At 45.4% G+C, this 123,538-nt stretch overlaps 1 protein-coding gene and 2 non-coding genes across 28 annotated transcripts; 2 read left to right on the plus strand and 1 right to left on the minus strand.

Annotated features, from left to right (window-relative positions):
• Nucleotides 1-15,549: 15,549 nt before the first annotated feature.
• On the minus strand, nucleotides 15,550-121,636 carry CDK12 (cyclin dependent kinase 12). Of its 26 annotated transcripts, none has more exons than XM_063599079.1 (21): nucleotides 119,562-121,636; nucleotides 110,905-111,789; nucleotides 92,067-92,243; nucleotides 89,891-90,030; nucleotides 88,099-88,269; nucleotides 81,661-81,850; nucleotides 73,327-73,383; nucleotides 71,463-71,564; nucleotides 67,286-67,363; nucleotides 65,540-65,656; nucleotides 63,012-63,143; nucleotides 58,223-58,434; nucleotides 56,786-57,238; nucleotides 52,084-52,501; nucleotides 38,706-38,817; nucleotides 36,304-36,445; nucleotides 31,948-32,052; nucleotides 26,909-26,956; nucleotides 26,683-26,810; nucleotides 18,233-18,341; nucleotides 15,550-16,321 (listed from the first exon to the last, which is right to left on the minus strand). In XM_063599079.1, the coding sequence occupies exons 1-15, from the start codon at nucleotides 120,605-120,607 to the stop codon at nucleotides 38,814-38,816; spliced, it is 4,182 nt and encodes a 1,393-aa protein (XP_063455149.1). In that variant the 5' UTR covers nucleotides 120,608-121,636; the 3' UTR covers nucleotides 15,550-16,321; nucleotides 18,233-18,341; nucleotides 26,683-26,810; nucleotides 26,909-26,956; nucleotides 31,948-32,052; nucleotides 36,304-36,445; nucleotides 38,706-38,813. The 26 variants fall into 26 exon arrangements, with proteins under 26 accessions (XP_063455149.1, XP_063455154.1, XP_063455167.1 ...); XM_063599084.1 differs by having other exon boundaries at nucleotides 18,187-18,341; XM_063599097.1 differs by lacking the exon at nucleotides 52,084-52,501 and having other exon boundaries at nucleotides 110,905-111,786; nucleotides 119,562-120,622; nucleotides 121,011-121,206.
• On the plus strand, nucleotides 36,856-36,957 carry LOC112437612 (U6 spliceosomal RNA). The gene has a single exon (XR_004667456.1). It is a non-coding gene; the product is annotated as a U6 spliceosomal RNA (small nuclear RNA).
• LOC117976720 (U6 spliceosomal RNA) lies at nucleotides 100,146-100,248 on the plus strand. Its single transcript, XR_004667457.1, has one exon. It is a non-coding gene; the product is annotated as a U6 spliceosomal RNA (small nuclear RNA).
• Nucleotides 121,637-123,538: the final 1,902 nt, after the last annotated feature.

Below are 123,538 nucleotides of genomic sequence, written 5' to 3' on the forward strand. Positions count from 1 at the left end.
ATAGATCCTCCAAACTCCAGACCTCATTCCTCTCCAGTTTCCCTTCTCCACTCCCCCTCATCCCTTTTCTACCTCCCTCAGCTTAACGCCATTTGCTGGGGCCAAAATAAGGACCAGCTCCATATGTACCCAGGGAATATTAAGCCAGGTTGAGAGGGAAGAGCTGACTTCTAATGTATGGCCCAATCACCTTATGGCAGTGTGGTAGAAGGGAAAGGCTGGGGCTTTAGGCCAGTCCTGGCTCTGAAGTTGTTCAACTTCTCTGAGCCTCGGCTTTCTCATCTGTTAAATGGGGCTAATAATATCTGCTTTGCAGCATGTGCAAGTTGGAGATGGCTCACTGGCACAGAGTAAGCACTTATTTTTATCTTATTTTATTTAAAAAAAAAACTTCCTGGCCGGGTATGGTGGCTCATGCCTATAATCCCAGCACTTTGGGAGGCTGAGGCGGGTGGATCACAAGGTCAGGAGATCAAGACCGTCCTGGCTAACATGGTGAAACCCTGTCTCTACTAAAAATATAAAAAATTAGCCGGGCGTGGTGGTGGGCACCTCTGGTCCCAGCTACTTGGGAGGCTGAGGCAGGAGAATGGTGTGAACCTGGGAGGCGGAGCTTGCAGTGAGCCGAGATTGCGCCACTGCACTCCAGCCTGGGCGACAGAGCGAGACTCCATGTCCAAAAAAAAAAAAAAAAAACTTCCTTACAGAGGACATGGTAGGCACTTAATAGTATGGTGATGATGATGATGATGATTATTATTATTATTTTGAGAAGGAATCTCACTCTGTCATCCAGGCTGGCGTGCAATGGCGCAACCTCAGATCACTGCAACTTCCGCCTCCCAAGTTCAAGAGATTCCCCTGCCTCAGGCTCCCAAGTGGCTGGGATTACAGGTATGCGCCACCGTGCCTGGCTAATTTTGTATTTTCAGTAGAGACGGGGTTTCACCATGTTGGCCAGGATGGTCTTGAACTCCTGGCCTCAGGTGATCCCCCTGCCTTGGCCTCCCAAAGTGCTGGGACTGCAGGCATGAGTCACTGCGCCCTGCCTATAGTATGATTATTATTCCTTGGGCTCCAAAAGGCCCTCTCTTTCATCCCCATGGATAAGGAAGGGCCTTTCCTCCCATCGTTCTCCATCTGGAACTTTCATCTGGACAAGAGAAACAGTTTCACTGCTGGCTTCTCTGCCTCCAGTCTCACCCTGTTCCAATCCAACCTCTACACTCTGCCAGAATTCTTTTTCTAAAATTCAATTCACTGCTGAAAATTCCTCCAAAGTTCCCCCATTGCCTACCAGCACACAGCAAGCAAGCGATTAAGAGTTTGGGCTTGGTGTCAGACCTGGGTTTGAAACTTAGCTCTGTCACTTTCTAGCTGTCTCTCTCGGGCCAAGTTACTTCGCATCTCCGAGCCTCTGTTTGCTCACCTGAAAAATGGGATAATAGTACTTGGTTCATGTGGTTATTGTAAAGGAGAAACAAGATAATCAATATAAAGCATTTGGCATACGAGAGATGCTAGCTATGCCTATTATTATGACAACGTGATTTAAATCATAGTTCTTGAGCACAGCATGCAAAGCTGTCTGTAGGAGTCAGACAATAGGAAGAACTTCCCAACTTGCCGAGGATTGTCAGAATGAAGCATCAGGCCTGCCTATCCAACCTTGTTTCCTGTTCCTGCACGAACCCCATGTTTTGGTGAAGAAGCGCGTTACTCACTGCCTCCCATGCTGAGCCTCCTTTCGGTGCTTTTGCACATGCTGTTCTTGCCACCTAGAATGCTCTTTCTCTCCTTGCCCACCTAGCAAACTCCAACTCATCAGTCAAGACCTAGTTCAGCGCCAGGCGCCGTGGCTCACGCCTGTAATCCCAGCACTTTGGGAGGCCGAAGCAGGTGGATCATCTGAGGTCAGGCGTTTGAGACCAGTCTGGGAAACATGGTGAAACCTGTTCTCTACTAAAAATACAAAAATGAACTGGGCATGGCAGCATGCACCTGTAATCCCAGCTACTCAGGAAGCTGAGGCAGGAGAATCGCTTGAACCCAGGAGGCGGAGGTTGCAGTGAGCCGAGATCACACCACTGCCCTCCAGTCTGAGCAACAGAGCAAGACTCTGTCTTAAAAAAAAAAAAAAAAAAAGACCTAGTTCAAGCCTTCTATCCTCTGAGAAGCATTCCTAGACCCCAAGCAGGGTCTATCACATCCTCATGCTTCACCATCCATTGGGGTTAAGAGCCACAGGCCTTAGAATCAGGCTGCCTGAATTGGAATCTTAGTTCTGCCATTTGGTAGCTGGGTGATCTTGGGCAAGTTACTTCACTTCTCTGGGCTTCAGTTCCCTGATCTGGAAAATGGGGGTGATGATAATAGTATCTATCTGATAAGGTGGTTGTGAGGAGTAAACAGGTTACTATATACAAAGGATTTGCTCCCATATTTGGCATACCATAAATGCCTAGTAAGGGTAAGCCACCATAATTCTTTTTCCAGCCTCTTTTGTCTTCCAGGGCAGGGGTCAGTCCGCATGTCTGTCTCCCTTACCAGGCTGTGAATTTGACAGGCTGAGGCTAGAGCTGATTCAGGCTGTGTTCCAGGTCTCAACCCCAGCACAAAGCTGGCGTAGGGCGGACACGCGGCACCTCTGCCTGGGTGGGCAGTCATGAAAGCGCTCCTAATGTGCTAGGCTCTGTGCTAAAGCTCTGATGTGTACCATCTCATTTGTTCCTTAGGATAATCCTATGAGCTGGTTACTAAATGTTCTTCCCATTTCATAGATGAGGAAATTAAGGCCCAGAGGTAAGTGCCTTCTGGCGCTAGTAAGAGAGCAAACAGCAGAGCCACGGTCCAACCCTCTGAGCCTCAGTTTCCTCATGTATGCAATGGGATGATAGCTGTTCTTCCTACCTCGGGTTAACTCTGTGAATTAATATATGTAACTATAAGAAACAACAAGGATGGGGCTCGTGTCCTCCCTATGAACTGGGTAATGCTTTGTTGAGGACAAAAACAACTTTTCTGGAGGTGAAACTGAGGAGTAGCTGAGACTCAAACTGCCCAAGGCCCCAATATACCCCTCTCCCTAGGGTTTGTCTGCAGCCTAGGGCCAATTCAGCAACCTCTCCCCTCTCCTGGGCCCACTGCCAGCCCCTCCACCCATTTCCCCCACCCATTGCCACTGAAAGACAATGGTGGGCAGGCCCGGCCTTTGTGAGAGAGGTCAGGCCAGTTAATCTTGGGCTGGCTTGGGGAGGGGCATGTAGGGGGACCAGAGGAAGGGAGTGGGGGCTGCATGCGGCGGGGGAGGAGGGGTTGGTGGGTGGACAGACAACAGTGAGCTGGTAAGAGGACGTTGGAGGCAGGGGGCCTGAGAAGTAAAAGCTTGAAACAGGCTTTGGGGAGCATTTCCTCCGAATGTAGATTTGAGCTCCTATTAAACTTGCCAAAAATTTGTGTTAGCTAATGGATTCTTAATTCTGTCTAAAATGAGAGAGGGAAAATTATGCCATTCATCTTGTATTGGTTTGAAATTACATCTGACACCTAATCGATCATACTGTGGAACATTAACTCTTTGGAAGAGACCCAACTTTTTCTCTCTCCCTCGCTTTCCAGGGCTCTGGAGCCACCCCCCACCCCTGATTCCTTCTTTTGTATTTCATTAACTAAGCAAAGCTCTGGCTGTCTCTGGGGGTGAGGGGGTGGGAGTTGGGGAAAGGGTTCATTTGAACCGAGGAAGATAACCAGGCCCCCGAATGCTCTACCTATAGTCAGAGTCCACGTTTCCAACCTTCAATTGACCTCTCTCCTTCTGTTTTTCCCAAGCATTCGGAGATGTAGAAATGCAGAATGGAGGCACTGGGGTGTGGGGTGACCTCAGAGCCACCTTGGGGGCACCAGGGAGAGGGTGGGAGCCAGGCAAAGCAGTGCTGGCACCTGGGGCTAGGGCAGGGGCCATGGTGGTGGGGGCTCACCTGCGACTTGCCTGGCAGATGGGTGAGGAGGAGGAAGGCAGATGACAATAGCTTTGCCTCTGGGGATCCTGATGAGATCCAACTGAAAACCCCAACCCCAGACCTGCTTTTCCAGGAGGAGGACTTTTTGGCAGCAGGGAGAACCCAATGGAGGCCGACAGACCTGGGCTGGGATTCTGGCTTCACTCCTGACAAGCTGTGTGACCTTGGGCAAGTTATATAAGGCCTCTGAGTCTCAGTTTCCTTCTCTGTCAGAGCAGAATAATAATGCCACAGCACAGCGCTGGGCTGAGGGCTAAATGACATAATCTATGTAAAACTGGGACAGAGCCTGGCACACAGTAGATGCCCAGTAAAGGTGACAAGTCAGAATCCAGATCTCCAGGACCTCTCCCTGCTTCTGAGCGTCCCCCATTCCCCCTCATTCCCCTTCCTCTCTCTGACTTCCCACTGCCTGACCCTTCCTTGAATGTAGATGAAGGGCTGAGAAGCCACAAGATGGGAAGGAAGGAGGCCTGGGCCCCTGGGTCTCTGCGGGGACCATGGCCCTCCTCCTCCCTAGAGCTATTCTGTCTCCTCCAAGTTGTGGGGGGTTGTCTCCTGCATGGAGGGCCCTCTCAGCAATCCCCAACCTGCCTAGAAGGTGGAGTCTCTTGAGGAAGGGGAGCTCTAGGAGGTGAGACCAAGAGGGGGCCTCCAGCTGGGAGAGAGCCACTTGCTTTTACTAGGGCGCCTCTGACCTCTGCCTGTGGTTCCAAAGGGCTCCTGTCTCTAATTTGGACATCCCATAATTTTACAGGAGAGCAGTGGATTGGACTGGGAGTGGGGCTTGACTATCAAGAGCAAGAAAGAGCAAAGGGAAATAGGTGGGAGTGAGAGGGGAGGGGGCAGGGACATCACCCCCACCTCTATTTCCCAGGAGACACCATGGCTTCTCCCTTAGGTTGGCTTTGGACACTAGGGGAAGAGAAGGTTCCTAGTCCCTCCAGCTCCTCATGAAGGGGGTCATCATGGAAGGAATGTGGCATGCAGCTGACCTCTGGTACAGGACAGCAAGAGGAAGCTGAGATGCCTCTTTCATAAAAATTTGGGCAGCTGCTGGGCGCAGTGGCTCATGCCTGTAATCCTAACTTGGGAGGCCAAGTTGGGTGGACTGCTGAGCTCAGGAGTTCAAGACCAAGCTTGGCAACACGGTGAAACCCCCTCTCTACTAAAATACAAAAAAATGGCCGGGTGCCATGGCTCACGCCTGTAATCCCAACTCTTCGGGAGACCAAGGTGGGTGGATCACCTGAGGTCAGGAGTTCCAGACCAGCCTGGCCAACATGGTGAAACCCCGTCTCTACTAAAAATACAAAAATTAGCTGGGCGTGGTGGTCTGCACCTGTAATCCCAGCTACCCAGGAGGCTGAGGCAGGAGAATCGCTGGAACCTGGGAGGCAGAGGCTGCAGTGAGCCGAGATTGTGCCACTGCACTCCAGCCTGGGTGATAGAGCAAGGCTCTGTCTCAAAATAAATAAATAAATAAATAAATAAATAAATAAATAAATAAATAAATAGGACCAGGCACGATGGCTCATGCCTGTAATCCCAGCACTTTGGGAGGCCAAGGCAGGCAGATCACGAGGTCAAGATAGAGACCATCCTGGCCAACATGGTGAAACCCCATCTCTACTAAAAATACAAAAATTAGCTGGGCGTGGTGGCGGGCGCCTGTAGTCCCAGCTTCTTGGGAGGCTGAGGCAGGAGAATCGCTTGAACCCGGGAGGCAGAGGTTGCCGTGAACCAAGATTGTGCCACTACATTCCAGCCTGGCGACAGAGCGAGACTCCATCTAAAAATAAATAAATAAAAATAAAATAAAATACAAAAAATTAGCCGAGTGTGGCAGCGTGCACCTGTAGTCTCAGCTATTTGGGAGGCTGAGGGCTGAGGCAGAATTGCTAGAACCCAGGAGGTGGAGGTTGCAGTGAGCCAAGATCACGCCACCACACTCCAGCCTGGGTAACAGAGCAAGACTCCATCTCTACAAAAAAAAAAAAAAAAAAAAAAAAAATTGGGGGCAGCTTTAGACCCTCTTAGCACAGACTTCACCCTCTTAGCACAGACTTCACTCTCAAAAGGCACCTACAAATGCCTGAATGAATGCATGGGCAGGTGAAGGGCCCTGGCTCATTCAAGGTCGCTGTAGAATTCCTAGAGTCAATGTCACTCTAGGAATTATAAGCTTCTATTAGTTATCTGTCCTAAGTACAGGAAAGAATGGCCTAGAATGCCCTAACTATATTCCTGGACTTTGTGGAGGAGGCCCAATGTAGAGACCAGGAATGATGAAAAAATTTCATTTTACAGAGGAGGAACTTAGGACTCAGAAAGGGAGGTATAACAGGCCAGAGCCACGGGGTAAGTCAGGAAGCTCAGAACTGGGGCCTCTGACTCTCAGTCCAGTGCTCTTCTTCACCTGCATCATGAATCTGAAGGGACATTTTCAGCCACTTGTACAGTCCCAGGAGAGCCTACAAGGGGCTGGAGTTTTGGGAGGCAGTGGGAGAGTTGCTCCAAGAGGCTTTTCCTGAGGAGAAAGGAACAGAGGGGCTGGGGAGGCTTCTTAACTCCCTCTCCTGCCTCAACATACACATTGACACACAACGGCAGAAATTTTATTTCCAAATGTCCCTTCTCTGGGGAGCTCGCTGTTTCCCAGGAGACGCCGGGTAGAGATGCCCCTTCCTGCCAGCCTCCCTGGCAGCCACTAGGCGGCTGTGGCTTCATCTTTTGCCTGGAGACGCCACAGTGAGGGTCCCACGTGGTTTGTATTAATAGGAAGTGGAGCTGAGGGCTATAGGCGCTGAAGATAGGGCAGGCCAGCCAGGGATGGGTGGGCAGACAGGCCAGTGGGTAGACTGAGGCAGCCACACACAGGGCCACACTGAACAAAGGTCCTGGGCAGCTTTGCAAACCTAGATACATGAGCTAACCTGATTCTGGCTACTGGCAAACTGGAAGTATTTTTATTGTGTTTTCCCTTTGAATATAAAGATACTGGATGACTGGTGTAAAAATAGGGAATTCCAACAAAAGGGAATGAACAAAAGCCCCAGACTCAAATTTTAGGATGTCTTTTCCCGTAGGAAATGAATTAGCCTCTGACAGAAGTCTAGGGGAAGAGTCTGCTGTACTCAGGAAGGAGAGGAGGAAGCATCATGACACTGTGGAATGCTCTAGAATCTCGGAGGTGTCCCTGCACCGACCCCTAGTATTGGAGAGCCTGCTGTGTGCATTGGTCTGTTGTCCCCAGATCAGTAGTTTCACAGTGGGGTTTTATTTCTTGAGATGGAGTCTCACTCTGTCACCCAGGCTGCAGTGTGCAGTGGCACGATCTCAGCTCTCTGCAACCTCTGCCTCCCGGGTTCAAGTGATTCTCGTGCCTCAGCCTCCTGAGTAGCTGGGATTACAGGTGCGCACCACCACGCCTGGCTACTTTTTGTATTTTTAGTAGAGATGAGGTTTCACCATGTTGGCCAGGCTGGTCTTCAACTCCTGACCTCAGGCGATCCGCCCACCTTGGCCTCCCGAAGTCCTGGGATTACAGGCATTAGCCACCGAGCCCGGCCTCAGTGGAGTTCTTTCCATCCTGTGTTTTTTCCATACTCCCAACCTGCTGGGTGCACCATGCTGCCCTGCTGTTGTCACCCAGTCAATGTGGGTTGCAAGAATAATAAATTTACAGGAGAGGAAACAGGCCCTGAGATAGAAAACTGAAGTTGCCAGAGAGGCTCAGATCACATTCACAAGCATGACAGGTATACATTAAATGGCCTCAAATTCTCCACCAGTTCCCTCTTTCCCAGGGCTGAGAGGGATCAAAGGTTGGAGTCTATGGAAGAAACTTCCCAGGTCTAGCCCTTGGACAGGACAGGGGCAAGGCACGAGAGGGAGACTGTCAGGGATTGTGGGAAGAGAGGACCCAAGGAGAGAAGGACAGTAGTAGAGAGCCTGGTGTAAACCTAGATATTGAATCCGTGCAATGCCAATGAGGTAGAGAGCAGTTTTGCCCCTCTACTGTGACAATGGGGCGGCTTTGGCTGGAAGGTTTGAGGTAATCTTCCAGTTAGGCAGGGATTTAAGCATATGGAGAAGACTCACCTCCCTCAAGGTATCCACCCAAAACAGCAGCAGGGATAGAGGTCAGCCCCTTATCTCCCTTTCTTCTTTTTGCCAGAGGACTTAAGGTCCTGCCATCTACACATTACATATTATCCCATTTAGTCATTGGCAACTGGCTTATCCCTATTGTATAGATGGATAAGCCATGGCTAAGAAAGGTAAAGCGACTTGCCCAGGCTACAAACCAAGTGGCGGAACTAAGTAGATGCTCCAATCTCAGTTCTGGCCCCCAGATGCTCTTTTTTTTTTTTTTTTTTTTTTTTTTTTTGAGACGGAGTTTTGCTCTTGTTGCCCAGGCTGGAATGCAATGGTGCAATCTTGGCTCATTGCAACCTCTGCCTCCCGGGTTCAAACGATTCTCCTGCCTCAGCCTCCAGAGTAGCTGGGATTACAGGCGCCCGCCACCACGCCCAGCTATTTTTTTTTTTTTTTTTTTTGTATTTTTAGTAGAGGCGGGGTTTCACCATGTTGACCAGGCTGGTCTCGAACTCCTGACCTCATGATCCGCCCGCCTCGGCCTCCCAAAGTGTTGGGATTACAGGCGGGAGCCACCGCACCCGGCCCAGATGCTCTTTTTAAGGTGTCAGTACTTGGTTTGGGCGTGGGGTGGGCACACCATGCTGGATTCTGGGGAAAAGGTCCTCTCCCTCACACAGACTCCTGGCCTTCCTTTAAGCTTAGATCCTTGCGGGGTGTCCTGTGTTGGTTGGGTCCAGACCCTGCCCCTGCTTCTACTGAGAACTGTACTGAGAAGATGCCCAGGGAGGCACATAAGACACGCGTCACCAGGCCTTGACACACGTGACCAACGCTCCTCAGAGATGTCACCTTTCCCGTTTTACCAGGGCTTGTTTTCCTGAAGTTCTCAGTCCTCCACTGTGTTCTTTCCCCACCCCAACCTTTCCATATCCTCCCGGTTCAGAAGGCGCAAAATCTTTGCTGAGGGCGGGCCAAGGCAGGGTGTACGCGGCCCAGAGCTGGAACCTTGGAAGAGCACCGACCGGACACTGCTCCGCTCTCCCTTGGGGCCCTCCCCTCCCCGCCCACCAAGAGAGCAGAGGCGGGGCCGGTCCTCCATCCCCGCCCTGCCTGGCCAGCCACAGCAGGGTGGCCTGAGGAGCGGCTGGGGGCGAGGGCCGGGGAAGGGGCCTGCAGATGCCGCCTCCGCCTCCCTTCCTTGTCCGGGGCCCCCATGGTGTCGGGGAGCAGGAGGAATCAATCAGGATAATGAAGCCGCAGCCTGCCACGCACTGCGGGGGCACTGAGGAGCGGGGGCCGGTGCCAAGTCCGCCAGACGGTTCGGAGGAGCCGAGCCCGGCGCGGCCCGGCGGCGGCGGCGGCGATGGCGGAAACCCGAAGCCCGCGCGCTAAAGCAGGACGCAGCTCCGCGCAGGCCGCTGGCAACCGCGCCTTGGCAACCGGGACGCCCGAGAGAAATCTTAAAGCTGCAGCGGCCTCTTTCCCCTCCATTGCGGTCGCCGCCAGGACCCCAGGGGAAATGGTCGTGCGGGCAAAGGTTGCTAGTGGGGGTCAAGCTCTGAGCCCCTCAGGACTTGGGGGGCCGACTCATACACTCGCTCACTTATTTATTTTATTTTATTTTATTTTGAGACGGCGTCTCGCTCTGTTGGGTAAGCTGGAGTGCATTGGCGCGACCTCGGCTCGCTGCAACCTCCGCCTCCCGGGTTCAAGCGATTCTCCTGCCTCAGCCTCCCGAGTAGCTGGGATTACAGGCGCCCGCCACCACGCCCGGTTAATTTTTTTGGACTTTAAGTAGAGGCGGGGTTTCACCATGTTGGCCAGGCTGGTTTTGAACTCCTGACCTCAAGTGATCTGCCCGCCTCAGCCTCCCAAAGTGCTAGCATTACAGGCGTGAGCCACCGCGCCTGGCCGTATTTATTAAATGTGTGTTGAACTTATGTACCCGAGCACAGGCTAGACACTAGGGAGGGGAACGGGCGGTGATTAGAAATGAACAAGATCCTGCCAAGAGGAATTCACAGTCTAGCGCGCGAGGCAGACCAGAATGGCTGAGGTGAGCAGAGCCCTGTGTTACCCAGGATAAAGGGGCTTGGCTGGAGGGCTGAGGGGGGGTGTTATAAAATATTCCTGCAGCACCTGCCTTGCTCCAGGCCGTGGGTTGGATGCTTCTTTCCTGGGCTGTGTTATTATCCCAAAGGCCCTGTGAGTTGGGTATTATTATTACCCCTATTATCGATCCCATTTTAAAGATGAAGAATTAGAGGCCCACAGAGGTGAAAGGACCTAGCCAAAAATCTCGTTTTATTTTTTGGAGAATCTAGGACTGGGTCAGTCCTATGACCATAGGACTCCTGATTCTGGCCAATTCTCATTATGCATGATGTCTGCAAAGTCAGATCTGAGTGAGGACTTCCAATATAAATTGTGTAAGAAGTAAGAAAGGAGAAAGGGCAGCTGAAGGGAGATGGGCACTTCATCCTTCTGCTGCCCACTACCCTGAACCTGTCTGCCCCTGTCCTCGTGAGCAGGGCTGGATGTGAACAGAGGACTAGATGAGGTGACCTCCAGACACCCTCTGGTTCTGTGATTTGATAGATTCTGCCTGAAGTCCAGGCACTGTGCCACCCTTCTGGGCAGCAGTAGTTGGCAGGGGGCTGCAAGCTGGGGGGTATTCCAGGCTTCTGAAACAAGGGGTCAGGGTTGGTGGGGGAGAATAAGAGGGGTGGTAAGGGGGCTTTGGCAAAAGAAAGCTAGAAGCAGTATCACTAAAAATGCTGGGCCTCGTCGTCTGTTCTCTTGTCTACCTATCTTTCTTTTTCTGCATCCATTCAGGCAAGAAACCTGTGCCAGGGCCTGGAGTAGGCTCAGAGGCTGTTGGTGAGGCAAAAAGCATGTTGGCTTTGGAGCCCAGCTCATCTGGTTTCAAACCCCAGTTCTGTCATTTACCAGCTACGTGACAATGGGCACGTGACTCAATCTCCCTGAGCCTCAGTTTCCTCGTCTATAGAATACAGGCATTAATACCTACATTTCAGGGTTATTGTAAAACTTAATTGAGGTGAGAAAAATGTATGTAGGTGTCTGGCATATGGTACTTAATAAATGGTAAATTTTAAAATGTCTTTGCTTATTTTGGTAGTCTGATAGCTTCTAAAGATATGTCCATGTTCTAATCCCCAGAACCTGTGAATGTTACCTTAACTGGAAAATGGGTTCATCTTTGAGGATGTGATTAAGAATCTTGAGATGGGGAGATTATTCTGGATTATCCAGGTGGGCCCTAAATGCCAACACAAGTGTCCTTATGAAAGAGAGAGAGAGAGAGAAATTATACATGTATCAAAGAGTAGAAGGTGATGTGAAGACAGAGGCAGAAACTGCAGTGATGGGGCCACAAGCAAAGGAATGCTAGTAGCCACTAGAAGCTGAAAGAGACAAGGAACAGATTCTCCTCTAGAGCCTCCAGAAAGAGCATACCCCTGCCAACACTTTGATTTTGGTATAATAAAATGGATGTTGAACCTCTGATCTCCAGAAGTGTAAGAGAATAAACTTCAGTTGTTTTAAGACACCAGAGTTGTGGTTAATTTGTTACAGCAGCCTTGGGAAACTAATACACTTATAATGGAGATTTAGTCTTGAACAAAACCAAAAGTTCATGGTCTAGTGGGACAAGAGAGAAGTAAAGAGACAGTGCATAGAGGCACCCAGAAGGGAGGCACCTTGTCAGAACTGGGGAGTGGAGGAGTAAGGTAGGCAAGGCTGTTGGAGTTGGAGGACTTAGCCAACTGAGGGGCTGAAACAGGAAGGGCATACCAGGCAGAGAAAACAGTGTAGGTAAAGGCATGGATGGAAGAAAACACTGCCTTCAGAAAACTGCCCATGTTTGGGATGGCAGGTATGTTGGGGGCTGCGGGGGCAGCATGACAGAACTGCTGAGGTGGGCAGCAGGGGCAAGAGAGCCAAGGATCTTGGCTTCCACCCCAGAATGGAATCAAACCCTCCACTCTGCCCTGGCACTGGGCCCAGGTCATACAATCCCAGACTGTCGGTACTGGAAAAAACCCTTAGAGACCATCCAGTAGTCTTGCCATTTCACACATAGGGAAACTGAGGCTCACAGAAAGTGAGCCAATCCAGGGAATAAGCAAGAACCAGATGGCTGCACTCTGGCCTCTCTCTTGAGCCTGGGTGTCCCATATCTGAGGATCTCAGAGATGCTGTCTGGTGGGCCCTCTGTAATCCACTTCCAAAAAGCACTGGCCTTGTGGTCTCTAGACAAAGAGTGTGTTATTTGCATATTATTTACATGTTGATAATTAGATGAGAGAGGCAGATTCTTTCAGGCCCTCCCCTTCATGTCCCCCTGTCCTATTTCACTCACATCAAGTTGTTCTTCCTCATACCTCTCTTGACCTCAACAACTTCTCCCAGAATTCCAGCCCAAGCCTCACTCCTCAAGTTTCCGTACCTAGGCCTAGCTCAACCCCTACTATATTAAACATTTGGTCCTGCCTGGAAAAATTGCTTGGTGGGTCGTTAGTGTATCTAGTCTAAGTGGAGGATCTTGGAACAGGTTACAATGGAAAGGGAGGCTGTCCAGCTTTGAAGTTTTTTCTGGGAGTGGGGAGAAGTGAGCACTGTCTCCTTGTAGCCCAGTGGCCATCTGAATGAGGCTGTGGGAGTGGGGGAGGAGGGTGTTCCTTGGAGATCTGGTGGGCAGGTATCAGCTGCATGCCCCAGGCCTGCCCCAAGCCTCTTGGCTGGCAGCCACACCAGCCCCTGAAGGAGTTGGCTCCTTCTTTGAGGGAGGAGGAATTCTAGGGAAGGTCTTGGAGCATCCCTTGGCCTGGTAGCCTAACATGAGTAAGGTGGATGTCACCATGTGTGTTACTGTGGACCCTCCAATGGGGACAGCACATCCAGATTCTGAGGGCTGCTGTCAATCCAGAAAATTGTGAGGCACTGTGCTAAAGTAAAGCATGGTGTCTCCCTGAGGGCAGGCACTCAAAAAAATGTTTTCTGTTAATGAGGGGCTACCTACCTCCTGGAGATAGGTAAGGAGAGGGAATCACAAGGAGGCACAGACTCTGCCTCTCTCGCTTCCCATTAGCCCCTTCTTTCCTTTGAAGCCAAGGCTGTTTCCAAAACCTCTCCCAGATGAGATGTCTGAGCCTGTCATTTGGTGATCACCAGAGAAGGCACCACACTGTGGCCAAGACAGGTGCACAGGATGACCTCAGGTTCCCCCTGCCCCTGTCCTGGCAGAAGAGCTGCAGAGATCCATCACCATGGCTGACTCAAGCAGCTGCCACGATCCGGGAAATTAGGATCCACGGAAAAACCTGGGGCACAGTTCAGGCTAGCAACTTGCAGAAGCCAGCTTGCTCTGGGGTTACAATAGTGTCCTGGATAGGGAAAGAAAGACCGCCCTCCATGTGCAGATAATTCCTCTCCATGCAGGGGTGATGTGTGAGCTATGTGTATATGTGCTGCAGGGACCTCATCAAGCATCCCAGCCTGCATGCACAGCTGTGTGCACACATCCCATTGGCAACAAGAGTATGTTGTGTGTGAGTGTCTTCTTGGAATTCCACCTTCCCTCTTCTCTGCAGAGCAGGCCTTCTCTTCTTGTTTCCTGGTAAAACGGGAAGTGAGGGAGTAACTTCAGTTTCATTACCTCTAGCCCTTCTCCCTTGTGGAACATCCTGTATTTGGTCATTTGCCTATGACAGCAAGGAGTAGATCCATTCTTGGTCCAGAGTGATCCTAGCTCCTCACTGGTCCAGATGACCCCCATCTTGAACAAATTCCTCTGCCCTGGTACCTCTCTCTTCCCTTAGGATGTCCCATGCCAATACCTCCTCTAATGTCCAAATCAAAGGGAGGGGTGGGAGGAACTTGGGGTGATGCTGTGGGTGTGGGAGGAGGAAGGGTGGATCAGATACTGTTCGATTTTGCCCAGGTCCCCTCGGAGCACTGCTGCTCATTTAAAATTCCGATTTAAAGCCGAGCGGCTCTTTAAATTTCCACATTAGCATGCCGCCCTGATGCCAGGCCAAGATGTTGGGATGGATTTGGCAGGAACGCCTCCAACAGCAGCAAGCAGCAGCATTTGCCAGCAATAAAACAACGCATGAATAAAAGAAGGCCGCTTGGCAGCAGCAGCAGCCCAGGTAGCTGGGTGAGCCCAAGAGGGGCATTCATATGTGGGGGCTCAGAGGCATGAAGGCCCATGCAGGGGCATGTGTGTGTGAGGGCTTCTGTGACTGTCTTGGCTTTCACCCCCAATCTATGCCTGCAGTGGAATCTGGGGTGAGGGCCCAGGCAAGATCAGGATTTCTCCCTTGTGCCTGTCTCACCCTCCTCCCCCCAGGGGTTATCCTCTTGGAGGGGACAGATGTTGCCTTTGATAAGGACACAAGGACTTGGCCTGAAGCCTTGAGTTGTCCTGCTTCATTAGGGCCCAGAGAACAGGTGGGGTCAGAGAGAGCAACACTGCCCAGAGTGGCTTCCCAGATCCAGGACCCTAGATACCTGGGTGCTGACGGGCACTGTTAGGATAAGGGGGCTGAGAAGCTGCTGTGAGCACTGGGTATTGGCACTGAGCTGGATGAAGAGATGCTCTGGGCTGGGAGATGGGCAAACGTCTGTGTGCTTGTTCAAGGTTAAGAATGGGGAATAGCCACAGACAGCAAGGAGCTACCACGTTTGGCCTAACTTTAACTCTTAACAGATTTGGGAACATTGTTTGAGGTCAGATGGTAAGGGCAGCAAAGGAGTCAGATAAAGCCCTGGGCTGGAGGCTGGACACCTCATAAAGGTCATTTTATCTATGCCCTGCTTCCCAGGGTCTAGGGAGTACAGCCCCAAAGGACTGGCTGTTCCTGGATTCTGTGTTCCTCTGCTCCAATCACCTGGCTGAAGCTCATCACCTAGCTCCCCAGACATTTTCAGGATCAAGCAGCCTGTCCTGCATCTGGTAAACTGCCTATCCCTCCTACTTGGTTTAACCGTCTCTTTCCCTGAAGTCCAGGGTAAGAGGACAGAAGCAAACAGAGGGGTGGCAACAGATGGTCTCTGCAGTCTCGGCAAGGCAAAAAAGAGGGATTTTCTTCAGAGCACCTTCCTCTGATGGAACTCCCCTCCCTTTCCAGCTCACATGAATGATTTCAGGCCTCCATGTGGGGAAAAACTGTTGAGACTTTGAATTACCTCAGTCCCTGGAAAAGCTGAAGAGCAGACAGGCAGGACCAGGCTCTGGCACAGCAATGGCCCCATACCCTGAAACTAGGACTGGTCCTGTCCTGATGAGGGAGAACAAGGTGGCCTGACCTCCCAGGTACTTTGTTCCCTGGTCCACACATTGGGGTGGGTGAGCTCAGGGTGAGGGAGTGGCTAAGAAGGGAGTTTAGGCCAGAGAGATGTTCTTTTGTCATTTATTCATTCATTGAACAAGTATTTACAAAACAGCTGCTTTATGCTAGGCATTGTTTCTGGGCACTGGGAACACATTGGTGAACACAGATAGAAATGGTCACTGACCTTGTGGAACTTTCCATCCAATGAAACTAGGATCATTATTCAAATGACTGGACAAATACATAGGAAATAACTGTGTTAAGTGCTCTGAAGGAACGATATATAGTACCATGGAAGTGTGTAACTGGGGGACTTGACTGAGTCTAAGGAGTTGAGAATGAGTTTGCAAAGGACACAGAGAAAGACAGGTCAGAGCAATAGGAGGAGAACTGGCAGTGACATCAGAGAATCAAAGGAGGAGGTGGTCGACTGCCGAGATATGGGGAGCTATGAGACACCTATTTGCCTTGACTCCTCACCCGCTAGTTGTGAGTACAGGTATGGAAAGGCTCTGCCATTGTACCTGGTTCACAGTTGGTGCTCTGCAATGTTAGCTCCCTTCCCCCTCCCAAAGCAGAGCCTCCCTCCAGGGACCTTAGATTTCTGGAACAAAGTAGCTGCCCGGGCTTAGCCTCCTCTGTCAACTCAGGCTCCCAAACTCCAGCCATCCAGTCCTCAGGGAAAGGCCCCAGGCCTCTCCACATTAGTCCCATCACATGGAGCCTTACCATTCCCTAACCTACTTCCTCCTTTGTGCTGGTCTTCCATGAAGAGGGGCTGGGGTCTGGGTCTCAGAGAAGGATGCCATTCTGGGTCTGCTTCCGGAGCTGAGCCTGAGAAGAGAAGAGAGTTGGAATTCTCAGCCCCTTCTAGTGCTGCCTGGGGTGAATCTGAGTGTCTTAGGTGGGGAGAGGGAGTAATGGAGAGTTGGGGAGGGGGGCTGCCCACCCAAGACGGCGTAGAGCCCAGAGCTTTTTCCATCGCAGACACCCCATCTGTCTGCCACAGAAGGCTCGGGTTGGAAGAGGTGCAGAGAAGGGGGGTATGGTGGGTGAAACTGTACAGTCTGTGAGCTAGCACGATGGCAGCAAAGGTGCTGACTGCCGAAAGGGGCAGAGGGTCAGGGTGGGGTGTCAGTAGGGCTGCTGTCTTGGCAGCCGAAAACTAGAGGCCAGAGGTTGGGTCTGAGGTGAGAAAAATGATAGGGACAACACTGCACGACTCTCCCTAGACTGCTTGGTGTTTGATTTTGATTTTTATAGCTCCTTGCCCTAATGACCAGAGAGCAGAGTCATACCCCTCTTGCCAACAAACTAATGGAAGACCAGAGGCCGTGACAGCTGTGGGAAGGGACACTCCTAAGCCCAGGGCTGGGCTGGATTCATGATGCCTCCCTCTCCCTAGCAATCAGACCTTTTCCAGAACTTAAAATATTTTAGTTAAATGTGACAGTTTGCAGCATATTTTCTTTCACATATTACTTTAACTGATCCTGCTAAAGTCCAGTAAAGTAAACTTTATTATTATTCCTGGCCTATAGATGAAGCAACAAGGGCTTTAAAAGATCAAGTGGATAATAACCTGGGATCACAGGAGAGTAAGGAGAAGTGACTAAATCCAAGTTTCCTGACTCTACATACAGGCCTAGGCTACTGTAGACCTTCCTTGCTCATTTTTTGGTTATTGTACAGCCCCCACTGCCAGGTCAGGTGTGGGGTTTTCTAGTGGAGAGCTCAGAAGAACTCCTTCCTAGTGACTGAAAAACGGGGAAGTACCCAGACCTTGGGGGACACACATCAGCACAGCCCCCTCTCCTGGATACCAACATCCAGACACTAGGAAACTGGAGATCCAACAGGCTGCTTACAGATAGAAATATGAGAGGGAAGCTGGGCACGGTGGCTCACGCCTGTAATCCCAGCATTTTGGGAGGCTGAGGCGGGTGGATCACCTGAGGTCAGGAGTTTGAGACCAGCCTGACCAACATGATGAAACCTCGTCTCTACTAAAAATACAAAAATTAGCTGGGCGTGGTGGTGCATGCCTGTAATCCCAGCTACTTGGGAGGCTGAGGCAGAAGAATCGCTTGAACCTGGGAGGCAAAAGTTGCAGTGAGCTGGGATCATGCCATTGTACTCCAGCCTGGGCAAGAAGAGCAAAACTCCGTTTTTTTTAAACAAACAAACAAACAAACAAACAGACTGGGTGCAGTGGCTCACACCTGTAATCCCAGCACTTTGGGAGGCTGAGGTGGGCGGATCACAAGGTCAGGAGATCGAGACCATCCTGGCTAACATAGTGAAACCCCATCTCTACTAAAAATACTAAAAAATTAGCCGGGCGTGGTGGCGGGTGCCTATAGTTCCAGCTACTCAGGAGGCTGAGGCAGGAGAATGGCGTGAACCCAGTAGGCAGAGCTTGCAGTGAGCCGAGATTACACCACTGCACTCCAGCCTGGGCGACAGAGCGAGACTGTCTCAAAACAAACAAGCAAACAAACAAACAAAAGAAATATGAGAGGGACATAGACTGGAAGTGGCCAGGAAGCAGGGGCAGGGAAGGGCGTGGGGAGTGGCAAATGCCAGCCTGGAAGCAGCTGTTAGGGTCCACTCCAGGACCTGGAGCCGTCCCTTAAGAATCCCTGTGGATATCCCCTTCCCGCATTCCAAGTTCTAAATATTTTGTTTCCCCTCTCTACCTGTACTTAAGAAAATATATTTCCACAGCTTCCCTTGATGCTCTACCTACTGCAGTCTTTTCTTCCACTCTTCCCTGTTCAGAAGTTCTTCCTCAGTTGTAACCTTCTTTCTTCAGGCTGCGGATAATCCCTCTAAGAGCTCTCTAAGGCAGGTGCTAAGGGAACCCAAGACAGGGCTTCGTTATTAAATATAAATAGACAGGGGAGGGGAACTGAATATAGACACAGATATTTTATTTCTCCGTCCGTGTTAGTTATTAAGAAGAAAGCACTAGTGGTTGCTAAGCAACAGGTCTCCATAGAGGACAAGGTACCAGAGGAAAAAGCCTCCTTTGACTGAATATAGAGGTGGGAGGGTAGGAAAGGTGGGGGTCAAAGACCTCTGAATAGCAGGCCAGCTATAGGGAATGGTTGGTTTGTCCTCCAAGACCAGCCCTTTCCCCAGGCCTTAGCAAACTCCGCCTTTACAATCCTCAGGATTAGTGGTAGGAGGAAGGCCTTAGGCACTCCTCCATTCCTGCCAGGAGGAGGGAACCTGGTTTCCATAGCAACCCAGAAACAATCCTGGCCTTGTTTTGCTTATGGCTTCTCTGTAACCCCCTCTTGGGACACACACTATCATAGACTCCCTTCTCTGACCCTCAACTTCTGATTTGAGGGAGAGAGCCCATAGAAAGGTTGGGGGGTAGTGCCACAAAAGCTGGTCTCACTTGGTCCTAAAGTGACCTATTAAGACTACAAAGGAGGGGTAACTTAGGGGTAAGGTCCTCCAGGTATCCTCTGACCTCTGCATCTTATAAGGGGCTGTAAAACGCCAAATGGTGGCATCAGATGTAAACTGGTTTGCTTTCTAAAGGGCGAGTACAGACTGGGGTTCAAGGTCAGGAGAGAATGAGAGGACAGGGGTTTTTGTGCCCCTTGGCCACCCAGGCCCCCATCCTCCTCGACCTCAAGTCCACCGTCATCAAGAACCGGAAAATGGAGATATAGAACATTAACGTATGTCAAGTATAAGTGAGTGGCACCGAGGGGCATAATCTGTTTTTCTAATATGACCACAAGCAGAGTGTTAGAAGAATTAGGCCGACAGCTGCTGGTTTTTCCCCCTTCTCTCCCCCCTTCCTCACTCTCCCTCTCCCTCTCCCTTCCTCCTCGGCGTTTGCACACACCAATGGCAGCCGAGCCCTGCTCGCGATTTCTCTTAATCTTCCTCCGCCATCCTGCGCTCTTTCCGCAGGCGGTGCTGCGAAGCCGGCAGAGCCTCGCGTCACACCTTACTGCTCTCTGAGATTGCTCCACAGAGAGCTCAAGGAGATGGCAATTCGGCGCTGATGCCGGCTGGCAGCAGTTGGGAGAGTGGAAGAAGAAGAAAGAGGGAGGAGGGGAGGGGGAAAAAAGTTGGCACAGATACCAAGTTTTTCCCTAGAGAGATATGGGGGCGGGGGGGGGTGGGAAGCAAGAGAAGAAGAGAGAAAATGACACAGAGAAATGGAAACAAGGAAAAAGAGAGAGAGAGAGAGAGAGAATATTGAGTTCTCTCAGATATTTACATGTGGGTATCCCTAGCCCACCTGACTCATGGCCATCTAAAGATCACACCACCCAGTCAGGGTTCCCACTCACCCACTCCCTACCCTGCCTCGCTTACACACACACACTCTCCCAGCCAACCTGGAAGTCAAGAGTGGCCCAGGCATGTTGTGTGTATTCGTGTGTGTGAGTGTGTGTGTGTGTATACGCCTGTATGTTGTCTCTGTTTTGGATCGCAGTAGAATGCAGTATGTAAATGAGATGGTTATTACCGCAATGTTCATCAAGCTGAGCCGAGAAGACATTAATAGCCTGATGAATATGCATGTGAATTTGTTAATTAAGTTAATTATTCTGCTGAAAATGCATTCGTCTTCCAAGGACATTTTCCCAATGATTTTTACATGCTCTAGCCATTAGTCATGCTATATTTTATCAGGGAAATGAGTTTGCTTAAGTTGTAAAAAAAAAAAAAAAAAAAAAGAAAAGAAAAAGAAAAAAAAAGGAGAGGAGAGAGACAGAGAAAGAAAGGAGGAAAAAAATGAGAGAGGAAAATGCGTTGAAGTTGAGAGTGGAAAAGCAGCTGAGGCAGGCCTGAAGTTTGAGGCCCAGCTGGGCTTTTGAAGCCTACCCTCGATTTTTATGGGTACCTCACTCTACAATTTTTTGCCCTTTTTTTGATGACAAACTTTTTTTTCCAGTGCCAAATTTCCAACACATTAATTAATTGTTGTAGCCAATTAACTGTAGTTGTGCAAATGAGTTTAGCACTAATTACCATGCAGTGCCTGTAATCACATAAAAAACTTGCTGAGAGAGAGAGGAGAACAGAAAGAAGGAATGGGAATGGATTGGTACCAGGAGAGGTGGGGACCTGAATAGAGAAGCAGCCAAGGAAAGGGAACAAGGCAGGGAGGGGTCTTGAGATTTCCTCACCATCTTGGCTCTAAGAGAAGGTAGCTGTCTTCCCAGCCACAGTCAGGACCTCCCAGAGCCAGAAAATCTCAGAGTGGGTAGAGGTGAAAGAGCTAGTAAAGAGTGGTCTCCCTTTGTCTAAGAACTCCCAACCAGAGGACAGAGGTTCAGAATGGGTATCTCTAGTTGTTTCGATGATAAAGTGTGGTGCCTATATAATTCTTATAGTCCCCAGCCGGGCACGGTGGCTCACGCCTGTAATCCCAGCACTTTGGGAGGCTGAGGCGGGTGGATCACAAGGTCAGCAGTTTGAGACCAGCCTGACCAACATGGTGAAACCCCGTCTCTACTAAAAATGCAAAAATTAGCTGGGCATGGAGGTGCACGCCTGTAATCCCAGCTACTTGGGAGGCTGGGGCAGGAGAATCGCTTGAACCCGGGAGGCGGAGGTTGCAGTGAGCCGAGATCGCGCCACTGCACTCCAGCCTGGGTGACAGGGCAAGACTCCATCTCAAAAAAATAAAAAAATAAATAATCCTTATAGTCCCCATTCCAGGTCTAGCCTCAGTGTTTATATCCCACATGGCTGGGACTACTGGGCAGGGACAGTGGGTACCCCTGGGAGATATGCTGTTCCTGATGGGCCCAAGAAGATGGAGGAGTGATACATAATCTTAGCCTGATTCTGCAGCTGTAAGCGAGTGGGGAAAACTGTTAGGAGTCCACAGCTGCTGGAATAGGCCAAGAGAGCAATGGTAACATCAACTATAAAAGAGCCAGCTCCAGCGGGAGGTGGGAGGTGGGAGCCTTTGGCCAGACAGAACTCCCAGGAGAGGAGCCAAACCTACTCTCCTACAAATTGGCATCTCTGCATTCATCATGTCTGGGCCAACTCTAGGTTTCCACCTGTCAGCTTCAACCAGTGCCCCAGAGGCTGAGTGACAGACAAAACAATTTCTCTAGCTTCTCCTGAGCTGTCCATGAGTTCAGTTGCCATGAAGAACGGTGGTAAAGTCAGCACTAAGCACTGAACTGGCATTTTTGCTTCCACTGTGCTCATGCCCTCTCTACCACGTCCTAGACACTGAGCCTGCCCAAGGGGTGTATGTGGATGTATGGGTTTGTAAATGAACTATAGTTCCCCTGTTCAAAAACAACAAAAAGTGCTCTATCTCCCTTACCCCTCAGAATAGAGAGCTCACTTATCATAGGTCTCAATTTCCTCAGGCCTCATAAACACATTCAACAGCACATTTCCAAAGAGGACCTTAATATCTCATCCTCTGATAGGCATCCAAAGGCTGGGTCCTCCCTTCCCCATTCCAGGTCTCAGGTGTCTGGATAGATTGCTCAGGCGCACCATTCACTTTAGCCTTGTTCTCTGGCAAAGGGGAAACAATTTCAAGGGCACGGGTCCCCTGATCCATGACACTGCTGCTTTTTGTTTGTTTTTTTTGAGACAGAGTCTTGCTGTGTCGCCCAGGCTGGAGTGCAGCGGCACGATCTCGGCTCACTGCAGCCTCCACCCCCTGGTGGAGGCGATTCTCCTGCCTCAGCCTCCTGAGTAGCTGAGATTACAGGTGCTTGCCACCACACCCGGCTAATTTTTGTATTTTTAGTAGAGATGGGGTTTCACCCTGTTGGCCAGGCTGGTCTCAAACTCCTGGACCTCAAGTGATCCACCTGCCTCGGCCTCTCAAAGTGCTGGGATTACAGGCGTGAGCCACCCCACATGGCCTGTGCCGCTCTTTTGATCTATGGACTGAAGTTGGCTGTGAGGACCTGAGTGACCCAGGCTGCTCCAGTGCTCTCCCTGCCCCCAATATCTCTCTGCTAGTAGCACCCACACCCTCTTTTCAGCAACCTTAGTGAAGTGTAGAAAGGTCTCCACCTGAAAAGTCAGCTGTGGTGGAAAGAGCCTTATTATCTTGGATTCCAGGCTCTTCTTTGTCACTTAACATGTGACCTTGGGAAAATGATTTAACATGAGCCTCAATTTTCCACATCTATAAAATGGAGAGAATAGTAGTGCCATGCCCAATTAAGAAGTTTAATAATTATGAATATAAAACATTCAGCAAACAAGTGAAATGAGCTATTTCATTCATTGCTAATGAGTACAAAGTGAGAGAATCTTGCTGATGGGCAACCTGGTAATATAAGAAAAAGTTTATGTTCACACAAAAATCTGTACGTGAATGTTCATAGCAGCTTTATTTGTAATAGCCAAAAACTGGAATTAGTCCAGATGTCCTTCTACAGGTAACTGGCCAAACTGTGGTATATTCATACCATGGAATAAATAAAAGGAATGAACTATTGATACACACAAAAACTCCGATCTCAGGGAATTATGCTGCATGAAAAAAGACAACCTAGGCACAGTGGCTCATGCCTGTAGTCTCGGCAACTTGAGAGTCTAAGGCAGAAACACTGCTTGCGGCTAGGAGTTTGAGACCACCCTGGGCAACATAGCAAGGCCCCATTTTACATTCCTACAAAAATTTAAAAATTAGTCTGGCATGGTGGCAGGCACCTGTAGTCTCAGCCACTTAGGAGACTGAGGCTTGAGCCCAGCATTTTTTCTTTCTTTCTTTCTTTTTTTTAAACATTTTTTCTTTTTTATGAGATGGGGTCTTGTTGTGTCACCCAGGCTGGCGTGCAGTGGCATGATCTTGGCTTACCACAATCTCTGCCGCTCAGGCTCAAGAGATCCTCCCACCTCAGTCTTCCAAGTAGCTGGGACTACGGGAGCATGCCACCATGCCCAGCTAATAAGCCCAGGCTTTCAAGGCTGCAGTGAGCTATGATTGAGACACTGTACTCCATTCTGGGTGACAGAGCAAGATCCTGTCTAAAACAATAAAAAAGACAATCCTAAAAAGTTATGTACTATATTATTCCATTTTTGAAACTACGAAATTTTAGAAGACAGATTAGTGGTGTCAAGGGTTAAGGAGGGGATGAGGTGGGTGAGAGGGAAGGAGGTGTGAATATAAAAGGGCAACATGAAGAATTCTTGTTGTGTTAGAACTGTTCAGCTTCTTGACTGTAGTGGTAGATACATAAAATTACACAGGTAATAAAATTGTATAGTACTTAATATATATACATATGAGAACAAGTAAAACTAGAGAAATCTGGATATGACTGGTAGATTATATCAAGGTCAATATTCTGGTTGTTGTGACATTATACTGTAGTTTTATAAAATGTCACCATTCGGTGAAAGTGGGCAAAATGTACAAGAGACCTCTCTGTATTATTTCTTACAGCTGCATGTGGATCTACAATGATCTCAATTTTAAAAGCCTTGATAGATTATTAATGTCTCTTTTGGGTATAGGAGGGAAAAGGGGCCGCCTTGTGTTTCCAATGTAGAATTCCAACGAGAAAGACTAATAAATATTATATTCTCATTAGTGTACATCAATAAAATGAACACAACCATGGGAGGTGGGTATTTGTATCCATTGACCAATAATTCCATGTCTCAGAATTAGCTATTTAAAATGCATGAAGGCCGGGCGCAGTGGCTCACACCTGTAATCCCAACACTTTGGGAGGCCGAGGTGGGTGGATCACCTGAGGTCAGGAATTCAAGACCAGCCTGGCCAACATGATGAAACCCCGTCTCTACTAAAAATACGAAAATTAGCTAGGCATGGTGGCACATGCCTATAATCCCAGCTACTTGGGAGGCTGAGGCAGGAGAATCACTTGAATCCAGGAGGCAGAGGTTGCAGTGAGCCGAGACTGCACCATTGCACTCCAGCCTGGGCAACAAGAGCAAAACTCCGTCTCAAAAAGTAAATAAAATAAAATAAAATGCATGAAGTTTTATTTGTTTGGATATTCACTGTGGTATTTTTTATAACAGAAAAAATAACCAAATGATTCAAAATAGGGGATGAGCCTTATAAATCACAGCATATCCAGGGGATGAAATACTCTATAGGCTTTAAACATACTTTAAAAAACACACTCAGTACAATGCCTGGCATACAGACATCAATAAATGGAGTTCTCTTAACTGGTTCTGGGTATCAAAAGAGCTAATGCAGATAAATGTAATTAACAAACTGTAAAGTGCCTAGCAAATGCTAGTTGCTGCTATCCTTCTAATGACTATCTCTCCCCCCTCCATCCTGGATGAAGCTGAACTTCCAGGCAGAACAGTGGCCAAGGTACTCTGGCTTGAGAGGCATAGGAATGGGGTAACTGATTTCTTGGGGAGTCTGAGTCAAGTATTGGGACTACTTTCTTTCCAGATGATGGCCACCCCTACTCCACATCGTGTAGAAAACTACATTCTCCCCCAGCATATGCACATACATTTGGCCTTTAATCTCAGGGGACTCACAAAGTCTTTGAAGCAATATCAACCCTGCTAACTTCATAAAAGTAGTAGTACTCTTGCACCAGCCACTGTTGAGTGAGCACCTACTGAGTATCAGGCACTGTTGTAGGTGCTTTACACACATTATTTCACGAAATTCTCACAACAAACTTAAGGAGTAGTTGTTTTTCTGCATTTTACAAGAAAACTAGGACTCAAAGAGGTTAAGTGAATTACCAAGGTAGCACAGCTGGTAAGTGGCAGAGATGGCACTGGAACCCAGGGCTGTCTGTCTCCAAAACTTGTGATCTAACCACCACACATACTACATGACATTTAGAAGAACCAAGAAGCAGTGCACTGTATGGAAACTGTGCTGAGGCTGTCTGGAAGAGGCCTGGAAAAGTAACTGTGCTTCATCCAATGCCTCTTAGGTAGACACAAAAACAAACCGGCAGGCAGAAGAAAAATCTCAGAAGAGAAGCAGGTCCAATCTGAAGTCTTTCATCCCATGAGTAAGTTTTTCCATATGTCTTCCCTCTATCCTTTCTGCTAAAATCTGGTGCTTTTTCCTCTCTTCTGTTTCCAGTGAGGATGGTGAGTAGAAGACACAGTGCCCCTCCAGGAAAGGTCAAGAGAGGACAGAAGGAGTTTTTCTTTCCCCAGCTTTGTTGAGGCCATGACTAGGATGCCTCCATCTTCTCAGTCTCTTGGATCTACCCCAAGGTGTCAAACTAGAAGATGTGTAGGAGAAAATGACCCAGGAAGGAAAAGTAAAAAGCAGCAGCATAACCAGATCAAAAAGATCAGCTTAGAGAATGACCCAGGGGTCTCTCAGGATCTTAGTGCTGCGCTCAGGGTGATGTTAAGGTGGGCAGCTTCTCCCACCAGACTCAGCCGCTGGCTTCATGTCTAACATCTACCCAGCTGTAGAAGTCCAGCCAGCATTTCTCAAGCCAGCACCTCTTGTCTTGATATGACATCTCTACAGCTACCTCTCTCTCAGACATAAAGGAGGGATCTGAGGGTTCTGCCACTCTGTATTTACCCTTCTGTTTCAATACTACCTTGCTGTATTTGCTCAGGTGCAGGCAACCCAATTGGTGGCTTAGAGATGCCCAGGGAAGATCATAATTTTGTGAGGAGATGCTAGGATCCCAAGGCTAAATCCAAAGGAGCTCTTCCAGGATCTCAAGGCTGGGTCCAAATTTATTTCCTCTTTTCTCTCCACTGAGAGCCAGGAGGGCAGCAGGGGCCTAAGACTGGACACATAGAATGGAGGGGAGGGGTGTCATTGCCCCCTCCCTCCTCCACACATTATTCTACCCTGCTGGTGCCCAAGCATGCCTGCTGCTCACTTGGCTTCCCTCAGCCCATCTACCCTATGGATAGGAGAGGGTTAAAGGCATGGTACGGGCAAGCTATAAATTTCCCATCAGTGTGGAGAAAGCAGGATTGTTGGCAGGGAGGGGGTTGGGCTAGGGGGGAGGGGGAGCTGGGAAAAAGCCAGGAGGTTGTCTCTAGGTAACAATAAACACTGCAAGCAAGGAGCAGCTGTTACACTTACTCTCTCTGCATCACAATGCTGAAATAACACTAATAAACCAGTGTGCCCAATGCACAGGCATACACACATTTAGGGCTGGGACCCCACTGTACCCCTATGGCTGCCCTCTACTCCAGGGCAGGGCCCTTCATGGCAGTGGACATACCTGTCCTGGCCTCAGTATACTTGTGGGGAAGGATGAAGACTGACAAGTTCTCCCCATCCCAGTGGCATTCTCAGGGTCAGGGTGGTGACCAAGGCTGGAATCTTGGGTTCAGATCCTGGTGGCATTCACTGGAAAGAGTTGAAACAGGGATAGCTCTCAGTTGGGAGCTGGGAGGAGAGGAAGAGAGTGAGAGAGAGAAAAGCATAGGGAACAGACAAGTACTTACCACGTCCTTTCAGACTGGAGGGGATGAGGTAGCCAGGAATGGAATTGGCTAAAGGGAGGTGAAAGAAAAGGCAGGCAGAAAATAGGGTTTGAGAAAGTAGAGGATTAGGGAGCATGTGGTATCATGGCATGTTTTCTTTTTTTTTTTTTTTGAGACAGGGTCTCACTCTGTTACCCAGGCTGGAGTATGGTGGCACGATCTTGGCTTACTGCAACCTCCACCTCCCAGGCTCAAGCAATCCTCCCACCTCAGCCTCCCAAGTAGCTGGGACTAGAGATGTATGCCATCACACCTGGCTTTGTGTGTGTGTGTGTGTGTGTGTGTGTGTGTGTGTGTGTGTGTGTGTGTGTGTGTGTGTAGAGATGAGGTTTCACTATGTTTCCCAGGCTGGTCTCGAACTCCTAAGCTCAAGCGATCCGCCCATCTCGGCCTCCCAAAGTGCTGGGATTATAGGCATAAGTCACTGCGCCTGGCCATGGCATGATTCTTTTATCTCTCCTGGGGCTGAACTCCCTACATTTGCTTACACCTGGCCTGGAAGACCCAAGATCCCCCTCACAATACTACTTCTATACCCAGGGCCAGGTGATGTGTTGGTTTAGTTCAGGACTGAGCTTTATTATGCATCTCCCAGCAGGGAACCTGGGGCTTCTGATACTGCCCGGGAGAGCTGGGGGAATGGAGCTGTTCCTGACTTCCTACACAAGGAGTGGCTAATCTTCTGTCCTTTTTCTAACCAAAGCCATCTCTGGACCACCAAGAGCAAGTGGGCAGAGGTCCATCATCCTGGCAGGAGAGCAGAGCTGCCAGCAATGAAGGAACAGAAATAGGCAAATGAGAACTCAGGCTCTGTCACAGAACCCTCCTCCTCTTAGTCCATCCTTCTCTGAAGATGGGATGTTTATTTTTTAATTAATTAATTAATTTATTTTTTGAGACAGAGTCTCGCTCTGTTGCCCAGGCTGGAGTACAGTGGTGCAGTGGTGCGATCTCGGCTCACTGCAACCTCTGCCTCCCGGGTTCAAGCGATTCCCCTGCCTCAGCCTCCTGAGTAGCTGGGATTACAGGAGCCTGCCACCATGCCCGGCTAATTTTCTGTATTTTTAATAGAGACGGGGTTTCACCATATTAGCCAGGTCTCGATCTCCTGACTTTGTGATCCGCCTGTGTCGGCCTCCCGAAGTGCTGGGATTACAGGCATGAGCCACTGTGCCCAGCCAGATGTTTACTATTATGTGTCTGGATACACTGGCAAACAAGATCGCTGTTACTCTTTTTTTTTTTTTTTGAGACGGAGTCTCGCTCTGTTGCCCAGGCTGGAAGGCTGGAGCGCAGTGGCGCGATCTCAACTCGGAGATCACTGCAACCTCTGCCTCCCGGGCTCAAGCGATTCTCCTGCCTCAGCCTCCTGAGTAGCTGGGACTACAGGTGCACGCCACCACGCCTGGCTCATTTTTGTACTTTTAGTAGAGACGGCGTTTCACCATGTTGGTCAGGATGGTCTCTATCTCCTGACCTCGTGATCCACCCGCCTCAGCCTCCCAGAGTGCTGGGATTACAGGTGTGATTTGCCGTGCCCGGCTATCCTAGCTGTTACTCTTTACCAGATCCAGTATAGGCCCCTGGGACTGGAGTCCAAGGCATGAATGGTTCTCATGGTCCACTTACTGGCCTCTTTCTCCTGGTGTGACCTCAAACCCAGTACCCTATTATCCCCTCTATCAGAAAAATGGAGACGATGCATACTGCCCACCTGGCACACAAGGGAGGAGGAAATCAACACTTCTGAAGATCTATGGTTCTGCACCCACCTCCACAGCCTGCACCACTACCTTGGTTCAGCCAGCATAGGAGTCCCTAGCTGCTTCTCTCTTGTCCCAGGTGTCTGTTTCCAGAAAGGAGAGGACTGAGACCCAGCAGTTATCCTTCCAGGTTCTGGTGTTATAACACAGCTTGTTTTACTTCTAAAAATTTAGTGTCAGCTGGGTACCTAGAGTTCTGGGCAGGCAAGTGAGGGTAGGGAGGAGTAACTGTGTTTGCCTAGAAACCCCTCTTCTGGAAAGTGCCCAGGGGCACTGAGCTACCCTAGCACAGATGGATGCCCCATACCCCCTGTGCACCCAATGAATACAGTAGGGCAAGAATAACTGGCCTCTCCTATCCTTTCCTCACTGAGATACCTCTCACTGGGAATGCTCAGCTTCCCCTGCTCTCTTCTCTCCCATTTCCCTGTTTTTTTATAGTTGGGGCCTCCCCTGCTCCACAATCCAGATGAGGGACCTTCATTCACAGAGCTCAGAGTGGGGAGATATGGGGCAAAAGAGAGCTCTAATAGGCCTGGATCCCTTCCCCTCTGTTGTTTTTGTGAGCCACCTCCACTGCTATGAGTCACCAGAACCTTGAGCTTGCTGAGCTACCAGCAGCCTTCTCCCTCTTTCCTTCCTCCAGCCAGGCAGATATGTGCCCAATGGGCCCCAGAGCCTGCCATCTTCCTATCTTCAAGCCCACAGTCCCCTCCTTCATTTCTAGGAATCCACAACATAGACACATGGAAATGAGTGAGCAAAGGAGTGTGAGAGACCTCAGCATGTGCTCTGTGCTGGGGCAGAGAGCTGGCTGCCTGCACAGCAGAGCAGGATCACTAGCCAGGCGAGCTGGCACACTTGGGCAAACAGCCCTGTCGGCATGTGATCAAGGAAGCAGGAGAGGATGGGGTAAGAATGCTTTTTCAGGAGCAGATATCTCCTCCTGGCTTCCTCTCTAGTTACCTTCTTCTCCTTGGCCTTTCTCCTTGGGTGCTGATGGACACCATGGCACTGCCACCTCTATCTACCCCTGTCTTGGCCTTCCTTCCCCTTCTTCATGGCTTTGGAAGCTACAGAGAGGGGACCTGCTTAACAAACTCCAAGGTGTCAAGATGGGAGGTTTAGACATCCAGATCTCTCTTCAACCAGTGGGAAAAATTTAAGGGAGAAGGAGGAAAGAGATCCTATTAGAGTAAGAGTTGAGCCGTAGGCTAACATTGAGTACCCCACCTAGTCTCTTTTCTCCAAAGTGCAGGAAATTCTGGGTACTACCATTTTTAACTTCCACTCACTTCAAGTCATCCCTCTTCCCCGCAAAGATCTGGCACCCTTGGCTAAACCTTAGAAATGAGAGGCTGAGCCACACTCCTGTAATCCCAGTACTTTGGGAGGCCGAGGCAGGCGGATCACTTGAGGTCAGGAGTTTGAGACCAGCCTGGCCAACATGGTGAAACCACGTCTCTACTAAAAATACAAAAATTAGCCAGGCATGGTGGTGCGCACCTATAATCCCAGGTACTTGGGAGGCTGAAGCAGGAGAATCACTAGATCCCAGGAGGCAGAGGTTGCAGTGAGCTGAGATCACGCCACTGCACTCTCCAGCCTGGGCGATAGAGTGAGACTCCATCTCAAAAACAAACAAACAAAAAAGCCTTAGGAGTGGGAGGCAGATCTGACAGGAGTTACAAGAAAGGAAGCTCTGTTCCTTGGAGAAACACCCAGAATATAGACTGAATGCTTTTAGGGCCTTTTAGCCCTAGCTCTAACATGACTGCAATATGTTGGAGTAGGGATGGACAAAGGGTGAAAAAGAGGGCTTACAGAAAGCCTGCCACCCTCTCTCCTTCAATGCATGCTCCTTTCCACTGCTGTGTGTTCCAGAGTAGAAACAGCAGCTCTGTAAACAGCAGCCATTTAATAAATCCTACAAACCATACTTGCTCTAAATGTCCTGCCACACATTAGGCAGCCAGCCCCATAGGTGGGACTTCAGGTCTCAGTTCCCAAACTTCGCCCTCTGCCTTGTCACCACTTTCAGGTTTTTTATCTGCTCTCCCAACAAGAGAATCTTCCTTTCCAGCCCCTTGGCACAGCCTTCCTCCCCTGCTGACACCCCTGGGGCCCTCAGAAGTAGGCACGGGGTCCTAGATAAATTCTTTCCAAACTGTTTTGGAGGGATCTGAGGAGAGCTCTTCTCATCCTGTCTGCAGTTAAGAAGGCAGGCAATGAGACAGCCAAGGAGATGACTCACAGTCTGAAGGAAGGGCTGGGTGAGGCTGGGGGGCACTTAGGCAGATCTTGCTCTTCTCAGGGGATTTGGGGATATAAAATGGGGAAGAGAAGGCAACTCTTGGGTGGGGGAAGGGTGTTGGGGGCCTGGGGAGTGTGATAAAGTTTTTACTGGCACTGCTTTCCAAGCTCTGTGCCTATCCTTGTCCCTAACCTAACTTAGTCTCATGAAGCATGGAACTAAAAATGTTGAATTTTCTGAGGAAGGAGGAGGATGGCAAGAAATGCCACCTTGGCAACCTAGTGGGAGAACCCCCTTTCTCCTTCATTTCTTCCCTCCTAACCCTAGCATGTGAACAGTGAAGGAAGCAAGGGGTTGGGGATGGGTACAGCTGGAAACTTGCCCCTTTCTCCAGTGTACATCAACACTACAAGAGTCAGAGGGGTCTAAGAGCTCTAAGGCCATGGCACCACATGAATTCAGGAGCATTTCTAATTCAGCCTTCAGGGCCTTGAATTTAAATTCTATCTCTGTTCTAGGCTTTGCCATGGGACAAGAGGTATAAGACTACTCCTTAACACATTTGTTGGCATAAGTTTCTCCAGTGGCTTATTATATTGCAGCAGGGAAATATGTGGTAAGATTTCAAAAAAAAAAAGCTCAGCATTTAGTCTTGATTGGGGGATTTGCTTCTTGGTTAAGGAGGTGGGGTAAATAATGCATTTCCTTCCCTGTAGATCTTATAAGACATGGTAAAATTCCATAGGGGTCAGGGGCTGTAGGGGATTTGTGTACTTGGAAGCAAGAGAATGGATAAGATGATCTCTGGGACAAGCTGTATAGAGGAAATGTCCCCCTAATAGTGCTCCATAGAAGCTGAACCTGTCCATGACTCCCCTAAGTTGCTTCTAAGACAGGGGATAGAAACTTGAGACTTCAAGCAATGGAGAATAATATCCTGCATACCTTCTTCCCTTGACTTTCCTCCCCCAACACCTACCTACCTTTCCTTTTCCTGTGTTCCCAGAAATTCTCCAAATCCAGGAACACAAAGCAATACCAGGACAGGATTCAAATGATTTCCCCTCTCTGGGTCTTGTTTTTCACATCTGTAAAATGAAGGGGTGGGGTAAGATGAGCTCCAAGTTCCCTTTTTTTTTTTTTTTTTTGAGACAGAGTCTTGCTCTGTTGCCCAGGCTAATTCTTCTACCTTAGCCTCCCAAGTAGCTGGGATTACAGGCACACATCACCATGCCCAGATAATTTTTTTGTATTTTTTGGTAGAGATGGCATTTCACCATGTTGGCCAGGCTGGTCTTGAACTCCTGGCCTCAAGTGATCCACCTGCTTCGGCCTCCCAAAGCGCTGGGATTACAGGCGTGAGCCACCGCACCTGGCCAAGTTCCCTTTCTTGCAAAAGCAAGGTTCTGTGATTCATACCCCAAAAGGCACCAGGCCTCATTTGCATGCCATTTTGCATGTAATCTCCATGGCACTTATTTTATGTCAAAACATACAGAAATACCTCTGAACCCTGCCCTTCTCCTCCGTCTCTCCATAGTCTCTGGTTCTATGGTCCATAGCTCTTGTCTTCTCTCTACAAGGACCTCAAAGCTCTGTCCCCACCTTCCTCTCACAATTTTACAGCACTCCCTGGGACAAGCCCAACCAGACAAAACCCCAGGAGCAAGAAAACAGCCTCACCTTATATTCTGGCTGTGATTTTGGGCTCCAGACCTGAGTCAACCAGTATAGTTCCAATCCGTTTGGAGGTCCTGGCAGTTGGGGGGAAATCCTGGCACCTCTCCCCAGTGCCTCCCCTCCTCCACCTCGCTATTCTCCATGCCAGAACGCAAAGTGGCCAGTGATTGATGGGCCTGGGTTCCCGGTAACCGCACCCAGTGGCCCAATCCTCCTCCCTTACCCAATCCCTCCCCTGTCCCTATTCAGATATCAGATTGTCTCATGTTGGTCCCTGAGGTCCCATTAATTAAAAATACATCCAATTAAATGGCAGGTGAAAACGTGCTATTGGAGCTCTATACCCCCCCTGCCCCAGCTTGGTCTCTCCACCCCCTCAACCCCCCTTTTAAGGCTCAGCTGTGCTTTGAGCTGAGAGAGAGAGAGAGACAGAGAGAGAGAGAGAGAGAGAGAAAGCATGAGGGAGAGAGTAGAGGAAGATATGGGGCAGGGTATGATGGGGGGGTTATTTGATCCTCTGCCAGGGTAGCATGTGCCAGCCTGGGAGGGTGGCACCATGCCCTAGTGTCTAATTTCTGGAGGTGTTGAGTAGGTTCAGTCAGCTGGGTACCCATTTCCATTTCCCTTAAAGGGGCAGAGGGCAGTCAGAGGGCATGGCTAGCTATAATGCCTTCCTTTTGGGCTTTGTGGATGAAGGGCAAAAGTGTAGATGGCAGAGGGGCCTTGTAGGGGGACATGTAAAAATCAGGGATTGGGAGAGTCTGAGGCCTCCATTCTTGGCATATCACTGCTCTTCCCCAAACTGGGAAGACTATAACGAGGAGCAGGCTGGGACCCAGGTGGCAGGGCATGGCGATGCTCCCAAGCCTGGCTGTGCCTACCCCTGCCCACAGGAAAGCTGAGAGAAGAATGGAGAGAGGGAGGAAGGAGCCATAACTTGGGTGGGAGCAGATGGGTCAGATAGGATAAAATATGCAGAGAGAGATGTTCATGTGGGCACCATGTCCCCTAGCACTTCATAGGTAAAGGACCTGAAAGGACCCATCCTGTTTATCTTTTCTTCAAGCAAAAAGAAGAAGCAGAGCTGTAGCGTGAAGTCACCTTGGCCTGGCTGCCTGGCAGGCAGTGAATAGGGTATCTCCCTTGATGAGCACTGACCGCTCTCCTCCTCCATACTTACGGTGTCCCTAGCATTTTAGGTAAGGCATTTGCCCCCTTCCACCCCTCTGCACAAGCGATACAAAACTAATGGGCACTGAAAGCTGTTGGGAGAGGAGCTGGGAAAGTAGGGGTGACTAAGGGTGACACTCAGAATCCAGGCAAGAGTGGGGGTTTTGCCAACCCAGGGCCCACGTCTGGCCTCCTTGGCAGCCTCAGCACCTCCTCACTTCACTTTAACGCTAATTGGAGATTTTAATCTGCACTGCTGCTCTGCTCGGGGTGCTGGGGGGAGCGCCAGCTGTGCAGTAATTCCAGCAGCACCGACTGTTTAATCAAGCTGTCCTCCTGGGGAGGGGCCCTCAGGCATGGGGGTAGGAAGGAGGAGGAGAACCTCTGTCATGTCCCTTAGCCTGTTCAGCCTGGAAGGGCTTCATGGAGATGGAGGGTCAATTGTGGAGTCCTCAGTCCCATAGAGGCCCCAGGGCCATTTGGCACCCCTAGCAGAAACACTGCCTGATACAGGGTGGGTATGAGGCTCATGGCCCAAAGCAGCCCACACTCCTATCCAGCTTTCTGACACCATTTTTGGCTCAGAGTCCTGGAATGTCCTGGGGTGTATTCCAGCCACTGAGGCTGCAAACATCCACTAGACCATCTTGAATTCTATAGGTTTGTGCTGGAGTAGGTGACGGGGAGACTAACTCTCCCAGGCTTCAGTCACCCCTAACACTTTCTCACTAACAAAATACTTTTCTTAGAACAATTATAAGAGATTTTTTTCCCCCTAAAAACCACAGGCACCTCCACCGTCTGGGTCGGAAAGTGACTGCCATTAAGGCAGGGGGACAATGGGGCATACAGCTGGAACCTGCTACACCTTAAGGGAGAGATGCACCTGTGCAAGGTGTTAAGTGCCTGGAAAGAGGGGGCTTCCCAAGTTCAGCTGGAAGCACATTGAGATGTCAGGCCACTAGAGCAAAGTGTTTAGGGGTCTCAAGCCATTTTCAAGGAAGAACAAGTGGTACCAAATATTTGTCTCACTTTTTGGGCCCATGCTCTCTGGGGTCCAGAGAGCCCCAGAGTTTCTGACCCCTGTTTTGGAGAAAGGGTGCCCTCATCCCCAAACTGTCTGCTAAGGGGCATGAGTTTTAATTGGCCAGCAGCGCCCTCGTGTGGCAGAAACCATGACTGCAGCTGCCCAACTGGCAGGCCTGTTCTGTGCGATCAGATAACCTGGTAGACAGACATGAAGATAAGTCATAAATGCTGGTGCTCAAGGTACTCCATGCATACTTACTGCTTGACTACATCCAGGGACGTTTCTTGCTAACACTTGCTCTATCCCTCTGTCTACCTCAGCCCACCTGCTTCACCTCCAACTCAACCCATATGCCTACCAGGAGAGGGAGCACCTCACCCAGAGGTGGCACTTATTTGAGCTGCTGCATGTGCTGTCTGGATTGTAGGGATGAGAGAGGCACTGCAGAGAGAGGAGGCCTAGGGTCAAGAGGATAAGCTGATGTCACCTCCTATGCCCAGGATGCAGGGAGATGCTCTGCCCACACCTGACCCTGCAACTCTCAACAGGCCCCAGAGGAGAGCTGACACCTGAGCTCAAGACAGTAACACCTAGTAGTTGATTCTGCTTTATGGCCGTCTATTCTCCACTTCCTGGAGGCATCTGGGAATGAGTATGGACAGATTCTCAGAGCCTAAGATCCTGGTCCTGGGAAATAGACACTAGATAAATCATCTTTCCTTTCGGAACAGTCTGGATATTATTAAAAACAAATGCACACATAAAACCATTCGCTCAAAAGATCCAGGTAGGCCAGGCGCAGTGGCTCATGCCTGTAATCCCAGCACTTTGGGAGGCCAAGGCAGGCGGATCACCTGAGGTCGGGAGTTCGAGACCAGCCTCATCATCATGGAGAAACCCCATCTCTAATAAAAATACAAAAATTAGCCTGGCATAGTGGCGCATGCCTGTAATCCCAGCTACTCAGGAGGCTGAGGCAGGAGTATAGCTTGAATCCGGGAGGCAGAGGTTGCAGTGAGCCAAGATCGTGCCATTGCACTCCAGCTTGGGCAACAAAAGCGAAACTCCGTCTCAAAAAAAAAAAAAGATCCTAGTACTCTCCCAGGATAGCAAGCAACTAGGAAGAATGCACATCTGTGGCTTCAGATTTCTAGCCCCCAGAAGAAAGGCTACCTGTCATTAGACTCTCCCTCTCCAGTACCAAATACCATCTGTTTACTGGTCCCTTCCCACACCCACTAAATGGGAAAAATGGTCACGAACTATAGAAAAAGGGATGGACATTTGATACCAGGAGGTTAGCAGCTCTTTACAGATTCGGGCTGGAAGTTATGAAGACATACAGGCGAGTCACCAAGGCCTTCCCCTTGTTGGAGACATTTAATAACAGAGAAAAATACTCCGAGAGAGAAACATAACCCTGTTTGGGGTTGATGGGTAGGAGGAGCAGCACACCTACCAGCAAGCAAGAAAGGTGGGGGTAGATACAGGAGGCTGGTGACCTGTCCCATCTGGGCATTGGGGATGAAGGAAGCAGGCTTGCAGGCCTCTAATTCTGGTGTCTCACACAGTGTTTGGACAGGTGGGATTTCCCACTGAACCTGGAAAGGAAGTGAAGAAGCTGATTAGAGGTAGTGAGAAGGGACAGAACTGCCCTATCTTGACTGAGAAGAAAGAAATAGAAAATAGCTTTTTGGTGCTTGCTTTGGCAGCACATATACTAAAAAAATTGGAGGTCGGGCACAGTGGCTCACACCTGTAATCCCAGCACTTTGGGAGGCCGAGGCAGGCGGATTACGAGGTCAAGAGATCGAGATCATCCTGGCTAACATGGTGAAACCCCGTCTCTACTAAAAAATACAAAAAAAAATTAGCCGGGTGTGGTGGCGGGCGCCTGTAATCCCAGCTACTGAGGAGGCTGAGGCAGGAGAATGGAGTGAACCCAGGAGGCGGAGCTTGCAGTGAGCTGAGATTGTGCCACTGCACTCCAGCCTGGGCGACAGAGCAGGACTCCGTCTCAAAAAAAAAAGAAAAAATTGGAATGATACAGAGAAGATTGGCATGGTCCCTGTGTAAGGATGACATGCAAATTTGTAAAGTGTTCCATAAAAAAGGAGGAAGGGGCCGGGCGCGGTGGCTCACGCCTGTAATCCCAGCACTTTGGGAGGCCGAGGTGGGCGGATCATGAGGTCAGGAGATCGAGACCATCCTGGTTAACATGGTGAAACCCCATCTCTACTAAAAATACAAAAAATTAGCCAGGCGTGGTGGCGGGCGCCTGTAGTTCCAGCTACTTGGGAGGCTGAGGCAGGAGAATGGCGTGAACCCGGAAGGTGGAGGTTGCAGTGAGCCGAGCTCGTGCCACTGAACTGCAGTCTGGGTGACAGAGCAAGACTCCGTCTCAAAAAACAAAAAGGAAGGAAGGAAGGAAAAAAAAATCCTGTAATCCCAGCACTTTGGGAGGCTGAGGTGGGCAGATCACCTGAGGTCAGGAGTTCAAGACCAGCCTGGCCAACATGGTGAAACCCCGTCCCTACTAAAAATACCAAAAATTAGCCAGGCGTAGTGGCAGGCACCTGTAATCCCAGCTGCTCAGGAGGCTGAGACAGGAGAATCACTTGAACCTGGGAGGCAGAGGCTGCAGTGAGCTGAGATCGCGCCATTTTGCTCCAGCCTGGGCAACAGAGCAAGACTCTGTCTCAAAAAAAAAAAAAAAAAAAGCTTTTTGGGGCTGGGCACAGTGGCTCACGTCTATAATCCCTGCACTTTAGGAGCCGAGGCAGGCAGACTGCTTGAGTCCAGGAGTTAAAGGCCTGCCTGGGCAACATGGTGGAACCCTGTCTCTATTAAAAATACAAAAAATTACCTAGGCATGGTGGCACACGCCTCTAGTCCCAGCTACTCAGGAGGATGAGGTAGGAGAAATCACCTGAGGCTGCAGTGAGCTATGATAATGCCATTGCACTACAGCCTGGGCAACAGGAGTGAGACCCTGCAAGGCTGTGTATATAGATGGGGTTGTGGGCTAGAGGGCTAGCTGCCCTGGAGGAGAGGGCTGAGAGTAACCCACTAACTGACATCAGCAACCCACTGTAGAGGAACATCCATTAGCACAGCTGGACAAGAGGAAAGAACAGGAATGCCAAGAAAGGGGGTTACCTGCTCTAGCTGGAAGGGAGAATCTATTAATCAGAAGGCAGAACATCAGAATATAGGGTCAAATAAAAAGCTAAGAAAACTCCTCTGGAGATCTTTCGGAATAAGAAACTTCCCTGAGATCACCTGTTAGCCTGGTGCGGTGGCTCACGCCTGTAATCCCAGCACTTTGGGAGGCTGACGCGAGCGGATTACCTGAGATTGGGAGTTGGAGACCAGCCTGACCAACATGGAGAAACCCCATCTCTACTAAAAATACAAAATGAGCCGGGTGTGGTGGTGCATGCCTGTAACCGCAGCTACTCAGGAGGCTAAGGCAGGAGAATCGCTTGAACCCTGGGAGGCGGAGGTTGCGGTGAGCCGAGATCATGCCATTGTACTCCAGCCTGGGCAACAAGAGCGAAACTCCACAAAAAAAAAAAAAAAAAAAAAAAAAAAAGATCGCCTGTTATCCCAGCTACTCAAGAGGCTGAGGCACGAGAATCACTTGAACCCCGGAGGCGCAGGTTGAAGTGAGCTGAGATTGCGCCACTGCACTCCAGCGTGGGCGGCAGAGTGAGACTCTGTCTCAAAAAATAAAAATTAAAAAAGAAAAAAAAAAGAAAGAAACTTCTCTAAGACCAAGGGTGGGGTGGGGTGGGATGGGAGTAGGGTCATCCCACACAAAAGCAGGCCAGTGACCTCTGATTGGCTTTAGGCCCCTACCTGGCTTGGCTTTAGGTTCTGTGAAAGAGACTGAATTTGCCAGGCTCTGGGTGAGAGGTGACTGATGGACATCACTGCATTCCTCAGAAGGCATTCCCACCGTTGCTCCTACCTGTAAAGGAAAATGGCAGGTTACATTAGACATGAGACAAGGGACTAGACACCAAAGAACATCTTTGGTCTTGCACCCAGGAAGCATCCATTGGTAGGTAACAGTGACGGTGATGTTAGCACTCTTCTAACTCCTTCAAACCTGAATTCCCCAGAAGGATTCAGACTAACCTTAGTACACTCCCAGAGAGAGTCATAACTGTTCTAAAATTCTTGTCTCCAGGGACCTAGCTCCCAGGCTGATAAAAGCAAAAACATGGTTCTTAAAGTTAGGGAATTCAACAGAAACAGAAGCTGTGAAACCCAAAATCATAAAGATCAATGAAGGTTAATGGTTAATATAAGGCTAATAAAATAAGGTGACTGGGAGGAGGACACCCAGTTTTAGATCAGATCATGAGGTTGGACTTGTGGCTCTCTCATCCATAACAGCTCCTTCAGGAAGGACTCTAAGGCAAAAAAGGATCCTGACTGTGAGAAAGGAGGTTTGCAGGACAGCAAACTTAATGTAATCTGGACAAGTAGGTCTATCATACATTCCCTAGAGACAAATTTACATGGAGACCAGTTCCACATTTCCTCTATGCTGTCTATCAAAGTTGATGAACAAAATGTAAAGGATATGTACTGGGATCTATTTCTTCATCAGCAACAGACAATATTCACTTTGCAGATCCCCAGTACCTCTCCCCTAGACCCATTAACTCTTTCTAATCTGCCCAATGATGCCCTCCTCCCTTCACCATTCTGCTTCCAGCCTAGGCATGCTCCACCATTCCACTCTCTGCTCATCAGTGGCTCCCAGACTCATATGCTCAGAGAAAGCAAACACTGGAAGGGACTGTAGATACATCCAGGAGGGGTCTAAAGAGGGAAAGGCATCTTGGCACCAGACTGAGATGACTTACAGAACCAGCAATGCGTGTCAGCCAACTGAACACACTATTTAGGGTATTTAGGCCACTGTGGATCACCACATACCACCTTCCTTCTGCCTCATCAAAGGAGAATATCAAACAACTCAAAACTTTAAAAACTAAAATAAAGGAGAGGAGAAGGTCCCCTTACCATTTTCCTGTAATCTCAGAGCATACCTCTTTTTGCTGAGTTCTATCATCTCATCTCTCATTCAGGGACTCCCTTCCCCCACCATAGTTTTCTAGCCGATGTGTTTTCTTTCTCCATTCCCTTTTTCTTTTCAATATAGCAAAAGAGCTTCAGTTGAGATTTAGGGTGAATTTCTCACATTGCCTCTAAGGATCTTTTCCTGCTATCCAACCTCCAGAGATAGTTGCAAAATGCTCTTTGAAGTTTGGGTTAACTCTGAGGGCATCAGGATCTTTGGCTGTGGCTGCCATCTGCTTCCCAATGAACCAGACTCTTGACTTTAAATAAAAATTACACTTGTATAATCTGCATGTCATTGAAAGATTATTCTTAGACTGGGTGCAGTGGCTCACGCCTGTAATCTCAGCACTTTGGGAGGCTGAGGTGGGTGGATCACCTGAGGTCAGGAGTTCAAGACCAGCCTGACCAACATGGTGAAACCCCGTCTCTACTAAAAATACAAAATTAGCCGGGCATGGTGGCACATGCCTGTAATCCCAGCTACTTGGGAGGCTGAGGCAGGAGAGTTGCTCAAACCCGGGAGGCCAGAGGTTGTGGTGAGCCAAGATCGTACCATTGCACTCCAGCCTGGGCAACAAGAATGAAACGCCGTTTCAAAAAAAAAGAAAAGAAAAAGAAAAAGAAAATAAGAGGCTGGGCGCGGTGGCTCACGCCTGCAATCCCAGCACTTTGGGAGGCCGAGGCAGGCAGATCACCTGAGGTCAGGAGTTTGAGATCAGCCTGGCCAACATGGTGAAACCCCGTCTCTACTAAAAATACAAAAAAATTAGCCAGGCTACATAATACAAAAAAATTAGCCATTAGTTACTCGGGAGGCTGAGGCAGGAGAATCGCTTGAACCCAGAAGGTGGAGGTTGCAGTGAGCCGAGATCGCGCCATTGCACTCCAGCCTGAGTGACAAGAGCGAAACTCCGTCTCAAAAAAAAAAAAAAGATTATTCTTTAAGATACACACACAAACACACACACACATATATATGTATATATAATTTCCCAGTCTTTCTAGATCTACCTTTCCCCCTCAATCTCTCTCTCCCTCCTCAAATCTCACAGTCCATCCTTCCTTTCCTGAAGAAGCTCAGGGCTCTCAGGAAAGGGTCATCTTAAAGTTGGGGGCACTCTACTCGCAGAAGTCAAGATTCTGGCCTCTTGGATCTAGTTCTGGCTGGCTGCCATTAACTCGCTGTGAGACTGCATGGGCAAGGCACTTTCCTTCCTTAAGCCTCAGTTTCCTGCTCTGTAAAGGGAGAGGTTAGATTACCTGACCTCTTTCCTAGCCCTGGCAATCTATGATTCCCTAAGGGAGAAGACGTGTCATTCCATCAGGAAGTGATACATTCATTCCTGCCCTTTACAGCTTCTCTCTGGGCCACTGCAGAGAAACTCCCCTATAGATGCCTACCTTTCCCTTGCTGGCTTAACCAAAGGGACAAGTATGTTTCAGAAGGAGGCCTTCCTTTAAGAGCCAAACTCGGGGCCGGATGCAGTGGCTCACGCCTGTAATCCCAGCACTTTGGGAGGCTGAGGCAGGCTGATCACGAGGTCAGGAGATCAAGATCATCCTGGCTAACATGGTGAAACCCTGTCTCTCCTAAAAATACAAAAAAATTAGCCAGGCATGGTGGCGGGTGCCTGTAGTCCCAGCTACTTGGGAGGCTGAGGCAGAATGGCATGAACCCAGGAGGCGGAGCTTGCAGTGAGCCGAGATCGCGCCACTGCACTCCAGCCTGGGTGACAGAGCGAGACTCTGTCTCAAAAAAAAAAAAAAAAAAAAAAGCCAAACTCAAACTCCTCCCATTAAGAGGAAAAGAAGTTGAGGCAGTCTAACTCTAACCCTGAATTTTGATAAAGCAAATGGGAGACTGAGAGCAGGTATGGGGCAGGAAGGAGTATGGTAAGCATACCTCCCCACCCACCAGACTTAGCACACACCTAGGGAGCCCCCCATAAGTAGTAGCTGCTAATCCAACTCAACTGTGTGTAGATGGGAAGAAGAAAGCAGGGACATGTGTAAACACATCCACAGCATTGACATAAGTGTTCAATCAATGTCCATATACTCTCATTCTCTCCTACTTTAAGCCTGTAACAAGCCATGGTGGGAGGCGACACCATATCCCAGTCTTCCCCTTCCCCAAAGTTGGAAAGGAAGACACAGTGAGACAGGAGCTACTTGGCTTCCTATAAATTGTTTTGTCCTTCCTCTCAGCTGCAATCAGAAGCTAAGGGCTCCCGCAGGCCTTGTTCTGATCTGCCGCAGGCGACGGAGGGTTTTTGAAACAGAGAGGACTTGGCTGAGGCCCCGTTTCAGCTGCCGTTGGGGCTGGCTAATGGGCTCATTCGGGAAGACCCCCGCCTGCCGCACTAAAGAGTCCCCCGCCGACCCCCGCCCCAGTCCCAGCCCAATTAATAAACGGGGGCTCCCACTTTATGGCTCTGGGAGCAGGAATCAGAGATACAAATGATCCCTAGGGAGGGACAGAAAAAGGCCTTCCAAGAATCAAGCTAGAGAATTGTGCATCCACAGGCACATGCTGCCACAGGCTAGTCATATCCCATTTTCAAAGCATTAAAGGGGAAGAAACTGGCAAAAATACTATTTTCTTTCCCAGATCCAGAGTAGGATAGCATTCTTGAAGTCTATGGGCACACCCTAGCAACAGACTCCCTCTTGCCTGGTTCTTCAACCTGAAAAGGGCAGGGTGCATGCAGGTTATCATCTGGACACATGGTGCATGCTCCACTATCCTCCAGGGGCAGTGCCCCCTCCTAGACTCTGCAATACTGAACATTGACACATGCTATCAATTGGTTAATAAGATAAAACACTTCCTACTTAAAAACAAAGCAGTTCCCTCTTATCAAGCTTTCATCACCACCAACAGCACAAATGTGTCTTGGGATCATCATCCTGAGGCTTTTATCCCTCTCCTCACATCCAAGCTGTGACCAAGCCTTGCTAATTCCTATGGACCCACTTTCTTTCCTCTGATTCTCCTTGTCTTACTCTACTGTAAACTCTCAGTGCTTCATGTCTTGGCAAGAACAATAATATTTTAGTGAACTTTCCTGCTTCCTTGACCAAGTACTGCTACAAAAGTCCTCAATGTGATTTTCATCTCATCATGCTCTGTTCCCTGCTATTGCTTAACAAATCAAATTCCTCATTCAAGCCAATGAGATTGCTCCTCCAACTTCATTTCCTAATACTCCTTTCCTGTACCATTCTGGTCAGCCAATTCACAGCCTCTGCACAAAACATACACGAGCCCTCTTCCATGAGATTCCTCCCACTGCTCACCTTCCTCTTCTGTTCTATGTCCCCTATCTTATTTTCAAATAATTGTTTCTGAATAAGTCCACTTTCTCCGATTATTTCTTTCCTTTGGTTTCCTCTTATTATAATAGTTTTATATTACAACCTGCATTGATATGTTGACTTACAGATTCCCCACTCTCCACCAGCTGTAAGACTGACCTCTCTCACAAGACCCAGAAGCTTCCTGAAGGTGGGACCCTCCCCCAGTCTTCTTCCTCAGAGGTTGTCCTGTCTGTACACAGGACATGCCTCTGCTAATGATATTAATGCTCCCCACTGAAGCAGCCCTCATGGTATAACTATTGGGATATTATATCAAACAACCATGAGGAACACAATCTTATTCTGTCAATTTTCAAATTGCCACCTGCCTTGAACTTGGCACTGAATCTCCCCAAGATTACAAATTCAGTTTCATGACTTCAAAGTGTTACAAAACAAAACAAAAAAACAAGTACAGTCACCAAAGGAATTTATCTCCTTCATTCATGGTAGATAAATACTATTCTCTTTGAAGACATTTTAGGATGAGAAGCTCCATTTTGTTTCCTATTTGTACAATTAATCCCACATTCTCAGGTCATGACTTGATTTTCCAAAATGAAAATCAATTCCAGAGCCAAGAGTAATCTTGGTCCCTATCAGTCCTAACTCTTATCAACATGTTTTGGAAGGTCTCTAGGAATGGAGAAGTTATTTATGAGTCGCTTTCAACAGTTTGGCAAATACTTCCTTAGATTAACCTCACTCTCAAATGCTGACTCTTTACTTCCTCTAGTTTAGCCCTGTGTGGTTAGAGAGGAAAACGTGGTCTACCACTCCCTTTTATCTCCTACATATTGCTCAGGATACTAGCCGTATGTATGTATGTATGTATGTATGTATGTATGTATGTATGTATGTATTTGAGATGGAGTCTCATTCTGTCGCCTAGGCTGGAGTGAAGTGGCGCAATCTTCACTCACTGCAACCTCCACCTCCTGGGTTCAAGCAAATTCTCCTGCCTCAGCCTCCCGGGAAGCTGGGACTACAGGCTTGTGCCACCACGCCTGGCTAATTTTTTGTATTTTTAGTAGAGATGGGGTTTCACCGTGTAAGCCAGAATGGTCTCGATCTCCTGACCTCGTGATCCGCCCACCTTGGCCTCCCAAAGTGCTGGGATTACAGGCGTGAGCCACCGCTCCCAGGTAGCCGGAGTTTGCCATTTATTCATTCTATCCCTTAGCCTCAAGGTGCTAATCAATCAAGATAAAAACAAAGCACTTAGGCAGCGCCTGACACATAGCAGGTACCCAACAATGTTAGTTCCCTTTCTCTCCCTTCTTTCTCGCAACACCATACATGTTCCTCGGCCTTTCTGGGCATTTTTTACTGGTTAAAGATGGTACTGAACCAAACAAACTAATCTTCTTTTGTAGCTCTAACATTCTGTGACTCTAATTCGCATATTCTCATTTGTTCTTCTATGCACTGCCATCATTTGGATCTAAAATGAGTGGCAGAGGAATACTACTAGTCTCTAGGTTGACTTAGCATACCTAAAACCACTTGCAGGAGTTTTGAAATTCAAACAATACAAATAACTGTTTAATGTGCTGCATCCATGTCATTCCTCCTTATTCTTGAATTACTCTCTTGAACTATGTAGATAACAGTGTTAAGTAAATGTCCTTATATATTGCTTAACATATTTGCCCATCTTTTCTAGTTTCCCTACAGAAAATGTCTTCATAGTATCCTAGGGGTTCTTGGCCCATCCTCCAACCCTAAAGGTAAGACTACTGTAATTAAGGGGAATTCTTTACTCAGTATTGGTGCTTTAATGGGGTCTTCCTGAAATGAACTGTGAATCTCTAAGAAAATTATCCTATAAATTTCACTAACTCAACCATAATTTTTCCTTCCATCCTGTATCCCTCTCTTCTTTATAAGCAATTATATCCAAGCTGGGCACGGTGGCTCACTTTGGGAGGCCGAGCACTTTGGGAGGCCGAGGAGGGTGGATCACAAGGTCAGGAGTTCAAGACCAGCCTGGCCAGCATGGTGAAACCCTGTCTCTACTAAAAATACAAAAAATTAGCTGGGCATGGTGGCACGCACCTGTAATCCCAGCTACTTGGGAGGCTGAGGCAGGAGAATTGCTGGAACCTGGGAGGTGGAGGCTGCAGTGAGCCGAGATCACACCACTGCACTCCAAGAAGAGCAAGTCCATCTCAAAAATAAATAAATAAATAAATAAATAAATAAATAAATAAATAAAAATAAGGAATTATACCCCAAGTCTCTTTCTGCAGCCCAGCTACCAGACTCTTCTAGTTCTCCCTTCTTACCCTTATTTCCACCTCTTATATTGCTTCATTTTCTGAGACTTTTGGTCCCCTAACAGAAATTATAAATATTAACACTAGTATAAGGCCAAACTAAAAAGTTCCAGACTTTAAAAAAGGGACCAGGCTACTAAGCTTTCTTTAGGTCTTTGAATTCAGCCTGTTTTCTCCAGAGCCAAATGCATTCAAAATTGCATTAGCCTTGGTGAGGAGGGTCATCTACAAGCTGATCCTCACCAAGGGTGTCCCTCATTAGGCACTACTGTAGTTCTGAGACTGAGGAGGGAGAAGGATCTCCTCCTAGAGACAGTCCATCAGATAGGCCCCTTAGGTAGAGAAAAGACATCCTCCAAGACTCAGACTTTGTTCTTTACTTAGCTCTGACTGCTATATGGTGGACTTCTTAAAGGTTTCTTCATGCTGCCTCCCTCAGGGTTGGTTTGGCCTGGATAAAATGCCCTTCATTCCTTTAGAGCTGTCAATACTATCTGTAGTTTACAAACATGCCAGAGCAAGATATCAAAAAGTCCATCCATTTACAGGTCCTAGAGAACCTGGGTCTAAGTAAGTTTATTTCATGGCTATACCTTCTTATTCCACAGAAGTATGCTGTAGCTGAAGGTTGCAAATTGAGAATGGTCCACTAACAAACTACCCACTTAGAGGGTATGAAAGACAAACTCAGTATCAGTCTCTTTCTCTCAGCCTTGGAGTACTAATTTTTTGAGATAAGAGATATGAGAGAAATCCAGTGGTCAAAGTGTTTTGGCACCCCAGTGATTAATCACCAGGACATTAAAGCAACTCTTATCTGCTTTCTCTTAGATACCAGAGAGCCCTCTTCTCACCAAGCTTTACTTCCCACAGACACCATCTGCAACTGAGCTTAGAAATGTCATCAGCAAAAGCAACAATCTCAGGATATGGAAGAAGAGGATAAAAAGGTGAAGGTTGAAAGAGGGGAAGCAGGAAGACAGAAAGATGACTCCCTGCCTTTCCTGGCCAGGGTACAAAATAATCTTTTGTACCCTACATAACACAAATGAAAAGCTCCTTTCATAGCTCCTAGCAATAAGAAAGTATGGTTAGTTTACTTTCTCCTTCACTTTCCACTACAGTAGGTTGAGGATCCAGATAGACATTTGTCTTCTGAATTGACTCTCATTACCTTTCAAAACAATGAAATAGCAGTAACTCTAAATACCTGGTAGGGTTAAGCAATCAATACCGATGGTAGGCCTAAATTATTCCAGTTGAATGGTGAGTGGGGACAAAGAGAAATAGGAAAAGAAGTGGGTGGATAGGAGATGGAGACAGTTGCGTACAGTAAGGAGTACCACCAGTAATTCCTTCAGGTGTCGTACTCCCCCAAAGTCTTTCAACTCTGGCTTGGAGTAATCTCCTACTTGAGAGAATTCCTAATTAGGAACACTGGAGGTGTTCCTACAGATAAGAACTGTCACACCTGGACAGTAAAATTAACCAAGGTGTTCCTACAGATAAGAACTGTCACACCTGGACAGTAAAATTAACCAAAGTGTCCAGGAATGCTCACCTTGCCTCTCAGGACAACGAGAAGACTCAGCAGTTCCACCTCTCCCTTGGAATGGTTGAGTGCTTCCTCCCTTGAGGAATTCCCCATTCCCATTCCACTTAGCCCTTATGGATGATTAGGATATGAAAAGTCACTCAATAGTTAAAAAACAGTCAAGCTATGAGGCAATCTTTAATAACAATGGAAATCCCAAGATCAGCACCAAGAGCATTAACTGTTTACTTCTTTGAGGCATTAACCATACAGTTAAGGATGCCTATCTAGGAAAGAACAGTGCCTAAGAAATTGAGGTACTGAACAGCATGGTTTCTGGTCAGAAATGGCCTTGGGTATGACAGAAAAATCTAGGTTAGTAAGGTCCTCAGCCTTTAGGCCCAGAATTGAAAAGACACTGCTTCAATTTTCACTGCTATGAAGTGAAAACAGTATTTTCTAGTAGGTTGAAGTTTATACCCCAATCATGAACTTGCAACCAGGAACACATAATTCCAGAAATTGGAACAATCTTGAGCTCTCCATTCTCCAAGATGTGACTTAGCCCACAGGAAAGGGAACACCACTTAAACTTTTGAGGATTCAAAAACAGGTTAGCAACTCTCATCATCACCAGTTTTTGAATTCAACTTCCTTCTAATTTCCCTTGCTCTGGTGTATCCCTTAACCTTCCTGTATGACTTGCTCACCCCATTTACAACTTCAGATACCTATCGCCCTTCTTTCTTTCTCCTAGTGGACTTTATCTGCCCTCTGCCCATTTGTCATAACTAGCAGGATTGCAGCACATACCACAGGGGCAAATTTATCCTGTGTTCTAAGCCATGAAAGAGAAGGGGAAGCAATTCTGTCTTCAGGTGGAGATGGGAAAGATTTTGGAAACAATAGAGATTTTAACTTTTAAACAACTTTTTGATTCACTTTCTGGATTGGCAACGCATCGGGAAATCTCAGCAAAGGTAGGTACACTAATCCCCATGCTGACTCTGCATGTAATAACATGGGAACTGAGGTAGGGTGGGTGGTGAAGTCTGGTTTAAGACTATCCTTTGGGTCTAAACAGCCTCTTACCAACTTCCCTTGATGACAGTTGAGCTCAAACCCACTTACCTCTCCTGTCAGGAGGAGTCAGGGTACATGAAGCTCAACTCTTTTGATGGTTTGGTACCATTATTTGTATAACTTTTCTACTTTAAAAAAATCACATTTCATGGTTTTTCCCAACTCATTTATTCTCTAGTTCCTAGTCTAGCGTTTTCAAGCACCTCTTCAAATCCTGATAACCTTTTGCTGGGAGGGGGAGTTAATGAGTCTATAATGATTCTGAGACAGAGAACCCCTAAGATAAAGTGGAGGAAAAACGTCCTTTATACATGATTAGATATGCTCAGGGGGTACAGATTAAGAAGTAAATGCAATGGAGCAAAAGTGGTATAGTAACAGGAAATATTTAATTTTCCAATCTCCACTTTCCATTTTTATAAACTGAAAGAAAAAAATTTAATATATTACAAAATATCTGTACATAGACAAGATACACCCAATGGGGGTCAAAAACGAGAGAGAAAGGAATACAGTGTCAGGAACCTAAATCAGGGAGAATGAGGTGGCAACTGACACTTTTCTGATGCAGCATTCTCTCTCAAAACCTGCTGGTAACCATTTTAGTACGGTAACTATATATGCATATTATATATACACACACACATACAAGTGGTTGGGTGATGTCTATGGCATAAGCTAATAGAAGTTCTACTTGCAAATTTGTGCTAACTGCCCTGCTTTAAACGTATAGATTTGATGTTGCTTTCAAATACTTATCGTTCCTATGGACAGTTGAAGAAAAAACTAAGGAAACTGGGTCAAGTATATTTGTTTTCAAAACCACAAAAATGATCACGGTCAAACCAGTTTTGCCTCCCACTCATGAACAGAATCAGATTTCTCATCTGTTCAAAATAATGTATTTAATAGACTTAATATCTCTCATTGTACAATAATTAAAACAAAACGAAAACCACTTTTGAATGGAATTAATTGGGTTTGTAATTTTCAAATAGTCAAGGTGAAATTCTGCCAAACCTTTACTTCCATCATGTTTATAGATAACGTAACTGAAAAATTAACAAATACCTTTTCTTCCTCCATACAGATTCCAGGATATTTAAATAAGCTTTTTTTTCCCTCTGCTTTTAGAAATAGTCAAAACTACCAAACTTTGTTTTCATTTTAAAAGACTCCCAAAATGGGGGTGGGGGTGAGATGGGATCATACATACACATACACTCACACATACACTCACCCCCTTCCCTAGTAGGGATGAGGGAATGGAGGCTTAAGTATATTATTTAGGATATTTGGCATAATTAAAAATAAGAGGTGGGAGAGGGGAGGGAAAAACATTATTGATGACTGCTGATAACCAAAATACAATGAAAATATATAGAGAATTTTATTCATATTTGATGGGAAACCAACTTTTTTTCATTGAACAGATACTTCTGAAAGTATCCCAGGCTCACGTTCTTTAATAAAAAACAGGGAGTGGGGCCCAATAACTCAAATTCAAATATTCTAAAACACAAAGGCCCATGTCTGAGGACTAAGAAGTCAACAGACAGAAGGTTCAGATGAACTTTAATGCGATTTACCAATAGCATGTCAGTAAGCTTAGTAAATCTAACTGGACACACTGGTATAAAAAGCCATCAATGCCAAAATAGCTAGAAGGCTCTCTTTCTAAATCAGTGTTTGGCCCTGGAGGCAAGGCCAGATCAAAAACCAGAGAATAATAAAGAAATACACACACCGATATCTAGCTATATCTCATTAACAGGGGAAAACAGTCTTCAAGTAAGTATCTGAAGAGGGTTCTTCTTTCATTTCTTTAAAGTTTTTTTTTTTTAAGTAATGCACCTTTCTCTTATAAGTAGATTTTATTTTTTAAAATAAGAACTTGGCATTGAAACATGAAACTTGAGTTTTGAAAACTACCCTCCAAGATGCTGAAGTATGTTTACTTTTTCTTTGTAAAAGGGGCTTAACCTATGTTTCCTGAAGGTCTAAGTCTGTGCAGATAAATTATATGACATGTATCTGTTTTTAAAACACTCTATATGCTGGTACTCACATAGAAATAGAAGCCAGAATGAGAAGCCTCCCAAATTATCCCACCCTGACAGCCCTTCCCTTTTTCATTTCCTGTTTATGATAAGGCAAAGTTCTTGCCTGGAAGCACAATTTAACCACTTTTACCAAAACCAAATCCAAATCTCTTTGGAGGAAAAATCCCTAAAAGAACTGGCAGGGTACACATGCTGGGATGTGGGTATGTCAATACTGTTCTTCCTCACAGTATGCTGTTTTAAAATTATTTTTTTAAAAAAGGTCAGGTATTGATGTATCTTCAGAAAAATACCCACCCTAAACTAGGTTACATTTCCATGTATCTTCAGGATTTGTTTTTCTCTTTGACAATATCACAATGCTCTGTTTGAAAGGTTTTTGTTTTTTTTTTGACATAAAAATATATGTGTAAACAATATGCTAAATGCTGTTATTAGCCCTCTAGGAATGGAGGCATCATCTCTAACCACAACTCAGCAGCAATGTCCAAGCTGTCCACACTTACAAATCAACTTCCCCATCAGAACATGGTTTAAAAAACAAAACATTTTAGAATTGAAGAGTTACAGAGAACAATGTAAGAGTCTGAATTTCCTTTCCTTTATTTCAAAAAAAGTAAAGAATTATCCCAGGTTCTTGGGCATCTCAACGATTTTTTCCAAACAAATGCCTCAAAGAGAGAGAAACAGCGAGAGCGAGCAAGCGAGACAGAGAGAGAGAGAGAGAGAGAGAGAGAGAGAGAGAGAGAGCGCGCACACATCAGCAAAAAAGGAAAGAGACTGGGTAAAGTCTACCTACTTGCCCAAGAATGCCACGTTCTACAACCTGCTTTATGTGCAGGGAGAAGGGCGTATCTTTTGTCAAAGTGGAGTAAACTTTAAGGATGAGTAATTTATTTGGAAAAAAAGTATGTTCAAGATGCTCAATGGGGAAAAAGTGTTCACTTAAAAGCAAAATGTGAGATGGTGGAGAGGAAAGAAACATTTATTCAAATCAGCCAGGCCACTCTGTTTCCCTTATAGCAAAAGCCAAAGAGCAGCTCAAATTTTGTGAACACTATTCTCTTTAAAGGAAAAAAACCCAAAACACCTAAATTAAAATTCAAAAGAAAGAAACCACACACAACCCCCCACCCCAAAACTTTAAAAATCAAAGAGCCTCTCCTGAGCCATCTCAATACTGAAACTGTTCTTTCTCTCTTCCGATCAGTAAGTGCAGGCAATGAACTAATAAAACATTTACTTTTCAATGTAATGATCCTCTCCATATTCTCTACTTGTATCTACTAAGGTAGAGTTGAAGTAAATGTTCTGGCTATAGACCATCCAGGGGGAACTGGTGCCAACATCATTATTTCGTAAGTCGCCTGCTAGTAGCAAGTGAGCAAGGAATACAACGGACAGCTTTGCAGTAGCCAAATGCAGATGATTACCTCGCTCTGGCAAATGATTTCATTAAAGATTCAGAGAACTGGATGGAAGGATGGATAGGAAAGGAATCTTTCAGGACACTGAAGTCTCTGGGTTAGTAAGGAACTCCTCTCCCTCTTCCCCCTCTTGGTGGGACTCTTGTAGGCCCCCGATAGAGTTTTCCATAAGCAGAAGACTGAGTTGGGCCCCCCCAGTGAAGGCCTGCTCCTGAGCTGCTGGCCCCAGTGGTTCCTGGCCCCAGCTCCCCATAGTTTTGCAATTTGGTCTCTGCATGTACCACAGAATTGCTGCTTCCCTCAGCCTTCAGGAATGGTTGCCCGACCACCGGGTGTAACGCTAAGGGGACCCTGGCAAAACGGAGGTCCTGGTCCCCTGGAAACTGCACTGACCCTGTGCCCTGGTAACTGCTGGACTCCCCAAGGTGGCTCACAGAGCCTGAGAAGGTCCTGTTCTTCACCAGGGTCTGGACCAAGGATTCTGTCAAGGCTGGACCAGAGTTTCGTTCATCAGTGTCAATGGCACTGAACCCTGTTTCAGGCCCATCAGTGTTTCCATAAGTCCTGTTTGGACGGGGTCGGGTGGAGTACTCCATTGGTCTCAAGGCCTGGTGCTCATGTGGCAGGTGGCCAGGAGGCTCTGCTTCAGGCTGGGATAAAAGTTGCAGCAAGGCGGCTGTCACGGCTGGGTTCAACTCCTGGGGGGCGCTGGAAAGATCGCCTTCAACCAGAGGGGGTGGAGGTGGCGGCGGTGGAGGTCCGGGGGGCTCAGGGGGCCTCTTCTCTGGTGGAAGAATGTGAGGAGGACATGCTGTGGAAGGGTTACTTCTTTTAAACACCATCTTAAAAAGCACATGTGATTATAAACACAAACACACACACTGTGCAACATAAACAAATATCAATATAAGTAACCAGATATATAAAGAATAAAATCTTGGGATCAGAAAATTGCAATTATAAATAAATCAAGTGATTAAAAGTAAAACAGTTGCATCCTGGATCTAACAGCTAGTGTAAAAATATCATATGTTTCAAATGATTATCCTGATTTTTGTCTAAGATTTCCTCCATTTCCTTCCTTTAAAGAACTGTTCTAACATGCAGGCTGTTGGCAGACTCCCTGCCCCTTTTTGCTGTTAGATGGAAACATTAAAACAAAGCAGAAGGAAGGAAGATGAGAGGGAACAATATACATGCTGTGGTCACATTTCTAGGACATAATCTTGCTCTACAACAGAGACCTTGAGTGGACTTGGCTAACACATTTTACAGAATGTTTGATGACATAGGTTAACCTGAAATAAAACTTAAAGAATATATAGGAGAGATAAAATAAAGTAAAAAGTTTTCATTACTGTCATGTATAAAAATACACTTGCTTCTCCAAACTTTAGTCACGTCTCCCCAAAATCATAGTCTGAAAGGATTTTAACTACCATATTATCATTCAGCTTCCTATGTTACAGTAATTTTAAAGACTAATTTCTATCATAATTTTCTATTTTGTTTTCTTAACTACTGCATTTTTTTCCATGCTATGAAAAACAAATCACTATAGCAGTGTCATGCAGAATGAACTGTTGATAAACATCTGTTTATCTTGGAGACGGTGACAAGAACTGAATATTTAGAAATATATTAAATTCATACTATACTCTGTCTTTACAAAGATCTTTTGTCTTTCTTGAACTACTTCCACCAGACTTTCTTTTTTCCACTGCTGCCTAAATGTGCTTAAGCATGATAAACATTGTCTGATAATGAACTCCTGCCAAGGCAGGTGAGGAGAGATGTAAAATGGTATGAGTTTGAGGACAAAGAAAACCACTGAGACAGAAGTATGGTAGAACAATGCCTTTAGAAAATTGAGAGTCATCCTGCTGAAGAAAAGATTTAATGTTTTGGGATATCTTCCAAATGACCGATTTTTCTTTTCCCTATGGAAGCATATTTTAAAATATATATATAGTCATTCTTCAATTATCTAAGCTGTGATGTAAAGTCATTACTCAAAACAAGCCAAAAACAGTTTTTAGTTATAATTAGATATTTTTGTAGCATATTTACCTTAATTATATTTTGCAAAGACAATCAGTAATTAAGTTTGTATTCCCTTAGCATGCAGATGAAAGCACTCTGAAAACACTACAAAATTGTAAGGTTGTACAGTACAAAAGATGGTCAGGTGTTACACGTAACATCCAAGCAGGGTGACCAACAGTCCCAGTTTGTCTGGGACTGAGGGGGTTTTCCAGGTTGTCAACGTTCAGCTTTAAAACCAGGACAGTTCAGGAATGAATTGGTGACCCTATGTATAGTACCCACCCAAGTTATTTGTTGACTGGCTGGTTGACAGGGTGGCAGGGGAAAATGAATTTAAGGACAAAAAATTAGCCATGGAAAATTTTGAACATGGAGAGTAGACATGCTGAAAAAGGAGGGCAAGCTGGACTACAAGTAATGATAGATTTCAGAGCCTTTTGCTTTCAACACTCTCTATATAAGGACATCACTGTACCAGTTATTTAAAAAGTATTTCTGGACTACACATAAAATGGAACACGAGGATTTTTAATACCGAGGTCAAATAACTTAAAAATGTATAACTGTAAAAGTGAGATAATCTAAACTTACATTCTTCCAGCTATGCCATTTTTTTGTATTCAAACTTTGCCTTTTATGTAAATAGCCTAATTATGTTTAAACAGAACTAACACTTGAGGTCAAATTCTTTCATATGTGTAAAATAAAAATTCTATTCCAAAGTAGCAAAGGCTGGGCATGGTGGCTCATGCCTGTAATCCCAGTACTTTGGGAGAACAAGGAAGGCAGATCACTTGAGGTCAGGAGTTAGAGACCAGCTGGCCTACAAGGTGAAACCCCATCTCTACTAAAAATACAAAAAAATTAGCCGGGCCTGGTGTCACACACCTGTAATCCCAGCTACTAGGAGGCTGAGGCAGGAGAATTGCTTGAACCTGGGAGGTAGGGTTTGCAATGTGCTGAGATCACGCCACTGCACTCCAGCCTGGGTGACAGAGTGAGACTCCATCTCAAAAACAAACAAACAAAAAAACTTATTAAAGTAAGCCTAATACTTCTTAAAGGAATTAAAAATAAAATATGAATTATAAATCATATTGTTATTATCTAAAGTATCAATGTTGTCAATCCTTAAAAGTATGGACTTTTGGCTGGGTGTGGTGGTTCACACCTGTAATCCCAGCACTTTGGGAGGCTAAGGCGGGTGGATCACCTGAGGTCGGCAGTTCAAGACCAGCCTGGCCAACACAGTGAAACCCCATCTCTACTAAAAATACAAAAAAAAAATTAGCCAGGTGTGGTGGCAGGTGCCTGTAATCCCAGCTACTTGGGAGGCTGAGGCAGGAGAATTGCTTGAACCCAGGAGGCAGAGGCTGCAGTGCACCAAGATCGCGCCATTGCATTCCAGCCTGGGTGACAGAGAGAGACTCTGTCTCAAAACAAACAAAAAAAAAGTACGGACTTTCAGGATTGACAACAATAAGGATGTATTATTGAAATGTAAAAATAAATTTAAAACTTCAGGCCGGGGGTAGTGGCTCAAGCCTGTAATCCCAGCACTATGGGAGGCCGAGGCGGGCAGATCACCTGAGGCTGGGAGTTCGAGACCAGCCTGGCTAACATGGTGAAACCTCGTTTCCACTAAAAATACAAAATTAGCTGGACATGGAGGTGCATGCCTATAATCCCAGCTACTCGGGAGGCTGAGGCAGGAGAATCGCTTGAACCCAGGAGGCGGAAGTTGCAGTGAGCCAAGATCATGCCATTGCACTCCAGCCTGGGCAATGGAGTAAGACTCCGTCTCCAAAAACAAACAAACAAACAAAACCCTTCATTTTACTCATTTGATTTCAACTTATCACCCTTCCCAATAAGTACAGAATAGTAAAACAGCAGCCCAATTAATAGGCTGTCACCTTCTCTGGTTTATACAGTCTGCCCTCTGGTGGAAGTGCTAATTAACAGTGAAATGGCCAAATAGAGATAGCAGGGGAGAAACAAGAACAAGTGAGCCACTGTAGAGGCATCAGCTGAATAATCCAGGGGTGACTGCAATAATTAGTTACGGCATTTCTACACTTTCCTCTGAAAAGTAAATCCAACAACTTCTGGCCATAGGCCAGGCCTTAAAACATATACTTTCTGCACCACCTCATATGAAATGTGAATGTAGGACCCTAAAGTTGAAGATTAGTATATCTCTTCAGCCCACGAGCCTCTTCTTATTCCCCAATTCATGGGGTCTTCATGGACAGTGAGAATTTCCAAGGAGTTAAAAACATTTTTACATAAGTAAAGATTTTGCAAATACAGTGTGAATCAGAATTAAAGAACTTAAACTGCTTTTCCCTCTAATAAATTGCACGCTATGGTCATGTGAGATTAAAGTATAACTTATCCCCATTTTCCTTTTTTTTCTTTATAATATACGCACTTCCTGATCTGGGGTCCATTCAATTGCTTCTATCAGAAACAGATTTAAAGGAATTGTTCTTATACACTATTATTTTTGGGAAAAGAAATGTATAGTGTTAATTATCTACTTAGAAATATTCCCAAATTATTCTTCAGGAAATTAACAATGATATTTTATTAGGGTTTTCTTGATTGTATCTTCCAGGAAAGACTGGCATTCAGCATCCACTCCACTAGAGGTAAAGAAGTATAGTCTGATAATGGTTTGTTTGGAAGTCAGATTTCCAAGTGCTAGGACTAGTTGGCCACCACACACAGTTCAAGATGTGTGGTTCAAGATGCATCACTAGCTATGGTTGTGGTTTCCTTGGTTAGAACACAGGGGCTTTACTTACCTATCTCCTAGGAGGTGGAAAAACAATCAGTATAGGAAAGGTGCTTTGGGAAGCTTTGAGACTTAAATAAAAGAAGCCAAGCAAGAAATACATTACTTGGTGCTATGTTCTCCTGTAGACTAGGTTACAGAATAACTGAAACCAAGGCCATTGATGTGGGGGAAAAAAAATGTTAAGAGATTTTTAAGAGGGTATCAACAGCACCTGAGCTCAATGAGATTCATGACCGGTCTGTTTACCTGCTGCCTCCTCCTGTGGCATTGTGGGAGTTCTTCGGGGCCCCTGTGGCCCACTGTTCTTGTCACTGTTGTTTTCCTCCAGACTGCCTGCTGGCTCTTGGGTTTTCATCAGCTGACTCAAGAGAACTGCCAATATATTCTGCATGTCAGCTGGTGTGCTTGAAGCTTCAAGGGTCGTCTGTTCTGCTGAAGGCAGGATCACTGGGGCAGAGGGTGCTTCCTTCAAAGACTCCTCTGGGGCCATGGTCTCTGAGTCCTGCTGCTGGGAAGTAGCTTCCGTCAGGGCACTGATGGATTGGTTCAGGGCTTCCAGCTGCTGCTGCATCTCTGGGTTGGAGTGGATGTTAAGCAGCTGTGCCATTTGAGGGATGCTCAGGTCGGTTTGGCTCTGCAGCAGGTTTAATAACACTGCCAATTCACTTTGATTCAGCTGTTGTGTGATGTCAGCAAGGCCTGTTGAAAGACAGTGAAGCCAATATAAGACGATGAGATAGGCCAAGGGCCCTTTGCCTTCTTCAACTGGCAACAGCAACTTACAATATCCAAAAAATGAAATTTTCATTTTAAATGTCTCATTTTTTCATGCCTCAAAATGTCATGACACATTTTGTTACTCTTTATGCTTTCGCTTAAGAAATACAGGCACTAATAACTAAAACATCTCTGGATTGTGCATAAAAGTGACTTCACTTTATCTGTATTTTTCAAGTTCTGTGATTTTCAATCCTTTATTATACATCAGAATTACTAAGAGAGATTTAAAAATCTCTCCTATTCAGATGCCTCAGGACCCATCCCTAGAGATAGGCAATCGTATAGGCATATTTGTTTTTAAAGCTTCCAGGATGATTCTAATATACAGCCAGTATTAAAAGCCACTGCTATAAGTGAAGAGGGGAGGGAAAGTGAACCAGAAAAAAGAGTATCTTTTGTCCCGAAGAATTGGTCATAACACAGGAGAACTACTTTGTTATAACAGTTCAATATGACATAGTTTCAGATACATTTAGATCAAAGTAACAGTCTATAGAACAACATTTAGCAATTGTAATTTAACACTACTAGATTCTATGAAGGTCTTATCAAATCTAATGTAAACAAGGCTCCAAATTATGTGTTTCATAAAGTCATGGGTGAACTAACCTTAAATTAAATTTGACTTACCTAATTCACTGATTTATGCCACACATCTAATTGAGATACAGTGTTCCGTACATATTTCAGGAAAGGAAAATGATCTATTGTAGACTTTCTGGACCATATGTACGAAACTTGGTTAATCTCCTTCTCACCATAATGAGGACATTAACCTCTTTCCTAATGGTTCACTGGACCAAAAACTAAAAAACAGACACACACACAAACTCCTTACACTTGATCTTCAAAACCTGCCAAATACGCTTAGCAAAAGCACAAAGGCCCCATTCTGGCACTGACCTATTGCATCCCCAGCCCCAGACTCCACCTTGCCAGGAGCAGGCTGAGGTGGTGCTGGGCTGCTGTTCTTCACAGGCTCAGTACTTGTCCCTGAGGTAGTTTCTTTTCGAGAAGTTTTGGATGGAGGTGGCTCTTCGACTACAACACCACTTTGTCGCTGACGTCGCCGTTTCTTACTCCACAACTCATGGCAATCCTGCCAGTGGGGGAGGCTGGAAAAAGACAAAGCAAAGGGGAAATATGTAAGGGAATGCAGCAGTGAATGAATGGAGGAGCAAAGGATTAAAATGGGAAGGCAAAGACTGTGGGAAATGTAAAGAATAAGGAAAACAAAAATAACCAAAAAAGTTAGTAAGTAGGTAACAGCAGTGTAAAATAAATCATGGCAGATGGTAGTCTGAGGAAATAAAAGTACGAAAGTTACATAGTGAGAAAGGAGGATCTTGCTAATACTAGGTACAGACCAGCTATATAAATTCCCATATAAATACTGTCTTTCCTTGGCATAACAACAATAAAGGAGAACTGTATTGGTCAAGTTTCAGTAGGGAATAAAGACGAGGACAGTAATGGCTGGCTTGTTAATGTATACAGAAGGTCGAGGAAAGGCGGTGACTTAAACCATGGAACCATGTATCATGATCAAAACATCTCTGTGCAAAATCAACTTATGTGTAATTTGGTTTGTGAGGACCAAAGACTAGTTCTTTCCCCTTTCTGCCCACAGAATTTCTATGACTGGATATCAACTTGCTCATCTGTGGAGTTCAGCACTACGTATAACTTAGTCCAGACTCTCTCATACAATCAGACCAAGTAGGTCAAATCTTACTATAAATCTCTCTATAATAGGAGTTCCCAAATTTCAGTAAAACCCTTATATGTTTCAAGTCATATTCAATGTATCAACATTCTAGTGTAATAAATGAATTTGGCTGGGCGTGGCAGCTCATGCCTGTAATCCCAGCACTTTGGGAGGTAGAAGCAGGCGGATCATGAGGTCAGGAGTTCGAGACTAGCCTGGCAACATGGTGAAACCTGGTCTCTGCTAAAAATACAAAAATTAGCCAAGTGTGGTGGTGTGTGCCTGTAATCCCAGCTACTAAGGAGGCTGAAGCAGGAGGATTGCTTGAACCTGGGAGGTGGAGGCTGCAGTGAGCCGAGATCACACCACTGCACTCCAGCCTGAGCAACAGAACAAGAGTCTGTCTCAAAAAAATAAATGAATTTGGACATTTCTTTGGAGCAATCAGATTTAGAATTACTACCTACTCATGAACTAACATCCTATCCATTTTTAAGACATGTAGTCTTTCTTAAGGTAAGAAAATGACCCCCAAAATTTGACATTAAAGCTATAATACTGTCACTGACAAATTCAAAGATAAAATACTTTTTTTTTCTTTTTCTTTTGAGACAGAGTCTTGCTCTGTTGCCCAGGCTAGAGTGCAGTGGTGCAATCTCGGTTCACTGCAACTTCTGCCTCCCGGGTTCAAGTGATTCTCCTGCCTTAGTCTCCCTGAGTAGCTGGGACTACAGGTACACGCCACTAAGCCTGGCTAATTTTTGTATTTTTTAGTAGAGACGGGGTTTCACTATGTTGGCCAAACTGGTCTTGAACTCATGACCTCAGGTGATCTGCCTGCCTCAGCCTCCCAAAGTGCTGGGATTACAGGCATGAGCCACCATGCCAGGCCAGATAAAAGACTTTTTATGTGCTATAATGTGGGATATGAATCTCTGAAGCTCCAATACAATACAGAGGCATTCATAAGATTTTAATTAAATAGAGACATATTAAAAGATCATATTTCTTTTATGTTACTTTAATTTTTTGAGATGGAGTATCACTCTATGGTCTAGGCAGGAGTGCACTGGCACAATCTCGGCTCACTGCAACCTCCACCTCCCGAGTTCAGGCGATTCTCCTCCCTCAGCCTCCTGAGTAGCCAGGACTACAAGCACACACCACCACACCTGGTTAATTTTTTGTATTTTTAGGAGAGACGGGGTTTTACCATGTTGGCCAGGCTCTCTTGAACTCCTGACCTCAGGTGATCCATCCACCTCGGCCTCCCAAAGTGCTAGGATTACAGGTGTGAGCGACCGCGCTCGACCGAAAGATCTTATTTCTTACATCAAAATTCAGTAATCTGGCTGGGTGCGGTAGCTCACGCCTATAATCACAGCACTTTGGGAGGACGAGGCAGGCGAATCACCTGAGGTCAGGAATTGGAGACAAGCCTGGTCAACATGGTGAAACCTCATCTCTACTAAAAATACAAAAATTAGCCAGCTGTGGTGCCGGGCTCCTGTAATCCAGCTACTCAGGAGGCTGAGGCATGGGAATCGCTTGAAGCCGGGAGGTGGAGGTTGCAGTGAGCTGAGATTGTGCCATTGCACTCCAGCCTGGGTGACAGAGTGAGAGACCCTGTCTCAGAAAAAAACAAAAACAACAAAAAAAACTGGCAGTGATGCAAACCATTTAAAACTGGGACTGTTGGCCGGGCTCAGTGGCTCACGCCTGTAATCCCAGCATTTTCAGAGGCCGAGGCAGGCAGATTACCTGAGGTCGGGACTTCAAGACCAGTCTCACCAATATGGTGAAACTCTGTTTCTACTAAAAATACAAAATTAGCCAGGCATGGGGGCGCATGCCTGTAATCCCAGCTACTCGGGAGGCTGACGCAGGAGAAACGCTTGTGGTGAGTCGAGATCACACCACTGCACTCCAGCCTGGGCAACAAGAGTGAAACTCTGTCTCAAAAAAAATAATAACAAAAAAAACCCCAAAAAACTGGGACTATCTCTGCAAGTGTGAGATATACATGGTCACCAGAGACATGCATGATTACAGCTGGAGGAATGGTTAAGAGCAAAAACCAGAGGGAGGCCAAGCATGTGTCTCCTGCCTGTAATCCCATGACTTTGGAAGGCTGAGGCGGGAGAATCACTTGAGCCCAGGAGTTTGAGACAGTCTGGACAACATTGTGAGACCCCATTTCTACAATTGGGAAAAAAAAAAAAAAGGCTGGGACTGGTGGCTCATGCCTGTAATCCCAACACTTTGGGAGGCTGAGGCAGGCAGATCACCTGAAGTCAGGAGTTTGAGACCAGCTTGGCCAACATGGTGAAACCCTGTCTCTACTAAAAATACAAAAAAATTAGTTGGGCGTGGTGGCCTGCGCCTGTAATCCCAGCTACTCAGTAGGCTGGGACAGGAGAACCGCTTGAATCCAGGAGATGGAGGTTGCAGTGAGCCGAGATCACGCCACTGCACTCCAGCCTGGGCGACAGAGCAAGACTCCGTCTCGGAAAAAACAAAAAAGGCTGGGAGCAGTAGTTCACATCTGTAATCCCGGCACCTTGGGAGGCCAAGGCGGGCGGATCACCTGAGGCCAGGAGTTCAAGATCAGCCCGGCCAACGTGATGAAACCCTGTCTCTACTAAAAATACAAAAATTAGCCGGGCATGGTGGCGTAATTCCAGCTACTTGGGAGGCTGAGGCATGAGAATTGCTTGAAACTGGGAGACGGAGATTGCAGTGAGCCGATATCGCACCACTGCACTCCAGCCTGGATGCGAAGAGTGAAACTCCGTCTCAAAACACACAAACAAACAAACAGGCCAGGCACGGTGGCTCACACCTGTGATCCCAGCACTTTGAGAGGCCAAGATGGACAGGAGTTCAAGACCAGCCTGGCCAACATGGTGAAACCCCATCTCTACTAAAAATACAAAAAAATGGCCAGGCACGGTGGCTCATGCCTGTAATCCCAGCACTTTGGGAGGCCGAGGTGGGCAGATCACCTGAGGTCGGGAGTTCGAGACCAACCTGACCAACATGGAGAAACTCTGTCTCTACTAAAAACACAAAATTAGCTGGGCATGGTGGCACGTGCCTGTAATTTCAGCTACTTGGGAAGGCTGAGGCAGGTGAATCGCTTGAACCTGGGAAGCAGAGGTTGCGGCGAGCTGAGATTGCGCCATTGTACTCCAGCCTGGGGAACAAGAGCGAAACTCCATCTCAAAAAACAAAACAAAATGAAACAAAAATACAAAAAAATTAGCTGGGTGTGGTGGCAGGCACCTGTAATCCTAGCTACTTGCAAGGCTAAGGCAGGAGAATCGCTAGAACCCGGGAGGTGGAAGAGGCAGAGCAAGATTCCATCTCAAAACAACAACAACAACAAAAAAAACACGCTGGACGCAGTGGCTTACGCCTGTAATCCCAGCACTTTGGTAGGCCAGGGTGGGTCACCTGAGGTCAGGAGTTCGAGACCAGCCGGGCCAGCAAGGTGTAACCCCGTCTCTACTAAAAATACAAAAATTAGCTGGGTGTGGTGGTGTGTGTCTGTAGTCCCAGCTACTCGGGAGGCTGAGGCAGGAGAATCGCTTGAACCCTGCAGAGGTTGCAGTGAGCTGAGTTGCGCCACTGCATTCCAGCCTGGGCGACAGAGACTCCATCTCAAAAATAAATAAACCAACCCACAAAAATCTAAAAGGAATACTTTCAAAGAGGCTCTACACAACAATATTCTGGGATGGAGATCCAGGGACAAAAGAAGATAGCTTGAGTCAAATTAGAACAAGTATCAAAGCTAAATCTATTACTTATATAAAGAAAAAAACAACAAAGATAAAACAAAAAAAAACAAACCTCAACCATAATACTCAAAGACACCTTTTCATTTGGGTCTTACTGGGCATCTGTGGTTCTTTTATGAGTTTCTCATCGTCTAAGGCCCAGGGAAAGGTTTAGGGTCACAACATGGCTACCAGCACTTACTCTGGAGGAGCCATTTTGCTGAGTTCGACATCTTTAAGGAAGTCGCTCTGTAGGGTCTGTTCAGCTGTGCACCGCTTACTAGGATCTAGTGTCAGCATGTGGTCCAATAAATCAAGTGCTGCAGAAGGAATGCTATGGAAAAGAACACAGAAAGGACAAGTTCACAATGACCCTACAGTTCTCAAATTTGTAATTTTGTTTCAAAGGGTCTCACACCTGTAATTCCAGCACTTTGGGAGGCCAAGGTAGGACTGCGTGAGGCCAGAAGTTTGAGATCAACCTGGGCAACATACTGAAACCTCATGTCTACAAATATATATATATATTTAATTAGCTGGGTGCAATGCTGTGCACCCTGTAGTCTCAGCTATTTGGGAGGCTGACATTGGAAGATCACTTGAGCCTAGGAATTTGAGGCTGCAATGAGTTCTTACTGCACAACTGCATTCCAGCCTGGGCAACACAGCAAGAGCCCATCTCTTTTTAAAAAAAAAGGATGGGCAATGGTGGCTCATGCCTACAGTCCCACACAGCACTTTGGGAGGCTGAAGCGGGTGGATCGTTTGAGGCCAGGAGTTCAGGACCAGCCTGGCCAACATAGTGAAACCCCATTAGCCAGGCATGGTGATGCACGCCTGTAATTCTAGCTCCTTGGAGGGCTGAGAATCGCTTGGACCCAGAAGGCGGAGGTTGCAGTGAGCCAAGATCACACTGCTGCACTCCTCCAGCCTAGGTGACAAAGTGAGACGGTCTCAAAAAAAAAAAAAAAAAAAAAAGTATTTGAATTTCCATGTAAAACAAAAGAAAGCAAGCTGGAGGTTGGCTAACACAAGCAAGCAGATTTGCTCCCACACAGGATTTAAGAAATGCTGGGCCGGGCACAGTAGCTCATGCCTGTAATCCCAGCACTTTGTGGGGCCAAGGCAGGCAGATAATCTGAGGTCAGAAGTTCGAGACCAGCCTGGCTAACATGGTGAAACCCCATTTCTACTAAAAATACAAAAAATTAGCTGGATGTGGTGGCACGTGCCTGTAATCCTTGCTACTCAGGAGGCTAAGGCAGGAGAATCACTTAAACCCAGGAGGCGGAGGTTGCAGTGAGCTGAGATGATGCCACTGCACTCTGGCTTGGGCAACAAGAGTGAAACCCCATCTCAAAAACAAACAAACGAGAAATGCTGTGCTATAACACAAGTAAAAAATATGGCCAATTCTGGCTAGGTGTGGTGGGCTTACACCTATAATCCCAGCTCTTTGGGAGGCTGAGGTGGGCAGATCACTTGAGGTCAGGAGTTCAAGACCAGCCTGGCCAACATGGTGAAACCCCATCTCTACTAAAAATACAAAAATTAACTGTGCATGGTGGCGGGTGCCTGTAATTCCAGCTACTTGGAAGGCTGAGGCAGGAGAATTGCTTGAACCTGGGAGACGAAGGTTGTGGTGAGCCAAGATCGCGTCACTGCACTCCAACCTGGGTGACACACACAAAAATATGGCCAGTTCTATCCATCTATTAAAGTTAAAAAAAGTAAAATAAAATAACAGAGAGGGGAAAAAAGTAAGAAGAAAACAAAACCAAAACATGGCCAGGCGTGGTAGCACGAGTGATCTTCCTGCCTCAGCCTCTCAAAGTTTAAGCCCAGCACTTTGGGGGGCTGAGGCAGGAAGAGCACTTGAGCCCAGGAGCTCAAGACCAGCCTGGGCAACATTAGCAGACCCTATCTCTACACGGAAAAAAAAAAATGCCAGGTGTGGTGGCGGGTGCCTGTGGTCCCAGCTATTCAGAAGGCTATGGTGGGGCCGGACGCAGAGGCTCACGCCTATAATCCCAGCACTTTGGAAGGCAGAGGTGGGTGGATCACAAAGTCAGGAGTTCAAGACCAGCCTGGCCAACATGCTGAAACCCTGTCTCTACTAAAAATACAAAAATTAGCTGGGTGCAGTGGCAGAGGCCTGTAATCCCAACTACACTGGGAGGCTGAGGCAGGAGAATCACTTGAACTCGGGGGGCAGAGGTTGCAGTGAGCCAAGATCATGCCACTGCACTCCAGCCTGAGTGGCAAAGTGAGACTCTGTCTCAAAAATAAAAATAAAAAAAAAAATAAAAGAAGGCTAAGGTGGGAGGATTGCTTGAGCCCAGCAGGTCAAGGCTGCAGTGAGCCCTAAACGTGCCACTGCACTCCAGCCTGGACAACAGAGCAAGACCCTGTCTCAATTTAAAAAAACAAACAAACAAAACCCATGAAGCCAACAATTCCATTCTCTTTTTCTCATGGAAAGATCAAGAAGGCTATGAGAAAATTTATATATTGTTCAAAATAAAATGGTTTTCTATTGTCTAAAGCCTTCAGAAGAGAAAATTACAAAAGGGCTATGATAAAACTCATATACTGTTCGAAACTAAAATGTTTTCCTACACTGTGTTGCCATGATAAACTGGGACAACATTAACTACCCAGACCAGGAAAAAGCCAAGTCCCAACACCAGCCAGACACAGAAACGAGATGTTCATTTTCCCCAAACTCACAAAGAGAATTCTTCTCGTAGACGCCTTCGATATTGCTTCTTCGGTTTCATGGTGTTGAAGTAGGGCAGTTTGATAACATCAGGCCACACAGCTGGACAAGGGCTACCACAAAGTCGGCTGAAAACAAAGCAAAAGCAAGAACAATGGAGTGAGTGAGTCAACATCATGAATTCTGGAGGTTTCAGAAGCAGAAATTATTACCTCCTGAGGTCTGGGGAATCTTTGGTTATTACATTACAGGGCATGCAGAAAGGAAAATATGACATTACTGCTTTAAGGGCAGAAAGGCAGAGAACAGAAAGAACTGGTTATAACAGAGCAAAGAAAAAATACTCGGATAATAATCCTAAATGATCCACATTATTTGGATTTGTGAAATGTTTTAATCCCCCCATACAGGTTTTTATTACCAGTTTTGTTCTGTTCAGTTAATAGTAATTACAAAGGGCTAACATGATCCTATAGTATCCCTATAGGGTAAACTGTGAGATGAGAAGAGAGTATAAGACTGAAAATTTTGAGAGATAATCAACAGTTTACCAAATAACAACAACAAAAATATCACCTTTATCACCTTTAAAAAATGTCTACATTGGCTGGGCACGGTGGCTCACGCCTGTAATCCCAGCACTTTGGGAGGCCGAGGTGGGCGGATCATGAGGTCAGGAGATCGAGACCATCCTGGCTAACATGGTGAAACCCCGTCTCTACTAAAAATACAAAAAAATGAGCCGCGTGTGGTGGTGGGCACCTGTAGTCCCAGCTACTCGGGAGGCTGAGGCAGGAGAATGGCTTGAACCTGGGAGGTGGAGCTTGCAGTGAGCCGAGATCACGCCACTGCACTCCAGCCTGGGTGACAGAGCAAGACTCCATCTCAAAAAAAAAAAAAAGTCTACATTAGGCTGGTGTGGTGGCTCACGTGTGTAATCCCAGCACTTTGGGAGGTCAAGGTGGGAGGACTGTTTGAGCCCAGGAGTTCCAGTCCAGACAACAAACATAATGAGACCCTATCTCTACAAAACAAATGAACGAAAAATAGCTGGGACTACAGGTGTAGTCCAAGCTACTCAGGAGGGTAAGGTGGGAGGATCACTTGAGTGCAGGAGTTTGAGGCTGCAGTGAACTATGATCACACCACTGCACTCCAGTCTAGGTGACAGAGCGAGACCCTGTCTAAAAAAAAAAAATACAAAAAACATTATTAGCCTGCTATATTCTTCCCTTTAATTTTATTGAAAAAAACAAAACAAAAACAAACCCACCCAAATGCCAGCCCAATCCTGGGCTTTCCCCATATTTTCTATTATAGGTTGTATTTTATAACTATTTACATGCTATATACCTTACTAAACTCTAAATTCTTTGAAGGCGGGGACCTATTTTTAATCTCTGAATCCTAAAGTTTAACGTTAAAAGTAATCTGTTGTATAACAGGCTCAATAAATGTTTGCTGAATAAATTTAATCTAATCTGAGCTATGAATGGAAGAGCCATCCCAAAAATGGTATGCTTTTATATGAAAAGCTAATAAAAAATATGCAAAGTAAGATCTAAAAATTAGGTGAAATAAAACTTCTTTATATGTATAGCCTATGACAAAATATATGGTAAACCTGACTGAGTAAAGAGAAACTTACTTGGACATAAGAAACATAAACTCATTCAGAATGACTAGAAAGTGTTAGAAACTGGAGGATGAGAATACCTATCACACCTGGGCACTCAAGAGCACATGTACAGCTGTACCTGATCAGTTCTAGCTGAGCCAGTTCCAGATTGGCTTGAAAAATAGGCTTCTTTGTGAACAGTTCCCCAAGAATACATCTAGAAAAGGTAAAATTGAGAGGTCAGAAGAGAAATTCTTAGAGCCTATTTAAAGTGTCTCAAAAAATTTTTATATTATTGATATGTCGGATTGCAACCAAGATAAATAGCCCCAAATTTCAGTGTCTGAGTTTCCAAAGAGAAAATATTTCTTGCAGTGAAACAGACAGTATAAAGGATTTAAATTTGCCAGCAGATCAAACTTTTGCCACCTATTAAGGACACTCTATAATCAGAGAAAGGGAGTCAAGAGTCTTTTTCTATCATGCCATTGTAATTAAGGAAATAACTAAAGACAATTTTACAAGGTTGCTCAAAAGTAAAGAACAATACTAACAAAAAATAAATAAACAAGGATGCTCTCTGCAGTTAGTTTCTATAAAGTTTGAATTCATTTTTGTCATTAATCTGCTCTGTAGAAGATGCACTATACTATAGCCTTCTTGGCACTATATTTCAAATAAAATAATTTACTGTCATCAGCTAGGATCAGTTGGACTTTTTTTATTTTTATTTTTTGAGATAGAGTCTCACTCTGTCACCCAGGCTGGAGTGCAGTGGCGCAATCTCCACTCACTGCAACCTTTGCCTCCCGGGTTCAAGTGATTCTCTGCCTCAGCCTTCCAAGTAGCTGGGACTACAGGCATGCACCACCATACCCGGCTAATTTTTTTGTATTTTTAATAGAATCTAGTGAATCTAACATGAATAAATCTCAAATCATTTATGCTGATTAAAAGAGTGGGGGGAGTATATACTATATAATTCCATTTGTGTAAAATTCTAGAAATAGAAATTATAGTGACAGAACGCAGAACAGTGGTTTGCCTGGGAATGGGAGGGTATGGGTAGAGGAAAGGGATTACAAAAGGGCACAAGGAAACTGTGGTGGGTGATCATTATCTTGGCTGTGTTGATGGTTTTACTGGTGGATATGTTATGTCAAAACATATCAAAATATATGCAGTTTATTTTATACTTCAATAAAAAAGGCTTAAATATTGAATGAATTTGATAAGGCTATACTAAAGTTTTCTGTACTATTCCTGTAACTTTTCCATACATTGAAATTATTTCAAAATAAAATAAAGGCTGAGCATGGCAGCTCATGTCTGTAATCCCAGCACTTTGGGAGGCCTAGGCAGGAGGATCACTTGAAGCCAGGAGTTCAAGACCAGCCTGGCAACATACGAAGACCACATCTCAAAGATTACATGAATATTCCATACTTTTTGTTACATGCCTGAAATTTTTCATTTTTTTAAAGTGGGGAAAGAAAAAAAAAGGTCGATGAATCTGTCTGACCTATGCTTTGAAATGAGACAAATACAAAACCAAATTTATACTTTTATTTTAAAATTCTTTAGTTTGACTTAATTTGAGAAAGCAAAACGAACCTAGCTTTTTAAGTAGCACTTTTCTGTTAGAATTTGGACCTTTAAACGAATTACGTTAAAACAACTTCAAAGACAAATTCTTACTTCCTATATTCTCTCAAACCCTATTCAGAGATGGAAAAGTAAAAACAAAATTTAGGCCAGGCTCAGTGGCTGATGCCTGTAATCCTGGCACTTGGTGAGGCCAAGGTGGGAAGATTGCTTGAGCCCAGGAGTTTGAGACCAGGCTGGGCAACATAGTGAGATCCCAACTCTATAAAAAGAAAAAAAAAGTAAAATTTAATTCTGTTTTCAACATTAACTGCCACATCAAGTTCTAAGTGCAATGTTGTCGTCACAGCAGGTAAAATCAAGAGACATTTAAAAAAGAAAAGAAGAAAAAAAAAACCACTAGGTTTTGAGACTCCTGACATAATTTGCTGTACTAGTCTTTCTAGTTTCTCCTCTTGATTCTAATTTGCACACTGAACTGTCATACCAATTCTCTATAAAAAATCCCATAAAAATATCTTCAGAGAGACTACCATGAATCACCAAAGTAGTAAGTTCACATCAAAACTCAAACAAAATCTTAATTCAATGAGCCACTGGGCTTTGAAGAATGTCTAACTTTCTGTAGTTTTAATTTCCAATTGTGTTTTTCTGTTTTCTTTTCTTTTGGTTTCCAGTCCTTTGGTGGGAAGACATCTTCATTATGTAATCAACACTTTGCTACTGCTCTGAGGTGGCAGGCTGCACAGACTGAAATAATAGTACCGAACAGAGCTATGAACTTTCCTCATGCATCTTAATGGGGCGTTAACTTTAGAGCCTAGTTGTGACAATTTAAATGCTAATACTGTTAAAGCAAATTGTCCAGAACAAAAACACACCCAGCTTGAGTCAGTAAAATTTAACTAAAGCTTTATTTTATTTGGGTAGGCTACCACAGAAATTATGCTCTTTCTCCATCATTCTGTTGAATTTTAAAATAAAACCCCTGTAGTGCTCCTCTTAAAGACTGACATTAATAGAGGAAGGAAAAGAATGGAAAGAAGTGATTTGCTCCACTGGGAAGTATATATGTCAGAATTGTAAAGTATAAAGGTCAAGGACAGTGTGTGACTGGGCATAAATCATACAACGTAAGATACAATTAACAAACATGGCCAATTTAAAACATCCATGCCCCAACACACAAACTGTAGTTTCTAAATATCATTTTCCAGTAAAAGGAACTAAGACTCCTTAGAGAAATGGATGATTCCAGGTTTGGGGCAGGAAATGAACAGGACAAGCTTGGAACCAAAAACAAGATGTTTTCTACTGTAACACTACTATGGTGTGTCAAAAGGACTCAAAATATAACCTGAATAAGCTCCCACTGGCCAAAGACTGGACAGTTTGAACAAGAATAAGGATAATAACCACAGTGGATTAAAATACATGAAATAAGTTTAAATCCACGAATTCATAATAAAACCAAAAAACGAAAACATTTTTCATTGGTCATCTTTGAAGGATACTAGGAAACTACTTCATTATTTTGAAAACCGTTATATAAAATGAAAGAATTAACTTTTATCCTACCTTTTCTATATTATTTAGACCTGAGTTCAGCCAAACAGATGGGAGGATATCTTTATATAAGTATTCCAATAAGAAATGATATAATTAGAATGTGACCATCATAAAATAACCACAAATTAATTAACAGATGTGGGCAATGGCCAAGTAACTGTTAACATCCCAAAAAAAGACAATTACGTATTATGTAAAGTGGTATGTGTGTATAAATCTGCTCATTTAGAACTGCCCTAATAAGGCCATAATAAAAAGCTGACTAGTTTGTACTGGATTGTTTTGTTTTGTTGTTTCAAAATTCTCCACAGACAACATACTCATTTACTGCTTGTACTCTCTGGGCAGAGGCTCCCACTGCTCCCCACCTTCCAACTCTGATGTACCACTTATTATATAACTTTTGTTAGAAGTACTCAAAACCAACTGTAAAGTAGTTTCAGGGTCTACTACCCTGACCCTGGGTGGGTGGTTAGGAATCAACCTTTAATCCATTTACAATTTGCTAAAAGTAAAAAAGATAAGCTGGGTATGGCAACATACGCCTGTAGTCACAGCTATTCAGGAGGCTGAGGCAGGAGGACTGCTTGAGCCCAGGAGTTCAAGGATATAGCATGCTGTGATCATACTTATGAACAGCCACTGGACTCCAGAATGGGCAACATAGAAAGACTCCATCTCAAACAACAAAAAGATAAAAAATCATGCTAAAAAATACATATATATCATCACAAGGATACAATCTGCGAAATCCAGACTATAAAAGGCTGGATAGGACAAGTGAAATAGTTTCTTCTAATGAAATTATAAGGAAACAAAATAAATCAAAATTAGGTAACACAGAAGGAGAATGTAAAATTAAAAGATTTGATGTAATCAATTGCAAGCTATGAACCTTACTTGGGTATCTTATTTGGATCTCAATTCAAAGTTTAAACAAAAAAAAGAAGAAATCTGTTTTTTAAAAAAAGGGTCTCTGACATTAAGAAATATTCAACAGATTTCCCGGAAATCTGGCCAAAAGTTTATCGCCATCCTTCTGAACTTAAGAAGAGCTCTAAAAAGCCAATGTACAGAGAAAACAAAGTACAAGTCAACAGTATGTAAGTTACAGACAAAAGAAAAAGTTAACAGAACCTTACCCACAGCTCCAAACATCTATGGCTGGTGTGTAACGTTCCTCTCCTAGCAGTAGTTCTGGAGGTCGGTACCACAAAGTAATGACTTTGTTTGTGTAAGGGCGACTGAAATATAAAAAACAACCATGACATAAACTTACAGTGGCTTCGATGAAAAATATTCACATAACTAAATGCAAATAGAAATAGGTGCCAAATGAAGATGAGACTGAAAGACAAATCCAGAGCAACCTAACACTCCAAAAGCAAACTGTTCAGAAGTAGGAGATGAAGAAATAACTTCCATGCCTGGCATGGTGGCTCATGCCTGTAATACCAGCACTTTGGGAGGCCTAAAGGGGAGAATCATTTGAGGCCAGTCCAAGACCAGCCTGGTCAACATAGCAAGATCTCTTTTTTTTTTTTTTTTTTTTTTTTGAGACAGAGTCTGGCTCTGTCCCTCAGGCTGGAGTGCAGTGGCGCCATCTTGGCTCATTGCAAGCTCCGCCTCCCAGGTTCACGCCATTCTCCTGCCTCAGCCTCCCAAGTAGCTGGGACTACAGGCGCCCGCCACCACACTCCACTAATTTTTTGTATTTTTAGTAGAGACAGAGTTTCACCGTGTTAGCCAGAATGGTCTTGATCTCCTGACCTCATGATCCACCCACCTCGGTCTCCCAAAGTGCTGGGATTACGGGCGTGAGCCACCGCGCCTGGCCTATTAAAAAAAAAAGAAAAAAGGCCAGGCACGGTGGCTCACGCCCATAATCCCAGCACTTTGGGAGGCCAAGCCAGGCAGATCACCTAAGGTCGGGAGTTTGAGACCAGCGTGACCAACATGGAGAAACCCCATCTCCACTAAAAATACAAAATTAGCCGGGCATGGCAGCACATGCCTGTAATCCCAGCTAGTCAGGAGGCTGAGGCAGGGGAATCGCTTGAACCTGGGAGGCAGAGGTTTCAGTGAGCCAAGATTGTGCCATTGCACTCCAGCCTGGGCAACAAGAGCAAATCTCCAGGAAAAAAAAAGAAAAAGGAAAAGAAGAGAAGAGAAGAGAGAAAAAAATAACTTCCATTCTAATTTATTTATTCCAGCCAAGGGACGATTCAAGAATTTAGATAAAATTTGCTGCCTAAAATGTAAGTGATAACGCTTTCAGATAATTAGGGAACTCTGACAGTTGTTGCAACTTGCAGAATACTAGAACATCTAGGAATAAAAAAGATTCTTGGCCGGACGCAGTGGTGGCTCACGCCTGTAATCCCAGCACTCTGAGAAGCTGAGGCAGATGAATCACGAGGTCAGGAGTTTGAGACCAGCCTGGCCAACATGGTGAAACCCCGTCTCTACTAAAAATACAAAAAATTAGCTGGGCGTAGTGGCGGGCACCTGTAACACCAGCTACTCGGGAGGCTGAGGCAGGAGAATGGTGTGAACCCAGGAGGCGGAGGTTGCAGTGAGCCGAGATCACGCCACTGCACTCCAGCCCAGGTGACAGAGTGAGACTCCGTCTTCCAAAAAAAAAAAAAAAAGAGAGAGAGATTCTTGCCCAGGTGCGGTGGCTCATGTCTGTAATCCCGGCACTTTGGGAGGCTGAGGCAGGTAGACAGCTTGAGCCCAGGAGTTCAAGACTAACCTAGGCAACATAGCAAAACCCCGTCTCTACTAAAAATACAAAAATTAGCCAGGTGTGATGGCACCCACCTGTGGTTCCAGCTACTTGTGAGACTAAGGTGGGAGAATCACCTGAGCCCACAGAGGTTGAGGCTGCAGCGAGCTGAGATCAAGCCACGCACTCCAGCCTGAGCAACAGAATAAGATCCTGCCTCAAAAAAACAAAACAAAACAAACCTTATTTCCCACATGTAATTTTAATTAATGCCTTACCTCTCTTCAGAGCTATAGAGCCGAGCAAGTCCAAAATCTGCTAGTTTGATTTGCCCACTGTAAAACAAAAAACAATTATTTTCATAAGCAATAGCAGTGGCCTCCAAAATACACCTGAAAAGTCATGCGCCAAGTTAGGGGTAAAGGAATTACAAAAATAAATTTTAACTTCTGCTCTCTTTGTTCTACTCTTTTCTCTTTCTTTTTAAAAAATTTTATACAATACCCAGTTCATGATTACTTCTACTCTTAACACTCAATCCCCCTAATTAAACCTTTTTTGACTACTTCAATTATAATGCCTTACGCTTAAAAAAAAAAAAAAAACTATTATTACATTTTCTGAATTTGACTCCTTAGCTAAATTTATTTCATGGTAAACAACAGTACCTAGAACGTGCTAGATTAAATACTTATTGTTGGGAAAAAAAAGAAATGAGCTGTTCTAGATTGAGAAAGATTTAAGAGGGCCAACAGTCTGGGCATGGTGGCTCACACCTGTAGTCCCAGAACTTTGGGAGGCCACTGCACTCCAGCCTGGGCAACAGAGCAAGACCCTATCTCTGAAAAAACAAGCAAAGAAACCCAGTTTCCTGGGCCCCATTCTTAGAGATGCTGACTCAGTAGAACATGGCTCATGAATCTGCATTTCTAACAGGCCCATACGTGATGCCAATGCAGCTGGCCTGAGAATCAGGCTTTGAGAATCACTTCAAGGAGATCCCAACCATGTTTCACTCTGCTAATTTTTTTTTTTTTTTTTTTTTTTTTTTGAGACAGAGTCTCACTCTATTACCTAGGCTGGAGTGCAATGGTGTAACCCTGGCTCACTGCAGCCTTGATGATCTCCCAGGTTCAAGTGATTCTCCAGCCTCAGCCTCCCGAGTAGCTAGGACTATAGGTGTGCACCAATATGTCCAGCTAATTATTTTATTTTTTGTAGAGACAGAGTTCCCCTATGTTGCCTAGGCTGGTCTTAAATTCCTGTGCTCAAGTGATCCTCCCTCCTCAGCCTCCCAAAGGGCTGGGAGTACAGGCATGGGCCACCATGACTGGCCTCTGCTCAGTATTCTATCCTTGACAGTGATATAAAGGAATTTTTTTTTTTAAGTTCCAGGGTACATGAGGTTTGTTACGTAGGTAAATGTGTGCCATGGTGGTTTGCTGCACCTATTGACCCATCGCCTAAGTATTAAGCCCAGCAGGCATTAGCTATTTTTCCTGATGCTCTCTCTCCTCCTGCATGAAGGAATATTTTTGAAAACTGCAAGACGAGATGTTGGGAATCTATTTTAAAACTATTTATTTATTGGAGGGGGTGGGCAATGCAAAAAAACCCAACAACTACTTATTGACTACTTTGGATTAATGATATTTATCTAAATTCATGTAACCTGTTTAGTCATATTTACAGCCTTGCTACTTCTTGGGACATGAAAAGCCAGCTCACTCTCTTATAGGAAGCTGGTGTAGGTGTCTAATAGTTCAGATCAGGCAAAAAAGTGAGCTACAGATTGTGCATCCAAATCCAAAAATGTGAAATCCAAAATTTTTCAGAACCTTTCCCTCCCCCCCCCGTCTGAAGCGAAATCTGAAACTTTTTGAGTGCCAACATGACACTCAAAGGAAATGCTCACTGGAACATTTCAGATTTTGGATGTTCAGAACCAGTAAGTATAATGTAAATATTCCAAAATCTAAAAAAAATCTGAAATCCAAAAGAATTCTCGTCTCAAGCACAGGGGATACTCAACATGTAGTACAGAAAAGAGGCCAAGAGGTGCTCCCCAAAATATGGACATGTGACAATATTAAAACAAGGTAACTACTAGCAACAAACTTCTACATTAAATCAATGCTTATTCCTAGTGAAGTTAAAGGTACCCTATCCACTTGCCCCAAACACCATTACATTAAGTTAAATTTATAAGCAAATTGTGAGAAAAGCAACAAGAAATAGTTAACTTATATTAAGACAAAGATGATTCCTCAAATTACTTGGCATCCTTACTCTGAAAGCCTGAAATGATGTAAGATTCAAGGCACATAGTAGGACTGAAAGTCAAAATGGAAATGGATATATAGTTACAGAAATCAGTGTAGACCTGAATATCACCAGCATCTAACATATTTCCTGCCTGGCTCATACTACGTACTAAATAAATGTTTATTAAACGAATTTAGTCTGCTACAGAACCTGCTGATAGCACTTTTTTTTTTTTTTTAAGACTGAGCTTCAATCTTGTTGCCGAGGCTGGAGTGCGATGGCGCTATCTTGGCTCACTACAACCTCTGCCTCCCGAGTAGCTGGGATTACAGGCATGTGCCACCACGCCCGGCTAATTTTGTATTTTTAGTAGAGATGGGGTTTCTCCATGTTGGTCAGGCTGGTCTTGAACTCTCTACCTCAGATGATCCGCCTGCCTCGGCCTCCCAAAGTGCTGGGATTACAGGCATGAGCCACCGCGCCCGGCCGCTGATAGCACTTTTACTGACTCCCACTTTTCCTTCCAACTAAACCATTAAGGTGACTCAGTATGAAGTGTGAAAGTACTTGTAACTTTTTGCAATATAAAATAGAACAGGCTGGGCGCAGTGGCTCACGCCTGTAGTCCCAACACTTTGGGAGACCGAGGCAGGCGGACCACTTAAGTCAGGAGTTTGAGACCAGCCTGGCCAACATGGTAAAACCCCGTCTCTACTAAAAATACAAAAATTAGCTGGGCGTGGCGGCAGACACCTGTAGTCCTAGCCACTTGGGAGGCTGAGGTGGGAGAATCGCTTGAACCTGGGAGGCGGAGGTTGCAGTGAGCTGAGATTGTGCCACTGCACTCCAGCCTGGGTGACACAGCGAGACTCCATCTCAAAAAATAAAATATAAAATAAGTAAATAAACAAAATAAAATAAAATACAAAAGAAGTGCCATCATATTGTTTATGTCCTGTCTCAAAGGAATAAGGTGAATATAGAAATATCTGGAGAATCCTTTCTGAGACCATGGTTTAACATTTTTGCCTTTTGAGAAGAACTTCAAGTACACAGTGCCTCCACTCACTCCCAGTTCAGCCCTCTTTCACATAATACTTCCTTCCCTTGCCTGCCTGGACCCCTTGGTTAATTAACCAAACTATTGTCTTCCTGGTTGCCTTAGCTTGTGATATAGCTAATCCCTAAGTCCCTAATTCTGGATCATTAGAAAAATCTGCCTTTTCTGCTCTACCTAGAGAGCTGAACACAAGTGTAAAGAATAAAAATCATATAATTGGCGAGGCATGGTGGCTCGCGTCTGTAATCCTAGCACTTTAGGAGGCTGAGGTGGGTGGATCACTTGAGGTCAGAGGTTTGAGACCCAGCCTGGCCAACACGGTGAAACCCCGTCTCTACTAAAAATACAAAAATTAGTCAGGCGTGGTGGCATGCGCCTGTATTCCCAACTACTCGGAAGGCTGAGGCAGGAGAAGGGCTTGAACCGGGAGGCAGAGGTTGCAGTGAGCCGAGATAGCGCCACTATATTCCAGCCTGGTGACAGAGTGAGACTCCATCTCAAAAAAAAAAAAAAAAAAATCATATAATCATATTGTATGGTGTCACTGCAAAATGTGTGATTTCCTCTCTCTGTTAATTCCTGAATGCTGCTGGTTAGTCCTTTTACTTGTCTGTAATCAGCAACTTCCATTCAGCATGGCTGTCATTACAGACCTCTGGCATTCTCCTTAATGCTCTAATCCATCCCCTACCCTTTTACACTTACTTAGTAAATGACCTTTTTCAGTGAAAAAATTAAAGTCATTAGGTGAGAGGTCCTTAACATCCTACCTTTTACCAGTAAACTTACTTCCATCTATAATTTTACTTTCCTCTTTCCTTTTAATTACAGTCATCCCTTAGTATATCTACGCAATTGGTTCCAAGACTCCCACATATACCAAAATTCAAGCAAACTCAAGTCCTGCAGTACACTTTATAGAACCTGCATATATGAAACACTGGTACTCCATATAAACAGGTTGCATATACTGCAAACACTGTTTTTTATTTGTCTTTGGTTGGATAAAATCTGTGTATAAGTGGACATGCCACAGTTCAAACCTGCGTTGTTCAACGGTCAATGGTACATAAAAAGCATGTCAATCTCTTTTCTTGACCAAGGATAATCAATCCCTCCACCTGTGGCCTTGATCCCATCTATTCTAGAAATATGCTCCTTTAAATTATTTTGGTTCTTTCCCAAATCTTTTTTTTTTTTTTTTTTTTTTTGAGACGGAGTCTCGCTCTGTCACCAGGCTGGAGTGCAGTGGTGCGATCTCAGCTCACTGCAACCTCCACCTCCCGGGTTCAAGTGATTCTCCTGCCTCAACCTCCTGAGTAGCTGGGACTACAGGCACGCACCTCCACACCCAGCTAATTTTTATATTTTTAGTAGAGACGGGGTTTCACCATGTTGGCCAGGATGGTCTCGATCTCTTGACCTCGTGATCTGCCCGCCTTGGCCTCCCAAAGTGCTGGGATTACAGGCGTGAGCCACCGCGCCTGGCCTTTTTTTTTTTGAGACGGAGTCTTGCTCTGTTGCCAGGCTGGAGTGCAGTGGCGCGATCTCAGCTCACTGCAACCTCTGTCTCCTGGGTTCAAGTGATTCCGCTGCCTCAGCCTCCCAAGTAGCTGGGATTACAGGCATGCGCCACCATGCCCAGCTAATTTTTTGTATTTTAGTAGAGACGGGGTTTCACCATGTTGGACAAGATGATCTTGAACGCCTGACCTCATGATCCGTCCGCCTCGGCCTCCCAAAGTGCTGGGATTACAGGTGTGAGCCACTGCGCCTGGCCCCCAAATCTTCAACTGCTCCCTTTTTATAGATTTCCTTTCTCCTTAGCGTTTTTTTTTTTTTTTTTTTTTTTGAGACAGGGTCTTGTTCTGTCACCCAGGATGGAGTGCAGTGGTGGCAATCTCTGCTCACTGCAACCTCTGTGTCCCAGGTTCAAGCAATTCTCATGCCTTGGCCTCCCACGTGGCTGGGATTAGACGCGTGCACCACCAAGCTCAGCTAATTTTTGTACTTTTAGTAGAGACAGAATTTTGCTATGTTGGCCAGGCTGGTCTCGAACTCCTAGCATCAAGTGACCTGCCCACTTCAGCCTCCCAAAGTGTTAGGATTACACATGTGAGCCACCACGTTGGCCTCCCCTTAGCATTTAAATATATTCAAATCTCTGCCATCCTTAAAATTAAAAATTAAAGACACCCCCTACCAGTACCTTCCCATTAACTGTGCTACTCATCCCCTTACTCCACACTAATTATCACTATTGACCTTTTAATTTTCAGATTCTCTTATAATTTGCCTGCATCATCTGACATCAATCACCACTCCCTTCTTAAACTTGCCTATCTTGCATTCATATTTTCCTTATTTTCTTCCTATCTCTCTGACCATCTCTCTTGGGTTACATTTCTGACATCTTTTCTATGTTCTGTAACTACCAACTCTGTATTGGTAGTTTGGAATTCCCAAATGACCATATGCTATTAAATATCACTACCCTGGATATATAAAAGACATATTCAAAAGAGATTTGCCTGTTACTCCATCCATCCTACTCTTCCATCTTCCTTGTATTGACTAGTAGTGCCACCCATCTAGCTAGTTTTTCAAGTCAGAAACCTGTGAGTTATCTTACTTTCTCTAATTCATTATCTACCATACACTCACTCAACCAAAGTCTACAGATCTACCGAGTCCATCCCTTACTAGTGGTGTCTGGGTTATTTCCAGCACTGACCATTTATTACGAAGTTCTTAGAGGGTCTCTCTGCCTCCAGTTTATCAGCATAAACTGATAATTTGGTGACCTTTCCAAAACAGAAGATTGACTGTGTCTCTCTTCTGTATAAAATGATTTGGTCTCATTTGGAATCCAACTCTGCTCTTCTCTCTCTCTTGCCACCTGTTCGCTCTCTTCCTTGCCCAGCTGACGACCCTTCACCATTTTCTCCAGGCCATCTCACCCACAGGTCTGAGTAGACAGAGCTAAATGGGTAAGGGAAGAGGCTGGATGGATCAGGCTAGACCACAGGATTCCTGTATCCTGCTTAGCAACCTGACAAGGAAATTCAATTTAGTCTGGAACCTCATCAGCTTTCTGACTCTGGAAGGTCAGGAACCAAAAGAGGCCTTACCCACCAGAGAGGACACCAAACGGAGCTGCAATTATTCCCTGCTTTGAGACATCTCCTCATGGAGGAGTAAAGGGAACAGCAGAAAGTATATTATACTATAGGCCAGAAAGTTGCGAGCTAATAGCTATTAAGTTCTTAATGCATTATTTACTATAGATGTAGAGTCACCCACTTCCAACTTTACTGGGAATTATGAATCAGAGAAAGCAACATAAAGAAACACTCTTTTGGCCGGGCGCAGTGGCTCACGCCTGTAATACCAGGACTTTGGGAGGCCAAGCGGGGCAGATCACTTGAGGTCAGGAGTTCGAGACCAGCCTGGTCAATATGGTGAAATCCCGTCTCTACTAAAAATAGAAAAATTAGCTGGGCGTGGTGGTGGGCACCTGTAATCCCAGCTACTTGGGAGGCTGAGGCAGGAGCATCGCTTGAACCCAGGAGTTGGAGGTTGCAGTGAAATCCTGCCATTGCACTCCAGCCTGGGCGACAGAGTGAGACTCAGTCTAAGATTATTTCTTTTTTTGAGATGGAGTCTTGCTCTGTCGCCTGGGCTGGAGTGTAGTGGATTGATCTCGGCTCACTGTAACCTCTACCTCCTGGGTTCAAGTGATGCTGATCCCTGTCAAATACAGATAAAGTTTAAGTTCCTCAGTGGGGCATGCAAGATCCATAAATGGGCTCTATGTAACTATCCAGCTTCATCTCTTGGCCATTATGTGCTTCCCTCTTCTTGCTCTAGAAATACTGACCTATTTACAGTTTTCCAGACGTAACATGTTATTTTCATGTTTATGTACTTTTGTGCATGCAGCTGCTTCTGCCTAGAAATTTGATCACCCACTGTCAGTTTTTCAGATAAATTCTTATTCATCCCTCAAGGCTACACCTTTCCAGATACTCTCAAATTCAAAGTGAAAAAAAATTGACCTTAACAAATGTTTACTGAATTGAGTAATTTATTTATTTCTCCTGCAAAAGTTTTGAGTTCCAGTGTTCAATCGTCGCATGTGAGCCTTTTACTGCTAAAGCCAGGACAGTCCCAGGTAACCATGCAAGATTGGTTATTCTACACCATAAAGAGGGGAAATGTGTCATAATCTTTCCATGTTCCTATATAGATAATGTCTGTTAGATAAAACTGAACCGGCCAGGCGTGGTGGCTCACGCCTGTAATCCCAGCACTTTGGGAGGCCGAGGTGGGCAGATCACGAGGTCAGGAGATAGAGACCATCCTGGCTAACATGATGAAACCACGTCTCTACTAAAAATACAAAAAAATTAGCTGGGCGTGGTGGCGGGCGCCTGTAGTCCCAGCTACTTGGGAAGCTGAGGCAGGAGAATGGCATGAACCTGGGAGGCAGAGCTTGCAGTAAGGTGAGATCGCGCCACTGCACTCCAGCCTGGGTGACAGAGTGAGACTCCGTTTCAAAAAACAAACAAACAAACAAGTATGCCAGGTGCGGTGGCTCATGCCTGTAATCCCAGCAATTTGGGAGGCTGAGGTGGGTGGATCACGAGGTCAGGAGTTCAAGACCAGCCTGGCCAATATAGTGAAACCCCATCTCTACTGAAAATACAAAAATTAGCAGAGCATGGTGCCGGGCGCCTATAATCCCAGCTACTTGGGAGACTGAGGCAGGAGAATCGCTTGAACCTGGGAGGTGGAGGTTGCAGTGAGACGAGATCACGCCACTGCACTCCACCCTGGGCAAGAAGAGCGAAATTCCATCTTCAAAACAAAACAAAACAAAACAAAAAACCTAGTGTGCATAATACATCTGATATTACCAATGCAGTATAGGCAAATAAACAGAAAAGAAGAAAGCAAATGATAAAAACTTCTGATGAATTAACACCTGTTCATAACCAGATTCCTGTTTGTTTACGCTATTAAAACCTAGGAGTAAGTACTAGGCAGAAAAGGCCAATCACCAACTGCACATCAATGTTTACTCAGAAAGCTGGTAACTGAGAAAAGGCTCAAGAACAGCTAAAGGAGCAGGTATGTTTCTCCCACACTGAACGTAGGGAATATCACTAAATAGTGTGTGAATACTGCACTATTAGGTCTAATTATAATACCAATTAACCATTTGAAACTAAAAAGGTCAGAGGAGAAGAGGAAAGTGCTTAATCTTATTTGGTTACTATGTTACCTGTTATTCAGCAAAATGTTAGAACACTTAATATCCCGATGCAGGAAATTCTTTTTGTGACAGTAATCCAATCCTTCCATTAGCTGTTTCATGAACGACTTGATATGGTCCTCAGAAAAGTGCACCAAACCAGATTCTAGCAGTCCCATTAAGTCATGGTCCATATACTCAAATACAAGGTAAAAGGCACCTACATAAGACGAAAAAAAATTAAAAGCAAGAAAAAAAAAGAATGCTGAAATAACAATGCCTCAAGTCCTAATATAATTTTGGAGTTGACCACAGGTTCTCTAGAAAAAACCCTTGAATTTTACAGATGAAGAAACTGAAACGAAGAGTAGTTGAATAATTAGTCCTTCCTAATAATAAATAACGGAGCTAATATTTGAATTAATCTTCTGTGGCTGGGCGCAGTGGCTGATGCCTGTAATCCCAGCACTTTGGGAGGCCGAGGAGGGTGGGTCACTTGAGGTCAGGAGTTCGAGATCAACCTGTCCAACAAGGTGAATGAAACCTCATCTTGACTAAAAAAAAAATACAAAAATTAGCTGGGCATGGTGGCATGTGCCTGTAATCCCAGCTACTTGGGAGGCCGAGGTGGGAGAATCACTTGAACCCAGGAGCTGGAGGCTGCAGTGAGCTGAGATGGTGCCACTGCATTCCAGCCTGGGCAACAAAGCAAGACTCCTCCTCAAAAAAAAAAAAAAAAAAAAAAAGGAATTAATCTTTTAATTCCTAGTCTAGTACTATATGGACTACTCACCTCTTCATGGGGGCAAGTGCCCTGATCAGGTTGCATTACTAGGCTTTTTTTTAAAGACAGACTCTCACTTTGCCAACCAGACTGGAGTGCAGTGGCACTATCTTGGCTCACTGCAACCTCCGCCTCCTGAGTTCAAGCCATTCTCCTGCCTCAGCTTCCCAAGTAGCTGGGATTACAGGCATGTGCCACCACACCCGGCTAATTTTTGTATTTTGAGTAGAGACGAGATTTCACCATGTTGGTCAGGCTGGTCTCAAACTCCTGACCTCAGGTGATCCGCCTGCCTTAGCTTCCCAAAGTGTTGGGATTACAGGCGTCAGCCATCGTGCCCAGCGTTTTTCTTCTTTTTTTTTTTGAGACAGCGTCTCATTCTGTTGCCCAGGATGGAGTGCAGTGGCATGATCATGGCTCACTATTGCCTCAAACTCCTGGGCTCAAGCGAATCTTCCGCCTCAGCCTCTCATGTAGCTGGGAATACAGGAACAGGCCACCACACCCAGTTAATGTTTTTCATTTTTTGCAGAGACAGGGTCTTGCTATCGTACCCAGGCTGGTCTCTTAACTCTTTGGCTCAGGCAATCCTTCCACCCCAACATCCCAAAATGCTGAGGTCAGAGGCATAAGCCACTGTGCTCAGCCTGTCTTACTAGACTTTAATGACCTAAGTCAGTTAGCAAATTACAGAGCTTAGACCAGATCCAGCCTGCTGCTTGTTGCTGTAAATGAAGTTGTATTTGTAACACAACCATGCCCATTTGTTACATAAAATTGACGACTATTTTGTAAAGGTTTTTAAACAAGTTAATGGGACTCAATACGCCAGGGACATCATAATAAATGTGTTATAAATTATTAGTGAAATTCATAGTACTGGTCAGGCATGGTGGCTCATGCCTGTAATTCCAGCACTTTGGGAGGCCAAGGCAGAAGGATTGCCTGAGGTCAGGAGTTCGAGACCAACCTGGCCAACATGGTGAAACCCCATCTCTACTAAAAAAAAATACAAAAATTAGCCAGGCATGATAGCAGGCGCCTATAATTCCAGCTACACGGGAGGCTGAGGCAGGAGAATCGCTTGAACCCAGCGGGCAGAGGTCGCAGTGAGCTGAGACTGCACCATTGCACTTCAGCCTGGGCAACAAGAGCAAAACTCCGTCTTGAGAAAAAAAAAAAAGAGGCTGGGCGCGGTAGTTCATGCCTGTAATCCCAGCACTTTGGGAGGCCAAGGCGGGCAGATCACTTGAGGTCAGGAGTTCGAGACAAGCCTGCCCAACATGGTGAAACCCTAACTCTGCTAAAAATACAAAAATTACCTGGACGTGGTGGCGTGCACCTGTAATTCCAGCTACTCAGGGAGGCTGAGGCATGACAATCGCTTGAACCCAGGAGGCGGAGGTTGCAGTGAGCCAAGACAGCGGCACTGCACTCCAGCCTGGGCGAAAAGAGCAAGACTCCGTCTCAAAAAAAAAAAAAAAAAAAAAAAAGAAAGAAAGAAAAAAAAAGAAAATCATAGTATTAAAAATTGAGAGAAAAATGAATCAACAAATTTAGGGCTGTGTTCAGTGGCTCATGCCTGTAATCCCCACATTGTGAGGGGCTGAGGTGAGAGGATTGCCTGAGCTTTGGAAACCAGACTGGGCAAAATAGTGAGACACCATTTCCACAAAAAAATTTATAAATTAGCTAGGCATGATGGTGCTTGCCTGTATTCCTGGCTACTTGGGAGGCTGAGGCAAGAGAATCATTTGAGCCCAGGATTTTGAGGCTACAATAAGCTGTGATTGCACCAATGTACTCTAGCCTGGATGAGAAAGCAAGATTCTGTCTACAAAAAATTTAAAAAAGAGAAGGATGGCCGGGCGCGGCGGCTCACGCCTGTAATCCCAGCACTTTGGGAGGCCGAGGCGGGTGGATCACTTGAGGTCAGGAGTTTGAAACCAGCCTGGCCCACATGGTGAAACCCCATCTCTACTAAAAACACAAAACAGCTGGGCATTGTGGCGCACACTTGTAATCCCAGCTACTTGGGAGGTTGAGGCAGGAGAACTGCTTGAACCCAGGAGGTGGAAGCTGCAGTGAGTCGAGATCACACCACTGCACTCCAGCCTGGGCGACTGAGTGAGACGCCGTCTCAAAAAAAAAACAAAATAAAACAAAACAAAAAGACCAGGCTGGGCAACATAGCAAAATCCTGTTTCTACCAAAATTTTTAAAAATCAGCCCGGAGTAGTGTCTAGTCCTAGCTACTTGGGAGGCTGAGTCAGGGGGATCCCTGGAACCCAGGAGTTCAGTTACAGTGAGCTGTGATCATGTCACTGCACTCCAGCCTCGGTGAGAGAGCAAGACTCTGTCCCCAAAAAAAAGAAAGAAAGAGAGAAAGAAAGAGAGAAAGAGAGAGGGAGAGAAAGTAAATAAAACTGGTAACACAGAGAAGACCCAAAATATAAGGAATATAATCCAAAATGACATTCACTGGGTGCGGTGGCCCAAGTTCGTAATCCCAGCACTTTAGGAGGCCAAGGCAAGCGGACTGCTTGAGCCCAGGAGTTAGAGACCAGCCTGTGCAACATAGAGAGATCCTGTTTCTACTAAAAATATAAAAAATCAGCTGGATGTGGTGGTGCATGCCTGTTGCCCCAGCTAATCAGGAGGCTGAGGCATGGAGGATTGCTTGAGCCTGGAGGTTGAGGATGTAATGAGCTATGACCACCGTTGTACTCCAGCCTGGGCAACACACTGAGACTGTCTCAAAAAATAAAAATTAAATTAAAATAATATATAAAATAATAATATCATACTTAACCTATCCAGATGACAATTTTTTTTTTTTTTTTTGAGACAGTCTTGCTCTGCTGCCCAGGCTAAAGTGCAGTAACTCAATCTCGGCTCACTGCAATCTCTACCTCCCGGGTTCAAACAATTCTCCTGCCTCAGCCTTCCCAGTAGCCGGGATTAAAAGTGCCCAGCACCATGCCCAGCGAATTTTCGCATTTTTAGTAGAGAGGGGTTTCACCATGTTGGCCAGGCTTATCTCAAACTCCTGACTTCAAGTGATCTGCCTGCCTTGGCCTCCCAAAATGCTGGGATTATAGGCATAAGCAACCACACCTAGCCCAGATGACAATTTTTTAAAAAGATATACTTGGCCGGGTACAGTGGCTCACACCTGTAATCCCAGCACTTTGGGAGGCCCAGGTGGGCGGATCAGCTGGGGACAGAAGTTTGAGACCAGCCTGGCCAAATGGCGAAACCCTGTCTCTGATAAAGATACAAAAATTAGCCGGCCATGGTGGCGTGCGCCTGTTTAAGCCCAGCTACTCCAAAGGCTGAGGCAGGAGAATCACTTGAACCCAAGAGGCGGAGGTTGCAGTGAGCCAAGATTGCATCACTGCACTCGAGCCTGGGCGACAGAGTGAGACTCCTTCTCAAAATTAAAAAAAAAAAAAAAAAAAAAAAAGATATACTGAATGTTGGGGAGGATACACTGAGATGGACACCCACTGGACATACTAATTTTCTTAAAAGGAATCTGACATTAAATATGAAAATCCATTTGACCAAATAACTCTGTATCAAAAATGCTATACAATGAAAATAAATCATAATGCAAAGATTTATGCAGAAAGATACTCAAGGCATTGTTATTATGTTTTTTGGGGGTTTTTTTGAGACAGAGTTTTGCTCTTGTCACCCAGGCTGGAGTGCAATGGCGTGATCTCAACTCGCTGCAACCTCTGCCTACCAGGTTCAAGTGATTCTCCTGCCTCAGCCTCCCAAGTAGCTGAAGATTACAGGCACTAGCCACCATGCCCAGCTAATTATTGTATTTTTAGTAGAGATAGGGTTTCACCATCTTGGCCAGGCTGATCTCGAACTCCCGACCTCAGGTGATCAACCTGACTCGGCCTCCCAAAGTGCTGAGATTACAGGGGTGAGCCACTGCGCCTGGCCTATTATTTTTTTTTTAAACTGAAAATTGGCAACTAATTGCTCAACAGGGACTGGTAAATTTGGATTCACCTATGTTTACGCATAAACATTAAAATTTGTTAATGATATGAGAAATTGCTTATGACAAGTTATACAACACGAAATAACCTTTAATCTCAGCTTTGTTAAAATAAATACAGTAGATATGGCATAAAGTACTAAAAGCAGGGCTGAGTGTGGTGGCTCACCCTTGTCATCCCAGCTCTTTGGCAGGCTGAGGTGGATGACTGCCTGAGGTCAGGAGTTTGAAACCAGCCTGGCCAACATGGTGAAACCCGCTCTCTACTAAAATTATAAAAATTAGCCGGGAGTGGTGGCACATGCCTGTAATCCCAGCTACCCGGGAGGCTGAGGCAGGAGAATTGCTTGAACCTGGGAGGTGGAGGTTGCAGTAAGCCAAGATCGAGCCAATGCACTCCAGCCTGGGTGAGAGAGTGAGACTCTGTCTCAAAAAACAAAAACAAAAACAAAAAGAACTAAAAGCAAATATACCAAAATGTATTAATACTTCAGTGGTTTTCCATGGATGGTAGTATATTGGGAGGAAGTGGGAGATAAATTACTACCATCTTTTTTTTTTTTTTTTTTTGAGGCGGAGTCTCGCTCTATTGCCCAGGCTGGAGTGCAGTGGCACGATCTTGGCTCACTGCAAGCTCCGCCTCCCAGGTTCACACCATTCTCCTGCCTCAGTCTCCTGAGTAGCTGGGACTACAGGTGCCTGCCACCATGCCCGGCTAATTTTTTTTGTATTTTTTTAGTAGAGTCAGGGTTTTGCCGTGTTAGCCAGGATGGTCTTGATCTCCTGACCTTGTGATCTGCCCACCTCGGCCTCCCAAAGTGCCAGGATTACAGGCGTGAGCCACTGCGCCCGGCCACTACCATCTTCTTTTTCTTCTTCTTCTATATTTTCAGTTTTTCCACTAAAGGCATACATGCATCATATCCATTCATTCACTTATCATTTTATTAAAACAAACAAACAAACAAACAAACAAACACATGAGGCCGGTCATGGTAGCTCACTCCTATAATCCCAGCACTTCGAGGGGCCGAGGCGGGCGGATGACTTGAGGTCAGGAGTGTGAGACCAGCTCGACGAACATAGCGAAACCTCCTCTCCACTAAATATACAAAAATAAGCCCGGAATGATGGTGCATGCCTGAAATCCCAGCTACTTGGGGGCTGAGTAACGAGAATCACTTAAACCCGAGAGGCAGAGGCTGCAGTGAGCCGACATCGCAGGACTGCAATCCAGCCTGGGCGACAGTGCGAGACTGTCTCAAAATAAATAGATAAATAAGAAAGAAAGGGCCAGGCGCGGTGGCTCATGCCTGTAATCCCAGCACTTTGGGAGGCCCAGGCGGGCGGATCACGAGGTCAGGAGATCGAGACCATCCTGGCTAACACGGTGAAACCCTGCCTCTACTAAAAAAATACAAAAAATTAGCTGGGTGTGGTGGCGGGCGCCTGTAGTCCCAGCTGCTCGGGACACTGAGGCAGGAGAATGGCGTGAACCCGGGAGGTGGAGCTTGCAGTGACCTGAAATCGCGCCACTGCAGTTCAGCCTGGGCAACAGAGCAAGACTCTGTCTCAAAAAAAAAAAAAAAAGAAAGAAAGAAAAAAAAAAAAGAAAGGCAAAGATTGGACCAGTCTACCCTGTAAAAATGTGATTCTTTGCTAGTACCTTTGTCCTTCTTGAAATCCAGTGCATCTTGTTTATCTGTGACAATTTCCTTCATGTTAACAACACTTCGGTGGATTAACTGACGAAGGATTTTGATTTCACGAATGGCTGTGATTGGAAAGCCCTCTTTCTCATTGTCTAGTCTCACCTTCTTCAGAGCCACTAGTTCTCCTGCCAAAACAAATGTAAACTGTTATTATCAATGAGCATTTTTGGCCACTATTGTGAACCAGCAATATATGCCCTTGCTCTGGAAGACAAACTTAGTGCTTACTTTAATGCTTACACGAGATACTTATACACCTTTAAAAAGTAAACTCTAGGCCAGGCGCACTGGCTCACACCTGTAATCCCAACACTTTGGGAGGCCAAGGCCTGCGGATCACCTGAGGTTAGGAATTCGAGACCAGCCTAGCCAACGTGGTGAAACCCCATCTCTACTAAAATACAAAAATTAGCTGGGCGTGGTGGTGGATGCCTGTAATCCCAGCTACTCAGGAGGCTGAGACAGGAGAATTGCTTGAACCCGGGAGGCAGAGGTTGCAGTGAGCGGAGGTTGCAGTGAGCTGAGATCGCATCATTGCACTCCACCCTGGGTGACAGAGTGAGACTCCTTCTCCATAAAAAAACAAAAAAGGAAATTCTATATTCCCTTTCCTGGCTTTAATTTTTTTCTTAAGACTTGAATTTTTTGTTTTTGAGATGGAGTCTTGCTCTGTCACCCAGGCTGCAGTGCACTGGCGCGATCTCCGCTCATTGCAACCTCTGCCTACTAGGTTCAAGTGATTCTCCTGCCTCCGCCTTCTGAGTAGCTGGGACTACAGGCGTGTGGCACCACGCCTGGCTAATTTTTTCTATTTTTAGTAGAAACAGGGTTTCACCATGTTAGCCAGGATGGTCTCAATCTCCTGACCTCGTGATCTGCCCACCTGGCCTCCCAAAGTGCTGAAATTACAGGCATGACTCACCACACCCAGCTGGAGAGTTTTAAAAGTTATAATTATAGTATTCTTTTGGAAACCTTTGATCTACTCAATAACTTTTGGAGACAAAACTAGAACTAAAAATTTGGCCAGGTGTGGTGGCTCATGCCTGTAATCCCAGCACTTTGGGAGGCTGAGGTGGGTGGCTATTTCAGGTTAGGAGTTCAAGACCAGCCTGGAATTCAAGACTGCCTGGCCAACATGGTAAAACCCCATCTCTACTAAAAATACAGAAATTAGCTGGGCGTGGTGGTGCATGCCTGTAACCCCAGCTACTCGGGAGGCTGATGCAGAGGCATCGCTTGAACCCAGGAGGCAGAGCCTGCAGTGAGCAGAGATTGATCCACTCACTGCACTCCAGCCTGGATGACAGCGCAAGACCCCGTCTCAAAAAATAAAAATAAAAAAAGGCCCGGCGCCGTGGCTCACATCTATAATCCCAGCACTTTGGGAGGCCGAGGTGGGCAGATTGCTAGAGGTCAGGAGTTCAAGACCAGCCTGGACGACATGGTGGAACCCTGTTTCTACTAAAAAAAAAAAACAAAAATTAGTTGAGTGTGGTTGCACACGGTCTGTAATCCCAGTTACTCGGGAGGCTGAGGCAGGAGAATGGTGTGAACCCAGGAGGCGGAGCTTGCAGTGAGTCGAGATCGCACCACTGCACTCCAGCCTGGGGAGCAAGACTCCATCTCAAAAAACAAACAAACAAACAAAACACCTCAGAATTTACTTTTGATAAATCCACTTAAGATATTAGTATTGCTAAATTGTTAACATTCTGACATCTAAAATTTTGTGGCAATATTTACCTGTGTCTTTGTCCTTAGCTTTATATACTTGGCCATAGGTTCCTTCTCCAATAATCCCAATAATGTCAAACTTGTCCACACAGCGTTTCCCCCAGTCGCTTTCTGTTTGTCTTCTTTCTCCATAACGAGGACAACAAATTCTAAAAAGTAAAAACAACAAAATAGTTATTTAAGAAAATGAAGGCCGGGCGCGGTGGCTCATGCCTGTAATCCCAGCACTTTGGGAGGCCGAGGCTGGCAGATCACGAGGTCAGGAGATCGAGACTATCCTGGCTAACATGGTGAAACCCCGTCTTTACTAAAAAAAATACAAAAAATTAGCCAGGCGTGGTAGCGGGCGCCTGTAGTCCCAGCTACTCGGGAGGCTGAGGCAGGAGAATGGCGTGAACCCGGGAGGCAGAACTTGCAGTGAGCCAAGAATGCGCCACTGCACTCCAGCCTGGGCAACAGAGCGAGACACCCTCTCAAAAAGAAAAAAAAAAAAGAAAAAAAAGAAAATGAAATTGGCCGGGCTCGGTGGCTCATGCCTGTAATCCCAGCACTTTGGGAGGCCGAGGCAGGCGGATCATGAGGTCAGGAGATCGAGACCATCCTGGCTAACACGGTGAAACCCCGTCTCTACTAAATATACAAAAAATTAGCCGGGCGTGGTGGCAGGCGCCTGTAGTCCCAGCTACTCAGGAGGCTGAGGCAGGAGAATCACTTGAACCCAGGAGGCAGAGGTGGCAGTGAGCCAAGGTCACGCCATTGCACTCCAGCCTGGGCAGCAGAGCGAGACTCCGACTCAAAAAAAAAAAAAAAAAGAAAAGAAAATGAAATCTAGTCAAAGAAAAAAGGATTCTTTTATGATGATTTCACTAACTCCTGTATCTTTTTTTTTTTTTTTTTTTAGTACTCTACAGGCAGGTGCCACCACGCCCAGCTAATTTTTGTATTTTCAGTAGAGATGTGGTTTCACCATGTTGGTCAAGATGGTCTCAATCTCTTGACCTCATGATCCACCCACCTTGGCCTCCCAAAGTGCTGGGATTACAAGCGTGAGCCACCGCGCCCAGCCACTCATGTATCTTTTATACATTTTTTACTAAAAAGTCAGAAATGAAATGATATGAAATATATAAACACACAGCCAGGCATGGTGGCAGGTGCCTCCAGCCTGGGTGACAGAGTGAGACTCTGTCTCAAAAAAAAAAAAAAAAAAAAAAAATACATAAACAGTCTGTCACAGTGGCTAAGACATAGGGCTACAGCTTTAGGAAGACATCAACTGAAATAATAGATTAGTTGCTTGCTTTCTGACCTCTCTCAGGTATGGCTTTAACTATAAAATGGGAAATTAATCGCTACATGCTAAGGCTGCTATGAAAATATAAGGCCGGACGCGGTGGCTCACGCTTGTAATCCCAGCACTTTGGGAGGCCAAGGCGGTGGATTACCTGAGGTCAGGAGTTCGAGACCAGCCTGGCCAACATGGTGAAACCCCATCTCTACTAAAAATACAAAAATTAGCCTGGCGTGGTGGCACGTGCCTGTAATCCCAGCTACTCGGGAGGCTGAGGCAGGAGAATTGCTTGAACCAGGAAGCTGAGGTTGCGGTAAGCAGAGAGAGCATCACTGCACTCCAGCCTGGGCAACAAAGAACGCAACTCTGTCTCAAAAATATGTATATATAAAACTACGACAATAATACGTGCTCAATAAATGATACCTATTTTTATTATTAAGAGAGAAATGCTAACAATCAGAAGATTAGACCCAGATTTATACTCAATTTATGGCATGACAATTTATATGCTTTCAGGAAGAAAAATCCCATATCTATTAATTTTTGATTAATGCATACATGATTGACACATCCTGAATTTAAAAAGCTTTTATTCTTCCTTAGTACTCTAAATATTATGAATAAAAAAGATGTAATGAGATAAACATTCATAGTATATCTGGATTTGGGAATTTTCTGTTGTTCTAGAAACATAGCTGGGTATCTGAGGGCATAGATGAATGACCTGAGTCTCCAAGAAAGGCTTTTGTCCATTAAAATAAAATTAAAAAATACTTTGGGACCAAACTTCTATGATCTTACTGGTGTGGGTTATAGAAGAAACATGAGAGATTTAGTTCAAAAGGAAGGGAGAAAACTATCATGAAAAGACAGATTCCTTCAAAAACTCACTTTGGTCTCTTTTTATATGGTTGCTGAGGTGGTGTGATTGCCTTTGGTTCTGGAGAGTCTGGGGGAGACAGATCTCCACCAGGGAGCTCTGGAGGGAGAGGAAGGTCTGTGAGTAAGTGACGTGTCCTCTGTTCCTTCTCTTTCTTCACAGGTTTTGAAGGAAGAGTTTCTTTTGGACTAAACAATAAATGAGAAGAGATGACAAAATTACAATTAAAGATACGCAAATAAAAATTTTCAAAGATCATAATGCCTGGTTACGAAAAGGTTAGAAAGATCTAATTTTTAAGGAAAAAAACCTGTAATATAACATAAAAAAATACAATTTATCACAACTAAAGATACTTAATTTTTTTCTTTTTTTTTTTTTTGAGACAGAGTATCACTCTGTCGCCCAGGCTGGAATGCAGTGCCGTGATCTTGGCTCACTACAACCTCTGCCTCCTGGGTTCAAGTGAGTCTCCTACCTCAGCTTCCCAAGTAGCTGGGATTACAGGCGTGTGCCACCATGCCAGACTAATTTTTGTATTTTTAGTAGAGATGGGGTTTCACCATGTTTGCCAGGCTGGTCTTGAACTCCTGGTCTCAAATGATCCATGTGCCTCGGCCTCCCAAAATGCTGGGATTACAGGCGTGAGCCACTGTGCCTGGCTGAGATAAATTTTATAAATAGAAATCTATAGTATATTTTAAAACAATGAAATATTTGTGATATTACTTGCAGTTCCCTTTATCAAACTCTTAATATATCGTTCCTAAGATTTTATTTGGAGTTTCATTGAGATGAAATAAAATTCACCTGGGCATGGTGGCTCACCCCTGTGATCCCAGCACTTTGGGAGGCTGAGGCAAGAGGATTGCTTGAGGCCAGGAGTTTGAGACCACCCTGGAAAACACAGTGAGACTCCATCGCTACAAAAAAAAAAAAAAAAAAAAAATTAGGCCAGGCACGGTGGCTCAAGCCTGTAATCCCAGCACTTTGGGAGGCTGAGGCGGGCAGATCACGAGGTCAAAAGTTCGAGACCAGCCTGGCCAACATAGGGAAACCCCATCTCTATTAAAACTACAAAACATTAGCCGGGGGTGGTAGCAGCTGCCTGTAATCCCAGCTACTCAGGAGGCTGAGGCAGGAGAATTGCTTGAATCGTTCCAGTGAGCCAAGATCGTGCCACTGCACTCCAGCCCAGGCAACAGTATGAAACTCCGTCTCAAAAAAAAAAAAAAAATTAGAACAGGCACAGTACTCATGCCTGTAATCCCAGCACTCTGGGAGGCTGAGGTGGGCAGATCACTTGAGGTCAAGAGTTGAAGACCAGCCTGGTGAAACCCTGTCTCTACTAAAAATATAGAAACTGGCCAGGCACGGTGGCTCACGCCTGTAATCTTAGCACTTTGGGAGGCCAAGGTGGGCAGACTGCCTGAACTCAGGAGTTCAAGACCAGCCTGGGCAACACAGTGAAACTCCATCTCTATTAAAATACAAAATTTAGCTGGGTGCACCTGTACTCCCAGCTACTCAGGAGGCTGAGGCAGGAGAACTGCTTGAACCCCAGGGGTGGAGGTTGCAGTGAGCTGAGATCGCGCCACTGCACTCCAGCCGGAGAGACAGAGTGAGACTCCATCTCGAAAAAAAAAAAAAAAAAAATTAACTGGTGTGGTGGTGTAATTCCAGCTACTCGAGAGGCTGAGGCAGGAGAATTGCTTGAGCCTAGGAGGAGGAGGTTGCAGTGAGCTGAGATCGCACGACTGCACTCCAGCCTGGGTGACAAGACTCTGTCTCAAAAATAATTAGCTGGACATGGTGGTATAAGTGTGTGGTTCCAGCTACTTGGGGGCAGATGGCAACCGGCAGTCCTGAGGTGGGAGCATCATTTGAGCCCAGGAAGTCAAAGCTACAGTGAGCCATCACCATGCCATTGCACTCCACCCTGGGCAACAAAGGACAGCTCTGTCTCGAAAAATAAAAAATTTAAAAATAGAAATAAAATGCAGGAAGTAATTTTCTTAAATTCACAAAGTATCACTGCAACTCGTGGAGTTCATCGAATTTACTCTACATTTTAGCAAAGATTTAACAAACAAGAAGAGCTCAACAATTTAATACTACTCTATCGCTAAAGAGGTGCAAAAATCTTGGAAAAAAGAAATAGTATTTTAGAATGCTTTCCCTGTAAAAAATATAAATTGCCGAAGATATTTACAAAAAAATAGAAATATAGCTAAGTTGTAAGTCAAAACTAATAAAAAATATACTGAATCATTCCGTTCACTTCAAAGCAGAAGGCAAACCTGACCAGCCAAAATAGACAATCATCAAACTAAAAATCTAAAGAAAAAGGGTCCAAGCAACTATTTCAGAATTATTAAGGCACCTGGTGGCAGAAGCCTCTCCCAGTAATCAGCAAATTATAGTAGTCAGTGGGGTTTTGTAGAAAGATAGGTTTCCAGGAATAGATCAGAAAAGTCAGTTTTCAATCTTTTTTTTTTTTTTTGAGACAGGGACTAACTTTGTTGCCCAGGCTGGAATGCAATGACACAATCATGGCTCACTGCAGCCTCAATTTCCCGGGCTCAAGCAACACTTCCACCTTAGCCTCCTAAGAAGCTGGGACCACGGCACACACCAACACACCCAGCTAATTCTTGAAATTTTTTGTAAAGACAAGGTCTCGCCATATTGCCCAGGCTAGTCACAAAATCCTGGACCTCCCCAAGTGATGCTCTTGCCTCGCCTCCTACCACGTATGGCCCAGATACAATTTTTTGCCTATCTCAATTTATTAATAAGTGGTAGAGAAATTTTGTGCCAAGAGCCAGGTGTGGTGGCTCACGCCCGTAATACCAACACTTTGTGAGGCCAAGGCAGGTGGATCAGTTGAGCCCAGGAGTTCAAGACCAACCTGGGCAACATGGTGAAACCTCATCTCTATTAAATAAAGATACAAAAATTAGCTGGGCATGGTGGCATGTGCCTGTAGTTCCAGCTACTTGTGAGGCATGAGAATCGCTTGAACTGGGGAGGTCAAGGTTGCAGTAAGCCGAGATCGTGCCACTGCACTCCAGCCTGGGTGACAGGGCAAGACTCTATCTCAAAAAAAAAAAAAAAAAAAAAAATTGTGTCATGCACATCCTCAGAAAAAATAAGACATCTATAGTACAACAGACTAACTCATGTCTACAAATAAAATCAGGCCAGATAGGTCTTCTCTATTCCTTCACAGTATCAGATGGTTGAAAAAGATCTGAGAACCTTAACCACAGGCAATCTTCTCTATTTTTATGACAGGTAGTTATAAAGGAAAATATTGGTGCTTTGCATGAATATTTCCTAGACCACAAAGATCCATCTCTTGCAATGTATCTTTTTAAAGAATACTGTTGCCCCTTGTGTGTGAATTTTCCATAAAAGAATGTCATTTACTCAAAATATAAGAACATAAATCTCAACAGCTATTGACTCCTGCCAATTTTTATCATTTTAATCCCTTGTAAATCAGACAGAACAATACAATATAGGTTAGTTTGTACCACATCAACCAGAACTGGGATAGTCAATGGAGTAGATAATGATCATCTGAAACTTTCTGTTGAAATACTGGGAGAGATGAACATGCAACATTATTATAATCTGCACTCAGATTTTTCCATCCTAGAAACAAAACTTATTATCAGAAAACTCTTTGAGTCACAATGTAATATAGATTCTTTTTTTTTTTGAGACGGAGTCTCCCTCTATTGCCCAGGTTGGAGTACAGTGGTGCAATCTCGGCTCACTGCAACCTCTGCCTCCTGGGTTCAAGTGATTATGCTACCTCAGCCTCCCAAGTAGCTGGGACTACAGGCGTGTGCCACCACACCCGGCTAGTTTTTTGTATTTTTAGTAGAGATGGGGTTTCACCATATTGGCCAGGCTGGACTCCAACTCCTGACCTCATGATCTGCCCACCTCAGCCTCCCAAAGTGCTGGGATTACAGATATGAGCCACCGCACCCCACCAATATAGATATTTTAAATTATTCTAATTTTTAAGATGTTCAGGGAAAAAAAACTTGTAATTTCTCAACCACTGTCGGAATATTCTTTACAAATCTCAATTCCTCATTATTCAAAACAGATTTCTTCTTGGTTTGGCTTCACTAGAAGAACAAGAAAAATCAGGCTGAGCATGGTGACTCATGCCTGTAATCCCACTACTTTGGGAGCCAAGGCAGGAAGATTGCTTCAGCCCAAGAGTTCAAGACCAGCCTGAGCAACATAGTGAGACCTTATCTCTAAAAAAAATAAACAAAGTTAGCTGGGAGTGGTGGCATGCACTTCTGGTCCCAGCTACTATCGAGGCTGAAGCGAGAGGATCACTTGAGCCAGGGAAGGAGGCCAAGGTTGCAGTGAGCCATGATTGTGCCACTGCACTCCAGTCTAAGTGACAGAGCAAGACTCTGTTTCACAGAAAAAAAAAAAAAGAGGCAGGGTGCAGTGGCTCATGCCTGTAATCCCAGCACTTTGGGAGGCCAAGCGGGCGGATCACCTGAAGTCAGGAGTTCAAGACCAGCCTAGCCAACATGGTGAAACCGCATCTCTACTAAAAGTACAAAAATTAGCTAGGCATGGTGGTGCACTCCCAAAATCCCAGCTACTTGGGAACCTGAGGAAGGAGAATCGCTTCAACCCAGGAGGCAGAGGTTGCAGTGAGCCAAGATCACCCCACTGCACTCCAGCCTGGGCGACAGAGCAAGACTCTGTCTCAAAAAAAAAAAAAGAAAAGAAAAAGAAAAAAGAAAAATTAAGGTATTTTAATTATCTCATCATCATTTCAAATAAATTCAGTCTATGGTTTTTTGTCTGTTTGGAGACAGGATCTTGCTGTGTCACCCAAGCTGGACTGTAGTGGTGCAATCATAGCTGACTGCAGCCTCGAGGCTCAAGTGATCTACCCACTACAACATTCCAAGCAGCTGAGACTACAGGTGCATACCACCACAGCTGCTTTTTTTTTTAAGAGACAGGGGCCAGGCACAGTGGCTCATGCCTATAATCCCAGCACTTTAGGGGTCCGAGGCCGGGGATCATGAGGTCAGGAGATCAAGACCATCCTGGCAAACATGGTGAAACCCTGTCTCTACCAAAATACAAAAAAAATTAGCCAGGCGTGATGGCACCCGCCTGTTAGTCCCAGCTACTCAGGAGGCTGAGGCAGGGGAATCACCTGAACCCAGGAGGTGGAGATTAGTGAGCTGAGATTGAGCCACTGCACTCCAGCCTGGCGACAGAGTGAGACTCTGTTTCCCAAAAAAAAAAAAAAAAAAAAAAAAGGGATGCCTAAGCTCTGGTCTCAAACTCCTACCTGAAGCAATCCTCCAGCTTGGCCTCCTAAAGTGCTGGGATCACAGGCATCAGCCACCATGCCCAGCCAATCTGTGTTTCATATTTTTGTTTTCTCCAATGTTGACTTTATGAGCTCAAATAAAGTACTAATACAGATTAGGTACTCTCTTATCCACAATGCCTCAAACCAGAGTGTTTGAACTTTTTTTTTTTTTTTTTTGAGACAGAGTCTCGCCCTGTCGCCCAGGCTGGACTGCAGTGGCGCAATCTCAGCTCACTGCAAGCTCCGCCTCCCGGGTTCACGCCATTCTCCTGCCTCAGCCTCCCGAGTAGCTGGGACCACAGGCACCCACCATCACGCCTGGCTAATTTTTTGTATTTTTAGTAGAGACGGGGTTTCACCATGTTAGCCAGGATGGTCTCGATCTCCTGACCTCGTGATCCGCCCGCCTCGGCCTCCCAAAGTTCAGGGATTACAGGCGTGAGCCACCACACCCAGCCTGAGTGTTTCAAATTTTTAAAATTTTTAGATTTTGGATTATTTGCATTATACTGGATGAGCATATTCAATGCAAAAATCTGAATACTGAAATGCTCCAATGAGCATTTCCTTTGAGTATCATGTCAGCGCTAAAAATGTTCCCGATTTTGGAGGATTTCTAGATTTTTGGATTAGGGATATTGAACATGTATGAAAAATGTATACTGCTTCTAAAATATTACATTTTTAGCATGTTTATTTCAAGACAGAATGAGTATTTGATAGGTTATGTCCTACCAGTTCAGGATATACAATTTGAATAGAGGTCAAATCCTGTTTCAGTAAATTCCAATGTACTAAAAACCTTGAAAATTTAATGACAGCCTCAAAACTACAATGCTTAACATTATCACCTTTAGCATAGGACACTCAGTATTATAAAGGGTTGCGGACATGTGGTACATGCAAAGTGAGTCTATCATAGGGGAGCAGATACTATACATCACAGTCATTACTTGAAAAGTCACTACCAGGAAGTGCTGATGTACCCTAACTATATCAGTATTTCCTAGTTCCCAATTTATACCTATACACAAATTCACATGTGGTAATTAGGTTTCATAATACATGTGTAATTTAAAAACCTACCAAGCTCTAGGACTGCCAAACTTTTAGAATATGAATAGTATTTTGGAATCTGAACTGAATCTGTGGGTGTAATGGAAACACTTCTAATAAAAATACTGTTAATAAAAAAAGAATATAGACCAGGAATGGTGACTACGGCCTGTAGTCCCAGCTCTTTGGAATGCCGAGGTAGGCATATCACTTAAGGCCAGGAGTTTGAGACCAGCATGGCCAACATGGTGAAACCCTGTCTCTTCTAAAAATACAAAAACTTAGCCAAGTGTGGTAGCTCATGCCTGTAATCCCAGCCACTTGGGAAGTTGAGGCATGAGAATCACTTGAACCTGGAGGCAGCGGTTGCAGTGAGCCAAGATCGTGCCACTGCACTCCAGCCTGGGCAACAGAGCAAGATCCTGTCTCAAACAAAAAAAAAAGAAAAAATATAAAATTTATAAATATTTACGCCAGGGGTGGTGGCTCACGCCTGTACTCTCAGCACTTTGGGAGGCCAAGGTAGGCGGATCATGAGAGTAAGAATCCGCCTCAAAAAATAAATAAATAAATAAATAAATTGTAACTGTTTAAAAAACACTAAATTTTTCAATGAGATAATTTGCCCATTTTAACAGCGTAAACTACTTTAAATATAATCCTTTATCTCCTTCCCCTTGAAGTTGGTTGTTTAAAACATGATTTCAGACCAGGCACGGTGGCTCATGCCTGTAATCCTAGCACTCTAGAAGGCCAAGGAAGGTGTATTCCTTGTGTCTAGGAGTTCTACTACCCTGGACAACACAGTCAAACTCCATCTCTACAAAAAAGTACAAAAATTAGCCAGGCATGATGGCACGTGCCTGTAGTCCAAGCTACTTGAGAGGTTGAGGTGGAAAGATCGCTCCAGCCTAGCAGGTAGAGGATACTGTGAGCTGTGCATAGGCCACTGAACTCCAGCATGGGCGACAAAGGGAAAACTTGTCTCTTAAAAAAAAAAAAGAAAAGAAAAGAAACAGTGATTTCACCACTATTTACAAACTTTTATCAAAAATTTAGTTGAGCCAGGGCGAGGTGGCTCACGCCTGTAATGCCAGCACTTTGGGAGGCCAAGGCGGGTGGATCACTTGAGGGCAGGAGTTCGAGACCAGCCTGACCAACATGGTGAAACCCCGTCTCTACTAAAAATACAAAAATTAGCCAGGCGTGGTGGCACAAGCCTGTAATCCCAGCTATTCAGGAGACTGAGGCAGCAGAATCACTTAAATCCAGGAGGCGAAGGTTGCAGTGAGCCGAGATCATGCCACTGTACTCCAGCCTAGAGGACAGAGTGAGACTCCGTTTCAAAAAAAAAAAAAAATTTAGTTGAGGCAGGCATAGTGGGCACTTTGAAAGGCTGAGGCAGGTGGATTGTTTGAGGCCAGGAGTTAGATAACAGCCTAGCCAATATGGCATAACCCCTCTCTACTAAAAATACAAAGATCAGCCAAGCATGGTGGCACATGCCTGTAATCCCAGCTACTTGGGAGGCTAAGGCACAAGAATTGTTTGAACCTGAGAGGTGTAGGTTGCAGTGAGCTGAGTTCATACCACTGCACTCCAGCCTGGGTGACAGAGAGACACTCTGCCTCAAAAAAAAAAAAAAATGTAGTTGATTGTTCACTTTGGCAGCACATACACTAAAACCGTAACAATACAGAAAAGATTATCATGGCCCCTGCACAAAGATGACACAAATTCGTGAAGTGTTCCCTAAAAAAAAAAGTTTAGTTAAGTACATAAAAAATGGAAACCAAGCATCCCATTCTACTAGGAAAATCCTGGTTCATTTGGAGTTTACTGAACTTATAGAGATACAGCCTTTAAAAATAATGTAGACTCCCCTGAAGTTCAGTATGCTCCAAATGAACAAGGCTATTAGAAAAACAGAGCAAGGCCAGGTGCGGTAGCTCAAGCCTGTAATCCTAGCACTCTGAGAGGCCGAGGCGGGTGGATCACCTGAGGTCAGGAGTTCAAGACCACCTTGGCCAAAATGGTGAAACCCCATCTCTATTAAAAACACAAAATTAGCAGGGTGTGGTGGCACACACCTGTAATCCAGCTACTCAGGAGGCTGAGGCAGGAGAATTGGTTGAACCCAGGAGGTGGAGGTTGCAGTGAGTGGAGATCACACCACTGCACTCCAGCCTGGGCTAAAAAAAGTGAAACTCTGTTTAAAAAAAAAAAAAAAAAAAAAGGCAAGCCAGGCTCATGCCTGTAATCCCAGCACTTTGGGAGGCCGAGGCGGGCAGATCACAAGGTCAGGAGTTTGAGACCAGCCTGGCCAACCTGGTGAAACCCCATCTCTACTAAAGATACAAAAAATTAGCCAGGCATGGTGGCGCTTGCCTGTAATCCCAGCTACTTGGGAGGGTGAGGCAGGAGAATCACTTCAACCCGGGAGGCGGAGGTTGCAGTGAGCCGAGATAGTGCCATCGCAGTCCAGCCTGGGCAACAGGATGAGACTTTGTCAAAAAAAAGAAAAAAGAAAAGAGAGAGAGAAAGAGAGAGAGCGAGAGAGAGAGAGAGAGCAAGCACAGAAGTGCTGGGCGCAGCGGCTCACACATGTAATTCCAGCACTTTGGAAGACCAAGGTGGGCAGACTGCTTGAGCTCAGGAGTTCGAGACCAGCCTGTGCAACATGGCAAAACTTGGTCTCTACCAAAAACGTATAAAAAACAACAGCCGGGCATGGCTTGTGCTTGTAGTCCCAGCTACTCAGGAGGCTGAGGCCAGGAGGTGGAGATTGCAGTGAGGCAAGATCACGCCAGTGTACCCCAGCCTAGGTGACAGTGAGATTCTGCCACCAAAAAAAAAAAAAAAAAAAAAACGAGAAAGAAGAAAAGAAGACTTTAAAAATTCTATATGGTTAACTGAAATTTCTTTTTTTTTTTTTCTTTTTTTTTTTTGAGATGGAGTTTCGCTCTTGTTGCCCAGGCTGGAGTGCAATGGCGTGATCTCGGCTCACCGCAACCTCTGCCCCCCAAGTTCAAGGGATTCTCCTGCCTCAGCCTCCCAAGCAGCTGGGATTACAGGCATAGGCCACCAAACCCTGCTTATTTTGTACTTTTAGTAGAGATGGGGTTTCTCCATGTTGGCCAGGCTGGTCTCCAACTCCCGACCTCAGGTGATCCGCCGGCCTCGGTCTCCCAAAGTGCTGGGATTACAGGCGTGATCCACCACTCCTGGCTGGTTAACTGAAATTTCTAAGAAAAGTATACAGATGATCTACTTAAGGCAGAAATATATCCATTAATAGCTATGGTCATGTAGATTGTACTATGTTGGACGTGGGCTGCCTTGCTTCTTGAAATCAAGAATTATAGACCACAAATGAGAAAGGCTTTTGAAATACCATTAGCTGAATTCACTCTTGCATTTGATACCTGAGCTAGTACACTCCTATTCAAAATACATGTTTGAAAGCAAAGAAAAGTTTTGGCTGAGCGTGCTGGCTCACACCTGTAATCCCAGCACTTTGGGAGGCCAAGGCAGGTGGATCACTTGAGGTCAGAGGTTCGAGATCAGCCTGGCCAACGTGGTGAAACCCTCTCTCTACTACACATACAAAAAATTAGTTGGAATCCCAACTACTTGGGAGACTGAGGAAGGTGGATCGCTAGAACCCAGGAGGCAGAGGTTGCAGTGAGCTGAGATCGCACCATTGCACTCCAGCCTGGGCAACTAGCAAAACTCTCAAAAAAAAAAAAAAAAAAAAAAAAAAAAAAAACTAGCTGGGCATGGTGGTACATGCCTGTAATCCTAGCTACTTGGGAGGGTGACGCAGGGGAATCACTTGGGATTCAGAGATGGAGATGGAGGTTACAGTGAGCCAAGATCACGCCACTGCACTCCAGCCTGGACGACAAAGTAAGACTCTGTCTCGAAAAAAAAAAAAAAAAAAGTAAAGTTTCATTCTTTTCCCAAAATGACACTAAATCCTCTAGGCTGGACACGGTGGCTCGCGCCTATATCCCAGCACTTTGGGAGGCCCAGATGAGCGGATCACATGAAGTCAGGAGATTGCAATCAGCCTGGGAAAGATGGTAAAACCCCGTCTCTACTAAAAATATAAAAATTAGCTAGGCGTGATGGCGGGGGCCTATAATCCCAGCTACTCAGGCAGCTGAGGCAGGAAAATCGCTTGAACCCAGGAAGTGGAGGTTGCAGTCAGCCGAGAGCACGCCATTGCACTCCAGCCTGGGCAACAAGAGCAAAACTCTGTCTTAAAAAAAAAAAAAAAGCCAGTGCAGTGACTCACGCCTGTAATCCCAGGACTTTGGGAGGCCAAGGTGGGTGGAGCACCTGAGGTCAGGAATTTCAGACCAACCTGGCCAACATGAGGAGACCCTGTCTCTACTAAAAATACAAAAATTAGCCAGGCATGGTGGTGAGCACCTATAGTCTCAGCTACTTGGGAGGCTGAGGCAGGAGAATTGCTTGAACCCGAGAGGCGGAGATTACAGTGAGCCGAGATCATGCCACTGCATTCTAGCCTGGGCAACAGAGCAAGACTGTGTCTCGGGGGAAAAAAACAAAAAACAAAACAAAACAAAAAAAAACAGACAAATCCTCTAATGTAAGCTTTATGTTCTTTATGTGCACACTGACTTCTTTTACAAGTCCACTGTCATTTCACACAAGCCCTGATCCTTGCTCCATTAGAAGTTTTATTTACCCATCAATTAAAATAACCAACATTAATAATTGCATTCTGTATTCCACCCACAACATACTAAAAATGATGTGTAAGTCACATTCTCAACATTATGCTGCTGCAGTCTCGAGTGAGAAGATAAAACAGAGAATATAAGTGAGCTCCTTACGAAACTTTTAGATTTTTTTTTTTTTTTCAGACGGAGTCTCGCTTGTCGCCCAGGCTGGAGTGCAGTGGCATGATCTCGGCTCACTGCAAGCTCCGCCTCCCGGGCTCATGCCATTCTCCTGCCTCAGCCTCCTGAGTTGCTGGGACTACAGGGGCCCGCCACCATGCCCGGCTAATTTTTTGTATTTTTAGTAGAGACGGGGTTTCATCGTGTTAGCCAGGATGGTCTCGATCTCCTGACCTCGTGATCTGCCCGCCTCAGCCTTCCAAAGTGCTGGGATTACAGGTGTGAGCCACCGCACCCGGCCATTAGATTTCTTTCTAAAAAGCTTTCCTATGTAAAAATTACTTTTCATGTCAAAGATAGGAGCAGCTGGTAAATGGATATAGCAGCACACACACACATACAAAATAGAAACAGAAACACATCATGAATTTAAAATAAAAAAATAAAATTGATAATGGAAGACATCCTCATCTCATTTTCTTTGATACAACATCTCACTGTTATCCAGGCTAGAGTGCAGTGGTGCGATCATGGCTCACTGTAGCTCCGACCTTCCAGGCTCCAGTAATCATCCCACCTCAGTCTCCCAAGTAGCTCAGACCACAGGTGCATGCTATCATGCCTTTTCTTGTTTAATGGTAGAAACAGGGTCTGGCTATGTAGCCTAAAACACATGGGCTCAAACAAGCCTCTTGCCTTGGCCTCCCAAAGGGCTGGGATTATAGGAGTGAGCCACAGCACCTGGCCTATTTCCGTTTTTCTACCTTTAATTATTTATTTATATGTAGAATACTGATAATAATCATGGCCAGGGCTGGGCACGTTGGCTCATGCTTCCAATCCCAGCACTATGGGAGGCCAAGGCAGGTGGATCACCTAAGGTCAGGAGTTCGGGACCAGCCTGGCTGACATGATGAAACCCTGTCTCTACTAAAAATACAAAAAAATTATCCGGATATGGTGGCATGCGCCTGTAGTTCCAGCTACTGGGGAGGCTGAGGCAGGAGAGTCATGTGAACCCCAGAGGCAGAAGTTGCAGTGAGCTGAGATTGAGCTACTGCACTCCAGCTTGGGTGACAGCAGGAATCCATCTCAAAAAAAAAAATAATGGCCAAACTCAGCGGCTCACACATGTAATGCCAGCATTTAGGGATGCCAAGGTGGAAGGATCACATGAGTTGAGGAGTTTGGGACAAACTTGGGCAACATAGCAAGACCCCATCTCTTAAAAAAAAAAAAAAAGAGGTGGAGGAGGAGATGGCTAAAAAAAAAAAAAAAAATCATGTTTAAAAATAATTAGATGGGCCCGGTGCAGTGGCTCATGCCTGTAATCCCAGCACTTTGGGAGGCCGAGGCAGGCAGACCCCGAAGTCAGGAGTTCAAGACCAGCCTGGTCAATGTAGTGAAACCCCGTCTCTACTAAAAATACAAAAATAGGCGGGGTGCAGTGGCTCACGCCTGTAATCCCAGCACTTTGGGAGGCCGAGGTGGGCAGATCATGAGGTCAGGAGATCGAGATCATCCTGGCTAACACGGCGACACCCCATCTCTACTAAAAAATACAAAAAATTAGCTGGGCGTGGTGGCAGGCGCCTGTAGTCCCAGCTACTCGGGAGGCTGAGGCAGAAGAATAGCGTGGACACAGGAGATGGAGCTTGCAGTGAGCCAAGATCGAGCCACTGCACTCCAGCCTGGGCGACACAGCAAGACTCTGACTCAAAAAAATAAATAAATAAATAATAAATAAATAAAAATAAAAATACAAAAATTAGCTGGGCACAGTGGCTCACGTCTGTAATCCCAGCACTTTGGGAGGCCAAGGTGGGTGGATCACCTGAGGTCAGGAGTTCGAGACCAGCCTGACCAACATAGTGAAACCCCGTCTCTACTAAAAATACAAAAAAATTAGCTGGGCATGCGCCTGTAGTCCCAGCTACTTGGGAGGCTGAGGCAGGAAAATCGCTTGAACCCAGGAGGTGGAGGTTGTGGTGAGCCAAGATCGCGCCACTACACTCCAGCCTGGGCAACAGGGTGAGACTCACTCCAGCCTGGGCAACAGAGTAAGACTCCAGACTTCATCTAAAACAAAAACAAAAATAAAAACACTACAAAAATTAGCCAGACATGGTGGCACACACCTGTAGTCCCAGCTACTCAGGAGGCTGAGGCAGGAGAATCGCTTGAACCCTGGTGGTGGAGGTTGTGGTGAGCCAAGATGGCACCACTGCACTCCAGCCTGGGCAACAGAGTGAGACTGTCTCAAAAAAAAATAATAATAATTAGATTAGGGCTGGACCTGGTGGTTCACGCCTGTAATTCCAGCACGTTGGAAGCCCGAGGCAGGTGGATCATTTAAGGTCAGGAGTTTGTAACCAACATGGTGAAACCCCCATCTCTAATAAAAATACACAAATTAGCCAGGCGTGGTGGTGGGCACCTGTAATCCCAGCTACTCAGGAGGCTAAGGCAGGAGAATCGCTTGAACTTGGGAGGCGGAGGTTGCAGTGAGCTGAGATTGCCCCATTGCACTCCAGCCTGGGCGACAGAGCAGAACTCTGTCTCAAAAAAAAAAAAAAAAAAAAAAAAATGGCAGGCATGGTGGCTCATGCCTGTAATCTCTGCACTTTGTGGGGCCAAGGCACGTAGATCACCTGAGATCAGGAGTTCCTGACCAGCCTGGCCAACAGGGCGAAACCCATTCTCTACTAAAAATACAAAATTAGTTGAGCATGGTGGCAGGTGCCTGCAATCCCAGCTACTTGGGAGGCTGAGGCAGGAGAATTGCTTGAACCCGGGAGGCGGATGCAGCCGAGATCACGTCACTGCACTCCAGCCTGGACAACAAGGGCAAAAATTCCATCTTAAAAAATAAATAAATAAAATAATAAATAGTTGGGGCACGGGGATTCATGCCAGTAATCTCAGTACTTTGGGAGGCTGAGGCGGACAGATCACGAGATCAAGACATCGAGACCATCCAGGAGAAATATGGTGAAACCCTACCTCTACTAAAAATACAAAAATTAGCTGGGTGTGGTGGCGGGTGCCTGTGGTCCCATCTACTCGGGAGGCTGAGACAGGAGAATCGCTTGAACCCTGGGAAGTTGCAGTGAGCCAAGATCTTGCCACTGCACTCCAGCCTGGCTATGGAGAGAGAATCTGTCTCAAAAAAGAAAAAAATCATCAAGATGCTTTTTGTTTCCTAAACATTTTTCTGAAGTAAAAAAAAAAAAAAAATCAAAATCAAGATTCTTACCCACATTAATATTCTAGCCACTATGTAAACAAGTATTGAAATGAGGTTCCTATAGCTAAAGGGCCAGGGTCCCTTTGGACAATGCTCAACTATTTCCTTTTCCAACAAAAACTATAAAAATATGGCTTTTATCTTTTTATCTACGGCTTTTATCTATCTATATTTTGGACCTCAAGTTAATTTTTTCCACATAAATTTGAGATTCTGTTCCTGACACGGTGGCTCACACCTGTAATCTCAGTATTTTGGGAGGCCTAGGTGGGCGAATCACGAGGTCAGGAGTTCGAGACCAGCCTGGCCAACATGGTGAAACCCTGTCTCTACTAAAAATACAAAAAATTAGCTGGGCGTGGTGGCGGGCACCTGTAATCCTAGCCACTCGGGAGGCTAAGGTAGAAGAATCGCCTGAACCTGGGAGATGGAGTTTGCAGTGAGCCAAGATCGCCACTGCACTCCAGCCCGGACAACAGTGTGAGACACTGTCTCAAAAAAAAAAAAAAAAAAATTTCAGGTTCTCTTCTTCTCTTCTGTAATTTTCATCACGTGGCAGAATTTGTTATTACTTTTTAATTAAAATTTTATTTTTAAAGACAGGGTCTCTTTCACACAAGCTGGCGTACAGTGGCCCAATCATAGTTCACCGCAGCCTTGAACTCCTGGGCTCAAGTGATCCTCCTGCCTCAGCCTCCCAAGTAGCTAGGGCTAAAGGTACCTGCCACCACATCCAACTAATTTTTAAATGTTTTATAGAGATGGGGTCTCACTATGTTGTTGTCCAGGCTGGTTTTGAACTCCTGGCCTTAAACAGTCCTCCCACCATGGCCTCCCAAAGTACTGGGATTACATCCACAAAGCTCAGTCCATAAATACCTATTAATGTTAGAAAGAGTATATGGAATTTTTCTTTAAAATCACATTTTGGGTTGGGTGCAGTGGCTCATGCCTGTAATCCCAGCACTTTGGAAGGCCCAGGTGGGAGAATCATTTAAGGTCAGGAGTTCGAGACCAGCCTGGCCAACATGGTGAAACCCTGTCTCTACTAAAAATACAAAAATTAGCCAGGCATGGTGGCACATGCTTGTAATCTCAGCTACTCAGAGGAGCTGAGGCATGAGAATCACTTGAACCCAGGAGGCAGAGGCTGCAGTGAGCTGAGATCGCGCCATTGCACTCCAGCCTGGGCAACAGAAAGAGACTCCATCTCAAAAAAAAATAAAAATAAAAAATCAGATTTTGGCAGTCTGGTAATGCCAAAAAAAAAAAAAAAAGGAAACATCATATTTCTTTCTATAGTGATGGAGCCATTCCTTAAAATAGTTTTTCTCCCCCTTTCCATTTACTGTACTTGCATCTTCTCTAAAGAACAGAGGGTACGAAAAAACATACTTTCTCACCCAGAGGGCTGCAATGTATCATCATTCAAATGACCAATATTGGCCGGGAGTGGTGGTTCATGCCTGTAATCCCAACACTTTGGAAGGCCAAAGCAAGCGGATCACTTGAGTCCAGGAGCTCAAGACCAACCTGGGCAACATGATGTAACCCCATGTCTACAAAAAATAAATTAGCCGGGTGTAGTGGCATGCACCTGTAATCCCAACTAGTCAGGAAGCTGAGGTGGGAGGATCACTTGAGTCTGGGAGGCAGAAGTTGCAATAAGCCCAGATCACACCACTGCACTCCAGCCTGGGGGACAGAGCCAGATCCTGTCTCAAAATAAAATGAAATAAAATTACAATTATCACCTTGAAAGGAATGAAGGCTTGGGAATTAGGCTAGGATGCAAGATCGGTGGCACTTAATTTTGTGCTTACAATGAAAAGTTTGTTTCAATAAATGCAATTCACATCCCAAAGAGCACAATATCACAGTAGAATAAGCAAACCATAACACAAAGACTGCCATCACATGTCACTGCTAAAGCAAGTGTGTTTGGTGGTACTTGCCTAGTTAGTCTTGTCAAGATATTAAGGAAATACATAAAAACTGTTTAGAGACAGAGTTTCGCTCTGTCACCCAGGCTGGAGTGCAGTGGCATGACCTCGGCTCACTGCAGCCTCTGCCTCCTGAGTTCAAGCAATCCTCCCACCTCAGCCTTCTGAGTAGCTGGGATTACAGGCGCCTGCCACCACGCCTGGCTAATTTTTCTTTTTTTTTTTTTTTGAGACGGAGTCTGGCTCTGTTGCCCAGGCTAGAGGGCAGTGGCACGATCTCAGCTCACTGCAACCTCCACCTCCTGGGTTCAAGTAATTCTTCTGCCTCAGCCTCCCGAGTAGCTGGGACTATAGGCAACCGCCACCACGCCCAGCTAATTTTTGTATTTTTAGTAGAGACAGGGTTTCACCATATCAGGCTGGTCTTGAACTGCTGACCTCATGATTCGCCCGCCTTGGCCTCCCAAAGTGCTGGGATTAAAGGCATGAACCACCGCACCTGGCCACACCCGGCTAATTTTTGTATTTTTTTTTTAGTAGAGATGGGGTTCCATCGTGTTGGCCAGGCTGGTCTTGAACTCCTGGGTTCAAGTGATCTTATCTACCTCGGCTTTCCAGAGTGCTGAAATTACAGGCGTGAGCCACCAAGCCCAGCCTTAAAGAAGTATTTTTGTTAATGCCTTCTATAAAATTAGATTCATGCTTCATAATCATTTCAGTTCTCAATATTCAGAGGACTCATTAAAATTAAAGCTCTTCCCATCATCCCATTGTGAATTATATTCTAATTAGCAAATACTTTACATATTATTCTTTTACTTTTTATGGAATAATTTTTTTTTTTTTAAAGCAGCCCTTTTCAAAATAATCCTAGTTTGGACCCTGGGATCAGGAGAGAAAAAACAAACCCGGCTATAAAAGACATTTTGTGAGTTATTTTGAATTCCAACTGAAAACAAAAACCAACAATAAAGACATTTTGGGGGCTACTGGGACTATTTGGTTAAATATTATGTTTATTGATAGCTTTTTTTTTTTTTTTTTAAGACGGAGTCTCACTCTATCGCCCAGACTGGAGTACAGCAGCGCGATCTCGACTTACTGCAACCTCCGCCTCCCAGGTTCACGCCATTCTCCTGCCTCAGCCTCCCAAGTAGCTGGGACTACAGGCGCCTGCCACCATGCCCAGCTAATTTTTTAAATCTTTAGTAGAGGCGGGGTTTCACCGTGTTAGCCAGGATGGTCTCGATCTCCTGACCTTGTGATCCGCCCGCCTTGGCCTCCCAAAGTGCTGGGATTACAGGCGTGAGCCACCGCGCCTGGCCGATAGCATGTTATTTATATAACTATTGATGTTACTAAGTCAATGTTAAATTTTTCAGGGTGATGAAGATATTGTAATTATATAGAACGTTATTATTAGGAGAGACACACTGAAATATTTAGAAGTAAAGTGTCATGATATCCACAGAGCAAATACGGCAATATGCGATCTTGGCTCGCTGCAACCTCCGTATCCTGGGTTCAAGCAATTCTCCTGCCTCAGCCTCTCAAGTAGCTGGGATTACAGGGGCCCACCACCACGCCCAGCTAATTTTTGTATCTTTAGTAGAGATGGGGGTTCACCATGTTGGCCAGCCTGGTCTTGAACCCCTGACCTCAGGTGATCTGCCTGCCCTAGCCTCCCAAAGTGCTGGGATTACATGCATGAGCCACTGCATCCAGCCTATTATTCTTTTAATTTTTCTATAGGTATTAATATTTTCAACAAAAATTTAAGGGAAAACTCGATTTTTTAAAAATTTTAATCAAAATTAGCATTATCAATAAACTTAGGCTAGGGATGGTGGCTCATGCCTGTAATCCCAGCACTTTGGCAGGCCCAGGTGGGAAAATCACTTGAGGTCAGGAGTTCCAGACCAGTATGGCCAACATGGTGAAACCCCATCTCTACTAAAAACACAAAAATTAGCGAGGCATGGTGGTGCATGCCTGTAGTCCCAGCTGCTGGGGAGGGTGAGGTGGGAGAATCGCTTGAACCTGTGAGGCAGATGTTGCAGTAAGCTGAGATGACGCCACTGCATTACAGCCTGGGCGACAGAGCAAGACCATGTCTCAAAATACAAAAAATATAAAATAAATAAAATAAACTTAATGATAAAATGGGTTAACCAGGCCTCAAATTCTAATTCTCTCTTCCCAAGTAATAATGTCATAATTACAGACTTTCCCACTGAAACTATCAAAGACATTTCCTGTTCATAAAACCATGAGGGTAGTGTTGACAAAGATTAAAACAGAAAATGCTTTATGTTTAGATCAAGGGGGTTTTTTCCAGTTCACTATAGGACTTACCTATCCATGTCATCATCTCCAGGTAATAAGGGTGGGAGGGGCAAAGGAGGCAACGTTGAAGTTTTCAGGTGTGGAATAGCAGCTGTTACAGATACTTGAGTCTTCACAGAAACCTGTACAGGGGGCTGAGAATTTGCCTGAGAGGACACAGCAGATGTCTTTGAGTGAGTAGAAGGGGGCAAAGTTGAAGTACTGGAGGCAGGAACCTGACTAAATGCTGGCTGAGAAGGAGGCAGAGGTGGTTGCTGTGGAAGAGCTGGTATTGGAGGCAAAGGTGGCAAAGGGGGTGTCTGAGGTGGAGGGGTAGTAGTTGGTAGAGGGGGTGGGGGAGAAGAAATTGTGGGAAGAGGTGGAGGGGTCTCCTTTTCTGATGTTTCTGTCTCCTTTGGAGTAACAATCTCCTCTTTCAGTGCTATGGGTTTAGAGTCTCTTGTTCCCTGTGCTTTCAAATCTTTAACAAGATGCTTCTCGGAGTTCTCATCCAACTTTACTTTCCCTGTATCTGAAGAATTTTTTACCTCTGTGTTTAGATGTGTTACATTCACCAGTTCAGTATCTGGGGCAGATTTTTCCAATTTTACACTTCTGGGTAACTTTTTAGACTCCAAACCTGAATCCTTAGCCTCTACTGAACTGTTCTCTTTTCTAGGCAAAAATACAGGTGAACCCTTGGACTCCTTTCCATCCATCTTTGCTGCAGCAGCAGCAGCTGCTCTTTCCTTCTTTTTCCTACTGAGTTCAGCTCCCAGACTGGAATTAAGTGGAAGCCTGACAGGTGAGATACTGGAATGACGACTGCGTGAACTGGATCTCTTCTTTTTACTATGAGAAGATGAATGTCTTGAATATGCAGGACTTCTACTTCTGGACTTCATGGATTTCCTACTGGAAAAATAAAAAGCCAGTTTTAAATGAATGGACTACAGTAGTATATGGAGGAAAACAGATCAACAAAACAAACTATGAAGAACTGTAACTTATCAATTGTAAAATAGATTAAGTGCCATCAAAAACAAGGACAGTCTGAGAAACCAGCCCAATCAAGAGGCACCCCAAGGAGACAGGACTAAATGTAAGATGGTATAATGAGTAAGATCCTGGAACAGAAAATGGACATTAGGTAGACTAAGTAAATCTAAATAAAGTATGGACTCCAGTTTATAATTATGTATCAATATTGGTTCATTAACTGTAACAACTGTACCACATTAATGTAAGATGTTAACAATAGGAGAAACTGGATGCAGGGATATATGAGACTTCTTTGCACTATCTTCACAATTTTTCTGTAAATCTTAAACTACTCTAAAGAAATAAAGTTCATTTAAAAAATAGATTAAAGTGGCCGGGCACGGTAGCTAGCTCACACCTGTAATCTCAGCACTTTGGGAGGCTGAGGCGGGCGGATCACCAGGTCAGCAGATCGAGACCATCCTGGCTAACACGGTGAAACCGCATCTCTACTAAAAAATACAAAAAATTAGCCAGGCGTGGTGGCAGGCACCTGTAGTCCCAGCTACTCAGGAGGCTGAGGCAGGAGAATGGCATGAACCTGGGAGGTGGAGCTTACAGTAAGCCACTGCACTCCAGCCTGGGCGACAGAGTGAGACTACATCTCAAAAAAAAAAAAAAAAGATTAAACTAAATCCTACATGAAAACATATCTGAATCATATAACAATAAAATTACCTACTACTTATTCATCTGAAAAAAGATGGGTCACTATTTTTTTCCCACATTGGAAAAGAAACAGCCATACTCACAATGATTACTTTCAGAATTTTGAATTTAATCTTTGATAAAGTGAAAACAGGATAAAGCAGTCATGCTTGGCCAGGTGCGGTGGCTCACGCCTGTAATCCCAGCACTTTGGGAGGCCAAGATGGGTGGATCGCCTGACATTGGGAGTTCGAGACTAGCCTGACCAACATGGAGAAACCCCGTCTCTACTAAAAATACAAAATTAGCCAGGCGTTGTGGTGGGCGCCTGTAATCCCAGCTACTTGGGAGGCTGAGGCAGGAGAATCGCTTGAACCCAGGAGGCGGAGGTTGCGGTGAGCCGAGATTGTGCCACTGCACTCCAGCCTGGGCAACAACAGCAAAATTCCATCTCAAAAAAAAAAAAAAAAAAAAAAAAAGAAGTCATACTCCATAGTAAAGGTGGGTTATATCCATCAGGAAGTTAAAAGCAACAAGCATGCTTCACCAAAACCTAAATTTGTTAGCTAGAGAGTTAACTGGCAGAGCCCAGAAAAATATGTTGTTCCTTGCATCCTCAGTTTATAATAAAGTTGTAAAGTTTAAAATAAAGTACTAAACAAATTCCCAACACATAAGACTTAGGATTTACAAAACAAATAAAGTGGAGAAAATGTTTTACCAAAATAACTTTTAGAACTTTTCAAAAACATGAGGGCTCCTAATATCTTTATTATAAAATGATTTCCAATAGACTTTTTAGAAACTCCTAAAGATATTATTGCATGTTTAATTAATTGTCTTCTTAAGAAAGGCTTTGGAAATAAAATCTGGGAATCTATGGGGCAGATCATTTTAAGTTGAAACCCAAATGTCATTAATTCTCATGACTTTTTACTAAAGCCTAACCTGCTAAGGCCTCAATGTGTGACAAAACAAAAAACCAAAGGCCGGGTGCTGTGGCTCACGCCTGTAATCCCAGCACTTTGGGAGGCCAAGGCAGCAGATCACGAGGTCAGGAGATCAAGACCATCCTGGCCAACATGGTAAAACCCTGTATATACTAAAAATACAAAAATTAGCTGGGTGTGGTGGTACATGCTTGTACTCCCAGCTACTTGGGAGGCTGAGGGAGGAGAATCGCTTGAACCCAGGAGGCGGAGGTTGCAGTAAGCCAAGGTTGCAGTGAGCAGAGATCACGCCACTGCACTCCAGGCTGGCGACAGAGCGAAAATCTGTCTCAAAATAAATAAATAAATAAATTAATTAATTAATTAAAATAAAAACATTAAAAGTGCCGGGCACTGTGGCTCACGCCTGTAATCCCAACACTTTGGGAGGCTGAGGCAGGCGGATTACCTGAGTTCGGGAGTTCGAGACCAGCCTGACCAATATGGAGAAACCCTGCCTCTACTAAAAATACAAAATTAGCCGGGCATGGTGATGCATGCCTGTAATCCCAGCTACTCGAGAGGCTGAAGCAGGAGAACCGCTTGAACCTGGGAGGCAGAGGTTGTGGTAAGCTGAGATTGCGCCAATGCACTCCAGCCTGGGCAACAAGAGTGAAACTCCGTCTCAAAAAAATAAATAAATAAAATAAAAATATTAAAAGCATAATTGGACAAAACAAAATTTTCCCAGTAGTCTAAAACAAATTGCTTCCATTCTAGATCATCACATCTTCCTTTATCTTTGATCAGGGAGATATGGTAAGACTGACATATAGTAAGACTGACATGAACCAAAATGTTTCAAAACAACATATATGTGTAAGGGAAACAACTTGCATAATGGCAGCGATGATTTTCTTTTACCTATACTGCTTCTTGCAAGTTTGCTTCCAAAAGTTAGTTAAAATATAAAATTATTATTGGAAGCTGGGCGCGGTGGCTCACGCCTGTAATCCCAGCATTTTGGGAGGCTGAGGCGGGTGGATCACCCTGAAGTCAAGAGTTTGAGACCAGCCTGACCAATATGGTGAAATCCCAGCTCTACTAAAAATACAAAAAAATTAGCCAGGCATGGTGGTATGCGCCTGTAATCCCAGCTGCTCGGGAGGCTAAGGCAGGAGAATTGCTTGAACCCGGGAGGCGGAGGTTGCAGTAAGCCAAGATCACGCCACTGCACTCCAGCCTGGGTGACAGAGAGACACTCCATCTCAAAAAAAAAACTAAAACTAAAAATATTGTTGGAATCAATAGGACTAAAAAACAACAACGCAAACATGAACATGAGAATATAAAATACTGAAAGGTACTGATATTGACCAAATATGCACTTACCCTTAAGAAAACTAATATTCCTTCTGTACATATTTGGCTGAAACAAGAGTTTTTCTCTGCTTGAAATACAGCTAAGTAACATCTCTATCCCAGGGAAAACATGTAAAACCCAAAACACTAATGCCAGCTAGCTACCAAGTACTACTGTTTTAGTCAGCATGACCAAATCTTCCTAAGGAAGTCTGTTAGAAACCCTTCAATTTCTCACAGAAGCCTACTGTTAACAGATTTGGATGGCCATATACTTGTGGTATTTTTAGTGATACAAATGCTACATTTAAGTTCCAGGTTCACTCTTCTAGAAAAAAGCGGAGGAGTAGACAACAAATAGGTAAACACAGCCAGCAATAAGCAATGTGTCTTCAAGAAATGTCTTCAAAAACAAATGTATTTCCCCCCAACTCACCGAATTAAGTTAGGTTCCACTCAATATTAATCATTGCTAATCTAGCGGATGCAAAGACACTGCATTTCTGCCAAAGCATTTTCAGTCTTTTAAAATTAGGTTGTTTCGCCGGGCGTGGTGGCTCATGCCTGTAATCCCAGCACTTTGGGAGGCTGAGGCAGGCAGATCCCGAGGTCAACAGATCAAGACCATCCTGGCCAACATGGTGAAACCCCGTCTCTACTAAAAATACAAAAATTAGCTGGGCATGGTGACGCGCGCCTGTAGTCCCAGCTACTTGGGAGGCTGAGGCAGGAGAATCGCTTGAACCTGGGAGGCGGAGGGTGCAGTGAGCTCAGATCGCACCACTGCACTCCAGCCTGGCGACAGAGACTCTGTCTCAAATTAAAAAAATAAAATAAAATAAAATAAAATAAAATAAAATGTTGCTTATTTCATTTTGACTGTCTCCCAAGGAAAAAAACACAGAGAATATCATAGAAGGGATCTATATGTTCCTCTGACTCTACAAAATTTTTGTACTGTTTAGAATTTCAATCAATGAAGAAAAACATGTAATGCACACATACAAACATATAATGCTCTCTATAAGCCAACTAAAAGCGTGCATGTGTCTCTGGGAATATTATATGTTTATATTTGCATGCTACGCTACCATATTGTGTCTCCAATTTTTTCTAAACTTATTTTTACCATTACTGACTAAATTATGTGAGTAGATATTCCTCTGCTTTTTTTTTTTTTTTTTTTTTTTTCAGATGGAGTTTCACTCTTGTTGCCCAGGATGGAGTGCAATTATTGCAATCGCGGCTCACCCCAACCTCCTCCTCCTGGGTTCAAGCAATTCTCCTGCCTCAGCCTCCCAAGTAGCTGGGATTACAGGTATGTGACACCACGCCCAGCTAATTTTGTATTTTTAGTAGAGAAAGGGTTTCTCCATGTTGGTCAGGCTGGTCTCGAACTCCCGACCTCAGGTGATCCGCCCGCCTCAGCCTCCCAAAGTGCTAGGATTACAGGCGTGATCCACTGCGCCTGGCCTTTTTCTTTCTTTTTTTTTTTTTTTGAGACGCAGTCTCGTTCTGTCGCCCAGGCTGGAGTGCAGTGGCGTGACTTTGGCTCACTATAACCTCTGCCTCCCAGGTTCAAGCGATTCTCCTGCCTCAGCCTCCCGAGTAGCTGGGATTATAGGCGCATGCCACCACGCCTGGCTAATTGTTGTATTTTTAGTAGGGACGGGGTTTCACCACGCTGGCCAGGCTGGTCTCAAACTCCTGACCTCAGGTGATCTGCCCGCCTTGGCCTCCCAAAGTGCTTGGGATTATAGGCATAAGCCACCACGCCCAGCCTCCTCTACTCTCTTAAGAGAACATGAGATATGCTGTTTTACCTGAGAATCCAAAAGGAATCACTAGAAAGAAGCACTTCTTACTGAAACTCCTTTCAGTGTTTTAGTCTTAGCACACTCTTCCCTATTCCCATACCCTAAAGTTAACAATTTTTACAGCCTTAATGAACTACTCTATCAAGAAACAAATATCCTAAGAATACTTTTTAGACTTCCTTAAAACACTAAGCAGCATGGCTGGGCGCATTGGCTCACGCCTGTAATCCCAGCACTTTAGGAGGCCGAGGCTGCTGGATCACCTGAGGTCAGGAGTTGGAGACCAACCTGGCCAACATGGTAAAGCCCTGTCTCTACTAAAAAAACACAAAAATTAGCCAGATGTGATGGTGGGCGCTTGTAATTCCAGCTACTCTCAGGAGGCTGAGGCAGGAGAATAGCTTGAACCCGAGAGGCAGAGGTTGCAGTGAACCGAGATCGCTCCACTGCACTCCAGCCTGGGCAACAAAACAAGACTCTGTCTCAAAAAAAACCAAAAAACAAAGCAGCTTTACAAATGCTACACTTAAGACTTAGGCATTTTACTGTATATAAATTTTACTCCTCACCCCTCCAAAAAAAAAAAGGGTAATCCAGCTAATGGTAAACATGTTAAAGTGTTTAGAATGAAGTATACTGATGTCTACAACTTACTTTGAAATAAATGAAAATAAAAGATAGATTAATGGACAGGTAGATAGATTACAAAATACATGGCTTTTTTTTTTTTTTTTTTTTTTTTTTTTTTTTTAAGACTTGAGTCTTACTCTGTCTCTGTCACCTAGGCTGGAGCGCAATGGCACAATCTCAGCTCACTGCAACCTCTGCCTCCCGGGCTCAACTGATTCTCCTGCCTCAGCCTTCCGAGTAGCTGGGACTACAGGCGCACGCCACCACACCCAACTAATTTTTTATATTTTTATAGAGACAGCATTTCACCACATTGGCCACGCTGGTCTCAAACTTCCTACCTCGTGATCCGCCCGCCTCGGCCTCCCAAAGTGCTGAGATTACAGGTGTGAGCCACTCCTCCTGGCCCAATTTTTTTTTTTTTTGAGACAGGGTCTCACTCTGTTGCTCAGGCTGGAGTGCAGTGGTGTGATCACAGCTCACTGCAGCCTTGACTTCCTAGGCTCAAGCAATCCTCCCACCTCAGCCTCCCAGGCAGTGGGGACTACAGATGTGCACCACCGCGACCAGCTAATTTTTTTTTTTTTTCCTGTAGAGAACGGGGCCTCACTATGTTGCCCAGCCTGGATACAGCAAATATTTATTGTAGAATCTTGGTGTTACATATATGGGTGTTCACTACAACCTTTCTGTGCTGGAAAATTTTTTATAATAAAATGCAGGAGGAAACATTAAGAACTCCAGCCCTTGACAGCTAGGAACACTCTGCAGCTTGATGTACTCACACCATTTATGAATTGTAACTTTAAGTCAGCAAAAATTACACTGAAATACAAAAGCCATGCATGAGCCAGGCGTGGTGGCTCATGCCTGTAATCCCAGCACTTTGGGAGGCAGGAGGATTGCTTCAGCTCAGGAGTTCAAGACCATCCTGGGCAACAGGGCAAAACCCAGTCTCTCCAAAAAAAAAAAGAAAAAAAGAAAAAAAAATTAGCCAGGCATGGTGGCATGAACCTGTAATCCCAGCTACTCAGGAGGCTGAGGTGGACGGATTGCTTGAGCCTGGGAAGTCAAGGCTGCAGTGAGCCAAGATGATGCCACTGCACTCCAGCCTAGGCAACAGGGCAAGATCCTGTCTTTCAAAGAAAAAAAAAGTCATGCATGAATTTTTTTCAAATTAGCACAATTTCTCTACCAGTGTTCAACATCCTCACTCATAATTTACTGAGTGGTATTATGTACAAGGCACTGTGCTATGCACTTCAAATTGACTAATTTAATCATCACAACCCTTAAAAGTAGGTATTTATTATTCCCATTTTACACCTGAAGCAACTCAGGCAAGGAGAAATTAACTCATTTGCTAAAGGTCACAAAGCAACATTAGGACTCCACAAAGGTCTAACTAAAGCCCACATTCTGTTTTTGTGAACAGAAGTGAGGCCACAAAGGAGGTACATCTCATTACCTAGGAACAAGAACACAGTTTTCCAAATAATTCACTCTAACAACAAAATTTCAAACTAGCATGCCTTTCTCGCAAAAATATAAAGAAGGCATTATTACTATGTGTTTTAGAGAAAGGTTTTGAAAATTGTCAGCGGTCACAAGGTAGGTCAGTGATGATGCTGTAAAGAAAACCAAATTGTCCTTGGAACCAATTTCTGCTAGGTTATACCATTAAAAGGGTAACAGACTAATCAGCTGAATTTCCACTAAAACATCAGTTAAAAGACAGGAATCTTTTGTAAATAATTAAAACAGTGCCAAGTAGGAAATGAATAAATGTACAGGTTTGGGGACTCAGTGGACAACACAAATAGGATAAACTAGGCAAGTAACTTCCATACCAATTTCTTAAGTCTTCAACCAGGTCCCATAGAGTCTAAAGCACAAATACCAATGTGATTTTTACAAATTTAAAACTAAGCAACAGAAATAGCTAGACATGCTCTGGGAACTAGTATCAACTCCATCCACTCACTAAGCAGAAGCCTTTGACGTTTCTCACTCAGAAGCTTACAACTGAAGACCCCACCACTGGAAGTACCTACCTTTAGCGGTTTGAGGCCTATGTACTCTTCACTTCTCGAATTCTGGGTTAAGGGGAGACAGATTCACACACTGGAATGACTAGCCAACAGCAAAGTGTTCTAGTCAATGATGAACACTGCGGGCTTCCAGACAATGTTAACACGCTGAATGCCAATTCCTCGCAACCCACCCTAAATGAGGAAGGACTGTTAGACAAATAGCTCACCTGGGGAGTGGACTCCGACTCAGAGACCGCTTGCTCAGGAAAGGGCTGCTGGACCGCCTTCGACCATAGGGACTGGGCGATCGCCCGCTGTAAGAGCCACTCCTTTCGTAGCTGGACGACCGTCTCCTGCTATAGGGACTGACAGATCTCTGTCGCCTACTGTAGGGGCTCGGTGACCGGGTGCTGGACTGGTAGGCCGAAGGCTCCTTGTAAGGGGGACTGACCGACTGCCTTCTCGAGGTACTTCCAGGACTTTTCTTGTAGGAGTCATAATTGCTTGAGGTATGAGATCGTGAGGGACTAAGGTCATAATCTTGGCCATAAGAAGCTCCCGAGGGGCTATCATCTTGTTTGGAGCTGTCAGACCACTTCCTGTGGGGGCTCCTGGATCTCCGTTTTGGACTGTCCACTGTTTTGTAACTTTTGGGTGTTTCCCTTTTTCGATGACTTTTACTCCGGTCTTTGTGCCCTGACTTCAGCTCCCGTTCTTTCCTGGTCTTCTCCTTGTGGAGCTTGGATGACCTGGATTCCTTGCTGCTGCTTTTGGCTACCTGCGCCTTCCCATAGTCATCAGTCTCCTCATTCGAACGCTTTGAACTTCCCGATATCCGGTCCTTCATCGATCCCGACTTGCTGGAGACTTCTTGGCTTTTTTCTTTTTCGGTCTGTTTAGCTTTTAGTAAGTCCCGGGAACGCCTGTGCTGGTGGTGACGATGTTTGTGCAGGCGGTCGCTCCGATCTGATCCACGACGTTCGTCGTTCTCCCTTCGGTCTAGTTTGAAGGCCATGTCATCGGAGAAGGTGTCGGAATCAGAGCTGATATCATCATACTCCACCAAAGGTTTGATAACTGTGCCCAAGGATGCTGCTTCGGGGGTCACCAACCCCATGTCTTTGGAGTGTTTGGACTTATGCCGCTTGTGCTTCGATACCAAGCGGTGACGCTCTCTGCTGTTAGAGCTGCCGCCTCCCGATGACGGCTGCAAAGTTCCAGAAGCTCCTCCACTCCCGTCCTTCTTGCCCCCATGTCTCTCTGAATTGGGCATTCCCTTTCCCCTGACCTGAAGAAGGGAAAAAAGTTTCCCAGCACTCCAAAAAGCAACCCCCACCCACCCCCCCAACCCCAACTCCACGCCCACCAAAGCGCCCCGGGAAGGGGGTGGGGAGGGCAGGGACGGTAGCCCAGGCTCCTCCTCCCTCCCGACGCCTCAGCACCCTTCTACATGAGGTGGGGGGTGAAGGAGCGAGGGAAGAAATGAGAGTTCCTCGGCAGTGGAGTTGCGAGACAACGGGGAGCGGCTCAAGTCTGTTTCCTTTTCTCCCTCCGCCGAGCCAGTCCTCAGGCCCGGGCGCCGGGGAGGTCGAGGAAGTGAGAAGCCGACGGCCCGGGGCTGTGGGGCCGACTCCAGCTCTGGGGCCCTGCGAGGACTACGCGGGCCCTTCCCCTACCCGGTAGCCCGGTTCAGGACGGCTTCCTGTCGCCGGGGTGCCGCGGCCTAGGTGCCTCACGCCCCCTTTGTCCCTCGCTCCTGAGGTAGCCCCCTTTCTTGCCTCCGTTTCACCCCCACACCACACACACTCTCTCCCTCACACAGACTCAGTCACACACTAGATTAAACCGAAACGGCACTTGGAGAAGGGGGGAGGGGCAATCCCAGAAATCGTCGCGAGAGTCCAGTAGCCTCTCGCGATGTTTCGTACTTCGCTTTCACCTCAGTCCCCTGCTTATCAAACAACGCGAGATCAGGTCCCAAACTAGAAACGCGTTTCACCTGAGTCTCGCGATGAGCTCCCGGAGCTCCCCGTTTGAGCAAAGCTTTATTGAAACGGAACAAACCGAGTTTTTTTTTTTTAACCAAAACTTTATCGGTAACTGATTAAACAAATACTCCCAGGCTCCGTGACAAAATAATTTCAACATCCTTTTTAACAAATCTTTTAACTACTAGGATGACTTTTTTTTGTTTGTTTTTTGTTTTCCTTTGAGACGGAGTCTCGCTCTGTCGCCCATCCTGGAGTGTTAGTGGCGCGATCTCGGCTCACTGCAACCTCCACCTCCTGGGTTCAAGCGATTCTCCTGCCTCAGCCTCCCGAGTAGCTGGGATTACAGGCTCCCGCCACCACGCCCGGCTAACTTTTGTGGTTTTAGTAGAGACAGGGTTTCACCATGTTGGCCAGGCTGGTCTCGACCTCCTGACCTCAAGTGATCCTCCCGCCTCGGCCTCCCAAAGTGCTAGGATTACAGGCGTGAACCGCCGCGCCGGGCCATTTTTTTGTTTGTTTGAGACAAGTTCTCTCTCTTTTGCCCAGACTGGAGTGCAGTGGCACGATCTCGGCTCACTGCAGCCTCCACCTCCTGGGCTCAAGCAATCCTCCCACCTCAGCCTGCCGAGTACTTGGAACTATAGAGTCGCGCCACCACGCCGTGCTAATTTGTTTCTATTATTCGTAGTGATGGGGTTTCGCCATGTTGCCCAGGCTAGTCTCGAACTCCTAGACTCAAGCAATCCGCGATCCTTGGTCTTGAACTCCTAGAATGAAGCAATCTGCCCGTCTGGTCCTCCCAAAGTGCCGGGATTACAGGCTTGAGCCACCGCGCCCGGTTGAGATTATTTTTTACAGAGCAAAAGACAAATGTCGGGACATTTCAACCCAAGTCCCTGAGTGTTTTAACAGTGCTTCCCACATATAGGGTGTGTGCTACCTGCCAAGAATTTTACATACATTATCTCTAATTTTCACAATTATCCTGCAAAACACGAGATTTTCATCCCTGTTTTATAGAAAAGGAATCCCAGCCTCAGGGAAGTTGAATAATTTGGTCCAACAAGTGCCACAGTCAACATTCAAATTCATGCCTTTCTGAGACTAAAACACAAGCTCTTCCATCCTATGGTGCTGTCTCCTCACCAATCTTTGCTTCAAATCTCAGAACCTAAAAGCTCATCCCATCTTGAGATCCTCCCATGGCCGTTATTGGATAATTTAGCCTTTCATCCTCATACAAAAGATTATAATATGAACAAGAAAAGCATAGTATTAATTAACAAGAAAATAACACTATCTTACACTGGCCCCTCATTTATTACTTTTAAAAAAACTTTCGCGTACCTTAAGTCATTCCATCTTCACAACAGTCCTCTGAAATAGGTTGTATAAGTGAGAAAACTAAGGCATGAAGAAGTGAAGGGGCTTGTCCAAAACGGAGAAGTTCAGCTGGTAAATTCAGGACCAGAAAACATTCTGAATTAAGGTAGTCTCAATTCTCAAAAATCACTCTCTGTAAATGTTCTTGTTCCTTTTGCTCACAGGGCGATCCAAAACTTTTTTTTTTTTTTTTTTTACCTAATTTTGTGTGTGTGTGTGAAGGGTCTCGCTCTGTCGCCCAGGCTGGAGTGCAGTGGCACAATCATAACTCACTGTAGCCTTCCCCTCATGGGCTCAGGTGATCCTCCCATCTCAGCCTCCTGAGTAGCTGAGACTACAGGCACAGGCCACCAGCCCAGCTAATTTTTATTTTTATTTTTTTGTAGAGATGGAGGGCTTGCTATGTTGCCCAGTCTGACCTCAGACGCCTGGGCTCAAGCATTCCATCCACTTTGGCCCCCAAAGTGTTAGGATTACAGGCGTGAGCCACCACGCCCGCCGTCTCTAAATGATTGAGTCCATAAATATTGGTTCTAAAATAAAAAGATCAGGCCAGGCACAGTGGCTCACTCCTGTAATCCCAGCACTTTGGGAGGCCAAGGTGGGCAGATCACAAGGTCAAGAGATGGAGACGATCCTGGCCAACATGGGGAAACCCCGTCTCTACTAAAAACACAAAAATTAGCTGGGCTTGGTGGCACACGCCTGCAGTCCCAGCTACTCGTGAGGCTGAGGCAGAGGTTGAACCCTGGAGGCAGAGGTTGCAGCGAGCCGAGATCGCGCCACTGCACTCCAGCCTGGCAACAGAGCAAGACTTTGTCTCAAAATAA

The sequence above is a fragment of the Pan paniscus genome, chromosome 19, assembly GCF_029289425.2.
Source record: "Pan paniscus chromosome 19, NHGRI_mPanPan1-v2.0_pri, whole genome shotgun sequence".
In the NCBI taxonomy this organism is placed as follows: Eukaryota; Metazoa; Chordata; class Mammalia; order Primates; family Hominidae; genus Pan; species Pan paniscus.

Coding starts and splice junctions, on each gene's coding strand:
- CDK12 (XM_008956817.5), bottom strand. CDS start 120,607: ATGCCCAATTCAGAGAGACATGGGGGCAAGAAGGACGGGAGTGGAGGA. Junction 81,851..88,098: donor GGATTTCAAGAAGGACAAAG/GTACTAGCAAAG, acceptor CGTCTTATGTAG/GTGCCTTTTACCTTGTATTT. Junction 67,364..71,462: donor ATAGATGTTTGGAGCTGTGG/GTAAGGTTCTGT, acceptor TACCTTTTCTAG/ATGTATTCTTGGGGAACTGT.